General features: G+C 40.4%; 8 protein-coding genes and 1 long non-coding RNA gene across 13 annotated transcripts in view; 5 read left to right on the forward strand and 4 right to left on the reverse strand.

Annotated features, from left to right (window-relative positions):
- The first annotated feature begins 2169 nt into the window (after positions 1–2169).
- LOC122969789 (sclerostin domain-containing protein 1-like) lies at positions 2170–5678 on the forward strand. Of its 3 annotated transcripts, none has more exons than XM_044335765.1 (2): positions 2170–2525; positions 3305–5678. In XM_044335765.1, the coding sequence occupies exons 1-2, from the start codon at positions 2330–2332 to the stop codon at positions 3730–3732; spliced, it is 624 nt and encodes a 207-aa protein (XP_044191700.1). In that variant the 5' UTR covers positions 2170–2329; the 3' UTR covers positions 3733–5678. The 3 variants fall into 3 exon arrangements, 1 of the variants encoding a protein (XP_044191700.1); XR_006399084.1 differs by lacking the exon at positions 2170–2525 and adding an exon at positions 2908–3052 and having other exon boundaries at positions 3305–3396; XR_006399085.1 differs by lacking the exon at positions 2170–2525 and adding an exon at positions 2908–3083 and having other exon boundaries at positions 3305–3393.
- Positions 5679–18382: 12704 nt separating this feature from the next.
- On the forward strand, positions 18383–43233 carry LOC122969930. The gene is made up of 4 exons (XR_006399119.1): positions 18383–18395; positions 23505–23509; positions 26559–26563; positions 43167–43233. It is a non-coding gene; the product is annotated as an uncharacterized LOC122969930 (long non-coding RNA).
- Positions 37176–65555, reverse strand: LOC122969929 (ankyrin repeat and MYND domain-containing protein 2-like). Its single transcript, XM_044335967.1, has 10 exons — positions 65489–65555; positions 64695–64759; positions 61999–62137; positions 61729–61827; positions 61490–61650; positions 51610–51824; positions 49596–49731; positions 42958–43086; positions 42748–42871; positions 37176–37446 (listed from the first exon to the last, which is right to left on the reverse strand). Exons 1-10 carry the CDS (start codon positions 65553–65555, stop codon positions 37292–37294), a joined length of 1290 nt encoding a protein of 429 aa, XP_044191902.1. The 3' UTR covers positions 37176–37291.
- A 12667-nt stretch (positions 65556–78222) lies between these two features.
- Positions 78223–86878, forward strand: LOC122970289 (basic leucine zipper and W2 domain-containing protein 2-like; the record flags this gene model as incomplete). Its single annotated transcript, XM_044336415.1, is given in 7 exon segments — positions 78223–78285; positions 79091–79122; positions 80665–80683; positions 84417–84555; positions 84750–84818; positions 84821–84862; positions 86862–86878. Coding segments are annotated over 7 exon segments (381 nt in total), but the record flags the coding sequence as incomplete, so codon positions are not given.
- Positions 86879–92896: 6018 nt separating this feature from the next.
- On the forward strand, positions 92897–107355 carry tspan13b (tetraspanin 13b). The gene is made up of 6 exons (XM_044336357.1): positions 92897–93124; positions 96465–96632; positions 99886–99966; positions 105941–106054; positions 106230–106340; positions 107006–107355. Exons 1-6 carry the CDS (start codon positions 93062–93064, stop codon positions 107078–107080), a joined length of 612 nt encoding a protein of 203 aa, XP_044192292.1. The 5' UTR covers positions 92897–93061; the 3' UTR covers positions 107081–107355.
- A 5927-nt stretch (positions 107356–113282) lies between these two features.
- Positions 113283–113605, reverse strand: LOC122970255 (fatty acid-binding protein, heart-like). Its single transcript, XM_044336358.1, has one exon. It carries the CDS (start codon positions 113549–113551, stop codon positions 113285–113287), a length of 267 nt encoding a protein of 88 aa, XP_044192293.1. The 5' UTR covers positions 113552–113605; the 3' UTR covers positions 113283–113284.
- A 3336-nt stretch (positions 113606–116941) lies between these two features.
- On the reverse strand, positions 116942–122747 carry agr2 (anterior gradient 2). Its single transcript, XM_044335871.1, has 8 exons — positions 122669–122747; positions 121726–121847; positions 121559–121622; positions 121385–121437; positions 121078–121154; positions 120294–120357; positions 117336–117419; positions 116942–117204 (listed from the first exon to the last, which is right to left on the reverse strand). The coding sequence occupies exons 2-8, from the start codon at positions 121832–121834 to the stop codon at positions 117155–117157; spliced, it is 501 nt and encodes a 166-aa protein (XP_044191806.1). The 5' UTR covers positions 121835–121847; positions 122669–122747; the 3' UTR covers positions 116942–117154.
- A 6238-nt stretch (positions 122748–128985) lies between these two features.
- On the reverse strand, positions 128986–140395 carry ppp1r10 (protein phosphatase 1, regulatory subunit 10). 2 transcript variants are annotated; one of them, XM_044336409.1, is made up of 19 exons: positions 140309–140395; positions 139849–140136; positions 136382–136490; positions 136186–136272; positions 135481–135616; positions 135340–135391; positions 135138–135227; positions 134906–135034; positions 134710–134815; positions 134476–134579; positions 134246–134373; positions 133579–133636; positions 133246–133389; positions 132893–133139; positions 132705–132780; positions 132378–132596; positions 131704–131827; positions 131231–131593; positions 128986–130351 (listed from the first exon to the last, which is right to left on the reverse strand). In XM_044336409.1, exons 3-19 carry the CDS (start codon positions 136486–136488, stop codon positions 130191–130193), a joined length of 2331 nt encoding a protein of 776 aa, XP_044192344.1. In that variant the 5' UTR covers positions 136489–136490; positions 139849–140136; positions 140309–140395; the 3' UTR covers positions 128986–130190. The 2 variants fall into 2 exon arrangements, with proteins under 2 accessions (XP_044192344.1, XP_044192343.1); XM_044336408.1 differs by having other exon boundaries at positions 133579–133732.
- Positions 140396–140455: 60 nt separating this feature from the next.
- mrps18b (mitochondrial ribosomal protein S18B) overlaps positions 140456–144179 on the forward strand; it is a 6839-nt gene continuing 3115 nt past the window's right edge. Inside the window, exons 1-5 of one of the 2 annotated variants that reach the window (XM_044336411.1) lie at positions 140456–140590; positions 140857–140943; positions 143031–143199; positions 143275–143372; positions 143472–143540. In XM_044336411.1, the coding sequence (XP_044192346.1) occupies positions 140863–140943; positions 143031–143199; positions 143275–143372; positions 143472–143540 (417 nt within the window). In that variant the 5' untranslated portion in view covers positions 140456–140590; positions 140857–140862. The remainder of the gene's footprint in view (positions 140591–140856; positions 140944–143030; positions 143200–143274; positions 143373–143471; positions 143541–144179) is intronic. The other variant, XM_044336410.1, reaches the window with a different exon arrangement.

The following is a 144179-nucleotide window of genomic DNA, read 5'->3' on the forward strand; positions in this document are numbered from 1 at the left end:
GAAAATTATTCAATGGGTAGAACATACATCCTCAAAAAAGTTTAAATATGAAATCAAAATGGATTAGTTTGAGGACAACATTCAGTACAGGGTCACATGGCAAATACCAAATTGGCCCTGTTTTATGCCATCTGAAGCCCTCTCCAGCAAAGGAAGTAGGACTCCCCTGTGTGTCTTCCTCTTTCTGATATTAGCGTTCAAACACATATGTTTCCACTGACTATTGGCATACAACTGATTATCATTAACTTAGCATGTAATTTTAGAACATTTTACATTTAATTCCTTCTATCTATCTAGTTTATGTAGGCTTTTAGGTTTTTAAAATATAAATGAAACTTGGTTAAGGGATGGTTGTAAGAAGGCGTAACAACTGTCCCAGTGCCACCAGCCATGTTTTCACCTCATGTGAACTAGCTTGACTGCTAGTTTGACATATGTGTACCTTACAAAACAGTGATTCTAATAATAATAATGATTCCTAGACATTTGATCTCAGGACAGTATCCAAAAATACATCTAATAGAAAAGTTACATTTTTACCTAAAAAAAGACAAACACTTTTTCTGGTAACTTTCTCTGGGAGTTTCAAAAGTGGCTCCTTTTTGTAAGCAAGAGGACAATCTAACTAAGCATATGCAGAGTGAGTTTGATCACTGTAGCTCGTTTCTGACCGGAGGAATTCAAGGTATTACAACCGTCTAAGTTACAACTGTCCCTGGTCTCCCCAAACAGCTAATTTCTGAAGCAAAATACAAATCCTACATACAAATAATCACATCATCACACAAGCTGGGTGCACTTCAGCAGAATAAAGGTGCATAACAGCCACCCCTCCCACCACACAAAACCAATAACATTTAATAAACCCACACATCACACACACACATGTGCGTGCGCGGCCAACGTTAGCACATGTGCATACATAACATATATACATATATAACACATACATAACAGTGGCAGCAGCGGTCACAATAATATCAGCATTTTAAAAACTTACCCCTTGATGATGGCATTGACGAAATTTACTTGAAAACGAAATCCTGGATTTGAAAAAGCTTTGATTTTCTGCGCCAAATTAGCTCTACTAAGTCTTCCTTTACCGATCTCCATTTTTCATTAAAAGTTAATCTTGAAAAAGACCTAGATAATCCTTACTAGCCATGGTTACTCTCGGCTTGTTTATCTGTTTTTCCCGCTAGTTTGCAAAGGTCCGCTCCATTTCAGTGCGCCGGTGCAGGCCGTGAAAATTGTTGAAATGGAGTGTAATCTGTCAACCAGCGGCAGCAACCACGTCATTGTCAGTGGACAAAACAAACAACAATGTCGGCCTACAGGGCAAAAACCATGGTAGCTTTCCTAGCTGACAAATAATTGCCAATATGGACAGTAATTTTCACAATATGATTTTATGTAAGCCTGAATGATATTCATGAGTTCTGTTTTATCGCTCTCTCTTGATTTGTTTGTATTTGTATGGACCATGTAGTCGTGATGACGTAAACGCCACTCTCGCCGCTGAAATTTGCCGGCGGATCTGGTGGATTTGCCGGCTACGATAACTGTCCAATGGTGTGTAGCTTCTGCCTACTCGGCGCACCACAGGTGCACCAGCATTATAATGGGGCAAACTAATTTACAGCACACAACGGGCTGAACCTGTCATATAGTAGCAGCAACAAAGCCCGCCCATTTAGAGGGAAGATATGGTTATGATTGGTCAATTTTGCTGTCATTAGAATTACTCGGCCCTCTGTAAAAGTATAGCTGGACCACCAATCACAGAGCTGAAAGCAGTATTTTCCTCCCAGCCCTCCCAAAATTCTGCTTATTTCATTTAACCCTTCACATTCCAACACAAACTGAATGGGCAGGTTTGAATGGTTTATTTCCTCAGAAACGTTTTGTGAGTCCTGTCACCATACAGCGGTAAAACACGTATTTTGAAAAAATAAAATAAATGAAATAACTGCAAACGTTTAAAATTGTATGTCCCTTCCCTAAACCAAAATAAAAAGCATAATTCCCACCCCAGTGCCTAAAAAATATTTGACGAAAAGAAACTGATGCTTATTTAATTATTTTATTGAAAAACAAGGATGAATCAACTGTAATTTACTCAGAGTACAACACAATGCACGTGAGGCAAATCAGACTGGTACACAGAAGTCCTTCCATGCCGGTGCAGTTCAGGTGGGTGTGTGCCTTGTTCATTCATAAAGTGTCATACAGTGGAGGATATATAAGCAGCAGCTGCAGCAGGTTAGTCATTCATCAGCTCTCATATTGTCAGTGACAGCAGCGCTGAGATCGACCAGGTGCAGTCATGACCCGTCCTGCCAGCGGATTCCAACTCCTCGCGTTCCTCTTGTTACTGGGCACGAGCAGCTCAGCTGTTCACAACGACGCCACAGAGTCAGTCAGTACTCAGCTTGTCCACGACACGCAGGACGAGCCGGCGAGTGAAGCCACGAACCAAGCGAGGAACGGCGGGAGAGGACTGGCTGACGCTGCGCGTAATGGTGAGTCCAAACGGTTACGCGCCAGGTAGTTCCAGTACACACATATGACATTTTTATGTTTATTTTGCTCTGTCATGCTGCCTCAGACTTGCATAGTAAATAACACACATGGATCATGAGTGTTATTTACAGATGCAGCAGGCGCATTTTCAAAGTTAATCACGCAAAATTTGTTCTCGTTTGTAAAAAGTTGGATACATTTTTAATTTTTCAACATTTTTAATTTTTTAAATTTTAAAAATAACATAGGTGAGCATTCAGCATCAGTGCTCCTTGTATCATGACCTGCAGCATAACAGCTATTACCTTGACACATAAATCATAGCAAATATTTTGCATGAATAATTGGAACAGAAATATATAAGAGAACGTACACTGGCCGTGAAACTCGCGAAAAATGCAAAACGCCATCTCTGGAGCCAATGTTTGGTTTGTCAGTTCTGGGCTACTGTAGAAACCTGGCAGTGCAACATGGTAGGCTCCGTGGAAGACATAGGGCCATGTAGATAAAAAGGGCTCGTTTTAAGGTACAGAAAACACAACGATTCTTATTTTCAGGTGATTATACACTGCTTAAAATATAGTTATGAGTATTATATTCCATTTCTGCCAAGTCCGTTTTGCTAGATGCCACTAAATTCTACACACTGACCCTTACTCAGTCTGGAGTAGCTATAGAGAGAGCACAACACTGCCACCCAACCTCTAGCTATGACATTCTCTTTGCAGTAGATCTGAACAGTAACAGTATATTAATATAGTTGATTTTCCTATCTCAGGCCCAGACCAGAGTCAGGTGGGCTGCAGGGAGCTGAGGTCCACAAAGTACATCTCTGATGGCCAATGCACCAGCATCAACCCCATTAAGGAGCTGGTGTGTGCTGGGGAGTGTCTGCCAGCCCACCTGTTGCCCAACTGGATCGGCAGTGGGAGTTACACAGGGAGGTATTGGAGCCGCCGCGAGGTCCAGGAGTGGCGCTGTGTCATTGACCGCACCCGGACCCAGCGGATCCGGCTGCAGTGCCAGGACGGCAGCTTCAGGACCTACAAGATAACTGTGGTGACCTCCTGCAAGTGCAAACGCTACTCCAGACAGCAGAATGACTCAGGACACAAGGACACAACTGTCCACAGTGGCAAACAGAGGAAAAATCAGAGGAAGGCTGGACTCCCTGAGGAGCAAGCTGGGAGGCAGTCTGACAACTAAAATCCATTTAGTCCTGCAGCTACACAGGGAGTCTTCTGACAGCCACTCATGTCTCCATTGTGACATTTATGGAGGAATTATCAGTGTGAAAATAATAACCAAATATATAAGAAAAGCACCAGATAAAAGTAAAAGTGAAAAGTGTAGATTTGTTTCCAGGTTTAGATTATTGTGACACAGGAAACTGTCTTATATTATTGTTATTATTATTATTATTATTATTATTATTACTGTGCACCCCACAACATACTGTAGCTGAGTTAAAGAAATAAGTCAACATTTTGGAAAACATGTTTATGTGCTTTCTTTCTGAGAGGGAGATGAGAAGACCTATACCAATCTTGTCTGTGTGTTAAGTACAGAGCTGGAATCAGAATGTGGTTAGCCTAGCTTAGCATAAGGACTGGAACAGCTAACCTTGCTCAAAAATAGTTCAAAAATACACTTCAAGAGCTTAGTAATTCACAGTGTCTCAGGTGTTGAATCTGTGCTCAAACAGAAATGTAATAACAGCAATTTGTGGATTTAAAGGAAGTTATGTAGAACTATTTCTTGACAACTATTTCTCGAAAAACAAGTTTATCCATTCTCTCAGCACTGGTGTAGCATCTCGCACGTTATAGCACAAGTTATCAGACACTATCAATGAGCACAGGTTTTGGGTTTGGTTTCTGTACAGGCAGAGTGGTACCAAACCATTGACCTCACTGTGGCAACAAGACTTCAGGAGATCTGTGCACAGTCATTGTACGTGACTGTTGTTCGTCAAGAAATTGTTCCAGCATTCATCTCCCACCCAACATAATTTCTGTCTAAGATTCAGCTTTAAAGCTTACTAATCAACATGAGCAAGCATTGTTGACAATTGTTTTTTTCATTTTGGACAGAGCCCAGCATGGGGAAACAGCTCCCCCTGCTGCCAGTCTTTATGCTAAGATAGGCTAACCACATCCTGACTGAAAATGTTGAATTATTCATTTAACATAGCCAACTGCCAACAGCATGGTTTGTTATTAACACAAATGATCATAATTTGGCACAGAGAAGTCTGTCATTCAGTACAGAGATAGGATTGTGGATGTGTTGAATGTTTTATTTGTCTTATATAGCTTGAACACATGCTGTAGCTACAGGACGACCTCACATCATCTGGACAAACTGATTTATCACAGGGTTTTCACACCAAAAGTGCAAGTATGACATTGACTAAAACACATCTTAAACAACTTAAATATGGCAGAGAATATAGGGGTCAGGGATTCCAGATTTTACAACTAATATTGTGATTATTCACGTTTCAATATAGTCCATATCATCCCAGCCACTCTGTATGTTCTGCTCTTCATTTTGTGCTCAGCCACACTCAAACTATGAGCTCTTGCTCTTGCAGTTGGTCTGAAACGGCTGTCAGAGATGCACATTGAACTACTGTTACTGTGGATCTTCAACATGGCCACCAGGGGGTGTGTTATGTTACCTAGAAGCCCCCACCACACACGGACTCACAAAGTAATGTCCACATACAGTATGTAATGTTAATGGGGGTTCTGGTAGTAATAAAGGTGTGGGGGAGTGTAATGTAGTGCTTTGTTTGCCTGGATAGGTCTAAGTTTTGGTTTTGGTTTGATGATGGCAGGTAGTTATGTTGAAGAAAATCTTTAGGTAAAAACACAAATAACAATAATCCATTACATAATTAAAAGGAGAGACTTTGGATACAAGACATGTAAAGCACAATGTTACCATAATTCACAAAAGTGTCAAATGTGAAGTAAATGTTAGATTTCTATGATATCGAGTAAAGCTTAGATATAGTGTGAGTGTAATATGTGGTGGAAGTTTTATGTTGTTGTTTTTTCCAAATTGAATAGTATGTAATTTATTTTTGTATAAGAACATTTGGAGTTCTCTTTTTATATTTTGTGTCATTGTCTAAAATAAATAGTTGAGTGAAAATTGTTGAAAAGTTTGTGTTTCTGACATAATGCTGTAGGCATGCCAGAGAGGCTCACTGCAAACAGGAACTCCTTAACAACAGAGGCATTAGTCAGTGATGAAACTCTCTTTTCAACAGATGCCATACTTTGTTTTTTTGTGAAGGGGATACCTTCACCTCAAGGCAAGTGGGGCTTGTTCCAGCTGCGGCAACATGTTAAGACACTTTATTGTCTCATGTATCCGTTCATTTTTTTTCTCTCTGAAAGCTGTGGGCTAAGGTAGGCAGTGAATAGAATCACCTGCGCTAGATGACAACAGGATGTTTAACTTGTGTTACCTGCAGAGGAAAAGGATTGATGTCTCTTTGTCAATAATATCCTGTAGGAACAGTAAAAGGGCATCATAACAATGTTAAGTCAAGGAATGTTGATTAACAAGAGGGAGAAAAACATTACAACTCTTTTTCAAGCAGTCTTTGAACTGTATCTTTATGGTTTGTAGCAGCAACTAAATGCTAAAGGTGGAAAATAATACTGTATACTGTATATATTTTATTCTGCTGCATTTCAAATGGCAATGTTGCATATTAACCCCACTACATGGTGGCTGCAGTTACAAAAAAGTCCAAATTATCTGATTCCAGCTTCTCAGATGTGAATATTTTCTGGTTTCTTTAGTCCTCTATGACAGTAAACTGAATATCTTTGAGTGGACTGTTGGTCAAGACAAATCAAGACATTTGAGGATGTCATCTTGGGCTTCAGGAAACATTTTTCACTGTTTTCTGACCTTTTATAGACCAAACAACTAATTGTTTAATTTAGAAAGTAATCAACAGATTAATTGATAATGAAAATAATCATTAATTCAATTCAATTCAATTTTATTTATATAGTGCCAAATCACAACAAAGGTCATCTCAGGGCACTTTCCACATAGAGCAGGTCTAGACCATACTCTTTAATTTACAGAGACCCAACAATTCCCCCGTGAGCAAGCACTTGGAGACAGTGGTAAGGAAAAACTCCCCTTAAACAAGAAGAAACCTCAAACAGAACCCGGCTCTAGGTGGGCGGCCATCTGGTTTCACCGTTTGGGTTGAGAGAGAAAGAAAGAGAAAGAGATTGCAGCCCTAATGTTAAAATTGCTTTAGTGAAACTCCCCACCAGTACATAAAGATAGTTACAGATACTGCTTACAGGCTAACACATTAAACATGCATTCATTGAATTCTTGGCCTCTTGGGGTCAGCAGAAAGATTTAAAAATGCAACCATTATCAACTTATAAAGTTGGTGAACATGTTAGCAAACAGTTACCTATATTGTCAAAGTACACACATTTGCCACACCCAGTGTGTATAATGTACATAAACCTGCAGTGCTGAACTTTTACATATAAATGAATGTCTTACATTCAAGCCCTTGCCAGACAAGTTCACACAATGCTGATTAAGCCTATCACCGCCAGATAAATCTCTCTGTTTTAAATATTTAAATATTTTGTCGGGGGGTGACATTCCTACACTGGCCATTTGGCCCTTAGTTGCGCAGCTTCTCTGGACTTTCCAAATGTTATCAGGCTGAATGGATCAAATTCTGATAGTGAGACAAGTCATTTCGTGGGGTTTGTATACCACTCAAAATAATTTACCGTTACCCTTTTACAGTCACAACAGTAGGTGATGGCCAGTGGTGTACTGGCATACTGGGACAAATCCAGATGGGCCCGTGGACCATCAGAAAATATTATTTTTGGGCCTGTGGACCATCAAAACATATTTGTTTCATTAGGGGTGCGCATGAGAGCATGCTCTCAGCTCTCTCTTCTCTTTTTCTCTTGTATTTTTAAAAAACGAGTCCTCTCATGGGGGTAGTGCCTTTCAGCTGTGGGCATTTTGGCCCCAGCAGCGTCATAACAGACCGGCCAGAATGTTGAGCCAGAGCCAACTTTTGGAGAAACGTAACCCGACATCACTGCGACTGAAGGCTGAAGTGGCCAATCACAGCTGGAGATCAGACTGATCAGAGCTGTAAACTCTGCCATGAGGGAGTACAAAGACATTACTAACATTATCCGTTTGACAATATTAAAAGTAAAGTTAGACTTTGCTGTCTGCTTCCTGACTCATTTTAAAAAAGACGAGAGAGAGAGAGCTGAGAGCAACAGTGAGAGAGAGAGAGAGAGAGAGAGAGAGCAGCTGTGGTCGAGTTAGCTAGAGAGTGAATGAAGAGAGAGAGTGCTAGTAGCGAGAAAGCCTGTGAATCACATCAATAAAACGTTATTTTCTGATTGTTTCACAGTGGTTACATTCTAGAGCACAAATAAACACATTCACACCACCACACACCAAACTAATATGAAGCTTCAGCCGTCCAAATGAGTCAAATCAAGTAGATATCTTTCAACGTTAGTCTTTTTACTGTCAAAGTCCCTATGGAAGTTACTATACTTCCACCACAGCTCAACAGGGAAACACTGTCTGAGGATACAGGGGAGGGAATTTGACTAAATGTGGTAGATATCCACTGACAGACTGCTGAAGCCTCGTCTAAGCTTCAGATCAACTTTTAAATGCATTTTTGCACAAAACGACTTTTGGTCATTTGGAATTTTGGCTGCATCACTTACATTGAAAGCACATTTGAAGGAGATTTTTTAATAGCCAGTATGAACAGGAGGAATGATTACATGAGTAAAACCTCTCTCAGTGTTAATATGGACACCTAACTGTTGCTTTGAGACACACTTGAAAAATTGTGAACCTATCCTTTAATATGCAGTGTAATGGAGCTCACTCTGTAGAGGCAGTAGTTCAAGTCCCTAGGTCAGGTACTGTGAAAATTTTGACTTCTGCCCTTCCTCAATAACTGTCAAATTGCCCTTAAGTGAGGCAATGAACCTACAACCTGTGCATTGCAGGGGCTCAATGGCCAACACTGGAAGTGCTGCTGAAGTCTTTTTGTGTTCTCCTGGTGTTTTCCAGTCAACATGTGAACAGCTGCCAATTCTCTGCACGCCTCTGTGCTGAACCTTGGCCATGAAACATCCCATACAAGCTATAATTACACATCTATTGATGCTCCTGTTAAGCATAGGCTTATAATACTTTATCTTTGCAGACTCCACATCCTGCCTTACCCTGGTGTCTTACATTAATATAGCAAACACAGGTTTGTACCTGCAGAGTTCACACCTAGTTGAATAGGAGGATTACAGCACAGTCTGTGATGCTGCTGGCCATTTAAAAGTCATGCATGTAACATCACAAGTGGGTGTTGGAGCTTGACACAGTCAGGAAGCCATGTGGTAATAATCCAGACCAGAACAAGTGGCAATTAATCATGAGATAATATTCTGACACTGCTAGGGCTACAGCCAGACCATACTGCAGCTTACAAAGGCTCCTCTACCTCAAGTGTTAATCTTCCTCTTTCCTATCTCATGAATGATATGAGTGGGAAGATTTTTGTATTCTATACATCAAAGAGTGGATGGGAGCCACATCAAAAAAGCGGCAGAAGTTCATCTTCCGCAAACATGCTAACTAAAAAGACCAAAACTGAATCATACAAAGGTCCATTTTGTTGAGTGTCCCGAGGCCTGAAGCAGTGAAAGGTGCCTGCTGCTGGATGTCTGTCTAAATGTGTGTTCTACAATCAATAGCCTCAAACAGTCAAAGAGCAGAGTTTAATCTCGTCACGGCAGACACACCTGTTTCTCATTCAGGCAGGATGTTACTGGAGGATGCCCTCTTAGCCGCAATGCTCAGAAAACCCTCAGCAGACAAAGACACTGTGTTTCACAAGCCTCTCCACTTATAATACTGTTAGTGCAGCTCACTTCATTTGACAGCATAATGGTGGAATGAGTTCACAGTAGCAGCCTGATATCAGAGAGGAGATCAGAAAGAGTTAAAGGATGAAAGTACAAAACAAGCAGGAAAATGTTAACCAGTGTGACTGACCTGACTTTTTCCACAGGTTGTACTTTACATATAAAAGAAACCATACTAAACAGATTATGCTTGGTTCATTTATTGATTTGAAGTGAGTTGCATTGGCATTGAGGATTAAAGTGTATTAAAATAATTCCATTGTTGTGTATTGTGCACAGCTTTCTGTTGACATACAGTATCTTCTACTTATTTTGTTTGTTTTATGGGATCCCCATCAGCTTCTGCCATACCAGTTGCTAATCCTCCTAGGGTTCCACACATATTAAAATATACACCAATACAATCAAAGCACGACCTAACTGAAAAAATTTAAATATGGATTTTAAAAACAGCAGCTGATCTTGATACAACATGACCAAATCAATAACACACAACTATCAATATGCTCCATATTGATAGATATAGAGTATATAGAAAATTTCGACCCAAATAGAACAATGATACGGGATGATTCTACAAACCATAGATTATTTTCAGTGACAACATGTTTTAACTTTCATTGCTAATATTTATTAATTAACCATTTCTGTGATGTCTACATGTGGCAACTACAGTATGCTTCAGGTAAGATTAAGTGTGGGGAACTAAAACTAGACAATCCCAAAGCAAGTTCCACTGACTAGCTTTTTCCTGAGCTTTCAAACATATCACACTGTCTTCATCAGTGGAAGGAGTTTGTTCAGTTGTTTGTTTGTTCAATTGTAGGAACTCATAATGTAATAAGTATGCATAATGTAATAACTGTGCATAATGCAATAAAAATGTAATGAAAACCAATAATATAATCTGCCGATAATGTAATACAGCATAAAACATAATACCTTTTTGTGCATAATGTAAGAAGTTATTACATTTTGTAAAAGTTATGACATTATAAGTTTGGTGGGTGGAAAATGTGCTTTGTATGAAATACTGTACATATTGGGCCTGAAAGCATTACAATATATGTCAAATTATAACATTTTTAATAAAAAAGGCATTATGTTTTGCGTTTCATTACATTATTGGCAGATTATTACATGATCCGAATTTAATACATATTTTTTATTACATTATGAACAGCTATTACATTCTGAGTTTCTACATGTTTCTACATCTCTTGGAATATGCAAACAGTAGCTGTTATGATTTCACCCATAGCTCTTACATGAATTTTCTAGATCCTGACCAATACAAATACTGTTATTGTTATCAGCATAAGTAGCCTTTTAGTAACAGTTCATGTAAAACATGAAAAACAAGCTGGTTTTTGTGCCTTAGAGAGCCTTTGCTTGTAATTTTGTTACTTTATTCTGTGTTTTGTGCAAGTGTGCATATAAATAATTTGGAATTCATATGTTTGGGTTTAAAACAAGATACTTTATGATAATTTAATTTGCTAAGGTTAAAAATGCTAAGCTAAGCTAAATGTAGCCTCTTGTTGTAGCTTGTGCATGGAGGCTATTTGTAAGCAATGAAAATTAATTTGTGCTGTATTTTGAGAACAGTTTGTAACCAAAGCATTGTAACTTTGTATTCATTTCAGTTTTACAAAGAAAGGAAGAGAAAAGAAGACTCAGTAAAACACCTGACACTTACTCTTATGTTCAACTTTCTCTGAATCCTGTTTGTTAGCTATCTGTCAGTTTGTGTGCAGATGGAACACGCATCAGGGACAGAATAATAAAAAAAGCAACCTCACAGTGGGCTCTACAGTTCAAGGAAAGCAAGCTTCACCTAAGCATTTCTCACTCATCATCACGCTTCATACACCCAGACAGCATCAGCATAGCTGAGAAAACACTTAAGATTGAGGATGCAACGGAGCAAAGCCAAGTACTGGAGACATAGCCTCCATTTCAACAAGTGGATCAAGACGCTCATCAGCTAGCATAGCCACTGCCAAGGCTCATGCCAAGCTGGAGGCTGCTCGAGAAAGAGCTGAATTCCTCCTTCTATCTATCTATCATCTATCTATTTATCCAACTATCCATCCATTGTTTCATCGGTCATGCTTTGATTGCATCAGTCTGTCCATCTGTCCATATATCTGTCTGTTTATATGTTTGCCTGTCTATATGTCTGTCTGTATACCTGTCTGTACATATATCAGTTTGCATACATATCTGTCTGTATATACAGTACAGGTCATTGTCCTGTTGAAAAATAAATGATGGTCCAACTAAACGCAAACCGGATGGAATAGCATGCCGCTGCAAGATGCTGTGGTAGCCATGCTGGTTCAGTATGCCTTCAATTTGGAATAAATCCCCAACAGTGTCACCAGCAAAGCACCCCCACACCATCACACCTCCTCCTCCATGCTTCACGGTGGGAACCAGGCATGTAGAGTCCATCCGTTCACCTTTTCTGCGACGCACAAAGACACGGTGGTTGGAACCAAAGATCTCAAATTTGGACTCATCAGACCAAAGCACAGATTTCCACTGGTTTAATGTCCATTCCTTGTGTTCTTTAGCCCAAACAAGTCTCTTCTGCTTGTTGCCTGTCCTTAGCAGTGGTTTCCTAGCGGCTATTCTACCATGAAGGCCTGATTCACACAGTCTCCTCTTAACAGTTGTTCTAGAGATGTGTCTGCTGCTAGAACTCTGTGTGGGATTGACCTGGTCTCTAATCTGAGCTGCTGTTAACCTGCGATGTCTGAGGCATTTGTAGTAATGTATATATGTACGTGGACATGCATGTATATATCTGTATATGCACGAGTGTGCACATACATATATGTATGCGTGTAGGTGTGTGCGTGTGTGTATGTATAAGCGTGTGGAAATGGAAATGGTAAGTGGACTGTACTTTTATAGCGCCTTTCTAGTCTTCCGACCACTCAAAGTGCTTTTTTACACTACGAGTCACATTCACCCATTCACACACATTCATACACTGATGGCAGGGGCTGCCATGCAAGATCCCAACCTGTCCATCAGAGGGAATATAATTATTCACACACATTCACAGACTTATGGCACAGCCGTGGGGTTCAGTATCTTACCCAAGGACGCTTCACCATGCGGACTGGAGGAGCCAGGAATCGAACCATTGATCTGCTGATTAGTGGACGACCTGCCAGGGGTGTCTATAGAGATTTATGGTTAGGGGGGCTAAGCCTTTACCTGGGGGTGCTGGGAGGAGGATTTCTTTTTTTTTCTCATGAATTTTTAGAGAGCGATATGTCATGTGGGAGTAGCAGGAATGGACCAAAATGCAGAGACCGGAATGCAGAGTTGACGAAAATCTTCTTTAATGTTGAAACAGTCAAGGACAGACCAGGGCAAAATTGAACAAACTGAACAGGACAAATGATCCAACAAAGATTGAACAGAAAACCAGGACTTAAATACAAACTAAACTAATCAGACAATGAGGAAGAGATGACAAGACACAGGGGCAGGCTGGGAGCTGATAGGCTGGGAAGACATAGAGCAGGGCAGGGCTGACAAGACTGATATGGGGCAAGTGTGAGGGTGACAGCAGACTGAGGAAGACTCAGAGCAGGGCAGGGCTAACGAGGTCAAATGCAGGGCAGGTGCAAGAAGGAGCACCTGAACACAAAAGTAACAAAACCGAAACCCAGAAAACACAATACTCTAAATACAACACACACCAACCCGTCCAAGAACCACCATGAACCTAAACCCAAGTACACAACATGCCAGGCTAAACAGCAAAAGGCAGTCCAAACCCACCACCCAAATATAACAAGAAAAACCATATGACCAGAAGGACTAAACAGAAGTGCAAACCAGGAAATCCAAAAGAACACAAAAACACAAAGAGACCAAAAAACACACAAAGTCCAGGCAGGGTGTAACACAATAGGTGTAAAACCAACACAATAGATCTGTCTCTTGTAATAGGCATGGATCTAATATGATTAAATGCTATCCATCCAATTACAACAGGCACAGATCAAGCAAAAGTATTGAAGTCAAGGAATGCTATCTCCTCTCTCTTAGATATGTTGCAGGTCCTAAGTATGTTATTCATACACAGACTGATGTTGTGAACCTCTAAAACTAAAAATGTCATAAAATCATTTAGGCTAGTTTATGCCTAGTATGAGTAATAGGCCTATGTCATAATATTCAGTATTAATTTTAACTGAAAGTCTGAACAACTCCCACTTGCTTTCTTCTTGATCACTAACCTCCATCAGACCTGCTCCTTCAGCCCTGTCAGTCTCCTCCATCCTCCTCCTCTCCCTCTCCTTGCCTGGTTTCAGTAACACATTATTTTATTAAACTCAGATTTACAAGAACTCAAGGCTTAATGAGTGATCAATCACTTTAATTTTGTATTTGTCTGAACTGGCAAAATCTTGTCACCTGACTGGCCTTCGGCAGAGCAGCCGCCTTTTTGAAGAAATTTCGTATATCCATCTACATGTTGAGGACTTGAGGGATATAAAATTGTGTCACAATGTGAACTTTTCACTGACATTAACTGATTATAAACAATAATCTGATTACCATCTAATTGACATTTGAATATTTATTCCATGAATAAAAAATAATGAAATGGCCAGCTTTGCTATTTACTGTAGCTGTTTCAAAATACAGTACAGCTGTTTCGCTGCTGATGCCTTCCTGACTCATTTTAAGATGAGAGAATGAGAGAGCGCGCCCAAGCGGGCTGAGAGAGAGAGAGAGAAAGAGAGAAAAGCAGTGGTCAAGTGAGCTAGAAAGTGGATGAGGAGAGCGAGCAGTAGTAGCGTAAAAACTGGTAAATGAGAGGAAGAAAACATTATTTTCTGATTGTCTCATGGCGGTTACAAATAAACACACCCACACCCCTGATAATGGTGTCACAGCCGCTGATTACAATATCATATGTGTATCATAGGATTAAGGTAAAAAAATAAAAATAGAGTTACTGTAATTTTATTCCCCCCCACTATAAGTGAATTATTTAAACAGCATTTGTATAGTAATGATTCTGTCCTTTGATCCATATCAGAAGTTGATCACTGTAACTGTGATTGTGGTTTCCACTGTATAATGTTAGTGTTATATAGCCTAGCCTCTTGTCTTTTCCTCACTTAAACCTAAAGTTAGCTAACGTTAAGCAAGTAACAAACGAGTAACAACTTGTTGTTACATTCTCTACCAAAGATGGTACAGGAACAGCAGAGTGGGCAGCACAGCTGATAGAAACGCTGGATTAGAGCAGCAGCAGCCTCTCCCTGGCCCTAGCACCCGGGGCTTTAGATACACTGTGAATTTGGAGACGCAATGGCACATTTCGATCGACTTTAATGAAAAACGAATGAGAAAAAACTATTGATGATTTAAATTAATAATGTACATTTATTTTGGGGGGAGCTAAAGAAGATTTGAGGGCGGCTTTCTTGTCTCACAGGATAAGGGACATGCAGACCTGCCAACCTGTACGCATTTTGCGTAGCAGGTACGCATTTTGACATCAAAGTACGCTGGTAGAATTTGTCACTCTACACTTCGCAAAAGCTGGTGATGCCTGTGAGTTCAGTTCATAAATCTGAACTCAAAAGAGTACGGTCTTGACCTCCTATGTGAAAAGTGCCTTGAGATGACTTCTGTTGTGATATGGCACTATATAAATACAAATTGATTGATTGATTGAAATCTATGATTCAGTTGTGCACATGCAGTACTCAAGTCCAACAGCAAGAGGCAGCAGCTTGTAGCCTGCCGATAAGCAATAGAAGGAGTAGAGTTCAACCAATCATAGCACCGGATTCATTCCTCCAGTCTATGATATGGTCCATACAGCCATGATATGGTCATACTTGACAAATACGTAATGACATTACAAGAGACTGTAAATCGAAAGCAACATGTCAATGATTTTAACCCTCTCGATCCCCCTTCTCACTCCAGCTGGTTATTTCTTCAAGTGAGGACACTTCTTTTAACTCTTTTGTAAACTTAACGGACTGGGGTGGATGTGGAAAGTTGAAATTAAGAATTGTGTTAAGTTAAAGAAGACCTTCAAACTTTGGGAAAATATTTAATGTTAATAACGTTAGCCTAATGTTGCGTAACAGCCATGTTCATATTCAGCCTGTATTGTCATTAGGTCATCATATCACTGAATTATAGCCTTCCTATAATGAGAACTATTGTATTAACAAGCTCTAAAATATTTATTTAATCGTAGCCACAAAATAGTCTGTTTAGGCTGGTTTGGGTTTTACAGCTACATTGTCATCATCTGTTCAAATTAGCTGAAAGTAATATTTTCAAAAATCAAATTGGCTTAAAGTTTGATTATTGTGGGGGTGTAAATATAAAGTATATAAATGCAGCAGTAGTGGCATGGTTGAATTTAACTGAAATTGTATTCCTTGGTAATCTGTGTTTAGGCAAGTGAAAGACAACAGGCATAAATGACCAACTAACAGTAATGGCATCTGTACATATTTTTGTAAACAATCTGTTATTGGTATCAAGAATTTTCATATCTGTGCATCCCTCACATTTTGTCAGTTTGCTGCATGTGTGAACATGATGTACACATGTTATGTGTATGTTTGCAAATTATGTACAATAATTAATTGTGCAAACAGCAGTGATTTTCATCTGACGCATCTAGGTCGTGGAAGTGGTACTCAAAAAATTTGTCCAGGGTTGGCAGGTCTGGACGTGGACCTCCTCGTCATGGATGGTGAGGACTATGGCTGCAGGGAAAAGAGTCTTGTGTAAAAGTTTGAGTCATGAGTACAAATTAAAATTTCTGGAAGACATTCTTATCTTCACCAGCATTCTCAAGACCTACCATGGAAAACGGAACTTCCATGTTCTGAACTTCCAGAAGTAAGAAAACCAAATTCAAAACCAGGATTATTGGTTCCTGTCTAACCATATGGAGTGAAATTCTGTTTTCACTTAGGCTGTCTATATGTTTCCATGTGGTGGCTGCAATTTAAAATGTGGAAAATATTAATGTTAGCATATTGTTAAGACTATTTAACTTACTTTGCTGATTTCAGAAATGATTCAGAAGATGTAAAACCAAAGAAAAAAGCTGACCAGCAACAGTTATGAAAGCTCAGACATTGTATGCTCACGAAAAATCACAAAGGTTTCAACTTCTGATAGCATGTGCTGTAGTGGAGACAATCTGTCTTAGAGTATGGAAAGTAAACTTCAGGAACAGACTCTGTTTTTTCATAAAGGCTGATGAAATGTTGAATGAGAGATTGTGGTGAGTTACAGAAGCTAGTGTAACAGAGGCTAGCCTAAGCGTGACATCATGACTTCAGCTCTATATGTACTGTATGTATTTTGTGGGTACACAGACCAACGACTGGAAAACTACTGTATGTCCTCATTAAATCTGCTACCATAGACAGACATTGTGACATCTGAATAAATCCAGTGAAATCCACTCCACCTTCATTTTGTCCTTTTGTGAGTGTGTCTAATAAAAGTGTTTGAGTACAGTACAGGCAGCTGTGGTTGAGAATTGTTATTTAACATATTTGAGAGGCACACCACTGCTCCTGTAGGTGCAATAAAAGACACAGTGTTCTATCATTGAGTCACATCGCCAGCATGTCACTCCTGACCTGATGTGTTTGAAGGGAAAATTAATCATTCAGCTTTATACGTCTTTGGTGCTCAGCAGTATTATATTTCCAGTTTGTATTATTGCAGGTGTGTTGAAGGGTCTGGGTACCTGCTGCATCTTCCGCTGAAGAAAGACTGTGTCATTTTGCTATCTCAAAGAGTAGTAAGCCCCTCTCTCTGTCCAGATAGCTCGTGATCTGATGAAATCATCTCTCATCAGCATTAGACATTACTGAAGCTCTACCTGGGTGGGCCAGATGAGGAAGACATCTGTACTGAATAGAACTGGCTGAAAGGCTCAGCTATCTTGAGCAGTGAGGTGCTCATCTGTTTTTTATGAAAATTGTAGAGGCTTCATTTTGGACTCAGTTTACACTGTAAAATTACCATTGCTCCCTCAAAAACTATTTTGCCTAAACGAAGTTGTGATCCTGAATTTTATGTTAGACAGTACTTAAAATTGAAATAAAACATGTTTGTCCTGTAAATTTAATTAACTTTGATACAAAGGTTCAATAAAAATAAAAAAAATTCTGGCAAAGCGGCTGGAAGTTGTAATACTAGATTTGGTAAGAAAGGATCAAAAAAAGGTTCATAAGGCAAAGACGAGGGTTTTATAATCTCAGATAAGTAATATTGTGACAAAGTGGGTGAGACTACTCCAGTTGTCCCTGTTACATTTTATGTACATGTTATGTTATGTATTTCTTGCCATATTTGTCATTTGTTTGTTTAGCCAGTAGAACTTCTGTAGCATGGTAGCGGCCAGTGCCCCTGTAACACTGAGCTTGGACCCCCTGTGGCCCCCCTCTGAATGAAGAGTCTAAAATAATAATAAAAGGATCTATTTCTTGCAATGATATGGTGCTGACACAAAAGGTCGAACAAATGTGGCTCAACATTCTGATGGGATTCCTCACAGGAGTACACCGCCATGTGGCTCAATGAGCTTAACAGACAGTTTTCAGAAACATACTGTGACATAATGAATAGCATCCAATCTCTAAACCCCAAAAGTGATGCATTTCTGAAAGAGACAGCTCTGTTTTCATTTGCCTGATTGTATAATTCAAATATTGATGACTTGAGGCATGAACTACATCAGTTCGGCTAAATTTTAGAAAGGAAAATACAGAGAAACCCTCTTGTACAGTAGAACTGGTACTGTTCATTGAGCTGTATAAAGAAGGGTTTTTTGAGTTCTGCAGAGTCTGCAAAATAGTAGTTGCAATCCCAGTGACTACTGCTGTTTGTAAGCAGCATTTTTTCTGTGCTGAAGCTGGTGAAAACTTACCTCAGGTCCACCATAACTGATGAGAGATTGAGCAATCGGTGTGCTAATTATTGAGTCTAGGAAGGCAAAGGCTTTGCATTTGTTGATGAGTTGGGCAAAAATCATAAAAACCGCAGAATAAAGTTACTGTAATGTGAAATTCTAAAAAGAAAAATACAGACTGGAATGCAGAGACCCTCTAGTACAGTAGAGCTTATACTGTTAATTGAGCCTTATAAAGAAGTAAAGAAGCAAAGAATGTGCTGTGACTTGAGCTGAAGCTAACAGGAATGTGTTTTTATTTTGTTTTCAATATTGTAACTTAATAAAATTGTAACTGTAACTGTAAGTTACTGAAACAAATGTTGCTACTGAAACAAATACCAATCATGGTATTTTATGTTGTTTATATTTGTGCACTATTACTTTATATACTGAACTAAAAATTGAAAAGCTTGAACATTGTCTTTGTCTCTTTTGTGCTGTGTCGAATGTGCCCCTCTGACAAAACAACTGGCTCAACAAATTGTTCTAGAACCACCACTGGTATGGTCACCCTCCATGGAGAAGTTATTATTCTAGTGTGTTTCATCACCACTTTTAGTACATTATCACACCACCACACTACAAACTGTGACAGCCTTGTCACACACTATTTGTGATCACCCTGATCAGTATTTATAGTTTCTATTACCTGCATTAGAAATGTGATATTATGTCCTTTTTCAGGTCTGAGTGCAGAGAAATTTAGTTAAATAGAAACGTAAAGTGACCCTACCTTGACTCTGAATCAGCTGCTGAGAGACACAAAACTAACTACTCATTAACTACAAGCAGCTAGCACAGTCAGAGTGTGTTTCTCTCCAGGTTCTTGAATGTGAGATGCAAAGCTTGACAAAAAACTGGTAAGTGGACTTCCAGTCAATTTTTTAAATGTCTGCAGTAAGGCTGCCAGCCATCAGCCATGGTGTTTCTGGTTACTAAAATGCCCCCAAAACAGTTTGCAGAAAATCTCAGAGGTTTTGCCACTGACACACATGTATAGGAATACTGTAGTTCCTTGTTTATGAACACCTGGGACAAACAATGCACTTATTTAGGACAATTATACTATGGCGATCTAGAGAGCCAAGGTTAGGTTCTCTGAAAATGTTGTGAGAAGATATACATTTTACACCTTTTTATCTACCATTACATCACTAATCATTACAAGGAAGCTCAGCAGTAATAACTAGTGATGATAACTAAGGTGGTCTATTGCAGCACACATGAAGAATATAGGGTTTCCTATCCACGAAGCTGTCTTTTTTTGTAATACACAACCCCTACAGACAAGAGACAAAAACTGTGCTGTTTGTTCGTCATCACGTATTAGATGGCAACAAAGAATGGTCACGATGCATTTGATAGCCTGTTGCTTTGTTGATGATCTCATGCCTCTGGAAACCTACATTAGCACCAACAAGCTCTTGAATTACAGTTAAAAGCACTAATGATGGGCTTGTTTAGGACCTGAGTGCATCATCACACACACACACAGGTCTTGTTAAGGGCATATATTGGTAAAATTTTCGAGTGTACATTAGGGCTGCTCGATTATGACAAAAATCATAATCATGATTATTTTGGTCAATATTGAGATGACAGTTATTTAACACGATTACTCATTAACTTTGGAAACATCATGCATTTATTGAACTTCAAAAAAAAACTTGTCTTTTTAACAGTGGTTTTCTTTGAATTTTAAATATAAATAAACTGCAAAACAAATAAAAAAATAAATGCATCTGTAGGATGTATCTTCCACCTGACGGCCAATGTCTGTTAATATTCCAGAATTCCGGCCATACAGAACAACTACCGGACATATGTTGAAATAGCCGTATAATAGCCTACAGCAGTAAAACACAATAAACGCAAACGCTTTGATCCAACAAATGTATTTTGGTCAGCAGAATGAACTCTTCACAAACTTTGCAAGCTGAGCATACAGGCTACAACAATAAAATAAAACAAATAGCCTTGCGTTATGCTATAGCCTGAAGCTGTAGCTCTGCCACCACCTCCACCTGCCACAGTCTCCCCAAGCCTACCTCCCACTGGAACCAGGGAAAAGTTAAACCTCCTACTGATCAATTACATGTTATTTAACCATGGAGCTCCAGGCCGATTCGTTTGTTTCACTCTCACTGTGCCAATGCTGGATGTAAGGCGTGTAGAGAAACGGTAAGACTTTTCAGAGTCGTGTTAACTGCTTTTGAGCCAAAGCGCAGGGCTGTTGCAGGAGTGTGAGCCGCCTTTTCACTCCCATGCCACGCTTATATCTGACTAAACACTCTCAATGTCTCAACAGCGGAGACAAAACCAAACTTTTGTATAAGTTCATATTTGAGTTTAATATGCTATTAATGAATTTATTTATTTATTTAGCAATTGGAATATTTCCCATTAGACATTTTGCTACAGGTCATATCGGCAAAAAGCCAGCAACTGTAATGTAACCTAAACTCTTCTGCAGACAGAAAACATGCAGCTCTGAGCAGCTGGATGAAAGGAACAAAACATTCTCATATCTAAATAATTCTCGTATCTAAATAATAGCATCTAAATAATAGCATCCAAAGTCTGACTGAAACTAAAACAAAGTATCCTGTCTCAATAAGTCGGTTTCCACCACTGAACACTTGACTGTTAAATTCAGACACATTCATGCTCTGAGGAGAAGGGCTACCCTGTTTGTCTCTCTCACTGCACTGTCCATCTGCTCTGACACACAATGCACTGGATTTATAACACAAGACAAAACCAGAGCATCACTGTGGCACAATAATTGTTTTATCTCAATTATCTTGTTTTCATAATCGTTGGAAGCCAAAATTGTAATTGAAAATAAAATCTGATTAATCGAGCAGCCCTGGCATGCATGGTTTCTTTTCTGAGGTACAGCCAGGAATCATATGCCAGGATCCTGTTCGTTGACTTCAGCTTGGAATTTAATACAATTGTGCCAGAGCTGCTCTACACCAAGCTCTCCCAGCTACTGTGCCTGATCCTCTCTGTCTGTGATTCACTAACTTCCTGACATACAGTAAACAGTGTGTGAGGCTGGGAAAGCACACCTCCATCCCTCTTGACCATCTGCACCGTAGCACCAAGGGGTTGTGTGCTGTCCCCTCTCCTCTACTGACTGTATAGGAATGACTGCGCCTCAACAAACTCCTCTGTAAAGCTCCTCAATTTAACAGATGACACAACTGTCATTGGTCTGATCCAGGGCAGGGATGAGTCTGTGTACAGACAGGAAGTGGTGCAGATAACATCTAGGTGCAGCTATTTCAGCCTGGGGCTAAATGCCCTCAAGACAGTAGAGATGACAGTAGATTTCAGGAGAGCCCCCCAACCCTTCCCTCCAGTCATCATCAACAGCACCACAACTGCAGCCGTGGAGTCATTTAAGTTCTTCAACACCACCATCTTCAAGGATCTTAAATGGGACATCAACATAAGCTGCATAACCAAAAAGGCCAAACAGATGATGTTCTTCCTGAGGAAGCTGAGGAGGCTCAACCTGCCTGAAGCAGTGTTGATTCAGTTCTACACTTCCATCGTCCAGTCCATCCTCAAATCATCCATCTCTGTTTGGTACAGTGCAGCAACGAAACATGACGTTCAGAGCCCGCAGTGCATCATTCGCTCAACTGAGAATTATATTACTGTCATTACGGCCCGAGCATGAAAGTGGGCCCAACGGTCACACATGTCAGAAGTGGGGAAAATTGCACTGAAAGTGCGAGGAACTTATTGTTTTTGTAAAGATTATTATTAGGGCCCAAGCACAAAAGTGCCAGGGACCCAACGGGCACCAAGCAATGTGAAGGCCCCATTGTATCTTAAGGAATTATTAGGGCCCGAGCACCTAGCGGTGCGAATGCCCTCTTGCATCTGAAGGAATTATTATTAGTAGGGGCTGAGCACCTAGCAGTAGTTTGTTATCAAAAGTTATTAAAATCATGAGTTTTGACTAAATGCCCTTGCCATTGTGATGTGGTGAATTTCGATGTTTCGCCATAAAACAGGAAGTCCTTATAACTCTAACGTACATTGTCCAATCTGCCCCAAATTTCAGATGCTTGATAAGATTCCCGGCCTGAACACCTCTACATGTCAATATTGGGTGATAGTCCTAGTGCCACCTACTGACAACAGGAAGTCAACCTCATTGGACAAACATCATCCGATTTACATAGAATGTATATGGTATGGTATGGTACGGTCTACACATGATATACAGCAACATGTTGTATAATTAGTGGTTGTTCTGTAGTGCCACATAGTGCACACAGGAAGTGTTATGTAAGTCGTTCGTGCAATGTCTGATAGGAGCCTGTATGCCTGCAATAAAAGACCTCCATCTGCGGTGCACCCCGAAATGCACAAAGGTGCGAGGGCCTGATCATCGCTGCTTGCAGCTTTAATTAGGGCCCGAGCACTGACAGTGGGAAGGCCCTATTGGAATTCAAGGAATTCCAATAATAATAATAAGCCCCAAAATGGCTCAACAGCGCCCCCTAAACTGTATCCCCTGCGGCATGATTCACCAACATGCATAGAAATCAGTATTCACATGTATCATGCCCAGATGCACAAAACGTCTCTTGGAGCAAAACTGTAAACCCAACAGAAAGTCAGCCATTTTGAATTAAGTGACCATTTTTGGCGATTTGCACGCGTTGTATTTTAATTTTTAACCCCTCCTACAGATTTCATCAGATTAACTTCAAAATTTGTGTGTCATCTAGACTAGTTATTAAAATCATGAGTTTTGACTTAATGCCCTTACGATGTGGAGAATTTCAATGTTTCACCATAAAACAGGAAGTCCTTATAACTCTAATATACATTGTCCAATCTGCCCCAAATTTCTCATGTGTCATGAGGGTCCCATCCTGAATACATTTATATGTCAATATTGAGACATACTCATAGAGCCACCTACTGGCGTCATGAAGTTACATGTTCTGTACTTTTATGAGCTGTACCTGCTACTTCAAAATCAGTGTGTGTCATTTAGACTATTTGTGATCAAAAGTTATTAAAAGATATAGTGCTATAACTTTATGTAAATGCTCCAATATGCATGAACACATCTACATGACAATACTCCATCAGTGATGCAAACTGGCTCAATAGCGCCCCCTTACGAAATTTCAACGAGGCAGCCCCTGCTGCACGTTAATCCCACATGTATGAAAATCGGCACACACGTTTCATGCCAGGGCAAACAAAAAAGTCTCTTAGACCCATAGCTTAAACCCAATAAGATGTCAGCCATTTTGAATTTACTTTTCAGTTTTTGTGATTTCCATGTCTTGTATTTTAACGAACTCCTCCTACAGAATTCATCATAACAACTTCTGAGTGTGGGCCCCACTGGCCACGGTGGGACAGCCCACACCCAGCCCAAAGTGTGGGCTGAGTGTGTGGGCCCGCAATGTGCCCCACTGGGCCCCAAAGTATAGAGCCCACATGTGCCCCACATTTCACGCCAGTAGCAGGGCCCACAGTGGGCTGCCCCTGTTTAAGTTTATGTTTCGAACACCTACATTTATTTTCAGCCAGGTTAGAGGAAAAAATGAATAAAAAAGAAAAAATGAAGAAAACATCTTGAAAATTTAATATACAACTGAGCATGTGGATTGAACACTGAATAAAATGCTAAAACAACTTTATTTTTATAAAACAGAACAATGACCACATAGAACCACATTAGAACACAATAAGTACATATTAAATCAATCTCCTCAGGGGCATCAGTGGATCTCATCATTCATTCATCTCGCCATTTATCTTCTGGTCCTTCTGTTCATGGAGAACCACAATGTTAAATACTTGACAGAAAGAATAAGACCAAACAAAAAATCTAAACACAAGGTCCAAATGGTTGTTTCCGAGGCTTTCGTATATAACGGAAAAGTAGCAAACACCAAGGGTTGTAGTGAGGTGCTGATCACTGGAAGCAGACGCAAGAGCAGGAAAAAAGTGTTGCACACTCTGGCTCCATATGCAGTTCCCTTTTATATGGATGACATTCCAGCCCTCAGGCCCTCTTCAAGATCAGCAATCATAGTAGGACACTGGCACTGGTATGTTATATAGGCCACACCCTAGTCGCACAGCTGATGGTGATTAGATAATCATGTTCCACCATTAGGGTGAGAAAAACAATCCAAAGGCATTCAGAAGATCCAAACTTTTAACAAATAGTGACAGGAACTCAGGTACTCAGCCCACATTTTGGACTGTGGGCTGTGAGTGTGGGCTATCCCACTGGGGCACCACCTGGGTCCCATAGTGTGGGGTCCACATGTGCTCCGCATTTCACACTGGTAACGAGGCCCACAGTGGGCTGCCCACACAGGGCCCAGCAAACATGCCCCTTTGGGGCCTATGTGGGGCCACTGAAGGAAGAAAAATGAGTGGGAGGGAGTGTTGAGGGAGATCATTAGTATATAGGCTAAATAATAGGGGACCTAACACTGACCCTTGTGGAATACCCATTGTGCACTTCATGTTACTGGACAGTGCATCACAAACTTTAACACATTGTTTCCTATTAGATAAATATGAAGATGTCCATGCGAGTGCTCTAGATGAGAAGATAAATTTAGAGAGTTTCGATATTAAAACATCATGGTTGACTGTGTTGAATGCTTTACACAGATCTAAAAATACTGCACCAACTACTCCTCCTTTATCAAGTCTTGATTTAATTTGCTCTATTAAACGCAAGGTAGCAGTTTCGGTGGAATGATTTACTCCAAAGCCAAATTGCATACAATGTAGACCAAAACTGCTTGTATTAAGAAATGTTGTCAGTTGTTCAATGACAACTTTCTCAGCAACCTTTGAGAGTACAAGCAGTATACTTATTGGTCTGTAGTTACAGGCTTCAAGGCGGTCTCCAGATTTAAAAATAAACATGACAATCAGGAAAGGAGCTGGGTTTATAAGACAAGTTAATTAAAGGAGCAATGTTCTTTTAATTCACATGAAAAACAGGGGAAAAAAATGATGCATTTCTTTATCCCGTTATCAAACAAGTTGAACACAGCTTTGAACCAAGAGGCAGCAACTCAATTCCTGTGCTTAGTCTGCTGCAAAACGTTGGTTGAGTAGGTGGTCCTTCAGTGTGGCCCAGGACACATTGCATTTACACTGCTAAATGAATGTGGCCACATGTGGTCCAGACCACCTCCAAATGTGGTCTAGGTGATCGGATCTCAGTGCGTCCTCAATACATCTTAGGTGCATTCACACCTATACTTAGAGCTGTCCACTTGTGATCCAAAGAGCTCCCAAGCCTTCAACCTTTACTAGCTATTAATATGATAATTTTGGTTATAGTTCTTAAGTTAATTATTAGTAGTAGCTTAGTATATTTAATGAGACCAAATCAATCAATTGGCTATCTTTTCCCTGTCTTCCAGGGTGGTGCCCTGAGGTTGGTCTTGATGTAATTTAAGTCCTATTACTTAATATAATTATTAATTATTTCTGATAGCCAAATTTAATCTAAATGCCCTACATAAATGGTGCATGATGCCAATACTATTTAGACTCAGAGTCAACTATAACACTGGTCTAATTTAATATTTGGGAAGTTTAATTGAGCTTGTTGAAAGTTCCACTATATGTGGCTGAGACAAACTCTATTCAAGCCAACTTAAACTATTTTATTTAATTTTAATTGGTGATAAATTAACATAGCTTAATATCTTGTACCATTTCTGAGGAATTTACACAATTTGTGCAACATGTACTGAATTAGAGCTGAACCTTCAAGGATGACTATAACAAACACAAACACACATCACAAAAACTTAGGCAACTGCCAGATATTCTGAGGCAATGGAGAAGCTGTGTTTCTGCACCTTGCAGACATCCCTTGATTACAATCTCTAAATGTGAATAAGAAGAAGTTCAAAAGTTCCATGTACTCTGATGTAAGTGACAGATAAAGAGAAGCTCACTTTTTTGTGTAAAGTCATGTAACATCAGCATGAAATTGATAGATGTCTTGAAGATAGATGATATGTGGTGATACAAATAAGAGGAAGTTGTAGAGATATAAAAAGTAAAGCCAAGAGAGGCGTGGTGTCCAGTCCGGTTCCTTTTTCTTTTTGCAGGACACCTTTTTTCCTTAGGGCCTTTTGAGGGATCTCTTTGAGACTCTCTTTAATCTTTCAATTTTTGCTTTTTAAATATTTGTTTATGTTTTTGTGTTTTACTTTTTGTATTCCTAGATTGCTTTCTTTCTAAAACCAAATAACACTGGTTTGTATTTTTATACACTCCAACCAAAGTTCCTGACTCACGCTCGTCTCTGAGGTCCTCTGGTGATCCTTTAAGGTAAGAAAAGACGCCCCCTTGGGATAGACTGACATTAGTTTTGAAATTGTCTAGATAATAAATTATTGAATTTCGTAAAGGTAAAAATTAGTGCCGTTTATAGAATAACAGAGTGGTAATGGTTCAGGTTCAGTGACTGAGGTTAAATATATTGCTGTACATATGATAAAGGTATGATTTCAGTCTAAATTTAGGTTGAGTGTTTTATAATTAGGGGTCTAATTGGCTAAATTGTTAGGGCTAGGGCTCTGAAGCTGCCCTATAAAACCGGGTGAGTGCCCTTGACTGACAGAGAGGGCCTCCTCCAGAGATGACCTGTTAGTAGGCCATCTTGGAGTACTTTCAAACCTCCAACACCTATTTGCACCAATAAACTTTGTTGTGACCAAGGCTGTCAGGACATACTTGACTAAATAGGCCCATTGGTAGTGGTTCAACGACAGCTGGTGATTATAGAGGCCAGGCTGAATTTGGTTCCCTAAGCAAGGCTAGGATGGTCGTGCGTCTGTAGATTTTTGAACTAAGGTCGATACCTCGGTCAGAGGTAGAGGACAGCTGTCTGTCGGTGCCTTATCCACGCCGGTAGGGGGTATCAGTTATCTGTAGGCAGAAAGTTTAATTGTTAAAAATATAATGTGTACAGATGTAGGTATCTATTTTGGTTTGTTATTACATAATGCACCTTCTTATTACATTTTCATCATAAAAAAATACAATTCCTGTATTTTGTACTAACCACCACAATTTTTTACTAAAGCCTGTCAAGAGAGATTGAACTAAGCTCCAAACTGAACAAGCTCTGATCTAGAACATATGAAATAGCTGTTGGTTGGTAAGTGTTTTTGAAACTTTGTTTTTGACTTTGATTCGGATTCAAGCTGTTGTCAGGCTTTGTGGACCAGAGCACTTCCTGGTTTCACTCTCTGGGTTTCAATAGGTGGGTCAGCTGACGCAGGTCACTCCCTCTATTGTTGCCTTGCTGCGAAAATCTGAAAGGGGCAGGATTTTTCACTAAAAGCCTATAAAGAGAGATTGAACTAAGCTCCAAAAAGAACAGACTCGGATCTAGAACATAGGATATAGCGGTTGGTTGGTAAGTGTATCTGAAACTTTGTTTTTTGGTTTGATTCAGATTTAAGCTGTTGTCAGGCTTTGTTGGAGCAGAACACTGGTTTCACTCACTGAGTTTTGATAGGTGGGTCAGCTGATGCGGGTCACACCCTCTATTGTTGCCTTGCTGTGAAAATCTGAAAGGGGTAGGTTCAGCTGTGATACTTCCTAGTACTTAACCACACAAGCTGTCAGTCCTCAGCTCTATTGCTGCTAGATTTGTCAGCTGCCTTTGACATGGTTAACCACTAAATCCTCCTCTCCACACTCACTAAGCTTGGTATCTCAGGATCCGACCTCTGCTGGTTCATGTCCTACCTCTAAGGCAGATCTTTTAGAGTATCTTGGAGGGGAGAAATATCCAAACTGCATGGCTTATCCACAGGGCTTCCTCAAGGGTCAGTGCTTGGTCCCCTTCTATTCTCAATATACACCATCTCACTTGGTGCAATCATCCACTCCCATGGTTTCTCATATCATTGCATAACAATACCCAGCTCTTTCTATTGTTCCCACCAGAAGACCACATAGTCTCGGCTCGGATCTCATCATGCCTTACCAGTATCTCGGCGTGGATAAAAGACCACCACCTTTAACTTAACCTCTCTAAGACCGAGCTCCTTGTCATTCCAGCTAGTCCCTCTATACAACAACAGATCAGTATCCAACTCGAATCAACCCAACTCATGCACACAAAGTCTGCCCAAAACTTGGGTGTCATGATTGATGACCAACTAACCTCAAAGGTTCACATGGCCTCAATTGCTTGGTTTTGTCGATTTGCCCTGTACAACAGGAAGATCAGACCCTATCTGTCTGAGCATGAAGCACAACTCCCAGTACAGGCTCTTCAAATGTCAGGCATTACTGCAACTCCTTCCTGCTGGCCTCCCTTCATGTACATTCAAACCTCTGCAGATGATCCAGAATGCAGCGGTATGGTTGGTCTTCAGCCAGTCGAAAACAGCACATCAATCCAATGTTCATATCCCTCGACTGCCTCCCAGTTGGTGGCCACATCAAATTCAAACTAAAACACCTCCCACCTACCTGAACTCCCTCATTCAGGTCTACGCTCCCTCCCACTCACTACCCTCTGCCACTGAAAGGCGCCTGGTACCACCACTACAACAGGGCCCTCAGTCACTAGCCAGACCCTTCTCTTCTGTAGTTCCCCGGTGGTGGAATGAGGTACCAAACTGTGTTCGATCTGCAGAGTCCCTCTCAATCTTTAAGAAAAGACTAAAGACCCAGCTCTTTCACAAACACCTCCGCATTTGATGGACTGGAGGAAAAAAAAACCTCCTACGTATTCTATGCACTCTATGCATTGCCTTTGTGCTCTACATCCTATTGAACTCAAACTTAGCTTTATGGCACTTACTTGTGTTGTTCTCTCCTGGCTAGATCCTTGCTTGTGTTGTATCAAATCTCGGATGTATGTCACTTTGGATAAAAGAGTCTGCTAAATGAATTGTAACATTGTAACATTGTATAACAGCAATATGAAATAATTTATTACAAAATGTGGGAAAATCTATTACATATTGCATTCAGGCTGTTTATTACAAAATGTGGCAGATTATTACAAAATTATGTGAAAATGTATAACATTTTGCATAGTTATTATATAATGCAGTGTTATAAGGCCCCCTCCCAATGAGCCCACTTGGTTCTGATTGGCCAGCTCTCGGAAGCTGCCCCTCAGCAGACTTTTGCCAGGCTGCATCGGCAAACCATGAAACAAACTATAGTAGTAGTAGGATTCCACTTATTTTTTCATTCTTTATTCAAAATGTCAACTTCTCAAATACATCAGTGCATGTTTGAGCATAAATCCAATGCAAAATCTAAGAGTGGACAACGTGAACACATAGAAAAACCTTAGCGACCAAGGCCACGGAACGGACAGATGGGCATGTGCAACAGGCCGACATCAGTTCGTCTGCAAGGTAGATTAAACAGTCACAAATGAAGCATTTCAAGCAGGTTGAAGGCCTGGCTTTTGACTTGCAGGGAGAAATTCTATATACATAGTACATTCACCCAAAATTTTGGAACTTTAACCATGTTTTCCATAAATATCCAACGTCATAACAGTATATAAATAACAGACAACCAGAGGAAGCATAATATGTCCCCTTTAAGGCAAGAATATAGCACAAGGCACCTTGTCTCCTTGTATTAAAATATTTGCACATTAAATCTCTGTCATGAAAAGTAATGCAGGTATGCCATTCCTCACTTCCTCACACACACACTCGATAACATTACACCTCATCTTCACCTGTTTTCTAATTGGAGAATCAAGACATTCCCCCACATGTTTCTACAGTTTATGTATTACATGTGATGTTCGGAGTGCAGGAGCCAGCTGATAGTAGGATTGAGGGGCAAGTCTTAATACTGTTTGCTGTTTTGGATCAGGGTTTTGGAATGAAAATGAAGTTTTTCCTCATTGAGCCCCATCTGAAGTAAGCTGCGTGGATGAGCTCATCATCATGATGTATGTGTATGTTCATTATCCAGATCACACAGTAGCCAGACAAAGCCTTCTCTCCACCTTCATCCTGCCGAAACTTTGCCCCTAAGACCCAAGGTGTCCTCTTACAAGCCTTTCCCAGGGCTCTCTGACAATAACTATACTCCAACTCTCCTTGTCTCCCCTTTGATATCACTGAAAATAAATCCACTCCAAAACTGTCTAGCTCATGCCATTATTGTTACACAAAGGCAAAGAGTGTTTTTTTCCCCCTTTGCTCTCAAAATGATCTCCAATTACCCCAAAAAGCTGTGCTTGTCACATCACATCATCAAAGTGGAGGTATGGATGAGGGGAGGCTGGGGGGCTTGAAAGAAGACTATAAAAGTTATTTGATCCGACACAGCATTTGCTAATTTTTACATCTCAGAAACCGGAAATTTGAGATCAAGCTTTTATGCTTCACTGCAGTCCAGAGTAAGTGTGACATACAGATGAGGGGAGAGAGGATAATGGAGTGGAAATGGGAGGACAGGGTTTGAGTTATGACTATTGACAAGCAGCATGACAGCACAGCAGCCATGCTTGCTGCTTGTGCCTATGAACATTATGAAGCACCCATAGTGACAGGGGTCAGTGTGCTCCCATGAGAGCAGGGCTGTGGAAAATGGGAGAACAATGCACTCAGGAAGACAGAACTCTATACAAATCCAATGCATAACTGAAGGATGTTCATCATGTGTGAGAAACAGAGGCTGAGGGGAAGTCTCTTTTTTACCCTGGTAATGCTTTTGTTATCACTTTCAATATTTGTCTTCATGCTTTTGTTATCACTTTCAAAATCTGTATTAAAGCTGTGTTTATCTCTAAACTGTTTATTTGATGCACTAAACGTTAAGTAAAGACAAGCAAAAGTTGAGAGACACCTTCTTGATGGAATGTTTTAAAACTTACACTCACCGGCCACTTCATTAGTTACAGCTGTGCAATCTGATGTAATCCAATACAACAGCTCTGCCATAAATTCTGCATTTACAAAGCTTATATATTTTCAGTGTTCGTTGACATTGTCAGAAAGGTGATAATGTTTATTATTGAAGTTGTAGTAGGTGGTGGTGGTGTACTGGAGTGCCTTATATTGAAAAGTGTCCCTAATATTTAGTCTCCATTAACATATATTAAAGGGGGCAAAATATTAGAAACACTTTTCAATATAATGCACTCCAGTACACCACAACCACCCAATAAAAACCTCAATAATAAACAAATTAGAATTATAACCTTTCTGACAACATCAACAAAAACTGAAAATGTACAAGCTTCCTCATAAATGTAGAATTTATGGCAAAGCTGTTGCATTGGATTGCATTAGATTGCACAACTGTACCTAATGAGGTGGCCAGTGTATCTCAATTAACAATGATTAACAATTAGAAAACTAAATAGGACTTAAGGTACATAATATTTTTTTCATCCTGTGAAAAAGGTTTTGGTGGACAAGGTTTTCAATTTTACCAATTAGCATCAATCTTGATGTTGCTAATGAAGTACACTAAACCTAAACCTGAAATTCAGTCTAAATATGAGTGAAGGGAAAAGCTGCCATCTAGTGTTGTAAGTGGATTAATGTAAGAGTCTAGAAGGTTAATGGATGGGCTCACAATTTTTCAAGTCTGTCTTAAAACAACAGTCAGGAGCCCAGATGAACATTGAAACATGATTTCCATGCCATAATCATTCCTCCTGTTCATACTGACCATTAGGAGAAACCTTCATAAATACTAAAAATACATTTAAATACATTTTTGCACAGAAGGAGGACTGTGGATTTTGGCTCCTTCACTTACATTGTAAGTGCATTATGAAGGAATCTTTTAATGACCGGAATGAACAGGTGGAATGATTATGACAAGAAAAACCGGCAAGAAACAGAGTTCAACCTGACTGTTGTTTTAAGACAGACCTGGAAAATTGTGAACGTGTCCTTTAAGGAGGAAAACTTTAAATATGTAACTTCATAATTTAATGTTACTTGCAGTGATCACGGCATATGACAATATACTGATAGATTAAAGTAAAAAAAGGTGAGTTAAGAAACATAAACACTAGATTTTTAGCAAGTGAAGTTTAACACTTCTGTTACTGATATTTTTCTAGTCTTAGCCTTTCAGTTTATTTGCAACTTGTTCTCTATATGCATATATATTTTCAATTAAAGTAAGATGGTAAGTAAAGTAATAAAATAGAAATAAAGTAAGGTATCAGTCTAAGTTTAAAGCAGATGGGTTCTAGCACATTTCAGGTTAATGATTTGGATCAGTTGTCAAAAAGCATAAAATTTCTACCATTCCAAAATACTTTCCCTCAAAGCTTTTTGATAACTGATGAGGAATAAAAACACTCCTTCATGATCTATTCCAAATGAGGACACTAGCTTCAAGGGGCAGCCTGCTGGGTTTATGACTTTTATAGTTTTGGTAGTTTATGACTGCAATACTATTATTGGTAAAAGGGAGCAAATGCCAAAGCAGTTTGAATATTGTGTTTGTTTTGTGTATCTGTATGCATCACAGTAAAACGTACGTTGTATATTTGTCAAAACAATTGTAAAAATGACTTCACTCAGTGCCTCTTATGTAAGCAAACTTTATTAATGTCCAAAGATAAGGCAGATGGTGGGCCCAGTAACCAAGCATCAGTTTTTGCCAGGTTAAACAACTACAGGAGTAACATTACATTCTTCAATTCTTCATTTAGTTAGACTGATAGACATGGGTAGTTTAACAACAATACAACAACAACAACAAAACATCTAAAAAGATAAAATGCACATCACTTTATAAAATACAGCCTTACCAAGACCACACAAAGAACACAGCTAAGTTCAGATGATGAAATACTGCCATCACGATGCAGCTGCATTTTTGTAGTTTAGTTCAGAAAACAGTCAAGTATTTTTCATAAATACAATCATTCTCAGTTTGTAGTTCATGACTGTATTTGTACAAAGCTGTGTCTGATCCTAAATACAGAACTGAAATGTTTGGTTTCTTTGATATATATGGCTTTGTATTCCAAGCACAAGAAAGCAAAGTTATTTATACTTCCTGCAGGGATGTAGTGTGCAGTAGGTATAACCCACATAAAAACAACACTGTAGTTTACAACCTGACATATATCTATACATTTTGCACATAGAATCAAAGTGATGTACAATCTATGAAAATATTGCTAATAAATAAAGCACAATGGAAAGTTTGGTCTGACTGGAGGTCATGGTGTATCGAATCGACCATGTTATTTACTGCTACATCACTGGATATGTACTGGACTGCAAATGGCACTCACAAATTGTAAACATTAAGATCATGATAAATCTTGCTTGACCTTTATTGTCCTTGGTCCTAACCTACAAATCAGAAACCTCCCCCTGTTATTGGCCCTGAGGTCACATGGGCACAGTTCACATAAAACTGTAGATTTGTGATTGGCCTTGGGCAGCTGTGTGGTGCAGCTCACTCTATAACAACATTACCAAAATCATTCATTCTGACTAGTAGAGAGAATGCTATCACTATGGCAATTCAGTGGTGAAAATGCCACCATATGATTGTAAGTTGATAATTACTTCCATGATCCATTACTAACTTGATTCACTGCAGGAGATGCACACATTTATGTCTGAATCATCCTAGTATTCAAGGAATTGTGTCCATACTGGATGATTCTGCACCTCACACCAATGTTCAGTGCCAATGCAGGAAGGAGTGTGCCCTTTATTTAACGATGCACAGAGTTAAAAGATAGGTTCACAATTTTTCAGTACAGTCAGGTGCCCAAAAAGAAACAGGTTTTGCTTGCTGTAATAATTCCTCCTGTTCATACTGACCATTAAAAGATCCCTTCCTAATGCGCTTTCAATGTAAGTGTTGGGGGACAAGATCCACAGTCCTCTCTCTGTGTTAAAATATATTCCAGTTTATCAGTAACTAATATGAGTTAATCATTAGGAGAGTAGGGATTTCTGGCACAACTTTACCTACTTCTAAGGTGCATGGAGAAGGAAAGTTTGAAGGGGTCAAAATTCCAGCAACACTTGTCAAAGCAGATGGCTGCCCACCGGGTTCTGCTTGAGCTTTTTCTCCATTAAAGGGGAGTTTTTCCTTACAGCTGTTGCCAAGTGCTTGCTCATGGGGGAATTGTTGGGTCTCTGTAAACTAAAGAGTATGACCTAGACCTGCTCTATGTGAAAAGTGCCCTGAGATGACTTTTGTTGTGATTTGGTGTTATATAAATAAAACTGAATTGATTGAATTGAACTTGTAGTATGAAGAACAACTTTATTATGGGACTCATAATGAAGTTGTTCTTTATACTGTTGCTTAAGTTTTTACCCTTTCTGAGTTAATCAATAGGGCAAAATGTATCTGGGTAAGACTATATGTAACCCCTAAAGTAATCTCTAATTCCTGCATCTTGTATTGTGTTACATACAGCTCTTCATTGTCTTTGATATTGTGTAGTACGTTATGTCTGCAAGGAAATCAAGCGAGGAGAGAGGAAACAAGGAAATTTGTTTTAAGAGACATGAGACCTCCTCTCCTCTGAAGCGTCATGTGTAGTGACGTCCGTTTCTGATGACGGCGACAGCTGATCACAGCTGGATTAGCTGTAAGTCGGCTTTAATAACTGTAGAAACTTCTGATGGAGTTTGTGTCTGCACACATGTGCACTGTGCTAATACTAATAAAGGTTCACAGTTATCACCGCTAGAGCAGCTGTTTCCTCTCTGCAGCCTGTTACCTGTTTAACAAACACCAAAACCTGCATTCTGCATTTATACTGTGTCCTGCTCAGACGCACAGGAACCATTTCTACTCACAGAATGCGTTTATACTATTTATTGATTATTTGCATCTGTATCTTTTGATAATCCTGATAGTGAATTCATCATTCAATGACCCAGAATATGACCCGGGTGTCTTCTGAACACTGGAAAATATGTATTTGGCTAAATGTTTCAGGGCAAATGGAGATGATGTCACTCATATCAAACCGACGCTCCGGAATTTTCAGCCTCACATGTGACTGAATGGAAATGATGACAAATGATGTAAAATATAGATGTGTTTAACTGTTATTATGGATAAAATTAAAGTCAGGAAGAGTCTGTCTGTCAGCAAGAAACAGTTTAATGGAGGAAATAACAATTGTAATCTGTCTCCACTTCGGTATGAAACTGCAGTGATGTATCAGATCAGTCTGATCAACTGCAGTGTCCAATCAATAACTGATATCCTCGCTCCTCGGTCCTCAGAGATCCCTCCTCGTTCCTTGCTCCTCGCTCCACGGAGCAGAATAAGAGACTTGGGACGCCTGTCAAAATGGCGCATCAGGAACAACTTCCCGTTCAGGCGAGGAGCGAGGAGCGAGGAAACATAAATTAAGAGACTTGAGATGTACCCAGTGTTTCCATGTTGAGCTGCTGGGGAGAAAGTCCAGTAAGAGGAACTTTTGTACTAAAAGACTGGAACTTTATTTGATAAACTAAGACTGCTGAAGCCTCATAATTAACTTCAAATCAACTTTGTAATGCATGTTGGACTTTATGAGGACTGTGGATAATGTCCCCCATCACTTAAATTGGAAGCACATTTGGAAGAGATCTCTTAATTGGCAGTATAATGAAAAGGGATGATTACAGCAAGCAAAACATTTTTCAGTGTTTGATTGGGCAACTGACTGTTTTATGACAGATTTGCAAAATATGTGAACTCTGTCTTTAAGGGAGTGGACGTTGGGATGGTGGATGGGCGGCATTTAACATTTACCTTTTTATTAGCAGTAATCACAATCTTTCCCTAACCTTAACCATACTGTAGTTGCCATGTGCAGTTATTGTCGAACTTAAGATGTAAAAAAAAAATTGTTGCTGAACAAAATCTGGGGTTTTGCTGAATCATCCAATATCGATCAATAAAGTTGGTCTGATAAGAAGACCTGAAATAAGACAGTAGTATGTTTGAACAAAATTCTAGCCTCTCTTTTAATTATTGGCATTTTATGTATTTACTATATTGCAACAGTAAATATATGACAGGAAATCAGGGGGGACAGAGATAGAAAACGACATACAACATAGGTCCCAGGCCAGATGCAAACTGGGGATGTTGCATTTCATAATTGGCACATTAACTCCTGGGTCCAAAGAAGGGGGGGTTCTCACCTCTTTTTAACAATTCTACATCATAGCGCCACATAGCCAGCTCTCCAGCACCCACACTGTGCCAAACATGCAAGGGTTTTTCTCTTATTCTGTCAGCTAAAAGGCACACAGAGTTGTTAATCTGTACTTAATCATATGAACCACTTCTTTTGACCTATGTCCAATCTTTCCTTGGGTCTACATGCAAATTTACTGCTAACTTTATGAGGTATCCTACTAAAAAAAACTGATGGAATATGGTGAAAATATAATTTTACACATAAAGTTATACAAGGAGACAAAGGAGACAGAGGAAGTTTATGTCCTTAATATATGAGATGCCACACTGAATATTTTTGTGATAAAGTTGTAGGGACGAGTTTGGACAGCAGCAGTGAGTGATTACTCCAGCCAGAAAAAACTGTAACACCCACATTAGACTTCATTTTATGCCTCTTATACACTTATCAGGCTTATCACTGATTATCTACTACATGGCTTGGTATGGAATGTACAAACAGGAAGTACAATTCAGTCATGGTTTCTGTTCAATCATATCTCTTCACACATAACTTCTGTGATAATTCACAAAAAGAGATGACTCACTGTCATTCTGGACCCCAGTTGGTTGTCCTGCCTCAGTCCTGGGTGTAGGACGGTCCGTCAACAGAGGTGGATGGACAGGCCAGCAGCTCTGCAGGGCAGCCTCCAGCAGCAGCCACCTTCTCCTCTGCCCGCAGACACAGCTCCTGCAGGAAGTTGGCTGTCTCCATCACCAGGTCACTCTCATCATCTAATAGGGAGGTTAGATACACAGGTTAATTACTTGTATTTGACACAAGAGGGCACACTATACTGTAAATAACACAGTGGTCTGACATGCAGCACTGTGTTAGGACTACTATCCTACTGCTGAGGTGGATTACATTTTGCTGCATGGGGCAACACCTACATCAAGCCCACTCAACAAGCGGCTCTTGGGCCGGATATAGCCCTTTTGATTTTTTCTATGGCCCGCAAGAGGCTGCTTGTATGGTATTGGTTATGTCTTTTTAAAGCAGTGCTGTGATTGACTGCAACAGGATTACACCTGCAGAGCACCTGCCATTTGCTCAGTCAACCCTCACATTGCATTCTGGGCAGGCAGGCCACCGAGAAACTCATGTTAGCTAAGCTAACAAGAAGCTTCAAAATGTCTCTCTCAAAGCTAAAGTGACATAAAGTTGATTGTGAAAATTGCCAATTCTAGAGCGAATCGACTGACAATTATTTATTTACTATGCCAGCTGCAACAAGTAATATGAAGTAAATGTGTTTATTGTGCAACAAATGCATTGCTGTGATGAAAGAATACAATGTGAAGAGGCACTTCAAGTCAAATCATAGCTGGTTTTCTGCCAGTTTTTCTGAGGGCTCAGAGGAATGGAGAAGGAAAGTACAGGGACTGCTAGCATCTTCTCAGTGGAGTCAAGTGGCCCTTGGTCTCTTTTGCACAGAACAAGGGAGAAAAGACTGTCTTGTTTTTTAACAAGCGTGAAATGGATTTACAAAAAGTTTGCCTGTTGGTTACTGATGGTGCTCCAGCTATGATTGATAGAAGGCAAGGGCTGGTGGTGAGGCTATCAGCCATAGCCCCACATATGCAGTTTTTACACTGTATCATTCATCAGTCTGTGTTGTGTGCAAAGCTTAGAGGTGATCTGAAAAACACCATGGACACTGTCATGAACATTGTGAATTTCATTCGGTCAACCTCCAGCTTACAACATCGCCTTTTCCATCTGCTGCTTGCAGATACATTGCCAAACACACTGACTTACTCGTCCATAATAAGGTCAGATGGCTCAGCAAAGGAAAGGCTCTGGACTCTTTCTGTGAACTCCACCATAAGATTGTGTCTTTCCTTCGCATGTGTAAACACAAATGGGCAACAAACCTCTTGGAGTGCATGTTGGATGAACAGTTTATGGAAGAAGTCTAGTTTCTGTGTGACATTTTGGACACTTGAACGTTTTGAATGAAAAGTCTATCACTGATTTGGTTGAGAGGCTTTGAGCCTACAAGACAAAGCTAACGATTTTCACAAAAGACCTCATGGCAACAAAATTGCTGCACTTTCCTCAACTCCATGCATTCATGAGCACAGCACCTGGGGCACACATAACTCTCATCATGACAGACATTATGAGAAAATTGAGAACTTTACTGAAAGATTCCAAGGTTTCAGCATTCCCATTGAGGTATTGCAGTTTGCTCGTGACCCATTTTCCATCAAATCTGAGGCAGATTTCCATATAAAAACAAAAGAGGTAATGTCTTGTATTGATGAGAGCATCTGTCAGATGGATTTGGTTGATGTGCAGTCTTCCTTTGCTTTAATACAGCACTTGCAGTCTGAGGGTGCAGTGGACTTGTGGTCTAACCATGTTAGCCAATATCAGTACCCCACAATAAGGAAAGTGGCCTTGCTAATACTGACAGTGTTTGGATATACTTATGCTTGTGAGTCTAGCTTTTCTCATATTTGAATTTACAGCGAGAAAGCGAGCTGTCTATATCTATATATTTGTAGTGTATGATATGTAATGATGTTTTTGTATGTATGTGTTATATTTTGTATTTTTTGTTTTTAGGACCCCCTTGAAAATGAGATGCTACATCTCAAGGGGCTATCCTAATAATCATAAATTCAAATATGAATGCCATCAAAACAAGGGCACGTTGATCCATGACAAGTTGCATGAGTGTTGCATGAGTTTCTCAGGATTGCACTACTTATGAACTTAACTATGTTAAAATAGCAAAATCAAGGCAGTGTAATTTCTCTCTCTGACTCAAACAGGCTCAAAATGACAGAAGTCTGATATTTATGTTAGCTCTATATTAGTAAATCACCTGATTGAAGCATGTAATGTCAGTAATGTAATGTGAAAATGTAAAGACTACAGATCTGTTTTATGATTCAAACACCCCTACTTATTGTTAGTTCGGATACTGTTTTACTGTTTTCTCCTTTAACAAATGAAGCTTAGCAAAAGTTCAGTCAGGAAGACTATCTTTTGCATGCCAGGCGTAATTTTATTTCTCATACCTCCCTGTCATTCTCATTTCTCACGCATCCTCTATCATTTCCTAGCTGTCAATGCACAGGCATATAGTTTGAGTTTCAGCCGTCACCAGCGGATCACTTCTACCCAATACCACGGCGACTCATGTTTATTGTTAGTACATCATTTGTTGCTGTCTTTTTAAATATGTCTCTCTTTCTCTACTTTAGTCTGGCATGCTGCTGTTATGCGTGCCCCTCCATCTCCCCATCTCCACCCAGTATCCACAGGATCAGCTATCAGCCTCATCCAAAGTTATCTACCATTACCACCAGTGTCTGGACTCCATGGGGGATCTATCTCATGGCTGCCCAGGGATGATGTCCTTGTCGAGTCCAAGCACCAAAGACTCTATGACTAAGATTTCTATCTGTATAATAAACATTATCTTTTCTCATTTAATTGAAATATGTAAATGGACCCGCTATAAGCACCTTGTGTCTGCTTGGAATTGTTTTAGATTGTATCATGAACAGGTCAATTTACTGTTGGTCTGATAAGTACTGTTCTGCCATGTTCATTTTGCATTTAGCATTTATGGATATGGACCTGTTTTAAAAGCTCATTATGTATGCTTGGACATGTTGTTGAGGATACTATAAACAGGCCTACTTACTGTTAGTCTGATGGATACTGTTTAACTATATTCATCTTGTTTTCTACATTTGTGGATATGGACCTGTCAGAAAAACACCCCATGTCTCCTTGGTTTAGATGGTTTAGATGTAACTTTTTTCAGATCCATATTGAGCCTTGTAACCATAATTTTTAGGGGAGCAGGATTCAGGAAATCTCACGATTTGATTCGATTCGATTTCTTGGGGTCATGATTCGATTCACAATCGTTTTGCAATTCAGAATCAGCACTCAATTCAATATGTTCATAGATTTGATTCTAGATTGATGTTTTGAGTTACTCTCTCCATTTGACTGCAGTAGATACTTTTATAGGTCTCAAATAAAAAAGATCACACTGAATCAAATGTAAACATTTGCTACTCAATCTCAACCTGAGTAAGATTTATGTTCCTTTAGTCCACTTCGTCAATAGGAAACCAAAGCGGCCATGAGACAAAGGGTAAAATGAATACTTAATACAAAAATAAAAATGAATGCAAAGATAAACTGCTAAGTGTAAAACCTAAAATAACTTAAATTCCTCCTTCAATTCACAAAATCAAACAATAGCTGCCTGCTACATTTAGCTGCAAAGTGCATACAAGAAAATTGATCACTATTAGTGAGTGATTATTATAGGCTAACCAATTTTGTTTCTTTTTCTTAATTTCTCAGATTACCATCTAATTGACATTTGTATATTTACTACATGAATACAAAGTAATGAAGCGGGCAGCTTCGCTATTTACTGGATTTTATTGACTGTTTCAAAATACAAAACAGCTGTTTAAACGCTTGTTTCGCTGCTGCATCTTGTTGGCTCGTTTTTGGCAGTTTGTCATAAGCTTCAAGGAGACTACGCAGTGGTCGAGCGAGCTACAGAGTGAATGAGGAGAGGGAGCGCTGGTAACGTTAGTGAGGAAGCTGGTGAATCAGATCAATAAAACGTTATTTTCTGACTGTTTCACAGCGGTTACAAAAAAAAAATAAGCCCACAATGGCACAAACCTACGGAAAAGCGTTGCAGCGCCTGATAATGGCATTAAGCTCCTTCTTCCCTTCGAGATAAGAAAATCCAAAATATATCCAAATGATCGCCTTCTAGCCGTTGGACCAGGTTATATTTGTTTTTCTGTCAGGTACTCCATTGCTCGCGGCCTCTGCATGACACACACATCACTTCCTTCTTGCCCCCGGATTTGGGTCCGGGGCGGCATCATTGCGCCATCTATGGGATTTAGCGAGCTAATTCATGTTAGGAATAAATGGAAAACAGCGTTGTGGCAAGACTTAAAAATGTGAATGATTCTTGGAATTTCTGAATCGATTCTGAATCGGCAGAGATAGAATCGCGATTCTTATGTGAATCGATTTTTTGCGCACCCCTAATAATTTTCCTAGTTTTTATATGGACTGTCTGCTGTCTGGAAGTGATTATAATGAGACCATTAAAGTGAAAGAAATTAATCTATGTATAAATATATCTATTAACATTATACTCTAAGTTGTTTGTAGCCATTAAATGACAAATGATTCTGTGTGGTCCACAAACCCCCACTTATTTTTCTATTTGGTGGGTCTGACCTAAATGAAAAGTGAAGAAATGATCAACATTGTTCAAAACCTATTCACATGGAAGATGAGAATGAGGAGGATGAGAGGGAAAGAAACATGTCATGTAAGGGGAACAAGCCTGGACTGTTCTAATATATAAGATATGAGAGACAAAATACACAAACTTCTGTAGTTGTGTGTAGTTGTGTCAACAAGCTAAGGTGCAGGACAAGATGTGTGTTTGATAGGAGGGAGACTTTAGTAGGAAAGCTAATGTGGGTTGTTGTTCAGAGTCTGTGGCTCTTGTATCATGTAGCAGGATGCTATCATGCTCGGTGTAATCGTCTGCTCTGCTTGTGATAGAACACTGACATTACTGCTTTATGCAAAGATTTGATTGGCTATATTGAAGTAAGGTCTCCATTTAAATGCATAACTAACATTAGGAAGCACCATAATCATATAGCAGCTTCAGAATTTTTACCTTATCTTGAGGGTCTTTTTGTAGAGGGGCCCTGTAACAAAATCCAATTTTAATACCTTTATTATTATTTCAGTTGATATTATCCTCATTTGGTACATATTTTGAAATATCTTTGTGTTCAATCAAATAATTGAAACTGTTTCTGGGGATTTAAGCTAAATATAATGAAGTTGGCTCTGGCAGTCTGCCATGTACTTGATGGGTACTTGAGAGAGAAAAGGGAGTAACCTTGGGCATCCATATACCATACTGTATATCTCCAGAACACACTTTTTACCCACAGGTGTATGGTACATAAAACAACTGTAGAGCACAGATAAAAGATGAGGACCTTTCAGCTCTTTCAGCCTTGGAGTGTCCCTCTCCTGATTGGCATCCTGCCCCTGCAGGGACCTGCACATCCTTTTATGGGTGAACCAGTGAAGCTTTTGGCAGGTCAAGCTGCAGTAAATCACCTTCAAAGCAAAACAAAGTAGCATTACCTGGAGGCAATTCAACATGGAGATTTTTGATGACATGATTAAATTACAAAAAGACTTACTGCTTTACAAAGAGAGCATCTCTTGTCTGCTCCCCTCTCCCCACATGTAGCACAGTAGTCAGCGTCCACAAATGCCATCTGGCCTGTCAGGGCCTGGGTCAACACTGAGAACGCTGTTGGGTCATTGCCCTGGCAACAAGATGCAATGATGTACTAAAGTTATATCAACAACAGTGATTAAAAACAAAGTGATTACTCTCTATGTAGAGAGTCTACTGGTTTCTGTTTCTATTATTATAACTGTTTTCAGGCCCCCTTTCCAATAGTGAGTTTTCTGAGTTTGTTCCTAGCGTACTTGCTGTAGTTGTCATTCTTCCTTAAGACAAGGGTGAGCAGTAGTGGATTTCTGTTGTGTGCGTTCATGCACAAATAAACACACACATATAAACTCTAATCCACATCTAAACCCAAACTAATGCCTGCTCATCCATTCCCTGTATTTACGTAATGACTGATCATTAAAATTTATTTGGATTGAACTCTCCGTGCCCTAGTCTCTGATCGAAGCCCTGTCCTTAAGGAGCTATCAAGCCAGCATCCCAGAGATACCATCTCTAACAAATGGTCCTTCGAACCGGATCAATAGTCACCTTGAGGACAACATGGAATTGGAGCATAATGATATTGCTGACATGTCAGTGCACCCAAGAACTCAGCAGGAGAGACATCCACCAGCCTACTTTAATGTTTATGAAGTTGGATATCGACCTAAACCGGCGACTCAGACCTATCACCCAACAGCAGTAGCAGAAGCCGACGTGCCTGGGGACTGTGCAATCACAGGGAAACGCTAACCTTCTCAACGGTCATATGTCTCAGCTTCCCAACACAGTAAACCAAGGACCCAGATTAGTGCACACTCTGTATCAGGATGCTCTACTATGGCAGGACTAATCGACCTTTAAACAGCGATGTTGGAGGAGAGATTAAAGTGCATGGAGCTGGCATAAATGCAACGTCAGATTATAGAGGAAAGTCTGGCAGAGGAATGGTGTCAACTGTTGGATGCAAAAACATGGGAAGATAGATATTCTCAGGGAACAAGACAAAGATGTCAGTTAGATGAGGAGGCTCGTGCAGCACATCAGACTAGAGAATCAATTACTAAACAGTTATTGATGCAATATCATCTGAAAGAGAAAGAAATGGAAGTGGAGAGAGCTTCCCTTATTACTGCCTTCCTGAAGGACTAAGACGTGAGACCCGCTCCTTCCAAACTTGAGTATGACAAACAAAGTGATTTGACAGTGCAGCACAATACCCAGAGAGCAGTGGGATACCCACAGCATTCCACACCTCAGGGACTGCAGTATAACACCACAAGCTTTACGAACACCAGGCAGCCACCTTTAAACCTACCAGCTGATACACTAAAGACAGCTGCCCCCCACTCATCAACACAAGCCCTGTCTGCTGAATTAGACCCAGGTCCCAGCACTTTACTTGTATCTCAAGTACAGCAGATTCCTCCTGTAATGGGTCCCCCTCCAACTGATTCTTGCAATGTTACTCAACCAAGTGTGGGTCACCCTGCTGCTGTCTACCATCCATCTGATGCTGTCAAACAGGCCCTACCTCAGCAAGCACTCCCAACTAGACCATATGTGTCACCCAGTCAAACTTTGCCTTACACGCACACATGGTTCAGGCTGCAGGATACAATCAGACAGACTAGCCGTAGTCCCACCCTGCCACATTTAATGCCAGAAATGACACTGCCTCCTTCTGATCCTAGAACAGTCACTAACATGATGGAGCTGCTAATTGCTACGTCATATGGAATCCCAAAGCCTGCCCTACCTTATTTCACAAGTGGAAAGGAGTCTGCTTTACACTACTCAAAATGGGTCTGGACAGTCTGCTTAGTGGCCATACACATCTCACAGAGCAGTTCAAATACCAAGTGCTCCTGGAGCACTTAAAGCTACTGAGCACTTACAAGCTAGCACAAGCATATATGCACGACCTCAGGCCATATACCACAGCACTTCAGGCCCTCCAGGACAAATATGGCCAACCACGCCAACTCGTCCAGAGTGAGCTTAGTGCCATCTTGAACTCTCCACCAATAAGAGTAGGCGACCCAGAAGCCTTTGACAACTTTGCCCTGTCAGTACATGCTTTAGTAGGCATGCTCCGGTCTTTAGAGGGTGAAAATGGCTACAAATTGTGATGTGGCTCTCATGTTGATAGGCTGCTGAGAAAACTACCGGCCAGCTATCGTGATGGGTTTGTTGAGTACGGTCTAAGTTATGGCATACTGAGAACTGGAACTGACAAAACATGCACACTGCCAGACTTCTCCTCATGGCTGCAAGTAAAATCACAAGCCAAGCGTATATCCAGTAGAGTAGCTGACATGTTTCAGGACCAGACCAAGCAAGATAAGAAAGGCAAGAGGATGCAAGGACACCCCTCTACTGTGTACTACAATGCAGATAGCTGAGCCAGTAAAGTGTGTCCTCCAGCTCCAGGTCAGAGTACCAGTTCCCCCAATTCTAAAGCCAGGATGAAGCCTTACTGCCCATACTGCAACACCCGTGAGCATTACCTCAGTCTGTGCCCCAAATTCAAGATATTGTCTACAAGTCAGATTACAGAGTGGATTAAGGACAAAGGCTGCTGGCACTGTGGCAGGAATCATGCACCTGAAGCATGCACTCTGAAGAAGCCCTGTAAAGTCTGCAAGCAGCAACACCTCACCCTGCTGCATGCAGTTTGTCAACAGGAGCCCAAAAAGGTCTTGATGGTCAGTGCCACTCCAGACACCATCCTCAGACCGTCCTCAGAGAGTCATGTTAAAGGTGGTGAAGGTCCATCTGCACAATGCTGAGCTCTTCAGCTAACTAAGGAGCCAGAGATACTTCCATTGAGAACTGTCTGTCATGATGTGATCCACCTAATGGGAGCCTCAGTCTCTTTTGAAATCTCTCCAGCACATGATCCTGAGGCCAGATATAAAATCCATCATGCATTCACAGTGGAAGAACTGGGCCTTTCAGAACACAGCTATCCAGTCAAAGCACTCACGCAGAAATACACGCACCTGCAGGGACTACCACTCTCACCGGTAGACAGAGTATGTCCATTGGTGCTCATTGGCTCTAATTTCCCCCATCTGTTTGTCCCTACACAACCAGTGAGTTTGGTCCTCCTGGGGGTCCACTAGCGGTCTGTACTCCCCTTGGATGGGCACTGCAGGAGCCAGCTCATCTTCCTGCTGAGGAGCAACAGTGTCTCTTCACCATATCTCCAGCTTCTGACCTTATCCAGCATGTGGAAAGGCTGTGGAAAATCGACATACTGCCCTATGCCAACGTGAAAACTGCTATACATTCTAAGGAAGACCAGCAAGCTCTTGAACTACTAGAACAGTGCACTACTAAGATGGATGTGGATGGTGTGAAAAGATATGCAACACCTCTCCTCCATCGCAAAAATAGCCCCATCCTCCAGGCACTCTCGGCGCTGCTCCCTCAGCTACGGAGCACAGAGTGTAGGACAGCCAAAGATATGGAGCAGGTGGAGACCTACTGCTAAGAAGCACAGAAACTGGAGCTGGCAGGGTATGTCAAACAACTGTCCCCTGAGACTGTCGATTCTTTCAGTGAGTTGTGGTATCTACCACATCATGTAGTACATCACAATGACAAGGCTAGGCTTGTATTCAACTGCTCATACCAATATGATGGGCAGACCCTCAATGGCCAACTACTGTCTGGTCCAATCCTGGGGCCTTCACTGCTTGGTGTCCTCCTCCACTTCCGAGAACACACAGTGGCCATAAGTGGTGATATCAAGGTGATGTTTCACCAAATTCACCTACTTCCAGAGGACAAACCCCTACTTCGCTTCCTTTTGCAGGCAATGAAGAAGGAGGAGGAGCTGAGTGTGTATGAGTGGCAGGTCCTGCCATTTGGAACAACATGCAGTCCTTGTTGCGCCACATATGTGTTCCAGAGGCACGTAAAGGACAACAGCCAGGGCAATGAAGACATCCTAGACACTGTCAAGAGAGTCTTTTATGTCAATAATTGTTTGCACAGCATCACAAATGCCGACAAAGCTAGGAACCTCATTAACCGAACGCGGGAGTTGCTATCCACAGGAGGTTTTGAGATAAGGCAGTGGGCTATCAATATTCCATCAACTGTAGAGCACCTCCCTGTGGAAGCCAGAGCCGCCAGCACAGAACTGTGGCTTTCCCAACATAGCCAGGACCCAGAAGAACCAGCTTTAGGTCTCCACTGGAACTGCCTTATATGACCCACTGGGGTATCTTATACCATACTCAACATGAGCTAAAATCCTTGTCCAAGACAGAAAGCAGGAGTTGGCTGGGATGAGCAGATCCAACCCAAGTCATTACTGGATAGATGGAGACAGTGGGAGGATGCATTGGTGGACCTACCCCACGTGGAGATGCCAAGGTGCTACATCCCGCCAAGTGCAGACAAAGGCAGGGTCAAAAGGGAGGCTCATATCTTTTGTGATGCCTCTGAAAGGGCCTACGGTGCAGTTGGCTACCTACGGACGCAGGATTGCCATGGCAACATCCATGTGGCCTTCGTGATGGCAAGGTCAAGGGTTAGCCTAACTATGTGCAGCTCTTGCAGGAGCACAGTTAGCCAAAGTGCTGTGTACAGAGCTTTCTCTTCCTCCCAGTGATATAAACACTATGGACCGACTCAACAACAGTTTTGACATGGCTCAGATCCAATTCGTGCCGCTATAAGGTCTTTGTTGGTACTCGGGCTGCTGAAATACAAGATCTTACTGAAGAGGCAAACCAAAGATATGTCAACACCACAGATAACCAAGCTGACGACCTTACTTGGATAGATAGAAGCAGCCAAAGAAGAAGAGCAGGATGAGTTAAGGAAAGCTGTGTTCTGAAGGGAGCACCACCTGCAGCAGTCCGAACACAATGTCCATGTCCAACATTGACAGCTGGGATGATCTCATTAAGGCCAACCACCAGTTCCTCCAGAGGGTGGCCAATAGCCACGAGAAACCTGCCATGACTGCTGCAGATGCTTTAGCTGCAAAGCTGCATCTCCTCAAACAAGCTCAAGATGACAGTTTCTCAGAAAAAGTGCAGGTTCTAGCTACTGGTAAGCCCATCTCCAAGCAAAGTTGCTTATACACCCTTGCTCCTGAATATGATTCTGCCGTTGGACTGATAAGAGTTGGAGGACGACTCTGGAGAGCAGAAGGTCTGGATCCAGATGCTATGCACCCTATAATCCTAGATCCGAAACACCATGTGACCATTATCCTAATCAAAGAACACAACAACAAGCTGCTACATTCTGGCCCTGAACGAGTGTTCAGTAAGATAAGAAGGACATATCGGATTCTGAGAGGAACAGAGTCAGTCAAGCGACACCAGTACAGCTGTGGAGAGTGCCAGAGGTTCTCTCTGACTGAGGAACAAACTTTCGAGGAGGAGTAGCTGGCAGGACAAAGTATTGAGTTCCGGTTTAACCCTCTAGGTTCACCACATTTTGGGGGTACCTGGGAGTGAGAAATAAAATCCGTGAAGACAGCTCTCCAGGTGGTGCTGGGTAACCAAACAGTCACTGAGATAGTTTTGCAGACTGTGCCGCTAGAAGTGGAGGGAATTCAATGCAAAGCCCCTCGGATACATCTCTTCTGATGTTGCAGACCCCAACCCAGTCACACCAAACCTGCTGCTTCTGAGATGTCGTGATGCATCAATCCCCCAAGCAAACTACACATCCAGTGATCTACTCAGAAGACGGCAATGACGACATAGCCAGATTCTTGCAGACCACTTCTGGTCCAACTTTGTTCATCACTATCTGCCTGACCTCCAGAAGCGATAGAAATGGCAGAGGGACACTGACAACTTAACCACTGGGCAAGTTGTGATCGTGGTTGATTCTCAACTACCCCGGGGCCAGTGGCTTATTGGCAGGGTAGTCAAGACCTGTCCAGGTGTGGATGAGGTGAAGATCAAAGGACAGACGTAACTTCTGCCTGTTGCTCGACTTGTAAGACTGCCAGCATTGGAAGATGATGAGACTTAACAAAGTATTGTGTAGTCTTCCCTTCCTGAAGTACAAATTTAATGCTTAAATTTGGGTTGGGTGTGTAGGAAAGTCTGGTTTCTGTATCTATTATTGTACCTGTTTTCAGGCCCCCTTTCCAATTGTGAGTTTTCTGAGTTTGTTCCTAGTGCACTTGCTGTAGTTGATAATGTCATACTTTCTTAAGACAAAATTTGTTGTTATTCTGCACATTTTTCCCTGGGTGAGCAGTAGTGGATTTCTGTTGTGTGCGTTCATGCACAAATAAACTCACACATATACATTCTAATCCACATCCAATCCAAAACTAATGCCCGCTCATCCATTCCCAGTATTTACCCAATGAGTGATCATTAAAATTTATTTGGATTTGGATTTATTTGGATTGAACTCTCCATGCCCTACTCTCTGATCGGAGTCCCTGTCTTAAGGAGCTATCAAGCCAACACCCCCGAGATACTATCTCTAACACTCTAACATACAACATCCTCTATCATCAACTATTATCCACTGTTATAACACTTTTCACCCATTGCTCTTTAAAATCAAAGGCCTTTTGCTAAAAATGATATATTCTTCACTTACAATCTCTACCGGTGCAATGCTCCTCACCAGCTGCTGAAGCAGTGTGGCTTCGCAGTACGGAAACTTCCTGATGCAGTCCCGAATGAACTTCTCCTGGTACTGTGGGAAGCCGTCACAGTCTCTCCCCCTCAACAGGCTTGGGCCCAGCAGCAAAAAAGCAAGGCATTAAAAAATGTCATTAATTTTGACTTTGATTACAGTACAGATTTTGATGCTCCAGGAGTTTTCCCTTAGCATGACCAAACTCAAAGTTAATCATATTTACTGAGCACATTTATGCGCTACATACTGTAGGATCCATTTTTTCATTTTTCTTCTGTGCCCCTATTACTCTGAATAATCCTCAGAAAAGTTTTCAAAGGAGCTATTTCTTTGGTCGAAAGCAGTTCCAATGAAGATCTTTGGCAGTGTTTTCTGCAGGTTACCCAGAATAACAAGGACATTGTTTTTGGAAAGACAAGTTGCTGTAGAAATGTAATTTTTCATTACTGTGAGCACCACAAACTTATTTCCATTCACATGCATTGCATCGTAGTGGAATGAGGTGGGGTGGTAAACTCTCAGAAACAGATATCTTAAAACCTGGCCAAATGAAACCAAACTATCTTCATGGAGAGATACCACTAGAGGAAAGTGAAAAATCCAATACTTTCATGTTCGACTTTTGATTTTTAGGGCCCTAATTTGTTATTGTTACATTTGTCTACCTTGTCTTTAATTGAGCTGCAAAGAGGAACTTCTGTTGCTATGTGACAGACAATAAAGCTTATTGAACCTTGAATCTTGAATTTTTTAAAACTTGACACAAGCACAATCTCTTGGTGCAAGTGCACATGAGTGTGATCAACTAATTTTTGTAATTTTCATGACCATTGGCAGTAGTGTCATCCAGGCACAGTGAAGTGCAATGTAGAAGAGAGGCTGAATCATTTATGCTGCTGCTTTCAGGCATTTAATCAACTAAAAGGAACAAATATTACATTTTACAAATTGTTGTGAAAATTGATTTTTCAACAAAATCCAGTCCCTGGATTATTCTCAGAGTCAGATGCAAAGATATCAGTCAATTTCAGCTTAGTTTAGCATGACAATGCATGTAAATTAAACTGATGTTATGCCTCTCATCTGACTTTGGATTTGATAGTTACCTTTCTTAATATGTCTGAAAGTTTAATTTAAAGGCCCAATCTGTGATCCAAATGTAAACAAAAGGTCAAAACAGCACTGGAACCTGCTGTCACACTCAAATTGACTGACTGAATAACACTGGAATTAGGCATCTCCTAAGATACATGTAAACGTCTCTGTGATAGTTATTCACAGAAGGACGTTATGAGTAACTTTAGGTTGCAGAGGCTTGCATATGAGCCAACACATTGACCTTCCAACAATGCATCATGCACACCTGCTTATCAACCAAGTTGATTGGTTGATACAATCCCTCTCAAGATGTGCGTCCAAAAGAGAGACAAAAACAAATGTGAATGCACTACACACAAGCTTAATAGAAACAGCCACATGTTCCCCTGCATGCAGTCCAGAGAAGCATAAATCCAGCTTTACTTTTAATTAATGCAATAACACTAGACACCAATTAAATCTGAGTTATTAATGCTGTTAAAGTGGTACTTCAGTGTTGCACATCCATAATACTAGGGGACTTACACAAGACAGATAAAACAAATGGTTAAAATTGAGCAGCAGAGGCAGGAATATAGTTTTACTCCCTAGTATGGGTGTGAGTTTTCAAAACACAGGGTCATTTCCATAATTGCCACTTCATAACATTATTCATTAGACCCTCCCTGCTTGGCAAACACACATCTTTCAAACTTAATGCCCCCTAACACACACAACACAAGCTTTACTTTAAAAAATGCGTCTCGAAACCTAAACTGACATTACCCCAATGACATCACTCACATCACATGACATCATCAGACGTGTTTTCTCACTTCTCAACAATGCTCCCCCAGAGCTACATGAAAGCAGTGCCCATGCCTAAAGGCCTCACCTCTTGACAAGTGCGTCCAGCTTGTCATCCCGTTTCTGTAGGAAGGCCAGACATTTCTGTAGCACGCAGCTTATGTAGTGCATCTTCATGGCCAGGACCTCATTCATGTCTTGCTGTTTCACACACTGCTCACAAAGCAGGTCCATCACCTGATAACACTTCTCCAGAGCTGCCACGTCCACCAGCACAGGGTTCTCCTTCACCAGCATGACTATCTGACAGATTGGACAGTAAGTTGGACAAACATTTCTGAGCAGAGCTGTTCTAGGGACAGAAATAATCTCTTGTTTATTGAGACAGGGAATATGTACAGGACATAAGTAATTCCATTGTACATTGTTTTTCATAGTTTATGCATAGTGTGCTGTTAACACCACATTGCTTACACGTGGCACACTGATGCTAATAGTAAAAGAAACCAGACACTAATCCCTTATCCTCTGGAAAGGAGCCCATTTAATGTCAAATAGAATGTCAAATAATGGGCAAAGAGTTTTATCAGTTCCCTCAGTTGGTGCTACTAAGTTTAGTTTAATATATAGCATGAGCAAGGGTACCATAAATATATTTAACATATAGGCAATCAATAACGTGACAAAATATGGACGACCTGGCAACCTAACCTAAAACAAGAGTCTAAAGCCATGCTCACAACTCTGTGATGCTGTACTCAAGCTAGCGGGCACTGACTATGTTAGTGGGTAGTGTTAATCATGTCCACCATCTTAGCATGTTAGCATGATAAAATTTGCTTATTAACACCTAAGTACAGCTGAGGGTGAAAGGAATGATGTTAGTTTTGTAGGTATTTGGTCATAAACCAAAGTATTGGGCAAACTAGGAAATTATGACCTGATGATGACACAGACTGAAAAGCTACAGGGATCAAAGGCACCAAAGATTCAGTTTTGTTCTGGTTTAGCTGTAAGAATCTCTGTGCCATCTAAGATTTTACATCTTCAGTGCAGCTCATAACCCAGGCATAGCTGCATATCATCTGCATAACAATGGTAGGAGATATTGTGTTTTCTAAAAAAGATGAAGACGGTCAAGACGATGGAGAGAATGAAAGCAGCAGAGGGATCTAAATAATAAAATAGTGTACAAGAACAAATCATTAATCACCCTCAGGAGAGTGGACTCTGTGTGCTATGATGCAACCTAAAACTTGACTAATATTTGTCCAGGATGCTGAATATGTCCAAGAAGGTGGTCATGGGGTGTATAACTATATGTTATCATTAAGAAAATGGGACATCATACACCCTCGCTCAGGCAACTCAGCCAAGGTTAATCAGACCCTGGCTTGACCCAGGAACATTGGCCAACGGATCACTCCTCCTTATCCAAAACCATCTGGAGGCCCACTCTTCAGCCTCCATTGTGGACTTGGTGGCTTCCCTTTTTGCAGTCCCAGTGATGCCCAGTAGAGAGTAGACCTTGCACGGTGAGTCCAAAGCCTCCACACCCAACTTCAATAGGCTCACAGCAAGCCCTCCAGCCTCTCCTCCTGCACTGATCCATCAGCTCCTGGTACTTGGACCACTTCCACTCATTTGCCTCTTCCATATGGTCCACCCAGGGAACTGTCAGCTCTATAAAGAGCACCTGCATTGAAGAGGCTGATGATAGCACCACATCTGGCCTCAACAAAGTTGTTGTAGTGTGGTCCGGGAAATTGAGCTGCCTCTCCAAGTCAATTCACAGCTCCCAGTCCAATGTAGGGGTGAGCAGACCAGCTGCTGATCTGGGCTGTGACTGTAGACACAGCCGCAGATGTGCTTATTGTTGGCTGCGGCTTTGGAGATGGCCTCTGCAACTGTCTTCAGCACCTGGTCATGTCGCCAGTAGTAGCGGCCCTCCTCCAGGGTTGTTGGGCAGCTGCTGAGGATGTGTTTGAGTGAACCTTTTCCTGGGTACAGAGGACATGCTGGAAAATCACTCTTGCCCCAGACATGGAGATTTGCTGTGCTAGGTAGGACATCATACACAGCTTGGACCATGAACTTGATCTGATGGGGTTCTGACAGCCAGATATCAGTCCAGGATATTTTCCTCCAGTGCACCTCTCACCTTTTCCATGCTCCCTGCTGCCACATGCCCACCATGCTGCTGGTCCGTTCCTCCTTGACACCTGCCTGCACTTCCTCCAGGACTAGATGGTGTCTGTTCTTGCCATGGGCCCTATCATAGCGAGGTTGTAAGATGGCTCCCAACACTGCCCATCCTGTTGCCACTGGGCCCACCAAAGCCCTGTGTCTCAACAGAGATTCTGTCCGCATGCTGACGCCACTCTAAAGTCCCTGGAGTCCCAGTCGAGCATTCCTACTCTTGTGCGAGAAACCCTGAACTCCTTGTTGAGACTGCTGACAGTGAGTTGCTCCTCCCATACAGTGCTGCACCGCTTAGGCTGCGCGGCAGACCCAGGCACCTGTGGAGGTAGCTACTCTTCCTCTCCAGGGTCTCCACTGTTGACAGGGTTACCTCTTACACCACAAGAGGCCAGAGGACTCGAGGTAAGATTCCATGTTTGTAAATACAAGCCTTGAACCTGCCAGGTAAATGAGACTTACCTGGCACCACTACTAATGTGGTGAGCCAAGTCTCAAGCTCCTTGATGGTTACTTGCAGAGAAATCTGATTTCCATCCAAAATCACAGCTTTAACATGACTGTATTGCCTGTCTTTCAGTTTGTGATTCTTTTTCTTTGGGATACTCAGTTTTACTGAGCTTGATCTAGTTGGGCTGCGCATGTGGCCAGAACAAAGGGCCAGGTCTGTATGTCCACACAGATGCCTGACCCCAGGCCTTCATGAAGCCGCCACTGCTGTCACTGTCACTGAAGACCAGTGAAAAGAGTGCCAACTTAGTCAACGAGAATCCGAAATGGACTTCAGCTCCCAGCAGGCTTAGCAAACTCGCAATTATGTGTAATGTCTGGCTTGCTCAAACTCTTGTCTCCCATTGGATGAGACCCACTAATAACCCACAAATGGTGGTGCTTGGATTCCCCCTTAGTGGTTGGAGCATCACACCCCTCTAGGAGTAATTCATTAAGCCTAATCACCTTTCCTTCCCCTTTTTCTCTTTTCCGTTTTTAATTTTCTTTCTTACATTGTGTTATCAGAAATGACCAAAGAGCAGTAAATGATTGTGCTAAGGTTAATGCCTTGAAGTATGATGTTTGATATGTAAAGTTCCGAAGTGTAGCTAGACTACTCAGAAGTCCCCTGCCCAAATGTTACCTCAGTTGACTGCCCAGATACCAAAGCCCTTCATTCTATGACCTGTGTGAACTGTTTCACCCCTTTTTTTTCTCAGGAATGTATGGACTGTGCGAAACCCTCGAATTACTCCCAATTCACAGAACTGTTTGGCCCTTGGGTTGCTCTAAAGACTGTAGCCAGCATTCCATTCTTCAGACCAAAAGAAGGAATGTTGAGCAATGCACGTGGCCAGAATAAAGGGCCAGGTCTGCGTGTCCACACAGCAGCCTGACCCCAGACCTTCCTGGGTCTCTCACTGCCTAAAACCAGTGAAAGCAAACTCGAACCTACGTGTGACATCTGGCTTGCTCAATCTCTTGTCTCCCATTGGACAAGACCAACCGATAACCCTCAAGGGGTCCTGTGACATCACTGAGGATATAAAGTTGACAGCTGAGCAGAAATCAATGCTTTTTGTGTGGCTCGTGTGAAGGCCTGCAATCTCTCCTCGCTGGTCGAGCTTTAGATTTCTTTGTGTTCATCCCAAACGTAATTCCTGGATCTGAAGAAAGACTGCTGTGCAACCCATTAAGAGGGTTATATTTGGGCAGTAATAGGTTATTAATAGTGGGTTGATTGCTAATAGTTTGTGATACCACGGACTGCATATTATTGCTGCTATAGTATTATTGCTGCTGCTGTTGGTTTTGGTTGTGTTTATCACACTAAACTCATTGTAGTGCTTGTCCAACTGCTTGGACTGTTTTGTGTTAGCTTGCCATTGTGTGTGTCACTTCTCTGTGGAAAAAAAGCAAGTGCCACTTTCTCCTCACAATCACTGAGATCTTTTGTTCTTTGGTGCTGTCACCCTCTTTTCTCTACTAACCCCACCTGCATTTACACACACACAGACACACACACACACACTACTCTGCAGTCAGAAATGTGTTGCAGAGCAACCAAGATGCTCAGCATTGTTTGACACCATTTTGGTGATCAGAGGCATGTGGCTGATGGTTTTCGCCATTTAATCACAGCCCCTGCTTAAATCTCAAGGTCAACCCCATTGACCAGAACTCTAGTATTACGTAACCCCACGTGGTTCACGCCCACCATCTTGTCTGGAACTCTCGCATGCCTTGACCCCATGTGGTTCACGTCTGCCATCTTGTTCCTCCTCCTTTGTCTTTCACATGCCCCCCTGCACATGCACTCTCTCTCTCACACACACATACACACACACACATTAATCAAAATTAATATTTTTTTATTATTAATAATATTTTTTGGAAAATATTTTTTTTCATATTTGATTTCTCTAGCACTCGCCACGCATATGTGCAGTGTCATTTGTGAAGGCAATTCACATTCAAAGCTCCAGTGTGGGCTAGTAAGGTTGTTGTGGTTTTGCCCCAGAGTTAATAGTTTTTAGATCCCTAACATTCACATAGCTGTTACTCACCAGAAGTGGTGAAGCCATCTTATTGACATGCAAATAGGACAGGTTGCAGGGTAGAGTAATTAGCGTAACACTCACAAGCCACAGGCTGAGGCCTTTCACCTGTGCATTTTTGTCAGCAGTGTGGCCAATCACAACTTATCAGACCCACTGGATATTGCACATTTACCTCAAGGACAATGAGTCGCCTGAACACCCACATGACCGGAGCTGAAGCTCCTCAGGGAACAGACGACCTAGCCCTGCAAGATGTGGTCTCCATCCTCCTCCACTTCTCCACAGAGAAGGACAACCTTGACAGAAAGGCTGGTTGACATGACTCAACCAGCTGAATGGGAAGAAAGAGTGCCCCCTCACAGAAATGCTGGGCCAAATGTTCCTTCTGCAACACTGCAGAACTCAGCTTCAAGCCGTGGAGGAACAAGAGCAGTATGCCCAGCTGCAGTGCAGCTACCATGCTGTGCAGAGCAACAAAATGAGCCAGCACCAAGAAGCACAGGACTCCCACACTGAGGTGGATGTATGCAACAGGATATCGAAATCCTGCATGCACGGGTCCAGGAAACCCAACCAAGCACAGAGGGCTGCCGCAAAACGGTCCAGGCCTGTCAGGTAAGTACAACTGCCAACACAGCCACACAAGGGACTCACAGCACAGCCGCGGGCCTCAAAGAAATTCACCCTCTAGACTCCCTCTGCCACAAAGAGCCAGCCGAGTTGGACGAGGCCACTCAGTTGCGCCTGGAACTTTGGGCCACACGGGTAAGGGGAGCGACCATGCGTCGGAGGTATGAAGTCACCCAATTAAATGAGCTGGCCACTCCAGCTAACCAAGAAACCTGCACTAGGAGCCCAGCAGTCCCCAGTAGTGTAGTATTTGACCTCATCCTCCTTGATAGCTACCAAGAACCTCCATTGGCTCACATAGCGGACACAGGGGCCCGCAGTGCACCCCAATCCATCCTTAGTCATAACACTCTGCGTTACAATAGAACTCTGTTCTAATAGCTTTGCAGATATTGCTAGAGCGATGCTCACCCTCAGCAAGCCGCTACAAATCAAAACCTGCAATGTAAGCATCACAAGCTAGATGCAGAATAAGTCGCCCATCACACAACGTGTGTGTGTTGACATAACCTTTCAAGAGATGTCTCTTGTGCATCCCATCAACATCTGTATCCTTGATACAGAGCCATTACTCATTGGCCAGAACCTACTGGACCAACTGGCCCCACTCATTGACTGCCACTGTGGACATATTTGGGCTCAGGTTGACACCCCAAAGCCACTTGGTCCGGAGAGCACCCCGCTAGTCTCAGACAGACAAGTTGCCATCATTCAGGAGTCCAGAGACCCCTTGTCACAGCTCATGCCTCTTCAAGAGCCTGATCTTGGCTCTGATCCTTCCATGCTGCTCGTGATCTCATGCTGCCGGCTGGCAGCCAAACTTCCTTTTGTGACCACAGGTATTTCCTTTGCTTGCTGAAAAATGTGAATTCAGCAGTGCACAGCCCCTGTGTGGTCAGAGGCATAAACCTTAATGATATCTCAGTCCCAGATGCACTCCTAGCTCTCTAGTCTGAGAAATCCACTATCAGTCAAGACCTGTACAATGACCTGTGTCAGTGCAGTTCTCCTCAATTCTTCACGCAGCAAATTCACTGCCTTCTTTCCACGGGGTCACCGCAAACCTTTATCAGAGCGATTTGGGTATGCATCCTCTCTGGATTGGAAGGTAACAAGTCATCCACTTTATGAGCGTTGTCCCTTAAGTCCACCCCTCTTTCTGGGGGTGGACCTTCTTGTCAGGCTCAGTGCCCAGCTGGAAACAGTCAACCAGGTTCTGTGGTCCCAGGCTGGCACCAAAAATGATTCCCTGACCGTAGAACCTGAACACGTCGTCAGGTCAGACCATTCCCCAGGCATGTCTAGTAGCCAGCGAAGTTGATGTGGTTATTCCTGCATAAACAGCAGACATCCCCATCTGCCTCATGTTCCTTAGGGGACAGAAGATGCCTGGTTCACAGGCATTTTTCCAACCTTTGCCCTGCTTCTAGGAACTCAACCTGACAGTTTGCGGCATGCCCCTGCTTGAATTGAATAATCGTTCAGCTGTTGTTTCGAATTCTGATTCACATCCCAATTCAGGTGACAGTGCAGTGACAGTGCTAGGGATGTTGACTGACAGCTCAGTTCATGACTTCAAGCTGACCGTGCCTGTCATAGGAGAACTGCCTCCATCCCTAGCCAGAGATGACAGTCTTTACAATGTCCTTATCATCTTACTGACCAAAATGATCACCATCACCCACCACAAAACGCTGCAGAGTAAAGCAATCTGGAGCGCTGTTCTGGGTCCCAAAGGTGACATGGTTTTGTATGCTTTTGTGACTCAGCCAGAAGGCCTCAGGTGCTGACGGGACCCAGTCACCACCAGAGGGACTCTACCGTGGCTTTGAGACTGAGATCGAATCAGCAGCTCACAAAAGTAGCACTGAGGATGGAAGATGAGAGAGACATGCTTCAGAAATGCTGCTCTTCTCTAGAGACTCACATGATTGCGGAGTCACCGACCTCCATATCGTTCACATTTCTACTGACCCAAACGTGCTATCAACATTTGTATTCCAGTAAATTATCCCACTGGCTGCATACAAATTGATCCAAAGGATTCTTGACCAGTTGCTGCAGAAGCAGATCATCAGGGATTGCAACTCGACATACAACTTGCCGATCTGGCTGGTGTTAAAGCTGAACAGCAAATGGCGCCTCACCGTCGGCTACCACCCACTGAATAAGCAGGTCCCACTTTCCCACTGGCCCATGATCCACTTGGATCAGGAAACTGGCTAAGGTGAAAGGGGCCCACTTCTTTTCAACTGTGGACATAGCCAATGGTTTGTGGACAATGAGAGTTGACCCAGATGACCAGTAAAAACTCACCTTCTCTTTCGGCAACCGCCAGTACACCTGGAACCATTGTCTATTTGGATGCACAAAATCCCCAGCCAAGTTCAACATCTTCCTCCACTCGACATAACAGTAGTGTCTTTGAGGATTTTCCCTATTTGGAAGTCACCTGCCCAGATGTCACTGCCCAGACACCAAAGCCCTGCATTCTATAACCTGTGTGAAATCTTTTGCCCCTGTTTTTCTCAGGACTGTGTGAAACCCTCAAATTACCCAATTCACAGAACTGTTTGGCCCTTGGGTTGCTCTAAAGACTGTGGCCAGCACTCCACTCTTCGGACCAAAAGGGGGAATGTTGAGCCATGCACGTGACCAGGTGTGTGTGTCCACACAGCAGCCTGACCTCAGACCTTCATGGGGCTCTCATTGCCTAATACCAGTGAAAGCAAATTTGCACTTACGTGTGACATCCAGCCTGCTCAAACTCTCATTTCCCATTGGATGAGACCCACCAATAACCCACAAGGGTTTCTGTGATGTCACTGAGGATATAACGTTGACAGCTGAGCAGAAGTCAATGCTTTTTGTGTGGCTTGTGTCAAGGCCTACAGTCTCTCCTTACTGGTCAAGCTTGTGTTCATCTCGAACATAATTCCCAGATCCGAAGAAAGACTGCTGTGCGACCCAGTAAGAGGGTTATGTTTGGGCAGTAAAAGGTCATTAATAGAGTGTTATTTTAAGCTTAATTACTAATTGTTTGTGATACCATGGACTGTGCGTCCAGTTGTGCTACTGTGAATGCTTTTGAAGTATTATTGCTGCTGCTGTTGGTTTTGGTTGTGTGTATCACGCAAAACTGATTTTGGTGCATGTCCAACTGCTTGGACTGTTTTGTGTTAGCTTACCATCATGTGTGAGACTGTTGGTTGCCGTTAGTTGAAGTCAGACCATGGCCCATGAATAAGGACAATAGCACGCTATGTCTCTGTGGAAATAAGCAAGCGCCACTTTCTCCTCATGATTGCTGAGATCTTTCTTCTTTGGTGCTTTCACCCTCTTTTCTCTACTAACCTCACCTGCATGTACACACACACGCATGTTTTGATGGTCACACACACATGCTTCTCTGCAGTCAGACATGTGTTGCTAAGCAACAGAGACGCTCAGCATTGTTTGACATCATTTTGGTGATCAGAGGTGCCTGGCTGACTGGCATGTGCAATTTAATCACAGTCCCTGTTTAAATCTCGCGGTCAACCCTGTTTACCAGAACTCTCGTGTGATGTAACCCACATGGTTCAGCCTGCCACCTTGTCCGGAACTCTCATGTGACTTGACCACACCTGGTTCACATCGACCATCTTGTTCCTCCTCCTTCCTCTCTGACATCCCCCCTGCACACATACTCACACATACACACATACACACACACACATATACACACATCTCTACTAGTGCTGTATGTTATTTTGCTGTTTAATACCACCAGGTAAGAGCTCAAATTCAAACCCTCACTGTTCATCCTATAATGTTAATATCCCTCAGATGTTGACATTCTTGGATGAATGACCTCAGAGTGGTGACCATCATCATCATCATCATCATCATCAATAATTATCTTTGATAATTATTAATATATATATTTATCTTTGATAATTATTAATGATTAATAACCATACTTGCTCCTAACTGAGTCCCAACAGTCTTTACGGTAACTTGACAAATGTTATAGCAGTGGGGATTCTATGTGGTGTGGCTCTTCTGCTCTCATGTTAGTCCAATAAACTACCAGTCACATCTTGCCAGGAACTGTAGGAAGTGACTAGGGCTGCAACTAATGATTATTAGTTGCATTTGTCAGCAAATGTTTGTTTGTTTTTTTTTGGTAATAAAATAACTAAATCCATCATTTGATTATGAAAATAGTTGCCAAATATTTTTTTGTCAATCAACTACTTGATTAATCATTGCAGCTCTACAAATGATCTCCCTAAGTAAACTCCATAAAAGTTGAAATTAAAACTACCTCCACTGTTCTCATCACTTGTTTATGAAACCTTACTGCTGACAACGAATAACCTTCTAGCACATAAGTTAAGATGTTTGTTGGATGGTTTGTAATCTCATAATGAACATTGCAGCCTCTAGGGATTGCTAGCAAAACCCTGCTTCACACTGACACATGCACACACACTCACATAGTGGGACACACAACCACAGTCAGGAGAAAATAAAATAGGGATGTTCCTATGAAGCAACAGGCCAGTGCAACTGGGAGTGGGCATGCTCATTAGCAGGCCTCACCTTGACTGGGTTGAGGTTGGTTGTCATGATGATCTTGTGCAGTGGTCCTGCCAACCCAGGGGGCAGTTTGGGCTCCCTCTCCAGCCCCTGTGGTCTGGTGTAGTAGTCCAGCCTCACCCGCGAAAAGAAGTTGTTGATTACTGTTACACAGTCATGCTGGCCTGGAAGAATGTACAGGTGGAGATGTAATCAGCCTTACAGTCACCAGTAACTAGCAGTACAGTCTTTGCCTGTCTCACCTACAAAAGCTGCCATCTGAGCAGCAGTGCGACCCACAGAGTTCACCAAGTCTGTCTCTGCTCCTGCGTCCAGCATCATAGAGGTGATGTCCGTCTTCCCTGGAGGAAATGGAATCAGTGGTTTAATAGTAAGAAAAACAGCACAGGGTGCATCAACAAATATTAAACTAAAATGAGAGTTAATCTTAGTTTTGTTAAACCAGGATCAAATTCATGAAAAAGCAACTTTACAGTAGCTGCAACAAACTCGAGTAACACACACTGTGGTACCTGATAGGCCGGCAAACATTAGAGCGGTGTATCCATATTCATGCTGGTTGCAGTTGACATCCGCCCCATGCTGAAGCAGCAGACGACACATATCTGCCTTGCCCTTATAGGCTGCATGCATCAGTGGAGTCATGCCATACTAAAGAGACAAAAGGGAGAGGGAGAGAAAATATTCAATTAGGAGTGAGTTAATATGTATGCTGATGAACCTGGAAAAATCAGGTCACAATTTAACTTGCAGTAAATGTCAGTTTCAATAAACTGCCAGCTTGAGCATCCAAAATGTGGCAAATAATAATGTCTTAATATGCAATAATGTGTCCTAGGTGAATTGAAAATCAAGAGAGACATATTTTCCCCCCAAGTCAGGGTTAGTTCACAGGAATAGTTCAATGTTTTGTAAAGTATGTCCATTCTCTCTCTTTCTGAGTTAGAGATGAGAAGATTGATATCAAAGTCATGTCTATGTCAGGACAAGGTAGTCTCACTTTAGCATAAAGGACAGAATCACAGGGCAGAGCTAGGCATTGTCCAGTGTTCAAAAGTACAACTTCCAACACCTCCAAAGCTCACTAATTAATACAATGTATCTTGTTTGTTTAGAGACACGTGTACTGTACTGGGGAGATGGATAAACAGTTGTTCAGAAAAAAAGTAAATGTTTTTCCCAAAATGTTGAACTATTCCTTTAAATTTCTTTATATGACTGTATTTGCAGGCAAGCCTTTCAGAATAGTAGACCCTGATTGGCAAACACCAAACAAGATAAACCTGCTGAGTGGACACTCATTTGCTGAGTGGACCTTTCAGTAAATGAAGCAAACTGCTCTCTTAGAGGAGCCAATCAAGAGTTCAGTTTTGATGCATAGTTAGGGACTGGGGGAGGGTTATGCATTTAGGTGTTTTGCTAAAGGTAGTGTAATCAGAATTTTTTTTTTTGGTGGATATTTTAATTTTTTGTCAACATGGATTTGTGTTTTGTTTTGTATTTTCATTCTTCCCTTGTGAAATTAATGGTAAAAAAACAGAAGAAAAATCAGATTTATTATTTGGAATCCAGGATGGGGTGACAAAAATTGTGCACCTTCAGCCTCTCAGCAACAACACAAATGCCTGCCTGTGCCTGGTTTATTCATGCAGAGACCGTGGTAATGACTGTGCATTTAGTAGTTCTTGGTTTAAAAACAAAGAGTGGCTGGAATAGTTGGTAAATAGGAAAAACCATTTTCTCATGTTTGCCATAAACTTGGTGATTTTTAATTTCCCCTCTATATTTGTTGGCTATTTGAAAACTGTTGTTCCATTAACTTATTAAGAAATGAAGTACACCATCTTAAATTTTCAATTAATAGTAATAACCCTTGGGAAGGTCCCCCCTCCACATCCTAATAATTTTTGTACAGACCCTTGGGGCGGCTCTGGCTCAGGTAGTAGAGTGGGTTGTCCACTAATTGGAAGATCGGTGGTTCAATTCCCGGCTCCTCCAGTCCGCATATCAATGTGTCCATGGGCAAGATACTTAACCCTGAATTGCTCCTGATGGCTGAACCATCAGTGTGTAAATGTGTATGAATGATTAGATTTCCTCTGATGGGCAGGTTGGGACCTTGCATGGTAGCCCCTGTACCATTCAGCATATGAATGTGTGTAAATGGGTGAATGTGATTCATGGTGTATATGCGCTTTTAGTGGTCGGAAGACAAGTACAGTCCATTACCATCTACCTTAGTTATTTACTTATTATTTAGACTTTTTAAAAATGAAGATGAAAGTCATTTGCATCATAAATTTTCCTAAATTTCTTGAATCTTGCCTTACATCACAAACTGTTGTTATATGATGACTGTGAGGGATGTTATGTGAAGCACCTGATTCTGACAGAGAGGCTGCCTGAAGAAGTCTGTGAGCTACATGTAGTGGTGTGTTGCTATTATCAAACACCTTCGAGGGCTGAATCTGCCTCTCATGAGTCGTATCCATATGTCTCCATCACAATGGATAACATATGTTACAGTGCCATAACTGTTGCATTATGAGTGGGGGGTAACACATTTTGTAACAGGAGCTTCAGGTAATTCAATATCACTTTGAGCACCACAAACCAATTGCCACTGAGCTCCACTGTATCAGCAAATTAAATTCAAAGAAAATACTTTTTTGTGGCAGTTTCTCAGTCTTGGGATCAGGGCCACATACAGGGTCACTTCATAAGCACATAGGGTCCAGGAGGATATATATCCACAGTGTAGATGTTTTTAGATAAAAATGGCTTTTCATTATTTCCATTTAGGAAATCCTGGTCTTGAAAATAATTTAGAAATGTAAATGATACTCAGTTTACAGGACAACACTCTAATTGCTAAGATCATGAAGATTTGGGGATGTAAAAATAAGGATACAATAAAGAAATAGTTGAAAAACCGAGAGTTTCTTTAAATATTGATGTCAGTGTAATTATATTGATATATTGATTTTAAACCTAAATACATAAATTATTTTGCCATGAAAGTTCATTTTCTAGCTTGGAACCAGTATTTTGAAAAGAAACCTCTTAAACTTACTTTCTTCTTTTTTAAAAAATTGAAAGCTCCAGAAAAAGGTAATGTAGTAGATCTTGAGTTTAAAATACTTTATAAACGTTTATAAACTTCCACAACAACTGTCATTTAAAAGGAATATGTCAACTATTTTCATACCTCATCCAGACAGTTGACTCGTACTTTGTTGCTACTGAGCAGCTGGGTAGCTTCATGTACATCTCCTGCAGAACAAAATTATTACAGCAAAAATCAGATCAAACATCAGTACAGTTCATGTGAATTTGGTAATGTTTTATCTTCCAGGTCTGTAATTTCTGAATAATTCTCTAATAATTTCCTGAGAAGTTTCCAAGAAAGAACTATACAATCTGGTACTAATTATGGGGAAATAACTCCATTTAAACTTAAATGAATATTGACTCATTATTATTTTAATATTAGAAACTTTAGTCATATATGTTTCATTGCATGCTTGTCTGTAGACAAATGTTGCATGTTCAGCTGACCTGCTCAGCATTTACTAACAGACTCCCTTGGTTATATAGACAATTGATTAACCACAGTATATCAATTGAACAGTGTCTATTTTTCCTATAATCACTGCCGAATTACATCGTCTTTCAGAAAACATCAAAGTTATTTAAAAGTTATTTAGAAATGACATACACATAAAATACGATTACAATGATTTTGTTGTACAACATGTTGCTGTGGCCTCCCAATACTCCCTTTTCTTTTCTAATCTACCGCTGATGTTTGACAGTTACCAGACAACCAAAGCCTTATTGCAGACAGCTTAACAGTTATATTACTGGTTTTAAGCAATGTCTATAAAATTATCTAAATCTTAAAATGGTCCAGCATATGGAATTAAATGTACAGGTATGCACCATGTTTGATTTAATTTAAGTTTTAAGTTTGAGTTAATTCAAGTTTTCAGTACTACTTACCAGCAGCAATAACTTGCAGGATTTTCCTCTCAGATGCTGACAAATCTCCCTTCTGAGGTGTAGCCATCCTCTGCTGATCAGCTCTGCTCTGGTCTGATGTGATCTCTGTTCTGCTGTCAGTGTAAACAAACTCTGCTGTTTGTGCTGACGGTCACAGTCTACAGGTGGATTGATAAATACAGAGGACACAAGCGCACTGCTGAAGGATGAGCCATCCTTGGGACATACCACTGCAGCAAAGAAAGGGGGAGACACTACCGAGTAGACTGCTCAAGTTGTAAACTTCTAACTGTCCCTTGTTTTACTTTATATCATTTTTACATACATTTTGGATGTCCAGCTCTGCCAGCTTACTTTGGCTGCGGTGTTAAATGTTAAATACTTTGTTAAAGTCCAGAATCCCCCAGCTAAGTGTTATGGCTCATGCTGCCTGCAGACTCATAAACTCTGTTCACAGACAATGAAGCTAGTTCCACCAACTACATGAACCACGAAAAACTACAGGTAAGACAGCCTGTGTCAGAGTGTACTGTCACTAGACACCTGTATTAATTTAACCTACAGCTACATTAATGTTCTCAAGGTTTTTGAGTGAACCAAGTCAGCACTGAACTTGATACACATCTAAACTCAGTGTTCAGAACAGACTGCTGGTGAGATTCTTTTTGCTTCATTTATTTTCAGTGTCACTGTCATATTTAGGCTGTTATGGACAGTAATTGTTGAGATACAATGCAATTAAACACATGGTGTCAGTTTTAATTTTGCATTTTAACATTGTTACTCAAATGTCATCAGATTGATTCCATTTATTCAATTTTAATACTTGAGGTTAAAAGTATGACTCTTTAATTGGAAATGTAATTAAATTGATTCAGTCAGCAATAATTAATCACATACACCATGGCACTAGGTCAATGGAGGAACATAAAGGCAAATGTTTGAAGTGACAAACTCAAGTTCTCTGCTTTAGTACAATTTTGAGGTACATGTACTTTACTTTTGTATTTATATCACAGGTATAATTATTAGTTATTTTGCATATTAAGATTGTACATTCAAAACTTGACCAGCTTCAACAGTAAAATAACGCTTACAATTACAATGCTTATCAATAAAAAGAATCCAATAATATTGTATATAATAATATAACAGTGGCAGGGACCACTCTGCTACATAATGAATACTGTTACTTTGGATTCTTTATATTTGCAGATAATACTTTGCAGGACTTTTACTTGAGTATTTTTTTGTTATAATACGGTAACATATGTGAGAATGAAAAAAGACAGGAACAGAAAATTGTCTTTGTAATCAATTAAGTCTGCAACTAACAATTATTTTCATTTCCAATTAATCTGCCAGTTATTTTCTCAATAAATAAATCAATCATTTTCTCTATTAAATGTCAGATAACAGGGAAACAAGAAATATATAGTTATAATTTTTTTGAGCTCATGGTGACATTCAAAGTCCTTTTTGTATAGCACATAAAGATAAAATGTATCATTATTATTATTATTATTCAAATGTCTAGTTTTGTCCAATCAACAGTTCAAAAAAAGACATTCAGTTTACATCAAGTGTGACATATAAAGGCTTCAAATTCTCACATTTGAGAAGCCAAGCAAAAAAATTACTCAAATGATGAATCAATATCAGAATATTAAAATATCAAAATATCAAAATAGTTGCCAATTAATTTTCTGTCTGTTTTCTCAGACACTGGTGTGATTCCAAGCTCTTTTTGTGGAATTTGCATGCTCTTGCTGCATAAATGCCCCTTTTCCACTGACTTGATAAAGCATTCTTCAGCAGTGGCTGAGTCATGGTATTGTAGTCCTGCTAAGTAGCAGCACCAAATCATGATGACCTTGACCATAAACTGAGCTGTGTCATTGCCTTGTGGTTCATGTTGTTCTTCTGGGTTTCCTGTCACACTGACTGGCAGACTCTGGATCCCGATAGCCTGGTGTCACAGTACATGCTGGGATTGGCTCCAGCCCCAGTGACCATCTCAGCCAGCTATAGAATTTACTACAGATAAAAATCAAAGGTTCCTGACAGCATCTTAGAGGTTCATGATCCTGTCAGTGACACCTTCCACTCACACTGTGATATTACTGCACTGCTTTGACATTTGCTCTGACTGATTGACAAGATTTACTTCCCTGAACTTAATGAGGGAAAGGTTATTTTTAGGCCACACACAGCACAGCTCATGGCTGAGGCAGGAGTTACTACAGTACGTACATGGATACTGAAGATCCATGTACATACTGTTTCAGATCTGTTCCTTAAATTTACTTTATCCATATTATATATATACATACACACACACACACACACACACACACACACACACACACATAAATATATATATATATATATATATATATATATATATATGTATGTGTGTGTGTGTGTGTGTGTGTGTGTGTGTATATATATATATAAAATCTCACATCTGAAGTAGTGTGTTACGATACAGGGATCTTAATTCTTGCTTTAAATTAAAGTCACAGACAATGATATGCTGATAAATGCATATTTATTTAACTAAAATGGTAAAGAAGTGAACAAATGAGGTATCAATGCAAACAGATAAATGAATAATCAACCAGAATGAAGGTAATATGTTCTTAACGGCAAGATATGGTTGTCTCTGGTAACAGTGTTAAAGATGTCTTGATGGTCCGTACATGAAGTATAATTAATTTGCAGTTGTTCACACTGTATACTGAAAACCCCCATTTTTCAGGGTATTTCCAGATTTCATTGTCTTAGTTATCAGTTATCAGGAGCACACATAACTTTAGGAGCACACTGAAAAATGTTCAAGTAACAGTTTATTAAAGAAAACAATTAATTACATACATACTTACAATTTATCACATACATATTTAAACTTTTTGTGTGTGTGTATGTAAATCAAAATTTATTTTGTTTTTAGGGGTGCTCGATTATGGCAAAAATCATAATCCCGATTATTTTTGTTCAATAGTGATATCACGATTATTTAACACGATTACCTTTTGACTGTCATTTTTGCCAATTACCAATGTTGATATATGCACATATTTTTTCCCACTTGGCTGAGGAGACTATTACACATGCAATCATATATTGTACTAATGATCAAGAAAGACTATAGCCTATATGAGGGAAGAACTCAGGAAGACTGGAGTTCCCGAGCTCAACATTAAAACTTTAATGGACCTGCCAAGAGGGTGGAGCAGCAGGTTTTTTTTTAGTTAATTAGACAGACAGGATTAATGTGTAGGATTTAATCATTGGTCCACAGGTGTGAGCAACTCAGCCTTATATGACAAACATCATCTCATGCACATGAAATTTTCAAGGTGTGCTCTACAGTTGATATACAGCGACATGATGTTCACTTAATGGGTGTTTTGTGTGCTCTACAGTTGATATACAGCGACATGATGTTCACTTAATGGGTGTTTTCTAGCACCATATAGTGGACTCAGGAAATGGTATTTAACTCCTTCATGCAATGTTAAATAACAGTGAAAAACTAAAGTTACACGTCTTTGTCCAGCAAGTACTCGTAACAATGTACATTTAAACGTACACCACATAGAAGTGCAATCAAACTGACTGAATAGCGCCCCCTATGAAATTGCAGCAAAGCAGCCCCAGCAGCAGGCAAGATAGTGGACAAAGGAAGTAATGTTTATCTCCTTCTTGCACTGTCTGAAAACAGCCCGGGTCTGAAGACATCTACATGCCCGTGACAGAAGCCCTTCGACTGCGCCGCAGCCCATATTTCATGTGTTTGTTTCTTTCTTTATTAATCCGCCACTTCAACTCTAAATTTGACCCCCTAAACATGCTCAAAAACTCACCAAATTTGGCAGGCACATCAGATTTGGTGAAAAATTTGATAAAATGTAAAAGTTATCCCCCAAAGTGACAAAATGTGCTCTATAGCGCCACCTATGCACCTAATATGGCCGCCATGACCCGTAGGAATGTCGTAGAGAGATCGAACCAAAACTCAATTATTCGTCTCATCAAGACCTACAAATCATATGCTGCCATCCCTGACCTAAATCCAACAGGAAGTCCGCAATATGCCCATCAAAGTATGACTTTGCGCCAATTTTGGACCCCCAAGAAACACTATCTCCTCCTAGGGCGTTAATGGTATCGGCTTCAAACTTGAATACATGACTTATGACACTGTGCTGAACAAAAGTTGTTAAAAACTTTGTAATAACTCGAATGGTTTAGATATTGTAAGCCCTGAAAGTTGGAGTGCCACATCACACCTTACAATGTAAACCAATGGGGAGGCAATCTCCAGGCAAGGACTTTGTGTCAAACAAATGGTTCTGATGTCTAAACTATAAGTCTGACCACTTTGAAACCTGTATCAATGTATTCCTGACGAAATTTCCTACAAAAAAATGTGATTTTGGGGGGGCCATGGGTGTGGGGGTTGAATGGAGCTCATTGAGTGAGAGTGACAGTTTAGTGATAAAGTGCTGCAGAAAAATAAAATCAAAACTAAAATTTGTGGCTCTGTACTTAGGGCCCAAGCACCTAGCGGTTCACTCACACTCTCCATTCAAATATATGAGTATTTTTCTGTGTCCAGCTGCAGTTACTTATTGTCTCCACACACCTGACAGTACCCATGTCGATCAAACTTTGCTATAACTTTATTGTACATGCTCCAGTCTGCACCAAACTTTACATGTTTGATAAGAGTCCCGGCCTGAACACGTCTACATGACAATATTCCATCAGTGATGCAAACTGGCTGAATAGCGCCCCCTACGAAATTGCAGTGAAGCAGCCCCAGCAGCGGGCATAACAGTGGACACAGGAAGTTCAGCACAGTGTCATAAGTCATGTAACCAAGTTTGAAGCCGATACCATTAATGCCCTAGGAGGAGATAGCATTTAATCGGGGTCCAAAATTGGGGAAAAGTCATACTTTGATGGGTGTATTGCGGACTTCCTGTTGGATTTAGGTCAGGGGTGTCAGTGTATGATTTGTAGGTCTTGATGAGACGAATAATTGAGTTTTAGTTCGATCTCTCTACGACATTCCATAGCGGCCATTTTAGATACATAGATGGCACTATAGAGCACATTTTGGCACTTTGGGGGATAATTTTTTACATTTTATCCAATTTTTCACCAGACCTGATTTGCGTGCCAAATTTGGTGAGTTTTTGAACATGTTTAGGGGGTCAAATCTGAAGTGGCAAGATAATAAAGAAAGAAACAGAACAGATACAATAGGGTATTTGCCCCTTTGGGGCTCAGGCCCTAAAAACATGTAAATTCAAGATTTGTAGGTCAAAGTCTCGTGACTCATTTAAAGTTCAAATGTAGTCTATATCTAAAACTATGTGGAAGCAGTAAATGTTCAAAAAGGTGTGGGTTTGCTCACACTCTCTATTCAAATATATGAGTATTTTTCTGTGTCCAGCTGCAGTTACTTATTGTCTCTACACACCTGATAGTACACATGTCAATCAAACTTTCAAAATAAAAGCACTCCACACTTGTAAGAAATATCCCTCATTTTTAAAAAGCGAAATGATCTGATCCTGACGGGCCAGAGTGCGAGGTCCCGACCAATGCTGCTTACTGTTGTTGTACTGATGGAATAAATGCTGTGTAAAGGTACACTGAATTTACCATGTGAACCATTATAGTACAGGTGACTCCATCCCCCTCAATTTTTTTTACCCACTTTTTATTAGCATGCAGCCTTAATTTGTCCATGCCAACGATCTTTGACTTCACACTTGGCCATTATTTGAATACCGGCTTGAGAATTTATGGTAAACAAAAATAGAGCACATGAAGGTATAAAACATTAGCACCACCAATGTTTCCAATATTTTCCCATAAATGTGTTTCCATATGAACACATTATTTCTTAATAAATTACTAAAAGTGTAGAGGAAATAGAGGCCCATCTGACCAGAAAACTATATAGCTGGCAGGTAAAGGTGAAACATACAGGACTGTTCACTTATATACTTATATACTGTATTTTACTCAGTAAAATGCACTGATCTAATCACTTTGATATGTGCAGAATTGTGCAGAAGTAATAAGGCCAAGTGCAACTAGAGAAATATCTTCTCTCACATTCCTCATCTGACTTCCATCACTCACTATTTTTCTGTAACAAAATGAAATACATATGGTTGTTACGTGAAGAAGTAAAATAGTTGTTTGTTTTGGACATCATGATTTTTCAGGGATCGCTGCATCATTTGCTGTGAAGATGTTCAAGGCGTGGATCACAGAGAAAGATACTAATTCAGTAACCTCAACTTTGAGGAAGGCAAACCTGGATAAAAGACTTCTGGTAAGAAAAAACCAAGGCTCAACAGGAAGTGTACCAAATGCTCCACATGACACACTTCCACTTTTCTCTAAAGTAACCATGGAGGGGGACAGTAAAGGGATGAATGGAGAGCATTAGTATCAAGAGATTTTCATGGTGACTATGTTCACCTGTCAACCCCTGTACTTGATGTTTCTAAATATGCACCAGGCTCCTCAACACGATGCAGTTAAGAATATGAGGGTGCCCCTCATACTTCTCCCTGTTAATCTCTGTAGTTTTGTTCCAATAAAGAACGAACGGCTGTAGCTCAGGAGGTAGGTGGTTCAATTCCCAGCTCCTCCAGTCTGCATGTCGAAGTGCCTTGGGCAAGATACTGAACCCCAAAGTGCTCCTGATGGCTGTGCCATCAGTGTATGAATGGTTGTGAATGGTTAGTTTCCTCTGATGGGCAGGTTCGGACCTTGCATGGTAGCCTCTGTACCCATCTAGCGTATGAATGTGCATGAATGGGTGAATGTGACACGTAGTGTAAAAGTGCTTCAAGTGGTTGAAAGACTAGAAAGGCGCTATACAAGTACAGTCCATTTACCATTAAAGCTCTGAATTCCTGTGAGCCTAAAAACCTGAGGACACAGGGGAGGTGATAGAACATGAATGGGTCAGCTCTACAATAGTTACATGTAGCTGTTGACCATGTTCCAAGCCTCTATTAAAATCTTTGAGAAAACCTGCTGCTCTTCATGTTTAACAAATCCAAACAGTCCTCCAACCATCTCTTTATTGAAAAACAATATAGTTTGTGTTTCTTCCAGTTCATCATAATTATTCTTTTTGCTGCGTGACAGCCCAGCATAAAAAGAAAGTATGCCAAACAAACATACAACAACTTTACTTTGACCTAAATTCTGTTGTCAGCTTGATAACATGCAGATGTTTAGCAGGTATAATGTTTATCATTTTCACCATTTTAGTTTAGTGTGTTAGCATTCTAACATTTGTTTATTAGCACAAAACACAAAGAACAGTGGAGGCTGATGGGAATGTCATTGTCAAATGTTGACCTGATGATGGTGCTAGATGAAAAGTCAGGAGATCACAAAAGTAATTTTAATTCATCCTGAGCAGAACAAGAATGTATTAACCAAAGAGTTGCCAAGACATTTCAGTTTGGACCAAAGTGACAGACAGATATTGCCATACATAGAAGCTCTGCACAAGGATTGGATGACTGACCTCCAAAAGATATACCCATCTGTACTGGTTTTCCGTTGCTGGGTGGAAGCTGGTGGTGAAGTCTAATCCACTAGATAAGGCTAGAGACTAATAACTATACTCTTGGAGGTGGATGTCTTTACAGTACATACAGTTTTCACACCCTATCAAGTATCCCATATTTTGATATTTCAGACTCATCTTAAAATTGATTCAATTTATCATTTTTTTCATCGATATTCACACATTACTCCACAATGACAAAGCAAAAACAGGTTTTTGAATGTTTTGGAATAAAAAGCTTAAATATTCCATTTACATATATATTCAGACCCTTTGTTATGACACATGCAAATGTGCTCTGATTCTCTATCAGTGGTCCTTGAGATGCTTCTACAACTTGATTAGAGTCAACTGCTGCCTTGGACATTATAAAGAAAGGCACACACCTGTCTAAATAAGGTGTCACAGTTAATGGTGTATGTCAGAGTAAAAACCAAGACATGAGGTTGAGAGAATTATCCATAGACCTGGGAGACAGGATTGTGTCAAAGCACAGACCTGGGGAAGGAAAAAGAAAAATCCCGCAGCATTGAAAGTGCCCAAGAGCATGGTAGCTTCCACCATTCTGAAATTGAAATGAGTCGGAACCATCAACACTCTTTGTAGATTTGGCTGCCCTGCCAAACTGAGTAATCGGGGATGAGGGGCCTTGGTCAGACAGGTAACCGAGAATCCAAAGGTCACTGTGAATTAGGGATGTGCAGAGAGCCCAGTATTTGTATTTGTATCTATATTTGTTGAGGCAGAAAAACGTCAATCAAAAACCACACCCATTGACTGACTGATCACGTTTTTGGCCCTCAACTTGCAGGCCTACCCTGCTGGTGGGCTTAGATATAAAAAACTAGGGGGGGAAGCTGAATCCGAATACGATCTTTGGAAAAGCACAAATAGTGGGTTTTAACAAATATTTCGTACAACTAATTTAAATTATTTGTTTTCTGGAAGAAAAAAAACCTATCAATAACAGCACAGATAGAAGAAATCAGAAGTGTAATAAAAACAACAACAGGATTATTATGCCTATTTCCACTTTTATTTGAATACAAATATAAATAATTTTGCTAACTCCGCAAATACAGATAAAAATACTGAGCTCTCTGCACATCCCTAAAATAAACGTAGATACCATGTTTGCGATTTCATGTGTCTACGTGGTCGCCATATTGGAGCTATAGAGACAGGAGCTAAAATGGACTGTAAAGAGACAAAGGCTGAGGGGCTGCATAAAGGGCAAGTATAAGATAAATAAGGAGTTTTTTGAACTGTGAATCATGCAAAGCCAAAAAAATAAATAAATAAAAATTTAGAGTTGGAAATGAACATAATAGATCCTCTTTAATGAATTGATTTAATTATTATCTCTTCTTCTTCTTAGGACTCAAACATTAGTTAACACAATTAAAGAACAAGTGGTTGTCCTACAAATCCTGCTAGGCTAAAAGGGGAATCATGCTAAATACCAAAAGTATTATACTACTGTATTATATAAGTAATCATACTAAACATGTATTCTATTACTGTATTATATAAGTAATCTTGTTAGTGTATATTAGTAACGTACTGTAGGAGCAGTGGGTGCTGCATGGTGAGGAGCAGTGATGCCGTAGGACTGCTGTATGATGGAGCATCAGTGATGCTGCAGGTCAGGAGTGCTGAGTGGACCATGGTGAAATTGAAAATAAACAAGTTATGTTTCAAATAAGCCAGCAATCATACTACATGTGTATTATACTGACATATTATACAAGGAATCATACTAAACATTTTATATTAATTATATAAATGATCATACTGAATATGTGATATGCAATCAAAAGGAGGAGATGGCCGACCTCAGCCATGAATACCTGGTCTTCTCAAGGAATCATACTGCAGTGATGCTGCATGCTGCATGACAGGAGTGCTGTAGGATGAGGACCAGGAGTGCTGCTCAGGGCATGATGGTGACCGATGATGTTACAGGTCAGGAGTGGTGAGGACAGGTGGAGAAGCAGTGATGTTGGCTGTGTACTGGATGTTGGCTGGGTGCTGTTAGGTGGAGAAGCAGTGATGTTGGCTGGGTGCTGGCAGATGGAGGAGCAGTGGTGTTGGCTGGATGTTTGCTGGGTGTCCTGATAGGTGGAGGAGCAGTGATGTTAGCTGGGTGCTGTTAGGTTGAGGAGCAATGATGGCTGGGTGCTGGTAGATCGAGGAGCTGTGATGTTGGCTGGATGTTAGCTGGGTGCTGGTAGGTGGAGGAGCAGTGATGTTGGCTGGGTGCAGGAGCACTTGCACTAGGAGCATTGCTTAGTCCAAATATTTCCATTGCAATGATTAATGGCACCTTTGAAGCTATTTGGGGGTTGCTTGGCCACTGTTGTTCCTTTTCACCTTTTTGGATTGGCTCTTTCTTCCAAGTGTTGTTTTTTTCTGTCATTTCGTAATTTTTTGCTTCAATTCTCAACCTCTGCCAAATGAATCTTTGTTTTTTTCTTGTTCTCCATAAATAGTTCCTCAATCAGGTGAATCAATCATAGGTTTCTAGGGAGGGCCGACAAAGAGTACCTGCCTTGAACTCTTTCAATGGCAATGTTCAAAGATGGTGCATCTGCTCTCAGCCTAGTCTTGCCCATTTTAGTCTTGACAAACTGGTCTGCCTCAAAATGTGCCTGCAGAGTGATGTGAGTTTACTTCCCACACACAACTCAGTTTTTTCAACCAACCCACATTCACATCCCATAGTGGTTAAATGCACAGTGTTAGGAAACACTTTATACTTAGTTGATATGTATGCACTCATTACATATCTGAATGGCAGCCAAGAGCATGAGACAACTTAATATGAATTCATATCACATCAGTAACTGATGCCACTTGTCCTACTGTACTTCAGCGGCACAAGCTGTTGATAATCACAACTAATGAAGTTCCATAACTTAAGTCAGGGAACAAACACCACATCTGATCCCCTAAGACAATTTCCCGCCCAAGCCTATATAGGTGTGTCTAACCCTTTCTCCTCTGTCTCTTTCACCATCTCCCACTCTCTTTCAGCACAAGAACTACTGGGGATTCAATGGAGTCTGAGGACTCCCTGCAATGAGACAGCACCCTCACTCTGCACTCTGAATCTCAACTCCCTGGGTTTTGCCAGATTGATTAAAACTAATGCACATTAATATTTGTAGGGATAGCATTGCAATAATCCAATAGGCTGGATTATTGCAATTCCTTATTATCAGGCTGCCCTAACAAGTCTCTAAAGACTCTCCAGCTGGTCCAGAATGCAGCTGCACGTGTTCTGACTAAAACTAGAAAAAGAGACCACATTTCTCCCATTTTAGCTTCACTACATTGGCTTCCTGTAAAATTTAGAATAGAATTTAAAATCCTTCTCCTAACTTACAAAGCCCTTAATGGTCAGGCACCATCATATCTTGAAGAGCTCATAATACCGTATTATCCCACTAGAACACTGCGCTCCCAGTATGCAGGCTTACTGGTGGTCCCTACAGTCTCTAAAAGTAGAATGGGAGGCAGAGCCTTCAGCTATCAGGCTCCTCTTCTATGGAACCATCTACCGGATTCAGTCCGGGGTGCAGACACCCTCTCTATGTTTAAGAGTAGGCTTAAAACTTTCCTTTTTGATAAAGCTTATAGTTAGGGCCGACCAGGCTCGCCTTGGATCAGCCCTTAGTTATGCTGCTATAGGCCTAGACTGCTGGGGGACTTCCCATGATGCACTGAGCTCCTCTCTCCTCCTCCTCCTCTCCATCTGTATGCATTCATGTAACATCAATGCATGTCACTAACTTTGCTTCTTCCCCGGAGTTTTTTGTGCTTTCTCATCTCACAGGAAAACCTGAGTCCCGGGCCGAACCTTCGCGGTCCTTCACAGTCCTGATAGCATCCTTCCCTGGCTGTTGCTGCTTGTGCTTGTTGTTGTTGTGATTTTTTTCTTCTGTCCCCCCTCCCCCTTTCCCTCTCTCTTTCTCTCTCTCAACCCAACCGGTCAAAGCAGATGGCCGCCCACCAAGAGCCGGGGTCTGCTTGAGGTTTCTACCCGTTAAAGGGGAGTTTTTCCTTACCGCTGTCGCCAAGTGCTTGCTCATGGGGGAATTGTTGGGTCTCTGTATATTAAAGAGTACGGTCTTGACCTGCTCTATGTGAAAAGTGCCTTGAGATGACTTTTGTTGTGATATGGCGCTATATAAATAAAAATTGATTGATTGATTGATTGATTGAGCATTCCACTGTTTTGCTGCTGCAATTGAAAAAGTGGTTCAAGCAAATTTTTCAAGCAATATCTTGTTTAACAGTCTCTTCTCGTTGCTTGTCTTGTTTGTCTTATTTCACCATGAGCTATTAAAATAAATTGTTTAAGGGGTGGGGGAGCTAAAACATGCAGTATCTTATAAAGTAAACAAACATTGGTCATAAACCGAGAATTTTCAAGGCTCAATAAGTTGGATTTTCCGATGATATTGCAATAGTGGTATGAGTTTGTTTTTTTGTCCAGTGGTTTAAGAGCTTGTTTACACAGTCTGCAAAGTGGTTGTGTTACTGTTGTACAAGCCTGTGACCAGGAGGTGGCACAATAAGACACATGATAATATCATAGATTGCATGAACATCATGGCTGCACCCATATTTAAGTAATTACGAATAAATTTTAATAAATTTGTTACCTCCAGCCAGCAAAGAACACTGTTATCTGTAAGAAGCAACTGCTTTGTGTTTTAACAGAGAGAGCTATCAAGGAAAATGCGGACACGGGGGAACCACCTAGGATAGCATCCACTCAACTAGCAGAGGAACCTGGCACAAGTGCTCAAACAGCAGAATTGTACTCTGCTACAGGATCCACACATCCAGAATCAGCAGAAAACTGTGCTGTAGGTCAAAAGATCTGTAATATTATTAGGAAGTCCTATAAAAGAATCAATTTATGTTTCTATATAAAATAAAAGAAACAATATATGTTCCATGTGGATCTTGTATTTAAATACTTTTGTGATCTCATACAGAGGCATTGCAGATCAAAAGGAGGAGATGGCCGACCTCAGCCATGAATACCTGGTCTTCTCAGCATCAAGCATTCAGAGAAAGAATACAGCAGAACCAAAACCAATGGATGGAGCCCCAGCTGGCTCTGAGTATTGACAGAGAGCAGGGGATGATAAACGGCATCTTAGAAGTAATGGTTGTACTACTGAGTGTGTGGTGTTGGTTCTGATGCAGGGTCTCCAAGCTCTTCAGCCCCAGTTTCCCTGCCCCCTGCAACCCACACATTCCCACACTATCTAGCCCAGCAACAGGAACCATCTTGCACTTGAGGAAGAATACAGATACCAACAACTGTAGTGTGGATTATTTATGCACAGCTAATTGCATTTGTTAAATGAAGCACGCTTCAATGCAAAAAGTTCTGTTAAGTTTATTTTAAGTAAAACATCAGAATAAAGTTGCACATTACCAAACTGTGGTCATGATTAGTGGAAGTGGAAGTCACTCCTCTTCAAGAGGACCCTCCACCTTGATTTCAACCTTCCAAATGCCATTTCAATCAGGAGACAAGTGAATGCAGCAAAAAGAACTGTTTCTTATACAAATGATATTGAAAATTGAGTGTTAACAAAGTCTTTGGCGCTTAGACTCTTCAGGGAGATTTTGAATCGAAGGACATCAGTCCTGAGCAGGCGCAAGATAGATCCCGCATGGAGTCCAGACACTGGTGGTGATGGCTGATGTCTTCTGCTGAGGCTGATGAGGTTGATGAGGTTGATGAGGTGATGTACTGATGAATCGCGAAGGCTGGGCGGTGATTGGGAAGTGGTGGGGTGCGCAAAACGGCTATATGAAAGCACTAAGGCAGGGAAGGAGAAAACATATTTAAAAAGACAGCCACATTATGATAGGCTGACAAATGAAGGTGTGTCACTGTGCTATTGGTTAGATATGATCAGCTGATGTGAACAGCTGATGTCTTAATTGACACCCAGTGGAATGTCAGCAAAGAAATTATAAGTGAGCATGTGTTAGGGATGGGAAATGACAGATGGTTTGAGAAATAATACTAATGACCTGAGCATGCAAAAGATAGTCTTCCTGACTGAACTTTCGCTAAGTCTCATATCCACCACTGTCCGTGCTACACTCAAGTATATTAAATATTAAAGGACCCTTGTTCTGGGGTTAATGCAGGAGACTGCGTGTGGCCCTTCAGTAGCCAGTCAAGAAGGGGATATGCCGGATCTCCAAGCAGGAAAAGTCAACTGCTGTCCCTACACTCACACTCTGAAAATTAAATGACAAACGTTCAGTTTACAAATACAATACATAATGGGGACAGTGGCACCAATTGAGCTCATGCTTGGAGCCCACAGGCAACTGATGGCTTATATATAGCTTAGAAAGTTACAATGAACTGGCCCTCTTGTTTGGATGTGGATTAAAACTAGTCCTACCCATTTGTTTTTCAATTTTCCCCCAATGGAATTCTTAATTGAATAGAAAATCTTAGGGCCCTATTTTAATGATGTGCAAGTGCATTTAAGGTGTGTCCAAATCCGCTTTTGCTATTTTAATGGCGGAAAAAATTGTCGATGTGCCAGGCGCATGGTTAAAAGAGGTTGTCCTTAGTCTCTTAATTAATCATGGGTGTGTTTTTGGCATATGCAATAAACCAATCAGAGTGTCATCTCCCATTCCCTTTAAAAGCCAGGTGCGCTTGCACCTTGGCGGATTGCTATTATGATGGCGCATTTGCCAAGTAGTAAGAAGGGACACTGAGGAGGAGTAGGCTTCCGTGTGGATGTGGTGAAGGAGTTATCTCGTTGGTACAGCTGGATCAAGTCATGGACGGTATGTTGCCAAGGAACGTGGATCACGGGGTGCATCCCAAGTCTCTTAAATTGCATCCACGTTGTGGTGATCACCCAAATTATACCTATTGATGGTTATATTAATTAACATATTACGTAAAACATGGTATTTGTAAACAATGGTTGAATGATGATTTGAAAGTTTTGTATTTCTTTGTCATTTGTGTTATTTACATGACTATATGATTGGTTTTATGTATCCTCTCAAAATCAGACATTCATATTCTGGATTACGGTATGTTATGTAATGTGATCGCCCATATTATGTTTTTTTACTCACCTCCACACCCCGCCGGCCCAGTCAGCCAGTGATATGCATGGATGTATAAGGAGAACTGGATACAGCGTCGGAGGCAGGGCCCTATTCATTCCTATGAAAGTTGCTCAATGGCGCATGAAGCCAAAAAAGTTCCACTTCCGCATATAAAATTACCCGGATCTTCCAGGATCACTGGGCCCATAGAGTGAGCACACTAGTGGCTTTCGCCAGCCGAGCCGGCTACTTACAGTTTAGCCCTCCGGCTAACTTGAATGCTGGATCACATATCCAGCATATGCAGCGCTATGCTCAACTCTACAACTGCAGCTTTTCAGCTTAGCATCCTTATTACATTTGCCATAATCATGCCACCTCCACATTTTGTACACCTTTGCCTCCATTTACATTGTTGTGCTGTGTGTCCCATTCTTTGACATTTAAAGCACCTTAAAGCTTGCGGAATGTACTCTCTCACCTTATAATCATATAGGTGTAATCCAGCCCATTTTTACCTCAGGCATTATCTTCTCAAACACAAGCAATACTGACAAGCGATCAGATTTGACACTACTTTTATTAGTTTGGAGTCTTTTGGCCTCTATCACCTTTCCATCCTGTGTCTCTTTCTTCACTTCTTCCACGGACATATCCAGTGGTACATTTGAAATCACTCCTCTCAACTTTGCTGCCATTCCTGGTATGTGCACTGTAATCTTTCTGTCATCAAGGCTACCCAGTTTCAGTATCCTTTCCCACTGCTTCTTATTACTCAGCAGTTTAGCATACTTTAGTTTTCCAGTTTCTCTCTCTATTGCTTTAGTCCCCTGAACTGGATGAGTGGCCTTTATCATTATTGAGCATAATAATAACTTTCCATTCTGTGGTAGGTCTTGGATTATGCTCTCCTCCAGTACTTGCTTCAGACCATGACTGTTTCCTTGCAAATTTTTTTTGGCTAAACTCCATCCCTGGAGGCCACCCCTCACCATCTGAACTATCACCCATTACTACACTCACAATACTGTTTGATTGCAACCAACTGTCTCTCCGTCCAAACAGTTCTTGTCTCCGTTCAAACCCTTCCTCCCAGCCACTAGTCGGGGCTCCTTCTTCCAACTGGATGATCTGGAAGTGTGAGTCAATTTAACACAAAGCAATAGGTGATTGACTACCACTGATATTGATAAAGCAACTTAGTTTTAAAAAGAAAAATAAATAATTCCAATGGCACTTTTAACCTCTGTCCTAACAATGTAAGAAGGCCTCCCCTTTGTATTAACAAAGGCAGTAGTACAGGGAATTCTATGATTTGAGGGATGTGATGCGCATTGTCGAATCACTGTGCAATGGCACATGCCTCATCCAATGCAGGTGCCTGTATTAAATCATGTGCTACAAGAACCATGTTCTTGCAGAACAGATACACAAACTTCTTCATGGTACTTTTGTGCACTCCAAACTGATTTGCAATCACCCAGTACTCCACACAGCTTCCAAGTTTGTATGGTGCTATTGCCACTCTCATGTGCAGGGGCACAGGAGCACGAACAGTGATATCCTGGGGACACATTTTCACACACCAGTTCACACAGCTCCATGAATGATCTTCTGGACATTCTGAAGTTTTTTCTTCACTCTAGGTCACTGAACTTCTTCAGGACTACCTGTTCCCACCAAACCTTGCTGCAAATCCTCACCCAAAAAGGCTGAGTAGCAGGGGGTGGTAGAATTGGTAAGCCTACCTCCATAGGGAGTGCCAAGGTCACAATCAGTTGGATACGTTTCTGCTCTCAACCAGGTTTCCCAAAAGTAGCATCTGAAGTAATCGTAATTGCAATAGGATTAGGCCCATGGCAGTGATGAAGATCATTATCTGATAGAACAGCATAGTTGTTTTGGTCTAATGATGTTGTGTGATATATTTATAGTGCTGACCTGTATGGCATGCATGGACAAATAAGCCAGTCGGGTTAACTAGAGCTCTTGTGTACTCGTTATTGACTTAGAAGTAATAGAACATAATAACAGGAAGTAAACAAAGCTACTCAACATCACAACTCTCTCTAGATAATCAAACTAACTATATAACACATGTCAACAGGATTATTATAGGAAGTTGTCACCTTTGCAATCATGTAAACAGTAATCGCACTAATGTCTTAATCGCAGTATTGGGCATAATCGTAATACTGTGCACATGGAAACATAGCAAATGTTTGAATATGATTACATCACATATCTGTAGTGATAGTAAGATTGCTCTTGCTGACTTAAGCCAGCCATTTTTTCTCCTCTCCATGAGGAGTGATTGGAGCATCCCCATGCAGCACAGCACACCATGGTGGAGACTATGTGCAAGGACAACATGGAGGAAAGGGCACAGACAAACTGTTTGACATGCTATTCATGTTTCTGAGTTTATAAGAGATTTATTTAATGAATTCATTGCAGTAAATAAGTGCATAGCAAAAAGACAATTTTTTTTCAATCAGTTTTTATTTACAAGCGCCAAATCACAACAAAAGTCATCTCAGGGCACTTTTCACATAGAGCAGGTCTAGACCGTACTCTTTAATTTACAGAGACCCAATAATTCCCCCATGAGCAAGCACTTGGCGACAGCGGTAAGGAAAAACTTCCCTTTAACGGGTAGAAACCTAAAGCGGAACCCGGCTCTTGGTGGGCGGCCATCTGCTTTGACCGGTTGGGTTGAGAGAGAGAAAGAAAGAGGGGGGAGGAGGAGGGGACAGAATAACAACAATATATAATACATAAAATATATATGTTTATATGTATATAAACACACACACAATGTGGTCTGTCTAGCAGATCTCTGCATATGCATGCCTGCCTTGCTGCCTTTTGCATGCAAAAAATGGATACTGAAGTTGTTTTGAATTTGAATACATTATTTGTCAATGTATATATTTATAAGTGCAGGGGTGAATTGTAAAAGGAAAGATTAATTCCACTTATTTGCAGTGGATTTCCTAAGACAACACACTAAACATCACCATGCTGCTGCTGCTAGTCCATTGACCCATTGTGCTGTCAGTTGACAATCGTTGATAAGTCACCTGTTGGTCTCCTTCTGTCCTATCTGAAAGTCATAAAGATTACATAAATCATTAGATTACTTAGGCCCTACGTTACCATGGGATTACTGAAACCACCATGAATTAAAGAGATGGTAGAACATTAATCTAATCTGAATTTTGAAATATTCCTTCCCTTTCCCTTTTACATAATAACCAGTAGGATGTGATTGCTCTTGACTACCGTACAAGTTTAAGAACATAATAAAAAAAAATCAAAGTAATAATCAAGAACAACATGCTTAACCAAGGTAACATTAGCCTAAAATATGTCAATAAGGCAGGTAACACTAGTTCACACTAGTCCTAAATTATTAGCACATTTTACTTTTTAAAAAAGCATACTGATACATACATGTTGAGACATACATGTCGGTGTGCTATATACATATATACATACATACATACATACACACACACACACACACACACAGATATATATATATATACACACCAAAGATATACCAAAAATCGCAATTCTATCTCTCTGTATTTACACATTCGAATTGCCCGCCAAGAACTTCCTGGAACTATCTTAAGTCTACGTGAATCACGTGACGATCAATCATTTTGAACTTCCATTGACGTGACTCTTTCTCTATATGACTCTACCATGAACTACTAGTTTCAGTATTGGTATGGGAGTAAGCAGCTAGTAGTAGTAGTAGAACTTGATAGTAGTTTCAGTATTGGTATTAGCATGTTGCTATGACAAAAGGTATTAGTTAGTTTTAGTATTAGCACTGCTACCTTCAGTGTTGGGGAAGTTACTTTCACATTGTAGACAAGATGCTTTTCATTGCAAGTAGTGTAGCTACAGCAACACTACACACTTTTGTTGAAAGTAGAAAGCTACACTACATGCTACAGGGAAATGTAGTTAAACAAGTGGTCTTGTTACATTTTGATAGCAGTGTTGCTACTATTTGCTTCTATTTGCTGTATTTAGCGACACCACTTCCAACACTGGCTATTATTGGAAGTATTGATATTCAGCATTAAGTGTGTGTGTATGTGCGTGTGTGTGTGTGTGTGTGTGTGTGTGTGTGTGTGTGTGTGTGTGTGTGTGTGTTTTCTCCCTCTCGCCCAGTACTATGCTCCTCTGCTGACAGTGTTCAGTACTCAGGGTCAGTCACAGCTGGTGCTGCTGCTGAAGATCCAAGAGTACTGCTACGACAACATCCACTTCATGAAGTCCTTCTCTAAGATAGTGATGCTCTTCTACAAAGGTCAGCATCTCACACATTCAGAGTCTGTCCAACCACTTAACACATTTTTACTGCACTGACTATATTATTACAAACATACAGCAGCTGTTGTCTCTGTTTATCTTCCAGGTGTTTGGTTCCAGATGTGTTGTCTTTGGTGTTCATGAATAGAAATGTAAGCTCCCATCACTGAATGTTTTTGTCTCTCAACCCAGCTGATGTCCTGAGTGAGGAGGCCATACTGAAGTGGTACAAAGATACCCATGCTGCCAAAGGGAAGAGTATCTTGTAGAGAAATTTGTAGAGTGGCTCCAGAATGCAGAAGAAGGCAATAACAATATTACTTCCTTTATTTCATACTTTCTAGATTCTGTTAGAATTAATTTCAAATAACAGTGCATGATCATGGAACATATTTAGTCAAGAAATGGGATGTAATTTGCAGAGTTTTTTACAGTAAATTAGTAACAGCAAAAATATTTCTATATTGGAGTAATGGGATTTGAAAAAGCTTATCCATGTGGATATTTTCTGCTGTGAAATTGTGTATCAAGTACTCACAGCAGCTGGCTGTGCTATCCTCATGTATGAATTTAAACAAATATGAATTGTTATCGGTATCTCATAACTTCCCTATGACTTAAAAGATATAATGAGATTGTATCTCATAAGAAACATCTAGTAAGTCAAAAGTATGACTTATCTCATGATTAAGACTTATTATCAAATATCTGTCTCGGTATCTCTAATTATTATCACAATTATGGTAACATCTTATAGTTATAATAACTTAAGCCCAAGACAGCATTAACAGCATTACAAGGGGAGGTGGGGAATGAAATATTCTCTGTGCTCTTCTGGAATTGAACTCATGGTTGTGGATGGCATTTTAATCATGGGGAAAAGACAGCATGTGGTCTGTTATAGCTATGGACATTCAGTAGGACAAAGCCTCTCCAGGGGGACGCTGGAGAGTTGAAGGTGAGGCAAAGACACTGTTTGATGTGAAGAAGAGTCAAAACTCATCCTCCTTTGACTGAGTCATAACTCAGTCAAATCTGAATACACAGACATGAAACACACATTGATATCATTCAGTTTACACTTCCATTATCTCCAATGTCCATCTCAAATAAATCTCCATAAATCCACTTAGAAATGAGAAAAAAATAGGCTGAAGAACTTGAGAATCATCACATTTCATTTCTTCATCATCAAGTTTTCCTCAGTATCAAAGTAATCCAGTGATAGTTGTCTGTACATCCATGGCTACACTGCAAATAGGAGCTGCTAATAGCTAATTCAGCAGACTATTTTCCAAAATGTAAACAAATATTGGCTAAAAAGAGAAAACCAGCACCTACTTGTAACTGACATTACAACAGCCCATTTGATGAGCTTTTATGGCATTTTGCTCTCCTGATTGTTTTTTTTCCCTGCTGTTATATCGGTTTCCAAATAGGCAATATATATGTTGGTGTTAATATGTTTTCTCCTGTCAGATTAGCAAAAACATCTTCACTTTCACACAAAAGTCAGATTTCACACTGAGCTTATTAAGAAAACAGTAGGACAAGCATGTATTTTCCTGGCAGGAATCGGTATCCATACATTTAGGAGTCATTGGGTACGTTTACATGCACACTAATATTCCTTTCCATTTTTGCGAATATGACAATGGGTCATGTAAATAGTATATTCTGTTTGGATATTGTGAATTAGGTCTTATTCCGAATGTAGCATTAAGACATGTGAGATATGTCGGTATTATTCGGGGTTTAGGAGCATTCTTTGGACATGCTATTTACTGCAGTTTGCGACACAGGAGCAGGAAGGTAGACAGTGGAGAGGAATGAAAGGAGAGTGGAGAGCTGTTCAGGGCGGGCTGTAAAAGTAGAGTGCGCCCTTTCCACAACGGGGACCAAGCAGTTTACATCATGGGACAACCTAGGTACTGCATGTGCCTGTAACTATTAATTTATAATATCATTCATATCAATATCACTCATAAATATCAGGCAGCAGCTCACTACTGTTTTCACCTTGCTGGTTTACTTCACTGTGTGCAGAGATCTTGTGATTCCCATCCCCACTGGAGCAGAGGGAAAACCTGACAACCCTCTGCATGTAAACAGGAATATTAATGGGATATTCCTTCTCATTAGCCATGTAAACAGCGAAGTAGGGATATTATCATTTTTGGAATAAGGGGAAAAAACGGAATATTTTGTGCATGTAAATGTAGTCAGTGATGTACCCAGTGAGCAGTAATTGTCAGTGTAACCAGCAGATGGAGCTACTTCTTCATGTCTTTTTTTTGTCTACAGAGTCAGAGTCAGAGGGGGAGGAGGGCTAGAGGAGGAGCAGCAGGAGTCGGTCTTCCTGTATTCAACAGCCTGAGAGTCAGCACAGCAGCTAGTTTCCATGTTGTGTAGTGTCCAAACCACAGCATTACGGACCCCTCCCTTCCTGAGGCAGCCAGTCTCTGAGACACGAGAGTCACAGGATTCAGTTCCACACATGTAGACAACCCTACTGACATCCAACCACCTCAGCACTGCCTGCAGAGATCAGTACAGACTCCATCTATGACACTGTCCATGAATGACCTCTGCAGTAGATTTACATGTTTTAGCACACAAGTGAGTTTTACAAAGTATGCTTATATGTGTAAATTGGCAATGCTTTCATCCTTTTATGAATAAAGTGGTTTTATATGTATGTGTGTACACTGCTTTTTTTCTTCAGCACAATCAATAAAAATCCATTGTGTAACCATTGTGTTTACAACAGTAACATATTGCATACAGTAACTCCTAAGTGGTGATTTTCACATTTTACTTCAGAGCTCTGCTATGGGTTGAGAAATGCTACAAATTCTGGGGTTATCAAAACCCTTTGGATTTTGTTAAAAATACATGTCGATCATGTGGTAAACAAGTTATTTTGGGGGGAGGGGATCTGTTTTGTCTTCACTGATATGTAGAAGCAGGCTAAATCTCAGGCACTGTTGAGCACTATTTCTAATGTTTTCCAGTCTGTACACTGTGGAGCCAATTTCTACCCATGAGAATAAATTCAATTTTCACAGTTTCCAAAATGAAGTGATACAACATCATATGAATCATGTGTAGAAGGTGAAATTCAGTGATGTTCCTACAAGGGGTGTTCCCAAATACAAATATGTTATTCTGCAAATCACAAATAGTGGGGGTTTAATATTTGTGTCATACAAATATTTTAAAAATTATTTGTTTTCGGGAAGAAAAAAAACCCATGTCAAATACCAGCATGCAGGTCGGTTACATCGCTATCTCAGTCTCTCTTCTCTGCTCCACTGCTACGTCTATCAGCAGGTCTCAACGAGGGGAGTCACATCCACCTGCTTCATGATGCACCTTTCCTAATTTGGATATCACTCCCAGAGTTGAGGGTGTTCCCCAGAGGTAAAGCTGAGCTACTGACACAAGCAAAGTGCTCTCAAGGAACTCTCCATAACCTGTCGTTCCCCTTCTCCTTTCCACAAAGTTAGGTTGTAAAAATTAGGCAATAAATGAAAAGTGCAAAGTAAGAACCTTTGAAGTTCCTCCATACACATTACATGGTGTTCTGTCTCTGTGTTGTGGGTGTATAAATAGGTAGAAGTCTGTCTGCAATGAGCCGATGAGTAAAGTTTTAGCTCAGTAGTCAGCACAGTTGTCTATGATCTGGGAGACTCCAGTTTAAGACCTGCTGTGGGTACCTCCTGCGTAAGGTAGTTTATTCATGAACATTTATTGTAACACTTCAATTTTCTAAAATTAAAAGCGTAATAAAAACAAAAAGTTTTTGATTTAGCATAATCACCATGTTAAAATCTTTAAAATGGCATCTACTCCTGACTTGTCTTCTGTTTTTCATCTATTTATGAAAAAATGACAATTTTGCTTCAATAAAAACATCTTTAAACATCTGTCTCTAAACTATTTGTGATGTCACAAGTCCTGCTCGTAGGCCCATCAACAACCACTTAAAGTTGTATTTTAAATGAGCACAAAAACTTTCCACTTTCAGCAGATGAATATGAAAACAAACTGTGCACGTACATCATTCTGCACCGTGAAGCTCAAAGATTTAACTGAAGGAACAAGAATGAAAAAACATTTTTGAATGGAGGGGACTTTAAACAAAATATTTTTGAAACTCACTTGCGTTGTATAAACATCAACTCTGTGATACTTTTGTTCAAACATCAACCCTGCGATACTTTTGGTCAATGTTCCATTACTGTCTCTCGATAGTTCAGTTTAAGTGGAGACTGATTTGAAAAATCTGCACTGCACCGTTACACCAGTGTAAAGATAAAGGAACTTTGACGAAAATGAATGCAGACTTGATGGTCACTTGATTACACAACTCAAGCTTCAAGACAACCAAGCTATTTTCATTACAGAAATTAATGGAAACATATGACAGCTGGAATGGTACAAAAATACGCCAAATGTTTTAGAACACAACATCATATATGTCATTGCTGTGTGATGCTGTGTTGGTTGCTGCTTGATCTGCTTGGTCTAGGGAGTGGAGGCCCTTGACCAGCAGCTTCAGGTCTCTAGAGTGACCAGCTCCATATCCGCTCCATAACGCCCACATCAGGTCACAACACTGGTCATAGGTGATTCCATCATTAGGAATGTCAGAACAAACTCTGCCCCGGGTGCCACTGTCTGCAATATAGAGGATAAAGCCATTGACATCCTTACAAATGAACAGGATATTAACAAGGTCATTGTACACATAGGCACGAATAACATCTGTAAGGAGCAGTCTGAACTTCTGAAAAGTCACTTTGTGCACTTGTTCTGCTCTCTGAAGAGATCCACATTTACATGTCTGGCCCCATCCCCTCCTGTGGCCGTGGTGTTAGGCATTTCAGTAGGCTACTGTCTGTACACATCTGGCTCTCATCAGCCTGCGCTGCAGACAGTCTCCTATATCGACAACTTCAACCTCCTCTGGGAACATAGACATTCAGAGGCAATGGTATACATCCAAACTGGCTGGGGGAAAAACTTCTTTCAGCAAACATTTTGTTTTCTGTTACCCACCCCATGCTCCACTAACAGGTAGTCAAAATACTTCCACAACATCTGAGCAGTCACTCAATTATGTTTTTCATGAGGAGCCAGGAACCTCTAACAATGATGTAAATTCTCCCAGTACACCACATAGAAGTCGACCAAACGTGTCTGTTATTTTCCTGTGCCTATTGTGCCCTCTCGTCTGCCCATTGTTACATCTAAAGAGCATGTTACACTTGAATCATCTCAAGACTTTAAAATATGCCACAGGCTCAGACTGTTGCATTTAAACATCAGAAGCCTGCCCCCAAAAATTGACTATATCCACGTTTTGATAAATAAAAGCTCCCTGGACATCCTTGTTGTGACTGAAACATGACTTTCCCCTAAGATCACAAATAACAACATTACTATAGATGGAACGTGATCTAAGAAGTAAGGGAGGCAGAGTTCTGATCTTTGTAAAATACTGCCTCACTTTCCATGAAATCACCTTGTGCTTAGAGCTCAAGAAATATGAATATATTATGTTGGACCTCTGTATTGGTAGGGACATGCATGTGACCATTGTTGGCAAATACTGTATATTTCCATATGCAGGCATATGCAACAAACAAAGAAACCCAAGAATGAGGTGGCAACCCTCTGCACCACCAAGATTCAGTCTGAAATGGTTGAAAATCTCACTGTGTCAATGCAAAACAACATTTTGTCTCTGTGTGGAAGTTAAGGCAGTCTGAAAAAACATAATTTAAACATAATTGACCTGGAAGAAGAGCTTCAGCTTCAGGTGTGGTTGTTGCTGCTGGTGGGTTCCACAGCATAAAATGAAGCACAGTAATGGTAGTAAGCCAGCATTGGTGTTGACAGGGAAATGCAGCTCAGAATATGAACAAATTTATAGTATGTACACACTAATGTCCAAGCATTTTACCCACATGTGAGGCTTATAATTGCTTTCTAGCTGTGGATGATTTTCAAACAAATATGTTGCTTTGTTACAGTATTGTGATGTACTGTAGATTTCATTTGATGGTGAATCAAAGATGATAACTTTAGAGCAGCTTCTGTCTCACAGCTAAATATGTTCTTGATGTTCAGTATTTCCTGATTATTGCCCTGCAGACTGCTTAGTTGTCGTTTATTATAAATAAACCAAGAGAGAAAAATGAGAGAGAAGGAAACAAAAGGATGAATCACCAAAAGAAACCTTAAAAATCTGAAGCTGCTCATCGACTGATTCTTTCTGGAAACGTTTCACGGATATTCAGAGGAAATAACAGGACTTCCCTGCAGCCAATCAGCAGGCTGGGTGCTTTGGTGCCCCTCCCTCACTTAGTCATATGCCCAGTGGGCATCAAGTTCAAATGTGTGACCACGCCTAGACCGGATATTATTTAATTTTTCTTCAAAATAAATGCATGGGTTTCACGTGACATTCATCATATGTGTTTGCAGTAAATAGTCAATGTCAATAAAATATTCAGTCCGACTAAAGTACAGTGGCCCCTGTTTTTTTTTCTGACAATCACTATGAATGTTTCTGTCATTACAATTTTCCCCTTAACTGTCTCATTATATCAAGAACATTTTATTTTATGACCTTTATTTCATTTTTGTGTTGCAATGATATGTTTTCTCATTATTTTAGCATACTAACATTCATTATAACGATCTTTTCATTAAAACTATATTCAAACTTATTTCCTCACAAAAACAACAAAAACTTTCTTGTGACACCATGAGTTTGAGTGTCATTATAACAGCAATATTATATTTTCATGAGGAGAAAAAGAGTCTATTGAATCTGTGTGTGTGTGTGTGTGTGTGTGTGTGTGTGTGTGTGTGTGTGTGTGTGTGTGTGTGTGTGTGTGTGTGTGTTTGTGCGCACGCACCTTCTTGTATGTCTATTTCTGTGAGGAATTTTTATAGTTTTAAACTTTGAGATATTTGAAGTGATGACAGATTTGCTGGTTCTCACCTCTTAAAATGGCTGTTTAAGGATTCAGACTTGGTTTTAGGGTTGAGGTTAGAATGACATTCATATTATTTTTAGTGTAAGGCATTTACTTGTGACGGTTAAAGTAAGGGAAAGAGGCTAGGTGTGTGTGGGATGTGCTTTGCTACGGTGTATTGTTATTTTTTATAGGAGAGGCACATTACAATGCAATTTATGATGACTGCTCAGCATTTTGTCATATAATTATCTGAAAATAAACTAATGCACTTTTGCACAGTTGTTTCGTGAAATTAACTAACTAAAAATTTCTAAATAAAATTACTGCTCAGTTTGTTTCTTTGATGGCAGCCTATAGTCTAGGACACACACACTGACAGTCATTGAATCCATTGATTAAGACTTTTATCCCTTCGGCCTGTGTCCTTCCAGCTCATTAGTAAGAAATGACAATAATGGTAGCTTTCTAGCTAATGTATATATATATATATATATTTAAATAAGCTACAGTATCTTTACTGTAGGTGATGACTGCATCTTTTTGTTATTGTAACATCATATGAAAGTTTTTTGTTACAATGAACATTTTTGTTGTAATAAGACAAGCTGATATGATATGTCATTCAAATGAGAAAAATATTGTTCTAACAAGTTTAATTGGTGTGTCATAATGACTATATTTCATATAATGATATGAGAGTACAGTAACTTTTTTCTGGATTTTGGGATATAAATAAATCATATTTCTTTTCTGCTAGTTAGAAGGCCATTTTACAATACACAGTTATGTCTGCACTTGATTAGAGTGACATTATATGATATGAAGCTTCTCCCTACACCTCGAAGCCTCTTGACTCATACTGAACTGCACTTCATCACAGGTGATAAATTCCCCACTCATCACTGCTTCTTAATAAAAAGGTTGGGTGGCCCTCATTAACAAACAGAAAGAGCAGCATTGTATGTTATTTATTTGTATTACAAGTATTTGCTAATTGCTTTTCTTAATGGGAAGATAATGTCAAACGTGTGTGTGTGTGTCTGTGCCCATGCTTAAACTGTATATGTCTATTCTAGTACACAAGTCTCTCTTGAAAAAGATCCAAATCCCAATGAGACTACTTGTTTAAATAAAGGATTACATTTTGAAAAAGAAAAAAAAATTAAAAACGTTCATTATGTTTTTATTACATCATGGTGGCAGTAATGCTCTGCCATATTTTCAAGCAGTCAGATTCACTTTTTGAATTCAAAAAATAAAAAAAAAAAGTGCCCGCTTTTATGTTGAAGACCTGATGTCTGACTTCCTCTGTGCTCCTCCCTTACTGTTTTCAATTGATGCATCGAGCTCCGTTCTTTTTAGGTTGGACCTGCTGCTGGGTGACCATCTATTCCATTGGGGAAGCGGAATTATTGCTTGGGCGGGCTTTTTGTTGCTGTGGATCTAATTTTGGAGCAGATATATTGAGTTAACCCCTGTATTCAAGGGTTTATTTATTTATTGACCAAGATGGGCTGCGCTGGATTCACCTGCTCTAAACACTCCCTGTGCGCACTCAACATCCTCTATGTGGTGAGTATGCGCAGCGAAATGTTCCATATGGATTATTATACTATTATACTATACCGTTTTTACCTATAGACGCAGTGCTTTTTCTGTCCTGTCAGAGTGGAAATACAGTGAGGGAAACGTCCTGCAGTATGCAACACTGCTCAGACGCTGCTTTAATCAATTATTCACTGTGGTACCTGATCTGGGATCAGATGCTCAGTGTGCCCATCATCATCAGATAAAACAAATGAGAAGTAACGCGTTTAAAAGTCTGCCTGGTTTCTTTTTCAGGTGGAGTCCAGCTGTTAAGACATTTAAGTGTCGTTTCCTCCCACCACCCTTTTTCTGACATTGCAGAGGACGTCCTGTCTGTTAAAGCTTAGCCTGCAATCTCTGATAGCTCTTATCATGACTGGTTTCTAAACTTCTACTAAAGGCATGTTTATGACCCCTACAGGTTCCAACACTTCATAATGCCTGTTCATAGAAACCTTAGTTGTATATTATCTATAGTTAGCTTCACTTTATCAGTTTCAACCCTTCCAAAACCTGTAAGCATGAAACATCAGCAGGAAGACAAACAGCTGAATTAGTTTTTATCTGCTGTATGATTGTGTCCAGGGTTCAAAGGGAGCTTTATTATTATGTCATACAGCTGTCTATGTGGACATTGACACACAGACTCCTGAGTGAGTCAGAAGCATGCAGGTAAGGAACTTTCACCTGGAGCACTGACACTCTCTTTAGAGCAATGCATGCATTTGTGGAAAAGAGATCTGTCATTTAAAACCATTTAAGTTCAAAAACCCATCAGTCAACATTTAGTTTGACAACACTAACTGTTGATACTGCAACTAACCATTATTTTCATTATCAATGAATCTGCCTGATTATGTTCTTGATTTTAATTTAAAGAACATTATCTTAAAAAAAAGAACTTCCTAATAAGAATCAGAAATACTTTATTGATCCCTGGGAGAAAATTGGGTCATGTTACAGTTATGCATTATGCTATAATATGTAATTGGAAAAGAAAAGTGAAAAGTAAGAAATTTAAATGTGTGTGTGTGTGTGTGTGTGTGTGTGTGTGTGTGTGTGTGTGCATCATACTACAATATGTTGTAGTATGTTACGTATAACAACAGTATAAATAATAATGCTGAGAAATGGGATCTATAAATGTGTTAAAATGCAATAATAGTGTAAATAAGACATATTAGTTGAAATATACAGTATAAATGTAGTATTAATGCAGTATAAATATACACCAGAGTATTGCACAGTTGTACTGTTTTTATTAAATTAATATTATAATATATTAAAAATATATTGTACTGTTAAGTCAGTATGACACAGTTGAAAATCTAAATTATAAATAAACTATCCGAGGGCCAGTCTATTGACTAAGAGTGTCTGACACATAACTTGGACAGCATCCTCCTCTCTGACACCACCACCCGAGAGTCCAGTGAGATTCCAGCTCACCAGTTTGTTGAGTCTGTTGGCGTCCACTACCCTCAACCTACTGTCCCGGCACGCAACAGTAAACAGGAAAGCACTGGTCACCACGGGCTCAAAAAAACATCCTCAGCATTGTCTGGCAGATGCTGAAGGACCTCAACCTCCTCAGAAAGGTCCTTCAAGAAAAACCTGAAGTGGCTTGTTTTGTCCAACCAAAAATTGAAAGTTACCTCTTACACAAAACAATGGAAATCATCAAAAATCCTCACAGTTTAGAAGCTGTAACTTGGGAATGCCCATATATTTTCTGTCAATTAACTAAATATAGTTAGTGATGGAAAATGTATTTAGCAGCACAACTGCAAAAACATTCTTTTACAAGTAAAAATCCAGCATAAAAAAAATAGAAGTCACTGACTAAGGCTTTACATTTGTACTTGGATCTCATGTCTGTATGTTTAATAAAGAGCTAGAGCAGGGAGGTGATTAGCTTAGCTTAGCAAAGACTGGAAACAAGGAAACAGCATGGCTGTGCAGCACGTTTTTGAAAAAAACACAAATTGTAATTTTTACTTTTCTGTTTGCATACAGAGTAAAGGGGATGTATCATGCTTTTCCTAATTTTCAGACATGTATATAATGTCACAATGTTGGATGTTCATGTTAAAAGTGGCTGACGTGTCAAATAACGAGGTAAACATATGTAGCAGTAATCCCTGTGAGCAAAAAGCAGCAGCTTCAGACTGCTCTGAACACTCGGTTTCCAATGGTTTTTTCTACTTTCAGCCTGGAATAACATCAGTTTGTGATGGATTTCTTTATATGGAGATCTGCTACATGCACAGCACAGGAGTTTGCTGCTCTGCTCCGGGAGTAGTTATGCCAAGCCACGACGCCATTACACAGCACAGCAAAGTAAAATAAGTAGTTTACCTGTTGGAGGTGTACTGTTTGTTTGCAGCTCTCATAAAACATCTCAATGTGGCTGTTTCTGCTTGTACTAGTCCTCCCTGCGTTATTTCTAACTGATCCGCTGAACAAATAGCTCCAAATAGCTCAATATGTCCTTGTTTCGACAGAGAGACAGGAGCTAAAATGGAGTGTAAGAGAAACTGTGTATATTGAGGGGCTGCATAAAGGGCCAGTATAAGATAAATAAGGAGTTTTTTGAACTTTGAATCATGCAGAGCTACTCTATTGGAGTCCAAAAATAAAAATTTAGAGCTGAAATGAGCATAATAGGCCCTGTTTAAACAAAAGAGACACAACTTGTTAATAATTGAGCTTTGGAGGTGTGTTTTTGAACTCCTGGTTCTAGCTCCATTCACAACACACTGACATGAGATTGATTAATATCAATCTTCTCATCTAATGCTCACCGAGGAAGCATATTTCCCAAAATGAGTACCATGTACCATTTTATTTCAACAGTTAAGTACTGTACTTCCATTAAGTTGCAAGTGATGGATTTAAAAAGAAATGGTCAAATTCAAAGCAGCAAAAGCCAAGATATCCTGACTAGTCCCTTAAATTGGTCACCAATTGCTCCAAATATGCTGGATCCTACAATTCCCATGATGCAGCTCAGTTGAACCTTTTCATCAGATCCTCTCTGCCTGGTGAATGCCCAAACTGAAAGCCCCAGTTTGTAATGCAGGTTTTCTGTTAAAGATTTCAATTCTACAAGCCAAATCTGAATGAACTGATAACATCATTATAACATCATTATGTTAGTATGTCTACATCTTAGACATTAATTGTTATAAGCTTAGTAAACTTAGTAAACTTTGATGTTTCAGTTTGGTGGAGTGTCCCTTTAAAATTAAGGTTTACATTTATTACAAATCATGCCTGAATCTTCTGATAGCATTCAGACTCAGACTGTATGTCTGTCCTGTAGATGGTGAGTCTGCTGATGATAGGCATCGCAGCATGGGGGAAGTGGTTCGGTCTGGTGTCCAGTTTCCAGGTGGTGGGAGGCGTCATTGGTGTTGGAGTTTTCCTCTTCTTCGTGGCCCTGGCAGGCCTCATCGGGGCCATGAAGCACCACCAGGTCCTGCTCTTCTTCGTATCCTTCACTCGGCTTCACTGCTGCTTGTTAGAGCATATATAAGATGGTATTTATGAAGGTAAATATGTTGCAAAATGGGAAAGCATGTAGACTTGTGAGAAATTGTAGAATATCAATCAATCAATCAATTTTTATTTATATAGCGCCATATCACAACAAAAGTCATCTCAAGGCACTTTTCACATAGAGCAGGTCAAGACCATACTCCTTAATTTACAGAGACCCAGCAATTCCCCCATGAGCAAGCACTTGGCAACAGCGGTAAGGAAAAACTCCCCTTTAATGGGTAGAAACCTCAAGCAGAACCTGGCTCTTGGTGGGCGGCAATCTGCTTTGACCAGTTGGGTTGAGAGAGAGAAAGAGAGAGGGAAAGGGGGAGGGGGGGACAGAAGAACAACAATCATAACAATAACAATAAGTATAAGCATCAATAGCCAGGGAAGGATGCCATCAGGACTGTGAAGGACCGCGAAGGCTCGGCCCAGAACCCAGGATTTCCTGAGAGATGGGAAAGCACAAAAAACTCCGGGGAAGAAGCAAAGTTAGTGACATGCATTGATGTTACATGAATGCATACAGATGGAGAGGAGGAGGAGGAGAGAGGAGCTCAGTGCATCATGGGAAGTCCCCCAGCAGTCTAGGCCTATAGCAGCATAACTAAGGGCTGATCCAAGGTGAGCCTGGTCGGCCCTAACTATAAGCTTTGTCAAAAAGGAAAGTTTTAAGCCTACTCTTAAACATAGAGAGGGTGTCTGCACCCCGGACCGAATCTGGTAGGTGGTTCCATAGAAGAGGAGCCTGATAGCTGAAGGCTCTGCCTCCCATTCTACTTTTAAAGACTGTAGGAACCACCAGTAAGCCTGCATGCTGGGAGCGCAGTGTTCTAGTGGGATAATATGGTATTATGAGCTCTTCAAGATATGATGGTGCCTGACCATTAAGGGCTTTGTAAGTTAGGAGAAGGATTTTAAATTCTATTCTAGATTTTACAGGAAGCCAATGTAGCGAAGCTAAAATGGGAGAAATGTGATCTCTTTTTCTAGTTTAGTCAATACACGTGCAGCTGCATTCTGGACCAGCTGGAGAGTCTTTAGAGACTTGTTAGGGCAGCCCGATAGTAAGGAATTGCAATAATCCAGCCTAGAAGTAACAAATGCGTGAACTAGTTTTTCTGCATCTTTTAGGGACAGGATGTGCCTGATTTTTGCGATATTACATAAGTGAAAAAAGGCAGTCCTTGAGATTTGATTTATGTGGGAGTTAAAGGACATATCCTGATCAAAGATAATTCTCAGATTCCTTACAGTGGTGCTGGAGGCCAGGGTAATGCCATCCAGAGTAGCTATATCATTAGATAATGTGTTTCTAAGGTGTTTAGGGCCAAGCACAATAACTTCAGTTTTATCTGAATTAAGTAGTAGAATATTGCAGGTCATCCAGGTCTTTATGTCCTTAAGGCATGCTTGGAGTTTGTTTAACTGATTGGTTTCATCTGGCTTCATTGATAAATATAATTGGGTGTCATCTGCATAACAATCAAAATTTATGGAGTGTTTCCTAATAATATTACCTAAAGGAAGCATATACAAGGTGAATAGAATTGGTCCAAGTACAGAACCTTGTGGAACTCCGTGTCTAACCCTTGCCTTCACGGAAGATTCATCATTAACATGTACAAACTGATCGGTCTGATAAATAGGACTTAAACCAGCCTGCAAAAGGATTTGATGGTCGATTGTGTCGAATGCAGCACTAAGATCTAACAGGACAAGTATAGAGACAAATCCTTTGTCCGAGGCAGTTAGGAGGTCATTTGTGACTTTCACCAGTGCTGTCTCTGTGCTATGATGCGCTCTAAATCCTGACTGAAAATCCTCAAATAAACTATTGTTATGTAGAAAGTCACATAACTGATTAGAGACGTGAGAACTTGTAGAACAAAAATCTGAACTCATATGTTTACATTTTCACTTGTATAAAATATTTACACATGTGAGCAGAATTTGAAGTCAGAGAAAAACAAAACACATGAGAGCTTGTAGAAAAAATGTGAACTTGTATATTTTCACACACCCATGTTCTGAATGTGAAGTCACATAGAAAACATTCAGAAATGTGTAGATTGATATTTACATAAATACAATGACAGCTACAAGCCTGTAATCCAACATTTACTCCATTTTTTTTTTTTTTTTACTTGAGTCCTTTTTCCAGTACAACAACTTGGTGATTACAAGCTCTTGAATTGGTCACTGATTGGACAGCCAGCAACTTACGTCTGATTGGCTGATTGGTCGTTGTACCGGAAAATGGACTCAAGTAAAAAAAGTAAATGAGTAAATGTTGGATTAAAAGTTTGCAGCTGTTATTGTATTATGTAAATATCAATCTACACATTTGTGAATATTTTTCCTGTGACTTCACATTCAGAACATGGGTGTATGAATATTTTCTGAGTGAAAATTTCAACATACACGTTCACACTCTTTCTACAAGCTCTCATATGTTTTGTTAGTTTCTGTGACTTCAAATTCAGCTCACGTGTGAATATTTTATACAAGTGAAAATTCAACAAATTCAGATTTTTGTTCTGCAAGTTCTCGCATGGAGTCTACAAGCTCTCGCATTTTGCAACATATTTACCCTCATAGATGTTGCCTTGTTTCAAAATATTATAATTATATATAACTATATAACCCATATTATAATATTATAATTATAAGACCGCAGTTTAATCTAAAATAACTTTATCGAACAAGTCAGTTAATTTTATTAACAAGTCAGTCCTCTTGCTAACTGCATTCAAAATTAGCTGGATGATGATCAAGAGAATAGTTTTATCATAAGTAAGTAATTTCTACTAAACAAATAATTTAGAATATTTACATGAATAGATGTGTATGTGGGAATGATCTTTTCTAGGAGAAAGGGGTTCTTTGATGACTTTGCATGTAATGTTATTGGCCCACAAGCTGCTTTTAATCTAATGCAGTATGCTCTTTCCACCTCAGTGTTTTGGAAAATCCATTTTCCATTTATGTGTGCATGTGCAATAAGATCCAGACTAGCATCGTATTTCACACTGTAATAAGCTGAGCACTGACAGTACTCACTGCTCTATGTCCAGCTACTAACTCCAGAGTTTATTCTGCACATGCACAGTGTTTTAAGAAACACTTGCTTTCAACAGGACTATTTGTCCTATTTGTGATGTGTATATTTGTTGTTGTTCCTTGACATTGAAGCTCAGTATATGATCATCCTGTTCATGGTGTTTATCGTGCAGTTCTCTGTCTCCAGTGCCTGTTTGGCCATCAACAGAGAGCAACAGGTAAGATGAAAATGTGCAGTTTCAAAAGGAGATGGGTCTGGAGGAAAATGATAAAGAACTTGAGTTCCTGGTAAATTGTGAGATCAGTCAGAGGCCGAGATGTTCGGCTAACATCTTGTATGTGTAAATGCTGTTTGTGGCAAATTAACACAAACTACACAAACGGTCCAGCAGAACAAATTCATGGAAATAACACAAGAAAATTTGCCTCCTGTTAATAGTCTGGCAACTTTTTTATAGTGGCATTGGTCTATTGTCTGTTGTTTAAGTTGACCAGTTATCCATGCATATATAAAAATACACATCACATCAAACAAAACAGAAGCAGAATCACTGTCAGTCTTTTAGGTTTCTTAGTATGGATTTTTCCACACATACATTTGCAACAAATGTGCATCCACTTGAATTTTTACATTGACTTTTTATCTATCCATTGCTGTCACACTGCGAGTAGCTTGCTTGTTAGCAAACATTGTGTAAATCAGAACATCACTACATAGACTTGCAAACTTATACATTGTTAGCTTGCAATCACTGGCACAGTTACAGCAATGACCGAGAGGTGGTGGAGGCATTATCACGTCGTGTTTCCTTGCAGTGGGTCTCCAACAGTTTAAAATGTTGACTGCAGCACTTCATTTTGTTTGTATCTACAATTTTGATGGCATGGATTCCAGAAACTACATTATTGATAACTTTTCCTTTGTGAGAAAATTACTACGGAGCTTAGAGGAAAATTTCTCCCTCATTTTCATGTAAAAATGTACTGCTTTGAATAATATTTGTGTCTGATATGTTTTTATCACGAATAAGTTCAAAACCTAGTTAGAAATTCTTAAAATGACATCTACTCCCTCTTCCTAATTAAAAATTCCAGAATCTATGCATATGCAAATGTATTTCATTTTCAAAAGTTGAACTGTTGGACACATTGACTGTATATAAATATGGACGTCATGACAGCTAAACTAAAAAATCAAAGTAAATGTGTGGTGTAGCCTGACCGGAGTGGCTGGTCACTTGGTAGGAGGCAGACACAGGAAACCTTATCCAGGTATCACAAGGTGGTTTATTTACAAGAAAAAGTGGCACCATGCTACACATGTAACAAAACAACAACAACAACAACAAAAATTATGTACAAAACAAAAAAACAACTAAATAGTTAACTTGGCCTAACTGATCAAAACTCAACTCATATCAACTGAACTTATATTAACTTATCATCATGTGCACATAGCTACACACTGATGTTCTAACCCCCCGACAGCCAAAAAGCAACTGCTTAAATAGACCCTTCCATCAGCAGTCCATCAGAGTCAATCTGGGCTGTACCATTGCTGCAGGTGCATCCCATGTCTCTGCTAAAACAGGTCAGAGATAAAGTTATTCCATCTTACCAACCTCCATGGTGAAACACTTTACCATAGCTTACCATATAACACATTTGCAACCATACATTAACTGATCAAAGTCACAGTAAATACCTCACTTAACCTAATTAACTACCACCCCCGCCACATTATCCAACCCAGTGACATCACCAATGATGTCACCCAGTGTATAAATACAGGCCATTGTTGGGTGCCTCCTCCTTTTGTCTGTGGAGCACATGGTGGGTATGGTAAGTAGCACAGAAAAAATAGGATTAAATTATGAAATGCTGACTTAACCCAATAAACAATAACTAAACTTAACAATACTTGTCCGGTGTTTTACTTAAACCAAAAATGTTACTGGTATGTGAACTGTAACCAAACATAATGCAAACCACAAACAAACCCGGGATAGTATGTGTCTGCAAGTTACAGATTGATCATAAACATATGGCTAAACAAACAATTACCAAGCATGGTTAAATTTGCAAGCTATGTGGCATTGATGGTGAAAGTAGGGACAAATGGTGTATTCTCACCCACTTTGTCACAAAATGTCAAATAAATTTTTTCTAAAGATGGTTTCTGTCAGGTTTTTTGGTAGTTCTTATCACACTGATGTATGTTCACATGCTCATTTTTTCAAGTTTTTTTAAATTAGTTGTTTGACGATATAAAAAGGGGTATGATGCTCTCAAACCTCCATCAGACGGCTGAGGGTGCATGTCCTGTGGGCCGCTATCCTGCCTCCCAATTCTACTGCACAGACTATGGCTCCAAATGATGTCACACAAGCAGGATGGCAGCTCCCAAAAAGAAGATATTTTGGCTTCACTTTTGCATAGCAGTAGGAGGTGGAGATGTGTCATCCATATTTATGTACAGTCAATGGTTGGATACAAGATATATCCTTTTTCACTGTAAAGTCCATTCTCAGTGTATGCACTAGAGGCTTCAAGTTTCCACATTACATTTGTGTACATTGCATGCTGGACCAGGATCAGCTTCCAAAATAGTTGTGATGTCACAAATCATGCTCGTAAGTCTGCCCCTTTAACTTAGATTTCCAGGGAGCAGAGAGAAACTTTCCCCCTTAACCAGATAAATGTGAAAACAGCTTTCTATTGTAAAACTCTGCACAGACATCTTTACAGTGAAGCTCAAACATCCAACTGTAGGAACAAGAAGAAAGACACATATTTGAATTGAGGGGACTTTCAACTTTCAACCCCCTTCTTTAAAAAAAAAGCTTAATTTAAATTAACAAGTCTTTACCAGCTGTGGATAAATATCTGTGGAGGAGAAATTCATTATTGTAGTTCCTTGCCTCCAACATCACTACATAGACATGAATGTCAGAGAATGTCATAGGTTGCTAACTTACACATTGTTAGTTTGCGAGCACTGACACAATCACAGCAATGAGCGAGAAGTGGTGGGGGCATTATCACATGTTTTATATGCTCCAGTGGCTATTCAGCGTTAGATGATGTAGCTATCACCTAATTAAGGATGTCCCTGCTGTGAAGACCAAATTTCCAGACCAAATGTCTCAGAACATCTGAACAAGGCCTGTAACGACTCAGAGAAATGTGTCTTTCATTTGCCTACAGTTACAGAAATATCATGTGACTATGTCATGTTTACCAGATATTTTTGTTTTGGTGGTCATTAGTCACTGAGGCTACTGCAGGATATAAATAAATGAAGTTAGACATTGGCTTCACTGTTAACTAATTTTTAGCTTGGATATGTTGTTGTTTTCTTGGAGTTGACAGGCATTCTTGGTCGTGTAGGAAATCACTAACTGAAGTAGAAGGCAGGGTGAGGAGTGGCTGCAGCAAAAGGAAGTATAATGCTTAATTTGTGGAATGATTACATATCCTTGACATATCAATCAATCAATCAATCAATCTTTATTTATATAGCGCCATATCACAACAGAAGTCATCTCAAGGCACTTTTCACATAGAGCAGGTCAAGACCGTACTCTTTAATTTACAGAGACCCAACAGTTCCCCCATGAGCAAGCACTTGGCGACAGCGGTAAGGAAAAACTCCCCTTTAACGGGTAGAAACCTCAAGCAGACCCCGGCTCTTGGTGGGCGGCCATCTGCTTTGACCGGTTGGGTTGAGAGAGAGAAAGAGAGAGGGAAAGGGGGAGGGGGGACAGAAGAAAAACAATGACAACAACAAACAACAACAAACACAAGCATCAATAGACAGGGAAGGATGCCATCAGGACTGTGAAGGACCGCGAAGGTTCGGCCCGGGAGTCAGGTTTTTCTGTGAGATGAGAAAGCACAAAGAACTCCGGGGAAGAAGCAAAGTTAGTGACATGCATTGATGTTACATGAATGCATACAGATGGAGAGGAGGAGGAGGAGAGAGGAGCTCAGTGCATCATGGGAAGTCCCCCAGTAGTCTAGGCCTATAGCAGCATAACTAAGGGCTGATCCAAGGCGAGCCTGGTCGGCCCTAACTATAAGCTTTATCAAAAAGGAAAGTTTTAAGCCTACTCTTAAACATAGAGAGAGTGTCTGCACCCCGGACTGAATCCGGTAGATGGTTCCATAGAAGAGGAGCCTGATAGCTGAATGCTCTGCCTCCCATTCTACTTTTAAAGACTGTAGGGACCACCAGTAAGCCTGCATACTGGGAGCGCAGTGTTCTAGTGGGGAAATACGGTATTATGAGCTCTTCAAGATATGATGGTGCCTGACCATTAAGGGCTTTGTAAGTTAGGAGAAGGATTTTAAATTCTATTTTAGATTTTACAGGAAGCCAATGTAGCGAAGCTAAAATGGGAGAAATGTGGTCTCTTTTTCTAGTTTTAGTCAGAACACGTGCAGCTGCATTCTGGACCAGCTGGAGAGTCTTTAGAGACTTGTTAGGGCAGCCCGATAGTAAGGAATTGCAATAATCCAGCCTAGAAGTAACAAATGCGTGAACTAGTTTTTCTGCATCTTTTAGGGACAGGATGTGCCTGATTTTTGCGATATTACATAAGTGAAAAAAGGCAGTCCTTGAGATTTGATTTATGTGGGAGTTAAAGGACATATCCTGATCAAAGATAACTCTCAGATTCCTTACGGTGGTGCTGGAGGCCAGGGTAATGCCATCCAGAGTAGCTATATCATTAGATAATGTGTTTCTAAGGTGTTTAGGGCCAAGCACAATAACTTCAGTTTTATCTGAATTAAGTAGTAGAAAATTGCAGGTCATCCAGGTCTTTATGTCATTAAGGCATGCTTGGAGTTTGTTTAACTGATTGGTTTCATCTGGCTTCATTGATAAATATAATTGGGTGTCATCTGCGTAACAATGAAAATTTATGGAGTGTTTCCTAATAATATTACCTAAAGGAAGCATATATAAGGTGAATAGAATTGGTCCAAGTACAGAACCTTGTGGAACTCCATGTCTAACTTTTGCCTTCACGGAGGATTCATCATTAACATGTACAAACTGAAATCGGTCTGATAAATAGGACTTAAACCAGCTTAATGCAGTTCCTTTAATGCCAATTAAATGTTCCAGTCTCTGCAAAAGGATTTGATGGTCAATTGTGTCGAATGCAGCACTAAGATCTAACAGGACAAGTATAGAGAGAAATCATTTGTCTGATGCAGTTAGGAGGTCATTTGTGACTTTCACTAGTGCTGTCTCTGTGCTATGATGCGCTCTAAATCCTGACTGAAAATCCTCAAATAAACTATTGTTATGTAGAAAGTCACATAACTGATTAGAGACTGCTTTCTCAAGGATCTTAGATAGAAATGGAAGGTTAGATATAGGTCTATAATTGGCTAGAACACCTGAATCAAGAGTAGGCTTCTTAAGAAGAGGTTTAATTACAGCTACTTTAAAGGACTGTGGTACATAGCCTGTTACTAAAGACAGATTGATCATGTCTAGTAAAGAAGTGCTCACTAAGGGTAAGGCTTCCTTAAGCAGCCTAGTTGGGATGGGATCTAAGAGACAGGTTGATGGTTTAGCTGAACAAATCATTGAAGTTAGTTCAGACAAGTCTACTGGAGAAAAACAGTCCAAATATATGTCAGGATTTACTGCTGTTTCTAAGGTGCCTGTGTTTGGGGAGAGAACAGTGCCTGTTGAGGGCATGAGGTGGTTAATTGTTTGGTTAATGATGAGAAAAGAGTTGCATTGTCACAACAAAGACTGCTGTGTTAACTGCCTCATCTTTGATTAATGTTCAGTCATAGCTTGTTTTAGGAGGATTTTAAATGCAATACAATATAGATCAAACATAGATTTTTTTTTTTTTACCCAAAAGCCAAGCAAAGAAAATGGAGGTGCTATTTTCAGCCCTGACTAGCGATTGCAGTCTTCCTTTCTCAGGATGCATACAGCCCCACCAACCTCCACCAATAAGGCAAGGCAGATTGTATGTAGTCAGAGGGGCAAAAGCCAGGGATAAAAGACAAAGAGGGGCAAAAATATAATTCTGGAAAGCAATTTACCGTGGAAATTATGGCCTTGCACCATTAATAATTTCTTTAAAAAACCCTAAAAGTGAGAATGCTGAATACTGATTTGTAAAGCATGCTGCATTCCTCCTTGTCCGTGGCCTGCAGGATCACCTGCTGGAGGTCGGCTGGAATAACTCCCAGAGCACCCAGAGAGATGTGGAGAAGAGCCTCAACTGCTGCGGCTTCAAACAGGTTGACCCCAACACCACCTGTGATGCTGTGAGTTTGTTTTCTTGCCTGTTACATGTTAGCATGTCAAAACAGGTTGATGCTTTCTAAGTTGATGGGATATTACCACAAATAAAATGCAGTTTGAAATGATAAAAACCTGTAACCCTGTCATCTTCTGCCTTTACCTGTTTTGCCTAAGTGTTCTGTCTCTGTTCTCCTGCAGGCCTGTTTTCCCAACCATTCCTGTTTGCCATGTGCAGGTAAGATCCAGGAACATGCTGGAGAGGTTCTCCGCTTTGTAGGAGGAATCGGACTCTTTTTCAGCTTCACAGAGGTGAGCCATCAAAACTACACTTAACTGCAGTTTTAATCAAACTGAGTGGTTTCACCAGCAGGACTGAAGATGACTGTTCAGCCTGCAGCAGGGAGTCAGCAAGATAAATCTCTGTCGTACATTTCTGTAGACTTTATGTCATTTATCTGTATTTGATGTTTTATAACCATAACTGTGAAGGTAAATCTGCCCTTTTAAGAGTTCAGTATCAGTAGCAGAAGTAGAAGTATTATTTGTAGCAGTATTAGTAATACTATAAAATAGTAGTATCAGTAGCAGTAGCAGTATAAGAGGAAGTAGTATAGCAGTAGTAGCAGTAGTAGCAGTAGCAGTAGTAATAGTAATAGTTGTAGTAGTAATAGTAGTAGTAATAGTAAGATTAAATAGTGGTTGCAGCAACAGTAGCATCTGTTGCAGTAGTAGCAACAGTTTTAGTAGTAATAGTCTACTAAATAGTGAATAGTCAAAATAAACTACAATGTGTATGTTCATGGTAATAAACGAACATGTCATCAAGTGCAGCAGTGTGGCTCATTGACATGTTTTGAATAGTTTTTGGACAACAATGGAGGTCTACGGCACAGAGGAATAACATATATCAGTCTTTGATACGCACACAATACTTGTTAATAGATCAGTTCATTGTCACTCTGTCCTTGTGTCAGATTCTTGGAGTGTGGCTCACGTATCACTACAGGAACCAGAAGGATCCCCGAGCGAACCCCAGTGCTTTCCTGTGAGACAACACCAGCTTCGGCCCTCTCTCAGCCCCCTGCACCTCATCACCTCTACAGATCTTCTCTGGGCTTTAAAGGGGACCTGTTATGCTCATTTCCAGCTCTATATTTTTATTCTGGGACTCCACTAGTGTAGCTGTGCATGATTCACAGTTAAAAAAAAACAACTTATTGATCTTATACCAGTCCTTTTTGCAGCCCCTCAGTTCAGCCTCTGCACTAACAGGTAGTCTTAGCTCCTGTCTCTTTAAGGCATCCCTCCTCTCTCTGTTCTGATTGGCCAGTTTCAGGAAGCCTGCCAAGGGGCAGCCTCAGAGTCATGTTAAGTTACTGCTGATGAAAACCCAATATTTCCTGCCTTACTGCTTCATATTAAAAGCTTTTAAATGACTAAATAACGGGAGACTTTTATTGTGATAAAGTTTCCAGGAAATTAAACATGTTCCTCACCGAATTAGCAGAGTTTCGTTAGTGGCGCTAAAAACCACTTGACAGAACAACATATGGACATATATGGAGCTCTTTGTTGAGTGGATTAGTTAGAAATAATGCAGAGAGGAATAGTACAAGCAGAAAGCCACACTGATGATGATGTTTGATGAAGAGCTTCAGACGACCAGCATACCTCCAACAGGTGAACTACTTATTTTACTTTGCCCTGCTGTGTAGTTGAAAAACACTCACAGTGTGACAGCTCGACTTGAGTCATGGCTCAGTGTGAGTACCCCCAAAACAATAGAAAAACACCATAATGTTAACAGAGGGGAGCAGTGAACTTGTGCACTGTGCGTGTAGCAGATGTCCATACAAAGAAATCCATCATGAGCAGACGTCAGAAACCAAGTTTTCAGAGCAGTCTGAAGCCAGTGCTTTTTGCTCACAGAGATTACTTCTGCATACGTTTACCTCATTATTTTGACACTTTTGCCATGTTTAATATGAACATCCAACATTGTAACATTACATATATGACTGAAACTAAGGAAAAACATAATAGGTCCCCTTTAACTGTAAATACAAGTCTGACCTGTGTGTTTCCACTGATTGCTGCAGTCATGCTCTTATAATGTGATGTGCTTGGTTTTTGAGAGTGTAGTGTGTTCTGAAAATTCAGTTCAGTTGTATGTGAAGGAAAACATGTTGCTACTGTGACAGCTCTCCTGCTGGAGCTGGAAGCGTCTTATCGGGATAATCTACTACAAAAGAAAAGTGTCTCACACTGAAGCTATACTACACTGGGCACTAATGAGTGTAAAAAGCAGGATTATTGTTTGCAGCTGTCTGCTGTATATTCCTGAAGTATTTATGCAGCCTGCCTAATGCTGACTCTGACTAATGTTGACTTTTTTCTTTGTTGTTTGTTCCAAAAAACAGTCAGTCCCACTGAACGCAATAATGTCAACCACTACTCTACATTATGATCTGACAGACTAAATTATTCTGACCATGTTTGAAAGTATGATTGTGTTTGAGGAGAAAGTGCTTTTGCTTATGTGGGAGTGTGTGTGTGTGTGTGTGTGTGTGTGTGTGTGTGTGTGTGTGTGTGTGTGTGTGTGTTACTTACTGGTTTACCAGTTTGTCTTGCTCCTGGCTGTGTGCTGTGTATTTGGCCTTTTGCATGACTCCTCTGCAAATATAAGCTAGTGTATGAGAACTGCAATGATGATTCTGTAAACCTGTCTGAGCCTTTGTACTGTAAACTACAATAAAACACTGAAGGAAGAGGAGAAATCCTTTGTCTTATTGTTTTGTTTTGTTTTTTGTTTTTGGGTTTTTTTTTATTAAGGATTTGCAAAAAAATTTAGAATTATTTTTGTCAATTGTTGAGTCTTGAAAGTCTTATTTTCTTAAAATAAGTAAAAAAGTGCAGTAAGATGATTTCATCCTGTTTCCATTACACATTAACCTGTTTCAATACGTTTCTAGAAATGAGCAGCAGCATTCTGACAGAAATCAGATTAAGATAGCACTAGAATAAAGAAAAAAATCCCTTAATTCTAGAAAATCAGATTACTAGTTCTGACATTGTCAGTGAGTGCCAAAAATTCCCATCCCACTAATGTAGGGGGCGCTATCACTGCTGAAAAATAAAACTGCAATGTCCTCTAATCAGTAATTACAGTCCTGAACAAATATGTTAACACGTCAGAACAAACACCAATAATATTTGTACCAATTTCTCTGCAAAAATGAATTTAAATTTCTGTTCGACATTAATGCTCCAGTACAATGATATTTTAGAAAATAACAGCGACACTGGGAGTAAGACCCCATCCCAGATAAAACTGGGCGAGAGATGCAGGGTACACCTTGGACTGTGGGATGAGCACTCAGAGTTAACCCGCAGAGACAAAGGGCTGCATTATTCTACCAAATGGAAATATTCTGGATGTCTTGTGCATCATTTAGACACATTTGCCCCAAATTCAGCACAACAGATTTGGTATCTTTGGAAACTTTGGGATCTGGAGTAGAATTTATATAAAGTTTTGTGGCTTTGAGCACTGTGACTTTTACTGTCTGACCCAATGGTACTTAAATAACTTGCACAAATTTATATTCTAACGTATTTTTAACATCTGGACAACAGGTGAAAAGAAGCGTTTGAGACTATTACGTCAATGTTGCCGTTGATAAATGGACATTTGTGAAAGTTGTGTGGCCTGAAAAGTTACCTGTGTTACCTATTCTTTACTTATCAGCTGTATTCTACAAGACACTGGTTTCACTCTGTCATAACCAAAGCACCATTTCTTTCTCTCTGCACTCTCATTTGATTCCCAGCAGAAAGAGGATGTCGGTTGAAGTCCTGACCAACCAACTTATGCCACGCTCTCCCTGCTTTGAGAAGCTCATTACACAGGACAATAATCTTAGTTGAGCCTCAGTAACCCAGCAACAGGAAAAAGCTTTCAGCACTGGCAGTGTGGACCCACCCATCCAGGATGTTAAACACATAAACACGCACACACACACAACACACTGCTGATCACACAGCCTGCTCCATGAATAGGTTCCTCATCAACTCATTTGAATGAAACTCATTTTCAGTACTTAAAACAGATGAATGTATGTTGATCCATAGAAACCTGATCATTATCAGCTTTAATTTATAACCACCACAGCTTTGAATTGTCATGGGTTAATGAAACTCACAATTCATTCCAGTCAGGCATTTACTAAACTGATCATATAACAGATGAACAAGAACCTGATTGTGAGCCTTTTGGCATACTTCCCAGAATGCATTGCATTTCTGCAAATTGTGCTCTGGGAACTTTTGTGCCCTTACTAAAGTCTGTCAGGTTGATGCTTTTCACTTGCACACTTGTGTCTGCAGTAAGTAGTGGAAAACTTATCAATAATATAGACATATTATTCAGATCCATAAGTAAAAGTACCAATACAGTAATGTAAAAATACTCCATTACAAGTAAAAGTCCTTCATGAAAAATCCTACTACAATAAAAGTACATAAGTATTATCAACTTAATGTAGTTAAAGTATTGCAGTAAAAGTAGTGGTTTGGTCCCTCCAACTGATATCATAAACATAGCACAAAAATTAAGGAACTTACATGGAACTTGGCCTTCACTTTGGAGATGGTACTACGGCTCACTCCAAATAATACTGCAACTTGGTTTTGCGGAACACCAGCTTGAAGTTGCTCTATCGCACGGACCCTATCCAGAGTCAAACGTGGCATGCGGATTCTTGGAGCGGACACCTACTGACCACTGTAGCAGGGCCCATGCTCACGGGTGCTGCCAATCAGGTGCCAATCAGGCACCTGATATATGACATCATTAGATTATAAACACTGAAGCATCGGTGTGTAAGCAACATGTTACTGTTGTAGCTGCTGGAGGTAACTTTAACTATTAGTTTAGTCCAGTGGTTCCCAACCTAGGGGTCAGGCCCTCCAAAGGGTCACCAGACAAATCTGAGGGGTCGTGAGATGATAAATGGGAGAGAAAAGAATGGTAAATGGACTGTACTTGTATAGCGCCTCTCTAGTTTTCCAACCACTCAAAGCGCCTTTGCACTACAAATCACATTCACCCATTAACACACATTCATACACTGAATGGGTACAGGGGCTACCATGCAAGGTCCCAAACTGCCCATCAGAGGAAAACTGATCATTCACACATATTCACACACTGATGACACAGTCATCAGGAGCAATTTGGGGTTAAGTGTCTTGCCCAAGGACACATCGGCATGTGGACTGGAGGAGCCGGGAACCAAACCACCGTTCTTCTGATTAGTGGACGACCCGCTCTACCTCCTGAGCCACAGCCGCCCATTGAAAAAGAAGAAAAAATGGTTCTGATACACAAATCTGTTTTCAGTTTTTGGACTTTTGGACACACTAATCTTTGATTTTTTTATTGAAATATTGGATCATTTGAACATTTAATGACATGAAACCATGTGAGAAGTTTAGGTGGAAATATCACTATTTGGTGGAGCTATTAACAACTCATAGATATCTGAAATGTGACCCTGTCTAAATATTGGAAACCACTGGTTTCATCTTTAACAATGTGTTGTATTTTAAAAGCTTGTTATACAATCAATTGTGTCAAATCATCTTCATCTGAAAAGTAATTAAAGCTGTCAAATAAATGTAGCAGAGTAGGAAGTACAATATTTTCCTCTGAAATGTAGTGGGGTGGAAGTATAAAGTAGCATCACATGGAATTACTCAAGTAAAGTACAAGTACCTCGAAAATGTACTTAAGTACATTACTTAAGTAAATGTACTTTGTCACTTTCCAACATTGGTCTGCAGTAAGTGGTGAGCACACTGCAGCATGAAGAAACCCTGGGCCAGTGAAAAAAAAATCATACTTTGCTTATGTCATAGTACTATGTCACAGGTAGCAGAGCAATTGGACCCAAATGCTGAGACTGAGGCAGAATTAATGATTCAAGATCTTTACTTTGAGTTCAGCAGTCAGGTAACAAAAGGCACTGGTAACAGGTTAGCAGGAAATGACATAGACAAACTGGAACACCAGAAACATTGATGACGATCTGACAAACGACTAAGAGAACAGAAAGGGGACGTGGGATTAATAACAAAACAAGGCACATCTGGGGTGACCAAGGACCAGAATAAGGAGGCAACACGATAATTCAAGGGCAAGTGTCCTGGGGGCAGAACAAGGGCAGAGCATGAGACCTCAGATGGCCAGTGTTGCTCAGGATGGTGACCAGATGTGCGGGCCGTTCTGGAGATTGACAACGAAGCCTGGGCTGCTCTGGAGGTCAGAAACGAAGCCTGGGCCGCTCTGGAGGACAGCAATAAAGCTGGAGGCCAGGAAGATCACCAGAAGATCCAGCTGCAGGTTGGGGCAGGGTGCAGAAGAAGCAGACCACTGGAGTGCAGAGCAGGAGGCTGGCAGCTGGAGATCTGGCTTGGCATCGGCGAAGATGGCTGACTGATGATCTGGGAGGCCCGGCTGTGAATTGGCGGAGATGACAGACTGGAGGCCAACAGCTGGGCGACAGCAGGGACTGTTGACTGGAAGTCTGGTAGTACACCAGCAGAGGCAGCCGACTGCTGAAGCTCTGGGAGGAGGTCAGTGGAGATGGCCAACTCCTGAAGGTCTGGGAGGAGATCGGTGGAGACAGCTAACTTCTGAAGGTCTGGGAGGAGACCAGCCGACACAGCTGATGACTGGGAGTCTGGCAGGTGAGCAGGAGGAGCCAAGGAGGCAGGAGGCTGCTGAAGTACAGCCACAGGAGACTACTGTTGCAGTTCAGGAACAGGAGGCTGTTGCAGCTCAAAAGGAGATTGCTGTGGACTAGCAGTAACAGGATATTACTGCTGCCCAGCAGGAACAGGAGATTGTTGCAGCCCAGCAGGAACAGGAGGTTGCTGCAGATCAGCAGGGACAAGAGGCTGGGACTGGTGCAACATGGGCTCAGAAGGCTGGTAGCTAGGCTGCTGGGGCTGGTGCTTGGCCTGGAAACTGGAGTCTTTGTGGTGCTGGGCAGCGGAGACTCTGTGGCGCTGGGCAGCGGAACCTCTGTGGTACTGCGGAGCAGAGAATCTGAACGCGGGACCACAGGGGATCCAGGCAAGAACCATGGCAGGTCAAGTGCAGAATATACAGGGCAGGGTGCCAGCCAGAGCCAAAACAGTGCCAGCAGCCTAAGTCTTCAGAATATTTTTCATGATGGAGCATGCCAATTTTAAAAAATGAAGATGGTCTTGGTCTTTCGGTCATCTGCAGTCGTCTCGTCGAACTCTTCGTTGAGTTTGAACTTGATCTCTGCGGTCTTGAAAGTACTCTGAGACTTCATGGAAATGAACCCAGTATCATCCACGCTGATCACCAGGTTAGGCTTCACCATGTTGCCCATTTGCCGAGTGGCAAAGCCGACACCAATTGCCTTCATGTACTCATCGAAGTTCTCGCTGGCGGCCAGCTTCCAGTTTCCAACAAACTGCTCAACCATGATGGTGAAGATTTAGTTTTAATCTGCTGCACAGAAACCACTGAATGCCAGAGAAAAAGCTGCATTCTTCTGCTTAATGCTGGAGGTCTATTGGTGGTAGGCAGAAATTCACTCCAAAGCATACAAATTGTCTTCTACCTCCTTCAGCATGTGTGCTGGGTCCATGTCTGGCCAGTTCATCCAGATGACAGTGTCCGTGGGGACTGGGCTGGGCTTGGAGGAGATAGAGAGGCAGGAGGCTAGCCAACTCACTCACCGAGTCGACTCTGCTGTTTTCTCTGCCACGCTGCCGAGAGCCAGCTTGCCGTGAGATTCACCGACAGCGCGAGGACGGCCACCGTCAGCATCTGAGCTGAGGAACCGAACCGGACAGAGAGACGGATGTTACACACATCCTGCTTGCTTTCTGAAGTGACCAAGTAAGAGGCTTAAGTCTGGGCAGAGGCAGACTTAGTTGTGTGTTCTTTTCAGCATCAGTGCTGTTGTTTAGCATTTAGATTTTTAGCTTCATTGCTATTGTTTGTTGTGTGAGTTGACAGACCGCCAAGTCCATTTTTCCTGCTTTACTCTGAGGAGTATTTTAAGTTTGCTGCCTGTTTAGTTGTGTTCACAACACTAGACTGTTTTGTGTTTGTCCCGCTCGGGACTACTGCTGTGTTTGTGCTGCCGTGAGTGAGAAAGTGAGTTGCTTTGTTGATCAGAAACCAGACGATGTGTGTTACAGACTGCTGTCCATATGTGCGCTCTCTGTGGACACAGGAACCGCCTCTCTCCCTCTCACGATCGCTTTCTCTCCTTATTCCCTCTCTTCTGCCATTCGGTTCTCGCATGACGTGACTTCCTCCCATAGTCATGTCCGCGTCCCAGACCCACAACATCATCACGTCAGGCCAAGTTGCCATCTTGGCACACACACACACACACACACACACATACCCACTCACACACACACATGCATTCCCCTGCATGTGTTCAACCCTGTACATAACTGTTTGTAATTTGCTTGGTAGAATTAGATTTTAGAATAGTAGTTTATTGATCAGAGCATTGTTATATCTTTAAAGAAAAGTTCTTTTGTCATTATTGTGTGTAACATATTATGAAAAGTGGCTGATTGGATTGCTGAAGGAGTCAGAGCTCGAATTCAACCCGTCTTTGTTCATCCTTGAATGTTGATATCTCTCAGATATTAACATTCTAGGTGAACTCCTTTTTTGAGACTACCTTGTTTGGTTATTGGTCCTGGTTTCCGAGTGGTGCCCCGTATTTGTTAATTCATATTAATAATTCTATTAATTTTATAATTAATTAAATTAGTTATTGTTAATAACCAACTGTGCTCCTCACAGATCCAACAGTTGGTGCCCAAATTATTGATTGATATTAATAATATCTTGATTTCATAATTCATAATTATCTATGATAATTAACAGAAGGCTCAGGTATCAGGCTAGAAAGAAACAAGGAACAAGCTGGAACATCGGAAACATTGACAACGACTGACAAATAACTAAGAGAACAGACAGACATATACACACCGGGGACTAATAACAAAACAAAGCACAGCTGGGGTGAGCAGGGACCAGAATAAGGAGATAACATGATGACTGGGTAATAAGGTGATTAGGAGGGTGTGGCGGGCAAAACACAGGGCAAGGCTGACAAGGCAAACACAGGACAGGTGAGCAGGAGAAAGCAGGCTGAGCAGGGCAACAGGAATACATGAGGAACATGAGGTTGACAGCAGACAAGAATAAAACCAAAGCAAGGCAGTGATAAAACTAAAGAAAATCCTGGTATTGAAAAAACAATACCAAGTTCAAGCATTACACAAAGAAACACAAATGGCAAATGCAGTTATCACAAACAATTCGTAACCCAGGGCACATTCAAAACACACAAAATCCTCTATATCAGTGAGGCATATGCTGTGCGAGTGCAGACCTGAGTGAAAACAAAGACAGACCAACCAATATAGACAACCCAAATAATCATCATGCAAGATAGTCTTTTAAAGACACAACTCAAATCAGCTTTCTCACACTAAGTCCAGTCCAAAGAAAAAGGAAGACAAGTCTGAGGGCCTCTGGAGGACCAGTGGAGAATGGCAGCTAGGGACACAGAGTCAGACTGCAAACAGAAACATAACAGTACTAATTAGAGATGTAAGTTTCTATTTTTGCCTGTAAAGCAGTACTTCAGAGATCAAACCAGAGCTAAGAGGAGAGTGACAAACTCCAAATGCAAGTGTTACTCTGTGTTTGCTGGATGTGTGAATGGCCAGCTATTTTCTGACACATTCACCATAGCTACTTTATGAGGTGATACTGTCTGATGTGTTAACAGCATGTTCCACTGCCCCAGAGTGGACAAAAAAATTCCAATTTCAAGAGAATGTGAGATTTTGTAAACTTCTGTAAACAGTTACAGCCAGCAAACATGAGAGATAGAGAGATAGAGAGAAGGGTTCGACTAGCAACATAACAGAATCAAAGAGAGAATGTAGCAGCCAGCAGGATGCCTGGTAACCATGCATTTAAATCTGACTGTACCTGTTTTATTTCCTCCTTAACTGACTTTTAGCTTATTACGCTAAATATTCTCTGTCTCTTTACCTTATCCCTCTGTATCCACATGTAACACGACACTCATGACTGGCACAATCAAAGAAAGAAAAAGAGAGAAATTTCCTAATAAATCACATTTGAAAATAAACAAACCTGATCCCAACCAGAGTCCCAAGCTTTATGCAAAGAAATGACAGAACACCACATGGTAGTCAAACCCATCACTACATCCTCTGTTTGTGTATTTTTCTATTCATTCAATTAAATAACATACATCTTACAAAACCAGTGTTTGCCTTTCCATACATATTATTTACCACATATAAAATTCCCTGAAATTACCATGTGGAAAGTTAGAAAATAGTCATTTTAAGTAATTATCTATTCTGCTGTTAATAGTTTGCTAGCATTTTGCTATCCTTGACAAACCAGTTGTAGAACGCAGTCTGGCAGCTCAATACAGAATGTTCACATTTATTGGTACCGCAACTGTTTGAAAAGTATGTCTATTATCAGCAACCTTCCAAAACCTATGCTTGGTTAAAAGGCTAACCACCTAACACAAACATCATGTTCAACCATATAAGCCTTGCAGGCCTCACTGAGGGAATATGGACCCTCAAACGCTTTAACACTTCTGTTTAAACAGCATGCTTTATACAGACACTAAACCTTCAAATTTATTTCATCCAGTTCTTTAATATATAAGTGGCTATAAGTAGCTAGTGTTTTAATTGATATGCCAAGTGTATTAATCATGTCTCCTTTGAGTTTACACACTTTTTTGCAACCTGTAGGCTAATTAAAAAAAGACAAAGTATCCATCTTGTGAAAATGAACAATTTTATATTTATTCAAAAGACAGTCTGGATGCACAGCAATAATAACAAAGGTAAGAATCGGGGGTGAGGAGAGGAAACTTTCCAGTGCTTGGTTTTCCATATGTAAACTGTGGTGACAGCATGTTATTGGCATCTGTGGCAACAATAAACTCTGGATCAGGATCACAAGTGGAGCATGAGTCTTGTCTTCTTGCTCACAGCTCAGACTTCAGAAGCTTCTTAGCCTTCTGCATGTTGCTCATCACTAAGAGGGAGGCAGGAAACATTTACATTTAATCAGTCTGTGGCTCATGAAAACAAACTGGCTGAGTACAGATTTGTGTAAAGCTCACAGTGTGTTCAGCATCAGCTGAAGAGAAGTGAAGTGTCACTTACAGAGTTTGAGGTCATTTGGTTCGTAGGCATACATGCGGTTGGCGTAGCGACCGGTGATGTCAGCCCTCACCGTCATTGTGGGGTCTGTGGAGAGATTATTGATAGAGGATAAGTAAAAGACTCTATTTTAATTCAGGTACCATCTTGGAGCAGGCAGGAGCTGAGTACTGTTACTGTATATGTATGTATGTACCCTATGTCTGACTGGACTTGATATTGTGGGACCAAGTCAGCTTCCTTATTTGATGCACAGCATGGGTCAAAAATTACCCGTGTTATTTCATGCATGGCTGAGTGTGTCTTTACTATATCTTTTAAATAAATGTATTTTATCATTTAATATTCCAGGTATTCATTAAATATCTTGTTTTTGACAACAACAAATCATTATTTTTATTTTTCCTTTCTTACTTTATGAACAAACATAAGTTTTGTATTTCTACATTAATTTTACCCACATGGGTCAAAAATGACCCATATGTATTCAATGTGGAATTCAATAGGAACTCTTGATATTTGGAAATGTTTGCACTTGGGAACATATTTACCGCAGACAACTATTCACCCGCCACACATTTCACAACTCAACACAGCTGCTTTTGCACACCTGATGCATGAAGTCTTATTTTACAATTGTTTTAGAAAATATTTGATATCTTGTGAAAGATAACTGTACATAATATTTGAACATCAGGTTAACCCTCAACCTTAGGTTAACCTTCACTCAACATATTAAACATACAAGGAGTACCGAGTGGGGTCCCTGGGGACCCCAACAATAACCTACTGTAATAAACAACCATCACAGCAAAATGTTAACTTATTTCTTCTCAAAACATTATTATTTGTATTATATTTTTATTGGTTAATATTATTAGTTATCAGGGTAAACCTTCTCAAATCCTTCTCCTTACATACCCCTTCTTCTCACCCCCTCTCTCTGCAACCTCAAAACTGGTTACATTTGTGCTTTTTCCCCACACTCACACCATGTCCTGATCATGTTCTTGATCATAAGTGGCCCATGGTGCTCTGGTACAATATGCTGGATGTTGCAACCCTCAGTGCCTTCACCAACTTCACTTCAGGGCAAAGAGCCTGTCATGCTACATATAAAGAGGAGCATGAGGGCACACCCCACCTCCAAAAGCATATTATACAGGCAATGGGAAGATGTGGGATAAAAAAAACAAAACGCAGCCACCACCCAGCCACAGCAGGACATCAGTGCTTCCACTCACCTGAATTCATAAGTAATAAAACACCACCATGTTCAATTCCATACGCTACAGCCTCACTTTGTCTGGTTTGGACTGATAGCTTATGTTAGCTTTACATAGCTTGTGCTGCTAATTTGTGCTGCTGTTAGCTCAACCATGTTTTAACATTTACCATTATCCTGTAATAGCCACTTATGACCACAGTGTCCGCTGTTCAGCAAAAGTTACACAGATTTTATATTTAGATCAAGCAGGTAGCTCCTGGCCTGAAAAGTGAAGCCTTAAACCTGCACTCTTTCTAATGGCTAGCAGGGGGCAATTCCACTGGCTGCAAAATGAAGTCCAATTGTCTATGAGAAAATTACCCTACTTCTCACTTGATTTATTACCTCAGTAAACACTTTCCTAATGAGTTAATGGTCTCAAACACTAGTTTAAAGTCTTCTTCAATACAACAGGATGTTAATTTTGTAAATTATGGTCCCGATAGCCACGCCCTAAAGCGTATGCTTTAGGGCGTGGCTATCTTGTGATTAACAAGTCACTACCACGGCAACAACGTTGATTACATGATGTAACCATGGCCCTCAGCGTGACCCCAGATTCACAGAGTATAGGTTTAGTTGCTGTTATTCACAGTGTGTTTTCAGTTCATTAAAGTTAATTGTAACATTTTGATCACCTAAAAAGTCTTGTTCAGCGTTTGGTTGTCATTAAAGACCAGTTTCTTTGGTGAGTACAATTTGTTTTAATGGTTTTAGGCCTGTTTTTGCGAGCAGAAATTAGCATTATCACTGTTTACCATAGATTGTAAATGTACCATGCTAACCAAGCTAGCGGCTAGCACTATGGTCTGGCTCCAAAAATCAAACATGGCGACGGTCAAATCCAAAATGGCAATGGTCAAATCACTAAACTCAAGGCTTCCAAATTGCAGTCCTCAAACCAATTGGTGACGTCACTGTGACTACGTCCATAATTTTTTACAGTCTATGATTTAGATCCTTGCTTTAGATACTTGAAAAGTTATTACACATGTGTAATAACATGCAGTACATACAGTATGTATGACTGACTAAATATTTGCTTTGACAACAGCTAATAATAATGTAAATAAACAAATAAACATAGATCTTATCATAGGTCATGTCATACACCATTAAAGGTGTGGTGTGTTGAATTTAGTGGCATCTAGCGGAACAGACTTGGCAGAAATGGAATACAATATTCATAAGTATGTTTTAATTAGTGTATAATCACCTGAAAATAAGAATTGTAGTGTTTTCATTACTTTAGAATGAGCTCTTTCTATCCACATAGAGCGGTTCCCCTTCCACATAGCCCCTGCATGTTTCACCGCCATGTTTCTACAGTAGCCCAGACAAACCAAACACTGGCTCTAGAGAGGGTAGGTTAGTAGGTTCTCCTACATGCTTGAGAGCAGAGGTTGATGGGAGGGGGTATTTGGTTGGTTGCAATCTGCTAGTTAGATGCCACTAAATCCTACACACAGATCGTTTAACATACCATAAAATAATTTACAGTTGAGATAACACTTTATTGATCCCCAGGAGGAAAAGTAAATAGTAACACTGCTAAGTGAACTGATTGTCTTGACATAAATGTACCAATGATGTAGAGGGAATAAGTGTTACTTTAAAGGTAGGTAAATTAATCTATGAAAGGGAGATGTTAACAGGCTTACAAGAAGACTGCTGTAACAAGCTCTAGCTCTTACCGACAAAAATGATTCTGGGAACGTACTGTCCATCAGGAGAGAGATGTTTGTCTGTAGTTTCATACTGTTGGTGAGAGAAAAAATACAGAGATAAACACTTTATCAAGTACTGTGTTGACAAGGTTATGTCACTAGAGTACAGCTGGGACCTGCAGATAAAATCACATAAAACATAAAAACTATGAAGGTTTTGGTTTTAAAGGCCCTGCAAACCTTTTTATCTAAATCAGCTTCTTACTATAAGTGCCAGGGTCCTGCATGAACACTTTTCTGCCAGTTCAACCAGTTTTGGGTATTTCACCTGAGAGATTTCTGAAGCTTTTGTGTGTACTTCTCTCACTGGTTTAAAGTGAGTGGGGCAAAAAGATGATGCCACGTATTTCTGTACCAATCAGAGTTTAGCAACATTTGAATTACAATGTGAAAGCAGTTGAGGGGTTGTTTGCTTATGTTACCAGCACTATCAATAAAATGTAGTCAAACCACACCCACACACCCTGATGAAGCAAATTAACTGTGTTTGACTGTTAAACTCTTCATAAATTATTCCTAATAATGTTTTTTTTCAGCTTTAACTTTGATTGTTGCTTATTTAGGCTAATAATATTTAATGTTATAGAGAAATTTAAAAAAACAGGACTGCTTGGGCTTTAACCTTGTACAGATTAATCAATAAACTATTAAACATTTGTTTGACACTAGGATTTTTGAGGGTTTCCAGATTTTAGAAAATAGCTCAAATTGGAATAGTCAATAGTCTGATCTTAAAAGGCCTGTGACTTACCACCAGGTTGAGGACGATGAAGTCCTCATCTAGAACTTTCTGAATCTCATTGTCCTCAGAGAAAACCTTCTTAAATGCTGCGGGAGAAACAGGTTTTTAACTCTACAGCTCAGTCCGTTTTATTAGCACATGGGACTGCTTCACAGCAGTACCAGGATGTATGCAGTGACGTCACACGTGAGCAAACAAATGACTGCTTGCTCTTCAAACAGGTTTGGCTCTTAATTCAACAGAACCTTTTTCCTCTCATGAGTAACTTAATAACTCTTATTTCAGTAAGGGTTTTTTTTCTCCAAGTTAGACTTACCCTTGCTGTGTGGGCAGTCCTCAAGGTGGAAGATGACCATCAGAGGCTTGTTCCTAAAACCACAAATCCACTTCAGTTACAATAATCATCAACCTCAATGTCCAGATTTCAATGCCAGTGTCAGAGTTACAGCAATATTTTGATGTCAGAATCATTGCAAGAAATATTTCTTACCTTGACCTGGACCAATAGAGAGCCTCCTCGTAAGTCTGAGCCCAGATCAGCTGATCACCCCAACCTGGAGGGAAATGAACAGCAATAAAAATCAATGAGAAGCTATACTCTCTGTCTACTCTAAGCTAATTTATTCAGCGTTAAAGGCACAGATCATTCTCACTGACCTCTGGACAGAGTCTGAGGGATCCTCTTGCCTGTCTTCGGGCTGTATTTCCCAAATGTGGAAGACACGGCCACCAGGACCAAGAGTACCGGCAACATTACTTTGATCATCTTTACAGGCTTACTAGAAGATAGAGGAAAGCACAAAACTGAACTTTTTTTTTTTAAATGTTACAATTGAGGGAACAGGTTTTTAAAAATACATCTAATTTATCAAGAATGGAAGAAACTTCAACTCAGAACTTTTCCAGGTCACTTTTCCAGGTCATTTCTGTGTTTCTACCACAGAAGGATCAGCAATCATGTCTCTTTTGACTAATCTTAAAAAGATATACAGATGTATGGGTGTATACAGCAATCATATCAGCTGTTTCAAAAATCATGAGGCATTATTTATTTCTGTTGATTTTTTTTAGTTTTGGTCTTTAACAGAACAAAGATTATCAGGATCAATAAAGGTTGACTCAAATCTGACTCAAAATCAAATTATATGAGGAGAATTCAAGCTATTTTAGGTACAAATTCTTCCACCAGAGGAGTAGACTTTTCAAAACATATCCATTACAGTACAGCTGGATTAAGACATGTAACTGTGTTGCATGATCATCAAGTAACTAAAATTATCCATATTCTTATCTCTGTTAACCACTATAACCCAAAAACTATTTTAATACTTATTTTCAAGATGCTTATTTTTAAGATAAAATTCGAGTTACCTTTTATCTTTCCTTTTTTATCTGACTATATTTTAATCCAGGAAGTTTACTTCTTCCATACTGAGGTTTAAGATAATTAACTGAGTAGGATATTTAGTATTTTTTCCAGCCCTGACATTGAATTACTTCACTGTAGCTATGCAGCATGAACTGAAGTGAAAGTGACTAATTTCCCTAAAGTTAAGATGAATGAGTATGGTGGCCTGTGAGGACAGGCATGTTCTCTTACCTGCTCCCGAGTGGTCAGGTGAGAATGTAGGTGGACCGCGCTCCAGGATCTCCTGTAGGCTACCTATACAGGAGGTACCTCTACCTGCCCCATATTTAAGCACCTGTTCCCCTGTTGTCCCGCCCTCTTCCCATCCCCCCACACGCCTTTTCTGTGCTGGAATGCCACTGTGACTCAATCTCTGTAAACGTCCTTGTTTGCAAACCAAACTCCCTTGGAAAATCAGGTAATTTGACGTTTCCACGTTTATCATTAAACATTTAGGATGATAAACACTTTACCTTATAATAGAATCAACTCTTAAAAGTCAGCATATATCATAATCATCAAGCAGCACTTATTCTAATTGATAATAAAGATTTTCATTATTCTGAAATGCTGCTATAATATGTTTTCTATGTGCCAAATGTATAAGAACACCTTAGTGTGTCTACTATTCATGTATGTTAGCCTGTAAGCAGCACACTTTTAAATTATGGGAATTTTGATTGGGATTTGGCATTCAGTTCTCTGCACATCACCATATCTAGACTAGGGTAGGCATAGTTTCACATTCATTCATTTGGATACCATGACTGGGTTTGAATTATATGATATCAATCATTTTTATGCTGTTTGGGCACTCTTCATGTTCAGTTTTATTCATATTTTGAGTACACGAGTACATGTGTGATATCATCAAGATGGGATGCTTGGCTGAGATCCAAGGACAGGTCAGCATTAACCTGAGGAAGGCCATCAGAGGTTGGAATGATGATTGGTCTTTATGTGATTGGCTCAAGACACATACTGTAACTTTCCTACAAAGTCAACATGTTGATTCAGCAATGAATAAGAACAACGAATGATGTTTGACATCTTGATTTCATAACCACAGCAGATACAGAACCTTGTGAAGTCATGTCATTCCTGTTAAAATTAATTTTCACATTTTAAGACATTTTCCACAAACTTTTGCAGCCTTTAATTAAAAAAGCATCTAAAGTTTATCGCCCTCAGCTCTGAACGTTAACGGAGGTGAGTGAATGTGTACTCTGCCTCAGCTTTATCTTGATGCATCTCAACAGTCTTCTGTATCCTGCAGCAAAGAGCTCAGTGTGACCTATCAATGGCAGCTTTGTTCAGTCTCAACCCGGACCGGGCCTCCTGACAACCAATCTGCCTCTCAGTGACTGAATCAGGCCTTTGACAGCAGTGCTCCCTGCACACTCACACACTCACCCTGAACTCCACACACTCCACACACACTCACCCTAAACTCCACACACACTCACCCTGAACTCCACACACTGACCCTGAACTCCACACACACTGGCCTTGAACTCCACACACACTGACCCTGAATTCCACACACTGACCCTGAACTCCACACACACTCACCCTAAACTCCACACACAGTCACCGGGTGGAGTGTGTGTAAAAAAAAAAAAATTGTATGAATAAACTAGTTGAGATTGTGCTGAGGACTATATAACCTCAGCATCCAGCAGCAAATTCATTCATTACAAATTGAGAAGGTATAATTCATGTATTCTGCTCATAGATGAGAATTGTTCTATTTGGTTTAAGATTTCTGGTTAATGGAAAGTTTTTCCATGTGTGTAACAGAAACCAATTCTTGCAAACATTTTTGAAAACAAGATGGAAATCTCAGCTTGTGAACAAAAATTAGAATTAAAAGAATTTTCTGCCAAATATGGCCACCATCTTCGTTGGAGTGGACTGTCCTGTCCTGACAGACACTGCTCATCAAGAGAGACTGTTACTTAAGCAGCTTACAGGAAGTGAAAGTGAAGTAAGTGAACTACAGCAGTGGTTCTCAAAGTGGGGTCCGGGGACCCCCAGGGGTACTTGAGGGGCTTCCAGCAGGTCCTCAGCAAAAGGGGGAATAATTTATTTCACTATGATTCCATCCATAAGTAACACAATGACATTATGTATGACTATTACGGTCATGGGTTTCATACACTGTAATAAAACATCTAAAAGCAAAAATTTTATCAGATGGGGGACCCTGGGACAATATCTTATCAAAGAGGGGTCTGTGATCTAATATATGTCAGTTTAGGGGTCCTTGATGTAAAAAAGTTTGAGAACCACTGAACTATAGGATGTCTAACAGCAGCTCTGGCTCAGTCTGCCAGTCACTCTGACTGTTTAAACCATTCTGACAGCACCAGTGTAGATCCTGAGAATGTTACTCATTATGTTTTGTGTATGATATAGTTGTAGATTTACTGTATATACACATGTGGATAAGACGTGTTCTAATTATAATCCATGTTCTAGTAGCCATTTACATCTGTTAGTAACATCTAATAGAAGCATTGTAACTGCCATCTGCTTCCAACCAATACAAATGAAGCAGGCTTTAAATATCAGCTTTCATTTCTGTATGGACAACAGTGTGTCCACTCAGCAGTTATTATAACTGTTATATTCTATTCACATTTCTATAACTATTTTTATTTTTATTCATATGTTATAGATTCCATTGCTCAAAAACTTTGGTCCCATTTATATTCTGCATTTAGATAATCTAATTCTTATAAATTTGGATGGATGGATGGATGGATGAATGGATAAATGGATGAATAGATGGATGGATGGATAGATGGATGGTTGATCTCTTGAAGCTTCCTCTCATCCGTGTGTGGGGATGTTGGCTTGAAACCAGGATGTGGGAGCAATTTAGTGCTGAGGTGTCCTTAACTTCCTGCTCCTTTAGTACTGGCTTTCACTCCATGTCATTCTCTCCGTCACTGTGTGTTGTCACAGCACCACGGTCAATATTTGATAAAGGGCAGGGTTAATGGCCGCTCCCATTAACAGTCCACATTTACCAGCTGCACTCAGCCCTGCCCTGATAACACGGATCTGACACTGACTCCTTCCACACACACACTGCCATTAATCAGCCTTCTCGAATAGGATGCAACTACCTGGTTTTAAGTGAAGCACAATGCAGCAACTGACGAACACCTGAATTCAGCTCAGATAAAGCTGGTAAATACTTACACACATTGTTTTAACAGACTTGAAAGTATGTTCTCACTGCTTTACCTTGGGTCACTTTTGTCATTTAAAGAAACTTTATTCTCTTGAACATTTTGTTTCTGCCTGCCTGACCAACACAATACATTCCTTACTGAAGAAAAGAAAAAAGGAGAACATTGAGACTTCTCTGGATCAAGGTCAATCAGTGGGAAACACGTCCACAGAGGGATTTTTTGCAATGAGAATTTAAAACAGTGATGGAAAATAAAAAGTAGAATGTCAGAAAAAAGAATAGAAAATATTACTCAAATCTATTATGTTACTTTCATGTGCACTCATAATAAATGTACTTAAAGTGGGATATTTTTGACCTGCTGCCATTGTAGTTGATGTCAGGAGGTATTCAAGTATTAACAGAGTACTTGAATACACTTCAGTGCACTTAACTGTGCTATTTTAAGACACCATATTGTTGTAATTAAGTGTATTTATACACATTATTGTATAAATAGTGGATATTTTTAGCATTAAAGTGTATATAAATAGCATTAATGATAACTTAATGGTATCTCAAAAAAGCAAAGTTGGGTGCACTTAAGTGTGGACAAGTACATATTAAGTTGTATTATTCACATAAGGTATAAAATCAGTTTATTAAAAATGGCACAGTTAAAGTATGGAAATCAGTATATTAATATTATTATAATGTTGTGGTATGTGCAAACACAAATAGCTTTCAATAAGTGCGTCTTTTATATAATTTTGTTTATATTTTTATTTTATTTTCTTGCATATTGATTAACTTTATTTTTAACATTAAAAAATGTATAGTATAACCACCATGTTTTGTTGTCTTTATTTAAGAAAATTAAATAAAATATTATTCATAAAACCATAAATCAGCACATTTACTCATATACTGCACTTAAGAACAATTTTGGCATACTTAACTACATTACTGCTTACTTTGCAATTAAGAATTTTTAAATCTATGATTTGCGTTTAAGAGGAATTGTTATCCAGCAAATTAAGTTGTTATGACTGTTTGATCAGCAAACTATTGCCTTTTTATACATCTAGCAGATGCAAAGTAACATTAGCATTTATTTGGAACAAAGAAAAGGAAATATCACCTCACCTTTTCAAGTGATGGAAAGTAGCTAAGTACATTTACTTAAGTACTGTACTTTTTGTACTGTGTAGTTTTGAGGTACTTATACTTTTCTTGAGTATTTCCATTTCATGCTTCTTTATACTTCCACTCCATTTCAGAGGGAAATATTGTACTTTCTACTCCACTACACTTAGGTTTGATGGTTGCCGAGCATGGACAGCGCACTTCAAATCATCCCACAGATTTTCAATGATATTCAGGTCTGGGGACTGGGATGGCGATTCCGGAACATTGTACTTGTTCCTCTGCATGAATGCCTGAGTAGATTTTGAGTAGTGTTTTGGGTCGTTGTCTTGTTGAAATATCCAGCCCCGGTGTAACTTCAACTTTGTGACTGACTCTTGAACATTATTCTCAAGAATCTGCTGATATTGAGTGGAATCCATGCGACCCTCAACTTAAACAAGATTCCCGACACTGGCCACATAGCCCCACAGCATGATGGAACCTCCACTAAATTTTACTGTCGGTAGCAAGTGTTTTTCTTGGAATGCTGTGTTCTTTCGCCACTATGCATAACGCCCCTTGTTATGACCGAATAGCTTAAGCTTTGTTTTATCAATCCACAGGACCTTATTCCAAAATGAAGCTGGCTTGTCCAAATGTGCTTTTGCATACCTCAAGCAACTCTGTTTGTGGCGTGTATGCAGAAAGGGCTTCTTCCGCATCACTCTCCCATACAGCTTCTCCCTGTGCAAAGTGTACTGAATTGTTGAACGATGCACATTGACACCATCTGCAGCAAGATGATGTTGTAGGTCTTTGGAGGTGGTCTGTGGGTTGTCTTTGACCATTCTCACCATCCTTCGCCCTTGCTTTTCTGATATTTTTCTTGGCCTGCCACTTCTGGCCTTAACAAGAACCATGCCTGTGGTCTTCCATTTCCTCACTATGTTCCTCACAGTGGAAACTGACAGCTGAAATCTCTTTTTGTAGTCTTCCCCTAAACCATAATGTTGACAATCTTTGTTTTCAGGTCATTTGAGAGTTGTTTTGAGGCCCCCATGTTGCCACTCTTCAGAGGAGAGTCAAAGAGAAGAACAACTTGCAATTGGCCACCTTAAATACATTTTCTCATGATTTGATGCACCTGGCTATGAAATTCAAGGCTTAATGATCTCACCAAACCAATTTTATGTTCCAATTAATCAGTTCTAAGTAGTTACAGGTGTTCAAATCAACACAATGACAAGGGTGGTGCCCAAATTTTTGCACAGCCTATTTTTCACATCTGATTTAATTTCATACAACTTAATATTTCTACACTAAAAATCTTTGATTGGAAAATACCCCAGTACTCAGCTTTTATTAGAAAATGAATGGCATGACAATGTGATCATTTTCTGTCACTTACCGTTTGTCTGTAATTGATTATCAAACATTTGAAGGCGTGGCCTGATGCACTTAACGGGCCATAACTCTTAAATACTGAATTGGATTGTGACAAAATTTGGGAATGCTGCACATAACGCCACATTGCACAAGTGTGTAACATCTCATACAATTCTGCCCACAGGGGGTGCTAAAGTAGCATTATAAATTGGTATTTCTGCAATTCTGTTGTCTTTAATGAAATAACTTAGTGCATAGGTTCTCCGTGAGAATCTCTAACATAGTGAACCATGACACCAATAGCCCCACCTTGTGGTCATTAAGGAAAAAACAACCATACTACTTCATAAATGTGATAGCTCTTAAATGTAATATTCCATGGTAACAAATTCAGCAAAGTTGTTCAAATGGGGATGCTGAACAAGTCTGTAGTATTTAATACAATTTCACCTGAAGGTGGTGCAACAAAATTTGAAAAAATTGCTGCTCAAGCAGAAACTGGTGGTGGCAGAGTCAGTAGCAGCAACTGGCAGCAGCTTCCAGCAGCAGTGGCAGCAGCTTGCAGCTCTCACACAGCTTTTTTTAGAAATTGCAGAATTTTCTAGTTAATTTTATTATGTTGCTTTACCCCAGTGAACAACATAAATAATTGTTTGATTGTATAGAGACAGACTTTACCTGTCTTCTAATGTATGCATTGAATTGAACATGTGCAGGTGTTTGTATTGTGTCCAATTCCTTGTAATTATTCTTGCAGAATGTTTCCATTTCATCCAAGCTGCTTGTTGTCCCACTTTCAAATAAAACACTCATAAAACATTCATATTCTGACATTTATTCAATACACTGTGTACAAAAGAACTCAACTGAAAAAACATTTCATACGGACAAAAAACTGAACCTGTCTTAAAAAGAAACACCGTTCTCAACATTGTATCAAATTAAAAAAAACATGGAGGGAGCAACAAAAAACATTACATTCTTACAGTCCCACAAGAGACACAAAGGTCATTGTTTTCACAGAAAACACTGGATATATCTAACCCACAGAGCGCTTCAGCATTCACCTGACTCTTAAACACTGACGACCCTTCTGGATACACAGACAGCAGCTCTGAGATCAGGTAGATCTCTTTGCTCTTCTGACACAACAGCACATTGACACTCATGATTGTCATGCCACACGCACACACACACGCACGCACACACACACACACACACACACTTCAAGCTGACTGGGAGCTGCTGAGCCACAATGTGTGATAACACACACTGCTGTTGTTGCTTCTTCACAATCTCTTCACATTCAGTGCCTGCTGCTGTATGCAAAGAAAAAAGCAAGGCCTTCCTCAGGTCATTTTGTTTTGGGGGCGACTGGGAAGAAATTAAGTAGTTTAAATACTATCTAGTTCTTGTTCAGGCTCAGTTTTAATAAATCATTGCTGTGGCCTAAGTGCTTCCTAAATTTCTGTCTCTCATTTAAGAATCATGTCAGAGGGGAAAGACATGGCACTAAAAACCTGACTGATGGATTAACAAAACTAAAGGGAATATGAAAACAATATCACAGATGTAAGTACAACAGCCACGATGAGAAGGGAATTCTGTGGAAAGCTTTCTGCTGAGTAGGAAGCTTCCATTTGGTCAGCCGTGTTAATAGTGTGGAAAGTGACGGGGCAGATAGGCAGCTATAGTTGCAGCAACTATTGACATAGTGGGAAAATGTGGTGCTTTGATTCAGTTGCACTACTAAAAATGATCACAATAAAAACAGTCAGTCCCATCAGTGATCATCTCACAGCACCTCTCTTCCTCTTGTTCTGTGTCTCAGGTGACGCAGAGCTCACTGCTGTGGGTCAGTCTCAACCAGAATGACTGCAGACACTTTACAGTGGAGGATAGAACTTCCTGCTCATCCTATATGTCTTTACCAGCAGTCCCAACACTCTGCAGTGGTTTGATCACAGGAAATGGCTCTTCCAGAAGCCAGCAGTTCACACAGTTGTTCCTAGGTGTCACTCAGTGTCCATGCTGTGGGTGCTGGTTATGTTGGTTGTTAGCGGGGTGGTTGGGGGGCAGTGGTGGTCCGTTTACGCCGGGGTGATAGAAAGCACAGTTGCTCTCATATCTGCAGCTTCCCTTCATCATGAAGTGGCGACACACAGGCCTCTTGGACATGTCTGACAACAGAAAACATACCAGTATTACAATCATACCACACACACATACACATACACCCAGTCTCCAATAAGGACCCACACTGTACATCTGTACATGATCTACTCTGTATACCATGCATTCTTAATTCAAACTTAATTTGCTGTTAATGTTTTACATTTGTCTTTGTCTTTTATATTAGTATCAGTATAATGATAATTTTCACAGCACTCCATCAGTACAACAACAGAGTCATGTCATCATGGTCACCACTCTGCTGACAACACTTTCTCTTTTAACAAGAATATTGATATAGTTCACTCGATCTTTACCAGTTGGTTCTGATTAGCAGTTAAATCTCTGTTAAGCTTCTGTTGATGAAACTCAACACTTCCTGCCCAGATGTTTCACATTAAAAGCCTTCCAGTGGCTCTAGGAACAATCCTGAACTTTGCTGTACAGAGTTATCTACCCATCTCTTTCTACCCATTTATCTTGGTAGGCCATTAATTTGAAACATCTGCAGGATGTGTTGAGTTTCACTGATGGGAACGTAAAAACATTGCAGAGGAGTTTAAGTTATTGGGAGTACTTCTGTTGGCAGTAATATCTCAACTCAAGGTCCACTTACTTGCTTGTTCTGAAGATTTTGATCGAATCATACAGTTCTCATCATCATTGGTCAAAAGCTCCAAAAGCAGTGAGTAAAGGGACCTTGAGTTGTGGTTTGTAAAGTGAAATGAACTCTGAGGCTGGAGCATTTGTGTTAGTGTTGTCAGCAGAGGGTGAGCGTAATATGACTCTGCTGTGGAAAGAATCATCATACTGAATGTATCATGTAAGCTGTTGTTAGTTTGTTCTTGCTGACCAAAGCTATTATTTGAGACTCAACCATTTAATACCGTTCATGTTGTGTCCTCCTCTGGGACCTCCTCGACCGCGGCCCCTGAAGCCTGGGTCTCCTCCTCCTCCTCCTCCTCTGCCCCGACCTCCTCGATGGAAGTGCCCTCCTCTGTGGGGCCCTCCTCTCATGGAGTCCTCTCCCCAGTAGTTGCCGTTGTCTCCACGGCCCTGGCCTGGCGGCGGCCCCATCATGCGCGGGCCTCCACCGGCACTGAAGGGCGGTCCATGATTGTGAGGGGGAGGGGGATGGTTGAAGCGGGGACCGCCAGGCGGGTAGCCGCCGTTCATGGGCATCTGCATGTGCATGTTCATGTTGTTCATGTTGTTCATCCCTGGACCGTGGCCCAGCAAGCCCTGGTTGACTGGACACAAATGAACTAATGAGTGATGGGAGGACCAAAGCAGGTGGACATCATGCTGTGAAAGGAGAACATATCCAGTTGTATAACAGTGACAGATAAGTTGAGTTTACCTGGTGGTGGTCCAACTTGGTTCTGGTTCTGGGTCTGTTGCAGTGAGCCCAGCAGCTGTTTGATCTTGTCTGAGAAGTCGGGCTGCTTGATTAGGTCTTCAGTAGACTGGTTACCAGAAGCACCCTGAAGACAGACAGCTGTCATTAGCAATACAGTAAAACCACAAATGCACAGTTTTTTTAATCCAAGACTTATTTTACTCATGAAAGAAATATGAATTGAGTGCACTTTGATAAGCAAGTTGAAATTAAGTGAATCAGGGTCCAGAATGTAAAAAAAAACTACATTTCTCCTTCTGAATGTTGTTGTGAAATCCAAAAACAGAATTGACCTTGGGGCGGCTGTAGATCAAAAAGTAGGGCGGGTTGTCCACTGATCGGAAGATCGGCAGTTCAATCCCTGACTCCTCCAGTCTGCATGTCAAAGTGTCCTTGGGCAGGATACTGAACCCAAAATTGCTCCCGATGGCTGTGTCATTGGCATGTGTGTGAATGATTAGATCCTCCTGTTGAGCAGGTTAGCACCTTGCATGGTAGCCCCTGCCATCAGTGTATGAATGTGTGTGTAAATGGGTGAATGTGGCATGTAATGTAAAGCACTTTGAGTGGTCGGAAGACTAGAAAGGCACTATATAAATGCAGTCCTCTCTCTGAGTATGCAATCATGTGTTTACCATGATGGAGGAGAGCAGCTCTTGTACGTTGACAGTGGGGGCCACAGGGTTGTTGACAGTGTTTGTGGCTTGGGGACTGCGGGAGGTGTTGCTCAGGTTGCCCATGAGGTTGGCCAGGACGGGCGGCAGCTTGGAACCCTCGTTCTGGCCCATGGCAGAGCCCTGCTGGGATGTGGTGTCCATGGGTTCAACGTAGCCGTCATCCATCATGGATGAGTCCTGCATGGGAGACCAGACACAGCGTTAATGACGCAATGTTTTACACACGCATGCATAGGGAGAGGGACATGAGGAACAGAGTGTGTGGTGTGTGTGGCATGTACTAACCTCATCAAGAGGGATGAGACGGGGAGGCATCGGTTCATAAGGCTCTGGATCTGGTTCATGTGGACTGTCAGGCACACTAGTGAGAAGAATAGATGAGAAACCATCAGCACGCATCATATCCCATATCCTCCCTACTGCAGGAAGATCAAAGATTCTGATTTCTTATGAACTGTTTTCACTTGTCCTACCTCTCTTTACTGAGGAAGATCTCCTGCAAGATACCCATCTCGCGGTCCCTCTGGGTAAGTTTCTCTGTGCTGTTGGACCCGGAGGCAACCAGGCAGCCAGTTAACGTCAGGGGCCTCGGGGGTGTCCAAGGAACCCTCTCTTCCATAGTGTCGTGGGAGAGCCGACGGGCCATCTCAAATGTCTGCCTGTCCATCATCAGCTCCCGTTTGGCAGCCTCACCAAAGTCCTTGATCTTGTTGACGTTGACTGTGAGTGAAGATTAGTTATGTCATTAATAACTGATACTTTTTACAGAAACATTGGTGTCTTAGAAGAGTAAACATCCTACTTGGGCATGTGGGGTATTCCTCACCTCTCTCTGTCTCATCCAAATCAAAGTAGAAGTAGTGTTTGAGCTGCTCCTCCTCAGCCCAGTGAACAGCCTTCTTCTTCTTGCCCTTTTTGGTTAAGCTTTCTTCTTCTCCACGTGGTTCTGCCAGAGCATTAGGCTTCTCACCTACAAATATCAAGAGAGAATGAGGAAAAAATTTATTAGAAGAACGGTCTCATTTCCAATGCAACTGAGAAAAGGGAGTATAATTTCAAAGAAGACAGAAAGTATATTCAGCTTGATACAAGTTCCCTTCATTTAACTCTATTATCATCATCATCAGGAGCCATTCAGGTGACTTAGGGAGGACCTCACCATTATCAGAGGCCTCTGGGTCCTCAGAGGGAACAGGGGTTCCGGGCTGCTCTGGCTCCTGGTTTTCATCAGGAGTGGCGGAGGCAGCAGTTTCAGGAGATGACGGTTTAGCAGAAGATGAATACGCAGATGGTTTGCTGTCAAATGGACTCACCTGAGGACAGAAAATGAAGGCAGAGTGAGAGGTCTGATTATATTTTATTATAAAAGAGAAAAGCTGTTATCTTCTGAAATAAAGCTGTTCCTACATATTTCAAAGCCTTGTAAGAGGAGATGGACTAATGCTCAGATTCAGCTGTTCCTTCACACATTTGCAACTGATATTTATACCAAGGGAAATTACTACAAGGACCACAAAGTCCATCATGCTCAAGTGAAGTTTCTAAGACCAGAACTTATTTCAACTGCATTTCACAGTGAGCGGCATATGCAGTTAACTCTCAGTTTGCATCCTTTGCTTAAATGTTCAATGAGAAAACAAAAACCCCGGAAAAAGCTAGTAAGTGAACATTTATCTAGTAAGTGAAACTTTATCTAAGACTGTCTTTTGTCAAGCTACAGACAATGGAGAATGATTCTTTATGTGAAAATATTCTGAGGATGTTTTGGTGTGATAATCAGCGAATATATGCTGATACTAGGCTGAACACAGCATCACAATAGCTACCTTGTTAGATGTTGGGGAGACAGCCTTGGTGCTAGCAGGGCTACTGGTACCGGGCTTCTTCTTCTTGATTTTGATCCCGGGCACTGGAGCAGAGTTCAGAGCATCTAGGAAGCCTGTGCACTCCATTGCTGCAGTGATGACACAAGAGAGCAGTGAACACCACAGCTGCTACATCACCATCATCTTATTAACAGATACAATTTGATCTTCATATGTTTGTTCACACTTACGTTGTGCTGGAATGATCTTGACTTTGATCTCTTTGGCAGAGTTGGAGGGGGTATTTAGAGGTTTGTACTTCTTCTCCTGAGGAGGAACATCAAATGGACCAGAGCTGCAGGGGGAAAATAAGCATAAAATGGAACATGTAGGTACTATCATCAAGCAGCTGAGGGCAGCAGTAAGCCAGGTGCACGCCTACACCACATGATGGTACTGTGCTCACAGAGAAACTGGTGCAGTACCTTGGCCTCTTGAGGACTGGAGGCTTGATGTTGTACTTGTCGCCCAGCTGTGGGGCGGTGGGGGTCTTCTTAGCAGGGGCGGGGTTGGGAGTGTCCATCTCTAATCCTACACAATACAAAACATATTGATTTATAATAAAGAACTTTTTACAATCTAACATTCAGAGCCAAGTCCATCTCATCAGGTTAAGTTTACCTATGGAGCGAATCTTTGCATGGCTGGGTGCATGAGCTTTCGGTTTCTCCTTCTTCTTCTCTTCCTCTCCACTCTTCTCCTTCACATCTCGCAGCGGGACCTTGCTCTCTTCTTTTTTCTTTTTCTTATCTACAACATAAATACAGTTTAAAACACATACAGACTGTTGCGAGAAGAAGCTGCTGTGAAACAAGAACAGGACATTTTTTAAAGTAAAATGATCCATCTTTACCAGCAGGAGAGTTGCCAATGCTCGATACACTCTGGGAACGGATTGTTGCCATCCAGCCATCTACAAGCACTGATGCCAACTTTCTCAAATCTAAAAATAAAAGACAAGAAAAATTCCACACTGCTTTTATATACAGTATAGTTCATAGCCTGTATGGCCATAATAATACCACAATATATGACAGACTATGCTATAAGCTGACCTTCAGTCTCTGCACTCTTGCTCAGCTGCTTTACCAGCTTGGCTGTGTTGTTCTGAAAAGAGAAACAGCAGGTAAATACTACAGTTACTGTAAAGTGCAGTGTAGTGGAGATGTGTGCTGGTGAATAAACTGAGTCAGTACCTGTTTAAGGTGGTCCACTTTGAGAGGCAGCTTCTGCAGTGTGAGCAGGATGAGCTGCAGCAGAGGGCTGTTGTTGGTGGTTTTGGAGTAGGTGAGCCAGGAGTTGAGCAGCCTGTAGCCACCAACTCTGATAAACCTGGATGAAGGAAGGGGGACAATTGATTTAGAATAAAGCAAGTCTGCAAAGGATTGAGATGCTCACTGATTATATTAACAGATCAACAAAACATTAAAACATGATAATATTTATTAGATTTATTCATCTTTTATGATAAGATTGGTGGTATTATTAGATAAGATCAAAATAAAAATTCCCTGCCCTGTCTTGGGCAAGCCTCACAAATACATAGTTTCCTTTTTAAAAAGGGTCAGTCATTTCCTAAAACAGTTGGTCAATATAGTTTTTAACAAGTGTTACTCAAGCAGAAGGAAATAGTGCATTTGATGTGTTTTTAATGATTTTTGGACAACAGTGGAGTTTTACAGCACAGAGGAATATGATATGTCAGGCTTTGGATACACACACAATACTTGTTAGCAGACAATTTTGTTGTTGGTTTGCATCTTTTCATAGGAATGGAACAAGGAGCTGGGTAAGTTTTGATTAATCAATTTATCAGGATGAAATGAACAAATAAAACAACAAAAGTTGTATTATTATACTATAGGAAACTAAAGGACTTATACACAGTAAGTGAGGCCTACCTGTTAAGAACGTCGTGGGATTTTGTTTGCAATAGGATGTTCAGGTACATACATCTACTGACCATCTTGGTAGAAGCTTTCATCAGGCTGTGTTGAAAAAGAGCAAAGGTGTAAAGATATCACCTACTGTAAGAGTGATTATATAATTAAACAGTTAAGGATCAGAAATGTGTCATGCCTAGTTCCAGCCCCTCACCTGAACACCTTTGGGACTCCCTCCAGGCTGCGGAGCTCTCCATCCTTCCCTAAGAGAGCCTCCACTCCCTTCAAAATCTCTCTGGGGTCCACAGGTCCCCCTGCCATATCTGAAATGATCACCTCAAACAGTTAATGCACATGCTAACAGGACACAGGTGTATTACATTTTCTGGTGACGATGGCTATCTTCTGCCTTTGGTAAAATATTTGAATGTGCTGTTTAGTGAGGACCATTTGCCTGCCAAATAAAAAAGGGGGCTCCACGGTACAGAATTCCACCCAAACTATCTTTCAGGTTTGGGACCAAACAACCACAACCCATTTTGTTAACCCCTCCTTCCAAAAAAGGTACAAAGGATGTACAAAGGATATTCCTTCAACACCAAAGTTCAAAAAGCTGGTGCACAACACCCAAATCAGGAAAACGGAAAACATGATCCAGCCAGCAAGGTCTAATCAACACCTCAGAGCGTTAGAGCAGAAGCATATTTGTCAAGAGGCCAAACAATACCACATTACAGCAACTTTCTAGTAGAGATTCAGGGGCAGGCTGTCCAGTAAATGGTTTGAATATTATGCCAAGAGAGAATTATCTAAATAAATAATCTGACTGACATGATGATGGTATATAAATCCCTAAGGGTACAGACAGCAGTGTTTTCTTCCATCCACACAACACTCTGTCGCTCTAGCAGTCAAACATCCAAAGTGCACAACAGCGTCAGTGTGTTGCCTCATACTTGAGATGTTAGTGGAGTGTTTCATGTGGCCAACTCGACACCAGTTCAGTAGGGACAAGGGCAGGACACAGAAACATATTCCATAGTTCCAGAGTTTCTCCTCTCTGGGACTTGCAGGGCAGGACATTCAGCCTGACAGGATATATACTTCTGTGTGTGAGGCAACGTTTTCTATTCCAGTTCAAGCTGTGATTAATGAGGATGCAGCAGTGTAAATATAAAAATTGGTGCTTATAAAATTTACTTATGAGCTTTTTTAATTTAATGAACTTATCTTTTTCCTATTTAACTATTTGTTTCAAAATACCAGAAATAAAAAACCTCTCTTTACCTGGGTATTACCTTTTACTATTAATATGCATTTTATATCTATAACTACTTACTTTTCCATGTATGTCATATCTATGTACCAAGCACAAAAGTGAAGATCAAAGTTTTGTTAAAATAAAAATAGCAAAAGATTGATATTTGAAAGAAAAGTTACTGATTATGATTTATCAACTTTTTAATAGCATATCTCTATCACAATCACACACATTTGTGCAACAATGCAATTCAAACAAGGAGAATGTGGGGAAAAAAACCTACTTGTAAAAAGCTATTTCACTCATCAATATGGAATCTGGTGAAAATATGAATGTACAAATTAAACGTGATTGAAGGAAACTGTATGAAGAATGAAATGCTTGAAAACTGTAACTTTTGTTAAATAATCATCCGTGTCCTATCTTACATTCTAAAATGTGGTTATCAGACTGAAGGTTATCTATACTGGACTACTGTGGTGTTAATGACATCACTGTCATCTGTTCCAGCCAGAGGGTACAAGGCCACTTACTGCCACCTACAGGTTAATTTATGTTCACACACACTGTGCTGTATGAGGAGTTACACAATAGAGACATGAATTACAAATAAATACATTTGTTAGTGCTACATCAGGTGACAATGGTCTCAACTGTCACACAACAAACACTATAACACAAACTTGTACTGAAAGGTGGTGGATTTTTGGCATCATTTCAGAAAGTCTTGGATATGTCCAATGTGATCCAAATAAAGACAGCCAAGACCAAGACTGTTGGCCCGTATGACCATCTTCACTTTCTACAATTAGATCAATTATCATGTCAAAAGGTCTTATGAATAACCTCCACATGTCTCATGATAGTGGCTGATTGGATTGAGCCTGACAAGCATGCACTTGTTTCTCCGCGTTTACGCATTTTATGATTAACTGTTTTAGTACCGATTTGTCAATCCACGTACAAAACTTGCAACTGGTTGATATCAGTTCATTGAAAATGTCATGATGTGAGGAATCAGTTAGGTCTTACCCGTGAAACTGTTGTAGTAGAAGTTTTATATAGTCTCAGACCTCCACAACACTGCAAATAACCCAATGCCTGTAAATGTCACAATTGTTACACATGTACACAAAATCAGTTTTAAACATGGCCCTGGTTCCTGGCTCGGTGGGAGTGAAGAACATTATTTGTGAATAGTCATACTTTTGTGTTATTACATAGGTTATATCACTAGTACATTATAGAAAAACGATATCTACAGCACTCACTGACCAATCCTAAAAAAAAAACGTTATTTCCTACAGTTTTTATAACAGTTGCAACTTCAGCCATGACTATGAGCAAGTCAACGCTGCATATACACCAAGGAGAATCAAAATGAATCAAATAACAGTGTAAAACGCCCTCGGTTATATAAGGGCAGTTCATGCAGCCTATAAAAAGGCTTGTGCTTAACCTGACATCTGTCACAGCGGAGAACAGGCCTGCTCCTGCGGCTAAGCTGCTTGATAAAAGGGGAGGGAGCTGGAGGCTGACTGCTAATCCCTCCCTCTGTTAACCACTTCGACGACGCCATATCAGTCCCTGAACAAACAACAATGGCTCTCATAGCAAAGACCGGGCTGTTTGGTAGAAAAACAAAACGACGAGCACCAGATATCTAGCATCCCATTCGCAATTGGCAATCAGACAATGCAATGGAGCTCAATCTGTACTTTGTTCTGCATTTCAGGTTTGTAAAAACTTCCAAATGTCGCTCCGAGGAGAGAACGGCTAGCCCCTGGAGCTGTCCGAGGACGAAAAGCACACCAGTCCACCATTTTTTGTCAATCCCGACTGTTTGTACTTCGAAAGACCACTTCGCTTGAGTCATCCTGCAATCTTTATCCACAGATTGCCGAGTACATGATGCGGGCATTCGGGAAGTCCCTGCGCTATCATTATCGACATTTCAACACACACACACACAGTGCTTCATAAAATATGTCCACAGTCTTCAAACTAACGCAATCTTTATGTATAGATTGCATTGGATAACCTATTCGTTCCGTGGAGGAGCCCCTACAAAACAAGTTGGCAGGCAAAAAGTCCGACTTCATGAGCTGCTCTTTGCTTTCTATGACTACGGCAATCTTTATGAATAGATTGCTTATGGTTATTTTACGAATTTACTGGCTATATTTAGTTTTATTTGTACAATTCGTCAATTCAGTCTCACACACAAAGAAACGGAGCCTTCTGTCTCCGTCCACTTTCCTGTGTGAGCTCATACTAAAGCATTGTCTATATTCAAATTGTTTGCCAAGAACAAAGCTAACTTACGGTGCCTGCTAGCCAGCTACCGCTAGCTAGCCTATTATCTACGGCTATTTTCATTTGATGAATCACTGTTCAATTTAACTCCAAAATCAACTTACTATTGATAATATAGGTCCTCAGCGTCTCGGGTATTTTATAGTGTGCTTTTCAGGCACTTATATCTCTTATTTCATTAATTTTATATCGTCAACCTTCATGGTTTTAATATCAACTGAAAAACTTCTTATGGGTGGGGCTGTGGTAGCTAAAGGCTAGCCTTTCCTTCAGGAACAAACTGGAGGCAAAAATAGTAATCAAATGTCCATTACTTGAAGAAAAAAATATGAATTTGAGTAGAGTTGTTCAAAGTCCTCGACGGTTCAGTCTTCGGCAAAGCAAATTCATACCTGAAAAACACATAAGAAAACACACATTTAATTTCAATTCTCTCACAAACTTCGTCGTTCTCCGTCTACTTCAAAGTCCTTTGTTGCTTTATAAAACATTCAGTAGTGACTTCGCCTTAAAGACAAATAAAATGTTGAAAACAAGCCCCGTTATTTTTCTGACTTCACTTACCTTTGACTAAATCCAGGAATGAGCTCGAAGAGGACGGACTTAGCTTTTATACTACGTGACGATTTTTACGTCACAGGCAGCGTTTTTTCTTGTTTTTCGCTTAAACAAAATGGTGGATAATCGACCTTCACTGTCGGTCAAGGGCGTAATGGCGTGGGCTACATTTTGGGAACCGTTGTGTCGAATTGCTCCCTAAATTCACCTTAAAACGACCAGGGTTTTGTATTATGCGAGAGATACTAAAGAACACCATCAAATTTTGTTAGTTTAGCAGGACTGTAGGTATTCTTTGATATATAAATTTAATTAATAATATTTCTTCAAGATGGCGACTGGTTTGCCTCTCAGAGTGGTAGTCACATGCACTAGTTAGAGAGAACGACACATACAATCAATCTTTTATAGCCAACAAACGAAAATAAAAATGACAGGATGTGGTTTTATAGTCAGTATAATAGATTTATCAATGGTTGCATGTCAATATAAAATTGAATGCCTGATAAATCTCGCTTGATCTCTCACCTTTCACCTTCAACCCCACTCGACAGACAAAAATGGCTGCCTCATTGCAAGGCATCGTGAGGGTCCTGTGCCGTCTGTCGCCATCAATTTTACATCCAATACGACAATACCAGGTATAATATTGAATTTTCTTCTTGTTATACATGCCTGTCATCCGATTGACCTATTTGCGATCGCCTGGTTCGAATATCTTTACATGTTGTCAAGAAATGCTGGACGCTGCCAGGTTGCTGTAAAGTTACCAGTTAATTTAACAGCAATAACACTCTTTCATCATAATATATAATATGGCTCAGTTAGGTCAAAGAGCTGTTTGTTTCGGCTTACATCCCGTAACATTCATGGTAATGATCACCTACTAGAATAGTGTCGTATACTATGTTAAGCAGTGTTAATGCGAATTTAATGTCTTAAGTCATGCAACTCTACGCTATATTTCAAATTTACAGGTTATTTAGCTTCAATGTTTGAAAGACAAATTTAAACCGACCACATTCTTATGGAGGATGGCAGACATGTACGTTAGTCATTGGGCTTCATGCATCACATCACATTTAACCCAAGCAGCCTCTTTAATTGTGCACACAGATAGCATGAGTGGTGGAAGAAATATTCATATCATTTACTTATGTAGAAGTACCAGTACAGCAATGTAAAATACACCATTACAAGTAAAAGTCCTGCATAAAGGGTTCTACAAGAGTAAAAGTACATAAGTATTATCAGCTTGATGTAGGAAGTATTGCAGTAAAAGTAGTGGTTTGGTCCCTCTGACTGATATATTAGTATATAACATCATTAGATTATTAATACAGGAGCATCAGTGTGTAAGCAGCATGTTACTGTTGTAGCTGCTGGAGGTGGAGCTAATGTAGTCCAGTGGTTCCCAACCTAGGGGTCGGGCCCCTCCAAAGGGTCACTAGATAAATCTGAGGGCTAATGAGATGATTAATGGGAGAGGAAAGAAGAAGAAACAAAGTTCTGATACACAAATCTGTTTTCAGTTTTTGCTCTGTCTGATTTTTGGGGAAATATTGAATCATTTGAACATTTATTGAAATGAAACTATGTGAGAAGTTCAGAGGGAAAAATCACTATTTGGTGGAGCTGTTAACAACTCATACATCTGAAATATGACCCTGACTACTCACTGCTACACCAAAAAGGTTAGAAACCACTGGTTTTATTTTTAACAATGTGTTGTATTTTAAAAGCTTGTTATATTATCCATTGTGTCAAATCTTCATCTGAAAAGTAACTAAAGCTGTCAAATAAATGTAGCGGAGTAAAAAGTACAATATTTCCCTCTGAAATGTAGTGGAGTGTAAGTATAAAGTAGCATCACATGGAAATACTCAAGTAAAGTACAAGTGCCTCAAAAGTGAACTTAACTGCAGTACTCAAGTAAATTTATTTACTTTCCACCACTGGATGACAAATTTTGACATGCTGAACAGCAAAAACACAGGTGTAATTAATCGCAGTAACAATGGCTGATTTTATAGTGCACCACCGTGGCTTCCTTGGACACTTGAATGGAACATTTTTAAAGTCCCCCTACATTCAAAAATACGTCTGTCTTAATCCTACTTTCGGCTGTTTGAGCTTCACTGTGCAGAATGGTGTATGTGAAGAGTTTGACACTAGAAGGCTGTTTTCACACTCACCTGCTGAGAATGGAACGTTTCTCTGTGCTCACTGAAAATACAATTTTAAGGGGCAGGCCTACAAGCATGACTTTTGACATCACAACTATTTTGGAGCCAATCGTGGTCCAGTATGTAATTTACACAAGTGTGATGTGGAAACCTGAAGCCTCCAGTGCACACACACTGAGAATGGACTTTACAGTGAAGTAGTAGACATTTTGTGTCTAGCAGTTACACTTTTGAAATTAAATATATTTGCATATTTATATATTCTGGACTTTTTAATGAGGGACAAGAAGAAAATGCCACTTTAAAGATTTTAACACAGTAATTATACTGTTTTATTTTGTGCTATCAGACACACATTATTGTTCCAAGCAGAGTGTTTCTATACGTCCTCATACATGTGTGGAGGGGACATTTAATGTTATCAGTTCCACCTGTGCTTTTCCTGCTATGACAAATAATGTCTGCTGTGAAATGGTTTGTTGTGAGGGTGTTTGGTATGTCATCATGACAGTGGTGAGATGATTTTTCTTTTGTATCTTCAGTCCTGTCTTCACAGGTTACCTGCAAGAACATGTCCAGATCTCTCTGCATTTGCACCTCCACGTCACTCTCTCTGCCAGGCAGTGTCACTCCAGGATGAGGATGCTGCTCGGGCTGCTGAACCTCTCATTCGCTACAAAGACAGACCCTGGGATTACTTGGAGAGTGAAGGTTTGTAAAAAGAAAACAAGTTTGGTCTTTAGCAGCTACACTTGGTTTTGCCAATAAATCCCTTTCCCCTGACAGAGTACATTGAGAGGTATGGAACCAATCCAGTGTGGGCAGGCTACAGGAGGAACCACAAAGGAGGCATTCCCCCACAGAAGACACGCAAAACCTGCATTGTAATAATCTATTTTTTAGTTACTTCAGATACCTTCCACTAGTTCCATGCATTACAGCTGTCATTTAGATTGACCTCAACACTGTTTCTGTTTCTTTAGAGAGGAGACAAGATATGTGGAAACCCATGTCCAATTTGTCGGGATCCAAACGTTATTGTCCATCATCAGGTGGGTCATCATTTTAATCACTGTGATGGCCTTACCACACATTAGAGTTTAGTGGTATTGTCATATTCTATTATAAGAATCTGGGAAACTGGAGGTTTTTACTTCTTAGCAAGCAATGTATCAGCTTATTTAACAGACATGTCCCTCCATGAGTCTTTCTATTTATGCAAAAAAATGCTCTATATTCACTATGTAGGTTAATGGACAAACTCGGTTCTTTAAAGTAATGTAAAAATTAAAAGCTATATATTGGGGTGGCTATGGCTCAGGAGGTATAGCGGGTCGTCCACTAATCGGAAGATTGGCGGTTCGATTCCTGGCTCCACCAGTCTGCATGTCAAAGTGTCCTTGGGCAAGATACTGAACCCCAAAATGCTCCTGATGGCTGTGCCATCAGTGTGTGAATGTGTGTGAATGAAAAGATTTCCCCTGATTGGCAGGTTGGTAGCCACTGTACCCACTCAGCGTATGAATGTGTGTGTGAATGTGACACTTAGTGTAAAAGCGCTTTGAGTGGTCAGAAGACTAGAAAATCGCTATGCAAGTACAGTCCATTTACCATCTATATGCAAGTTTATGATGACAAAATGATGACATAATACCATAGACTGTAAAAAATATGAACGTAGTCACTGTGAC

This window comes from Thunnus albacares, chromosome 19 (genome assembly GCF_914725855.1).
Source record: "Thunnus albacares chromosome 19, fThuAlb1.1, whole genome shotgun sequence".
NCBI classification, from domain to species: Eukaryota; Metazoa; Chordata; class Actinopteri; order Scombriformes; family Scombridae; genus Thunnus; species Thunnus albacares.

Excerpts from the sequence above, each read along its gene's own strand:
- ppp1r10 (XM_044336408.1), bottom strand. The coding sequence starts at position 136,488 with ATGGCAGGGGGACCTGTGGACCCCAGAGAGATTTTGAAGGGAGTGGAG. Across the intron at positions 131,828-132,377 it reads AGCTGCTCTCCTCCATCATG|GGTGCTTCTGGTAACCAGTC; the intron begins GTAAACACATGA and ends GTCTGTCTTCAG. Across the intron at positions 130,352-131,230 it reads AGGAGGACACAACATGAACG|ACATGTCCAAGAGGCCTGTG; the intron begins GTATTAAATGGT and ends TTCTGTTGTCAG.
- LOC122970255 (XM_044336358.1), bottom strand. The coding sequence starts at position 113,551 with ATGGTTGAGCAGTTTGTTGGAAACTGGAAGCTGGCCGCCAGCGAGAAC.
- tspan13b (XM_044336357.1), top strand. The coding sequence starts at position 93,062 with ATGGGCTGCGCTGGATTCACCTGCTCTAAACACTCCCTGTGCGCACTC. Across the intron at positions 93,125-96,464 it reads CACTCAACATCCTCTATGTG|ATGGTGAGTCTGCTGATGAT; the intron begins GTGAGTATGCGC and ends TCTGTCCTGTAG. Across the intron at positions 106,341-107,005 it reads TCTTTTTCAGCTTCACAGAG|ATTCTTGGAGTGTGGCTCAC; the intron begins GTGAGCCATCAA and ends TCCTTGTGTCAG.
- LOC122969929 (XM_044335967.1), bottom strand. The coding sequence starts at position 65,555 with ATGGCTACACCTCAGAAGGGAGATTTGTCAGCATCTGAGAGGAAAATC. Across the intron at positions 51,825-61,489 it reads CCAACCTCAACCCAGTCAAG|ATAGTCATGCTGGTGAAGGA; the intron begins GTGAGGCCTGCT and ends CCAATCTGTCAG. Across the intron at positions 49,732-51,609 it reads CTGGACGCACTTGTCAAGAG|CCTGTTGAGGGGGAGAGACT; the intron begins GTGAGGCCTTTA and ends GCTGGGCCCAAG.
- agr2 (XM_044335871.1), bottom strand. The coding sequence starts at position 121,834 with ATGATCAAAGTAATGTTGCCGGTACTCTTGGTCCTGGTGGCCGTGTCT. Across the intron at positions 121,623-121,725 it reads CCCTCAGACTCTGTCCAGAG|GTTGGGGTGATCAGCTGATC; the intron begins GTCAGTGAGAAT and ends ATTTCCCTCCAG. Across the intron at positions 121,155-121,384 it reads GGACTGCCCACACAGCAAGG|CATTTAAGAAGGTTTTCTCT; the intron begins GTAAGTCTAACT and ends TTTCTCCCGCAG.
- LOC122969789 (XM_044335765.1), top strand. The coding sequence starts at position 2,330 with ATGACCCGTCCTGCCAGCGGATTCCAACTCCTCGCGTTCCTCTTGTTA. Across the intron at positions 2,526-3,304 it reads GGCTGACGCTGCGCGTAATG|GCCCAGACCAGAGTCAGGTG; the intron begins GTGAGTCCAAAC and ends TTCCTATCTCAG.